This window comes from Rattus norvegicus, chromosome 2 (genome assembly GCF_021556685.1).
Source record: "Rattus norvegicus strain SHRSP/BbbUtx chromosome 2, alternate assembly SHRSP_T2T, whole genome shotgun sequence".
NCBI lineage: Eukaryota > Metazoa > Chordata > Mammalia > Rodentia > Muridae > Rattus > Rattus norvegicus.
The window spans coordinates 144,381,336-144,525,514 of record NC_141535.1 but is presented as its reverse complement, the minus strand read 5'-3'; the positions used below and the strand labels follow the sequence as shown (position 1 = coordinate 144,525,514).

The following is a 144,179-nucleotide window of genomic DNA, read 5'->3' as shown; positions in this document are numbered from 1 at the left end:
CTTCTGAGAGCAACACTTGTCTTCTCTGTGTCTTGGCCACCCCCAGCAGATATTTATAGAAATAAAATAGTGTCTCATCCCTTTGGTAAAGTTCCATGAAGCTGGTTCCAAGTAAAAATGAATAAATAATGTTTATCTGGGCCCTAAAGATAATGCTAAAAAGCAAGAATTGATTAAGCCATCAGCTCTGTCATGTGCTGACTGTAACACCCTTCCATTCTGGAGGCTGGCTTATTTTAAGACTCAGTGGTTGAGAGGATGCAGAGCAAAATGAGAGAAAACCCCACTAATAGATATCGATTTTGTTGTGACTTTAATTCGACAGCTTTGCAACTGCATTGTAGCAGTGGTGAACTGGCTGAATCTCTATGACTCAGTGAAAAGTTTTATATATAAATATATGTATATTTTATCAGTTATATAATATATGTAAAGCTTGTGATTTTATTTCGGGGTCAGAAAACTACTTGCGGTTTGAAAATCCACTGCAATGATGTGGAACATGCATTAGAAATCAATTCTCAACCATGGAGACTCTGGCTGCTTATTCATGATGGTCAAAGAGCGAATGCGAATCTTAACTAAAGTGTGAAAATCACCTCCAAATCCTCCCGCATTCCCAAGAACAGCAGTCCTGCATGTTGAAAGCGTATGCTTCACACAGTGCAGCTTTAATTACGGTCTTTTTTTTTTTTTTTTTTTTAAGTACAAGCTCTTGACAGAATCAACTTTAGATTATTCCTACGATCTCCTTAAAAACCCGCCAACACCTGTGGTATGGAAAGCTGTCAGGGTATACTTCCTTACTTCCTGGACTTTAGGCAGCAATCTTATTTCCGTCTTTCTATCCTGGTTGCACGCATGGTGCTGTGCATTTAGTAGGTCTTCTTTAAATGTGTTTGGAGAGAGATTAAATGGGTGACTGAATAAGGCTTTAGGTAAGAGGAACGTCTGCAAGAAGTCATTTCCCATCCATTAGGATTCAGGCTGAAGCTTTCTAAAGCCACTTCAGTCAGCACCCATTGATTTTCACATTCATATTCTGGTGCAGATGCAGCTCTGGGCTTTAAAATTTCTCCAACAAGAGGAAAATTAGCACCGATCACAGGCTGTTATAGTTTGTGAAGTGTGTTTATCTCTTATACAGTACTAAGTCTATACCTTCTCTAGCTTCACAGTTCAGGCCCAGTGTTGCGTGGGACACATGGCCAGTCTTCAGTAAATATTCCACGAGTGAATTGTGAGAATCCTGGAATGGCGACCTAGTCTTCTATGTCTTGACCTTGGTAAAGTCACTGCAACCCTGGGATTCCTACTTCCCTCATTTCTAAGATGAACATACGAAAAACAGGCCATCCCTGTGGGCGAGGAGATCACCTCCCTTCTCTTTTGCCCTCACCACTGGAGGCAGCCAGGCAAGTTGGCACCGATGGGGTCCTGAGAACAGGAGAGCAAGCCCTGCACCTCACCAAGGCAGCATAGTAGAGCTGACCCTGATGGTGGGGGCTTAGGTGAGCTGCCTCAAGGGGATGAGTGTGGGAGAGCTCCCAGTGCACTTGACTTGGGCAAGGGAAAGACCCCCTCCCCCCTCCCCTTGCCACCAGTGGCAGGCAGGAGAGCTGGCCCCAAGGTCATCAGAGTGGGAAAGATGTCCCTGCCCCTCACTGTAGGACTTGGGAGAGCAGGCCCTGCACCTCACTTGGGCAGCACAATAAAATTGATCTTAGACATAGGAGTTATGGGTGAGCCAGCCCCTGAGGGCATGAGTGTTGGGAGTGCTGGCCTGCCTCTTGTCTGCTGGTTGGAAGAGAAAGAGATGACCTCCTCCCTCCCTAGTCCCTTCCCATTTATGGCAGACAGAAGAGCTGGACCTGGGGTCCTGAGAGCGGTAGAACTGGCTATGCCCTGCATAGCTGCAGCATTATAAAAAGCAGGCCCTGCACCTCACCTACCTGGGTAACAAGGTAGATCTGGCTCTGATAGTGGACCAATTCATCGGCCCCAAGGTCACGAGAGCTAGAGAACTGGTGAGCTCACAAGCTCAAATTCCTCTCAGGCCCAGATCCAGGGCTTTGAATTGGCCCACCCCAACATCTCCCACTGATGAACTGCTGGAGTGCATGAAGGGGTCAGTCTTCCAGCTCCAAAAGTACAGGATCTCCATGACACAGGGCAATAGCAGGATTTCTGAGGGGAGTCCCAGTGAGGATCCAGTACTGATGAATAGCAAAGCCAGAGGCCTCACACCGGACCAATAAGTCATCGCAATGAACATTTACTGGCAAAGACATGTGGATGACAGGGTATAGTGTGGGACACACTGTGACACACTACAGAGATTCCCCCCCCCCCATTTTGAGGAGTTTGCAAGGATGGAGGGTGAGAACAAGGAGAGGAGAAGATGAGTGGGATTGGGGCGCATGGTGTGCATGGTTCACAAAGAACCGATAGAAAGTAAAAACAAACAAACAAAACAAAACAAAACCTGTGAAGAAGGTTATAATATTTTTAAAAAGAGAGAAGAAAATAAAAGAATGAAAGAAAGGAAGGAAGGAAGGAAGGAAGGAAGGAAGGAAGGAAGAAAGAAAGAAAGAAAGAAAGAAAGAAAGAAAGAAAGAAAGAAAGAGAGAAAGAAGGAAAGAAAGAAAAGAAGCTACCATCGCTCCTGGTTAGCAGTCTCTAAAAAATAACTGGCTTGCAGGGAGTAAGACAGCCTGAGTAATCCAAAGGAAATTCTGCCACATGCACAGACTCTGGTAGGAAGGAACTGGGGGAGAAAACTATTATGTTTTATATTATTAAAAAAAGAAGAAAGCAACTTTACAGATACCCCAGAGATATGGAGATGTTATTCTAAATGTGATAGCAATATCTTATTGTGAAATATATAATATTTAGGAATGAAAATTTAGCTTTACAGAGGCCCAGAAATTGTCCAATATCACAGTCAGTGAATGAATGAGACCCAAATCCAATTCTGATGACTTCAAATCCTATATATTATCTTTCTCACACATGATTCTACCCACGTAGGTTCTGATAAGAAGATAAATTTGCACTGAGAGTGGAAATTGCTGTTTTCATCTTGCATTTTGACCCCTTGTTTTGTTTGTTTGTTTTGTCTGTGTGTGGGGGGCTGTTTTTGTTTTTAATTTTATGTAAGGAAGATTTCCGGGAACGTATTTCCTAATGCTGTGTCATCTGCTGAAGGATCCTTGGCTATCAAAACGAGGGAACAAGGCTGTGTGGTGCTATGGATACATGATGGCTCTAGGACCTAGGCAGTAACGTAAGACAGGCTGAAGGGAAGCGAAAGTGACTGGGAAAGCCTCGTGGGGGTCCACAGAAGGAAAGGAGTGTTTCCTGACTCTAGCTGAAGAAGTTAGGTGTAAAAGGAAGATGCCAGAGGTCAGAGGAGAGAGGACCATTTCCGTAGGAGTTTTACAGGAAACTCACTTAAGGATCTCTAAGCAGTGTGGAATGTTCTTGGGAAGCACAGTGTATACCATGACAGGCAGAGGCTACTGTAGAGCTATAATGACCTGATACCACACTCCACACAGTGCTCAAGCCTTTCACTGACTGACTTTGTTGTAATGGATCAACTTCCAACACAACTTATATTTCTTAGACAGGGTTTTACTATGCAGTCTGTGCTGGCCTGAAATAGTTCGAGATTGGTCCAGGCTACCTTCAAATTTAAGATCTTAAGCCTACTGCGTATAGAAATTACAACAGCGCATTACACCGCTTACTTACATAACATCTTAAAGTACTGTGGTGTGAGGAACTCTTGAGCTCTGCTTATTGGTGAGTTCAAACTCCCATAGAATCCAAGGAGCTGTGTGTGGGACGCTCGCCTCTCACTAGAAATCTGGAATGATTGGATGGCAAATAGTCATGGATTTCGACAATGCCCAATTTCCTTTCTTCAAAATTAATCTATGATTTTACTAGGGTTCTAAAACAAGAAATTACATGACAGTGGAATTTCTAAATATCTAAACTTGGAGGGAAGATTAGGAAAACAGAGAACCTGTAATATATGTGTATAAGAGAAGCCTAATAGCAGAGGGTCGAGACCCAATTTTGTGAGGATTTATGGCTCAGACAGGGATGAAAAAATATGCTGAAGAGTTGTTCATCATACTTAAAGGGTGGAACAGGATGCAGAGAGGACTCAGTGGTTAAGAGCATTGGTTGATTTTATAGGGGACTCAGGTTAAGTTCCTGGTACATACATGGTGGCTTACTCCTGTTCTACCGCCATCTTCTGACTTCAACTACCACCAGGAGCATGGTGTCTGTGTGTGTGTGTGTGTGTGTGCGTGTGTGTGTGTGCGTGTGTGTGTGTCTGTGTGAGCGTGTGTGTGTCTGTGTGCGCGTGTGTGCGCGCGCGTGTGTGTGCGCGCGCGCGTGTGCGTGTGCGTGTGTGTGCGTGTGTGCGTGCGCGTGTGTGTGTCTGTGCGTTTGTGTGCGCGTGTGTGTGTGCGTGTGCGCGCGCGCGTGTGTGTGTGCGTGTGCGTGTGTGTGCGCGTGTGTGCGTGTGTGCGTGTGTGTGTGTGTGTGCGCGTGTGTGTGTGTGTGCGCGTGTGTGTGTGCGCGCGTGTGTGTGCGCGCACTGCATAGTTTTAAAATGATATTCTAATAAAAGACACAAAGCCTCCTTAGGGAAATGGATGACTCTATGGCCAGAACAAGGAGTGTAAAAGTTGAACCTGCACATCTAGTTGCAGAAAGCCAGGAAGTGCTCTAACCAACCAACTCACCATTGTTTCAGGTTTGTCAAAATTACACAGGAATAAGCCAAAATAGCCCCAACATGGTCAAAGCCAAAACACTTGTGCAAACAAAAAGAAGTTGAATTAACTTGAAGTGTAGGAAAACTAGCCAGGAGAAAGTACTGACACAAATAATTGAAGGTTAAGTGAAAGAGAATAAACAAATCTCTTATAGAAAAGAAAAAAATAATTCACACAGTAGTCTGTCTTTGGGGGAGGAGCATAATTCTCTTCCCTTTATGAAAGGGAGATGTGGAGGGGGAATGAGAAGAGTATTAAGAGATACTTAAGAAATATAAATGCGGGGTTGGGGATTTAGCTCAGTGGTAGAGCGCTTGCCTAGCAAGCGCAAGGCCCTGGGTTCGGTCCTCAGCTCCGGAAAAAAAAAATATATATATGTATATATATATATATATATATATATATATATATATATATATATATGAATGCATAAGTAAATAAAATGTGATCCAGTGGGCCCTGTTCTTTCTAGAGATGACGTGTCCCTCTAAGCTTGTAGCCAACTTAGTACTTATTTCGCGTGCAAGGGGCCCTGGGTTTATTATCATCATAAACCAAGTATGGTGGCACACACTTGTAATAGCATCATTAGGGGGCCCGAGGATGGGAAATTCAAGGTCATCCTTGGCTACTCAGAAACCCTGGAATACCTGAGACTTTGTCTCAAGAACAAACAAGCAAGCAGATGCATTTCCTGAAGCAGATAGAAAGAACACACATACAGAGAAACCCAAAATAAAGTCTCCGTGTAAAAGTGGCCATGTGCAAGCCAGGGAGAGAAGTCCCAAGAGGAATGAACCCCAATAATACCTAAGCAAAGATACTGTTCATTCACCCAGCCTCTGATATGTTGCTGTGGGATCTCTAGCAGACTGATATACCCCATGAGATACATAATATTGACTTACTCTCACTGGGGTCTCACTGTTAATCTATGTGATGTTAGAGGCTGCATGGATAAACTGTGAAAAGAAAGTAGGAACATTGTCCCCGTCTGAGAGGACAAGGTAAGGTGGAACTGGATTATGAACAGGTACTCTGGCTCTGTTCAGGTCTCCTCCACAGCATGGCTCATTATGCCTGCTGCTTGGGTTGGGTCATCATGGTACTGCCACCACCTATGTAGAGAATAGCCCAGGGGAAGTGGAATGGCAGCTCCAGCAGATCTGTCCTGTGGTGCCACATATGTGGATGTGAGCTGATATCTTTCTCCATAGTTGGAAGCAATACGGTGAAAACAACTCTATTTGTACTTTACAGAAGCATTTTAAACTGATTTAGATGCTGGAAATGGTCTTCTTTGACTCCCTCTCTCTGTTCCTTCCTCTTCCCTTCCTCATTATTTAATGATGTTCATCAGAGGGGCTGGGGTGTAGCTTAGTAGTGGAGCACTAAGAATGCCCAGAATGTGTGAAGCCCTGGGTGTGATTCCAATATAATCCCATCCACCAGTCAATCAAGTTTACCATGAAAATTCCTAGAGTATTAAAGTGTTTCAAATAGTATCAAGAAGAAAGAAAATTTCTTTTAATTTATTCTTTTAGTCTATTCTTAATACTATTTCTACTTTTTTCTTTTTTCTATTGGATATTTTCTTTACTTATATTTCAAATGTTATTCTCCTTTTCCGGTTTCCCCTCTGGAATCCCCCTATCCCTTCCCTCCACCCCCTGCCTCTATGAGAGTGTTACCCCCATCCACCCACTCCCTCCTATCTCCCTGCCCTGGCATTCCCCTACACTGGGGCATTGAGCCTTCACAGGGCCTAGGGCCACTCCTCTCATTGATGCCCAATAAGATAATCCTCTAATACATATGTGGCTGGAGCCATGGGTCCCTCCATGTGTATGCTTTGGTTGGTAGTTTAGTTTCTGGGAGCTCTGGGGGGGGGGGTCTGGTTGTTTGATATTGTTGTTCTTCCTATGAGGTTGAAAACCCCTTAGCTCCTTCAGTCCTTTTTCTAACTTCTCCATTGGGGGCCCTGTTTTCAGTCCAATGGTTGAGAACATCTGACTCTAAGTAGCAGTTTGCTGACTGTTCGGGTGTGAGGGGGAGGGGTGAAAACGTATGGATTTCTGTGTAGTTACTGCTGCCCATACCCCCAATAATGTTAATATTATCTTTGCCAATCTTAGAAAATTTTGGAGATATTTAACCTTTTAGGGGTAAACTGATTGATGTAAGAACAGACAATGGATTCAAACCAATACAGCCATATTCTCTCCAGTAAAGGGACTCTGACATAGCCTACTATTCCAAGTAAATGACAATAGAAAGAGATCTGGGGTAACTGACATGGGTGATTGTAATCTACTTGGCAGGCTGAGGCAGGAGGATTATGAGTTCAAAGCCTAACCAGGGTATACACAGCTACACACACACACACACACACACACACACACACACACACACACAAACACACACATGAACATGCACACAGAGACAGCGACAGGGACAGAGACAGACAGAGACAGAGAAACAGAGAGATGGAGAAAATCTGTATACTGCTGCTACACTTTGATGTTGCCCAGGACCTCTGTTATACACCTTGACCATCTAGCATTCATGATCAGCTCACTAAATATGTCAGTATTGAACCAAATAAATGTTATGTTTGACTTTTTTCTTACACTACTTTTCATTACTTACAACCTGAAAACCTTAATGAGTGTGTATATGCACACACATTCAATATTCCTAAAATGATACCATAGGATTCATTATTTTATGAAATTTCTCTTTTTTTATTGAACTACACATCATGGACATTTCAAACATAATACATGAGGCAAGAAAGATGGCTCAGCAGGTTAAGAGCACTAACTGCTCTTCCATAGGTCCTGAGTTCAATTCCCAGCAACTACATGGTGGATCAAACATAATACATAACAAACTCTTCCCTCGTCTTTTCAGTGGCTATATAGCATTTTATACTTGTACTCTAGATGGAGTGAGCCAGTTGAAGAATCCTTCTATCTACAGTCCCCAACACTGGGAGCTTTGCAAAAAATGAAGGAATCCTCTAAAGAGCTTGGTTTCAGAGAGTTGAGGTCTTCAGGGACAATGACTTTAGTCTACTGTAAATGTGTTTGTCTCCTATGCTCCCAGTGGGCAACTTCTTTTCTTGCTCCCAAGACAAAAAAAAAAAAAACCCGCATAAAATGCTAGGGCAAGAGGCATCTTCTTCTGGTGACTCAGAGGGGCCTGCATCTTGGTGGCTTCCTCACTGCGGGTCCCCTAGACAAAATTTAGCTCCACTTTCTTATTACCAGCAGGGCTGCTGCCTCATAGGCTGCTGCAGCATCCAGACATGAGCTGAGGAAGAGACAAGAGCAACAAACACATCTACACAGCCGTCTAACCCACAGAGACAGGGGATACCACAGGTCCTAAGAACCCAAACCCTGCACAACTGAACTGAGCAGCCGATGAGAATTTGACCAGGGAACAGGCATTACGGAGATGAAGGCACTCACTTTCTGTGATGCTCTCCGAACATTTGAACAATTCAGTAGATGAATCAAAAGAGATTTATAAATGGCACATGGAGTCATACTGAGGTGCTATCTGAAAAGAAAGACAAAAGCTAAGAAGTGAGCCATTAGAGAGGAGGTGAGAGACTTGGAAGGTGCACCAAGAACACGTAACTAGCAAATCATAGCAGTTCTAGGGGAGATGAAATAGATGGAGAAAAAGCAATAATTAAACAAACGAGAAGAACATTTGCCCGAGATGAAGAAAAAGAACCGAGTTTGCAAATTGAAAGGGCTCACCAACTTCAGGAATGATTAAAGAGAAAATATACACATAAAGGCAGGTTGGGCTAAAAATTCTGAATTTCAAGGATAAAGAGGAAGACTTGCATGATTTTTATGTGGAGAAATGAAAGCTACTTACCAGCCATGTAGATAATTAAGACAGCCCCTGAGGCCTGTTCTCTCTAAGTTCTCATTCTTTCAACTGAGTAGGCAAAGGTGTTGATGAGCAGATCTGAATACAGGAATCCAGAGCATAGTAGCATTGTGTGTGTGTGTGTGTGTGTGTGTGTGTGTGTGTGTGTGTGTGTGTGTGTGTGTAGACTATGCTCACTTCCCAAATACTATAGAGTACGAAATCCGAGCTTCCATGTGCATTTGCTCCCCCAAAGATCTTGTTAAAATGCAGAATTTAGTAGTTCAGAATGGAGATCAGAGTCTGTGTTTGGAAGGAAATCTCAAGCATGCTGCGGAGGCATGAGATTCTCAGAACCAGTCGTTCTCGGTCTTTCTAACGCTGTGGCCCTTTAAGACACTTTCTCGTGTGGTGACCTCCAACCATAAAATTCTTTTGTTACTACTTCATAACTGTAGTTTCGCTACTGTTATGGATCACGATGTAAATATCTGATGTGCAGGATATTCTATACGTGGCCCCGAGGGGCTGTGACCCACAGGTTGAGAAACACTGCTCAGGACAGTCTTGGGATCTGAACCTCGGCGCTCCCTCTTTCTGACTCCGACTCTGTGAACTTGCTTTTCTTGCTTTGCTTCGGTTTCTTTCTCCGTAGGATGGAGAAAATGACGGCGCTGCCTCACGGAGTTGTATATGCTAAATGAATTGACACATGTCATCTTCAGCTGTGCCTGGCACATCGTGACTGTTACATTAAACACTCTCGCTTGAGAGACACAGATATGGAATGTTACATAATGTTTGCGTCTCTGAAGAGTTGTATGTGATGAGGGTATCGAGTGAGGACTTTGAGTGCAGAAGCAGCAGCCTGAAAAGACCATTTTATTCCAGTTACTTAAAGTATTAAATGATCACAGCAAGTCCTAGACACTGGAGTGTGCCGGGTGCTGGAGTGTGCCGGGTGCTGGAGTGTGCCGGGTGCTGAGTTACTACTGCTGCCAGGGTCTCATCTGGGAAAGGTAGAGGAAAGAGGGAAGAAATAAATGCATGCAGGACTATTTCAGGGTTTATCTTGTGGAAATAATTGCTAGCTTATTTTCAGACTGTAGGGAAAATGTCTTATGAGCATAGGAGTATGAAATGTATCCGTTGACAGGATATAAAGGAATACTAGAATGTCCAAATAAGCATGAGAAAATAAAATGGACTGAATACAGAAAATTTATCAAACCAGATAGAAAAATCAGAAACTAAAAAAACTGAGTATAAGCTGAAGAATCTTGCGAGAAAACCCAGGAGGTTTTTTTTTTTTTTTTTCCTTTTTTGAGACTGACTAGTCTCAAACTCCCAGGAATCCTTCTGTCCCAGTCTCCCAAGTTTCAAAGATGCTGACATCACAGGTCAGTGCAGCCACACCTAGGTTTCTAAAGGTTTCATGGTGCTCGTTTGTAATTCAGCCGTGTTTTCATAGCATCTCCATGGCGTCATGCTGAAACTAATTTCTCAACCTTCCCAAACACCTAGGTGCTGCTCAGAAGGGAGAGTTTCCTCCTGGGTTGGTCTTGGAAATTCTCTCAAGTATGAGTACTCTCTCTCTCAGTTAATGCTAGCTGCTTGGTGATAGACAAGGTAGTGGGTGGATTAGTTGGTAAAGTGCTTGCCTAGCATGTATAAGGCCCACAGTTTGATTCCCAACACCACATAAACAGTGCGTTGATGCCTGTCTATAATTCCAGAAGTTGGGAAGTAGAGACAGGAAGATCAGAAGTTCAAGGTCATCTTTAGTCACACAGCAAGTGCGAGGCCAGCCTGGACTATATCAGACAATGTCTCAAAATACAAATAAAATTGAGTCTAATATACTCAAGTGAATACCTTAAAGAAACTTTAGAACTTCCTTGAGGTCAGAGATATGCAGAAACAGAATCTTCTCTTGGCCTTGAAGAAATTAAGCACTGTGTGACCTGCAACCACGAGAAAATTTGTGGTGCCATCAACTAAAACAGGTGAGTGCAGAAGAGAGCCCCAAGTTTGGATGAGACTGTAATCCTAATGAAACCTTTGCCAAGGACCATTAAGCCAGATTCCCCAACCCAAAGAATTGTGAGGTAACAAATACAAACCTTTAGAAGTCCCTGAATGTCGTGACTTCTTACACAACAGATAATTAATACAGAGGTAAAAATGACAGAACAGAAAGTTAAGGAGAAAAACAGTCACTGACCTGAAATGTAAGGGTAAAAAGGAAACCCTTTAGTAAAATAAAAACGAGATTGGTTATATTTACAGTCCCTTAAAACTACAGAGATGTGTGTGGAGACATGAGGAACGTCTCTGAAAGGAAAATTATACAGATTTAAGGTTTAAAAATATGAAGTTAAAAGAGTAAGTTTCAAAATTCACAAACTCAGGGCTAAACACTGTGAAAAGCAAGTCCAGGCAGCCCCGCCCTGCCGCTAGGACTAACAGACCATAAAGATAAAGAAAAGGGGGGTTGGGGATTTAGCTCAGTGGTAGAGCACTTGCCTAGCAAGCACAAGGCCCTGGGTTCGGTCCCCAGCTCCGAAAAAAAGAAAAGGGAAAAAAGAAAAAAAAAAAAAAAGATAAAGAAAAGGAATGCAGGAACCAGCCCGAGTTATCAGGACTGACCCAAACCATCTGGCAGAAAGGCACCTCCCCCAGCTTACTCAGAGTCACACCTTAACCAGATGTCCTTCAAACCCTGATACGCCCCTAGCTTCTAAAATCCTGTACGCTCCAGTCAATACGTACTCTCCTGCTGTGCTGTAATCTCACTGCCATGTTTAAATGGGTCAATCACTTATAGCCGCGCCAGAAATTAGCCAATTGTGTGTAACCGCGCCAAACCCCCTAGCCTTCCCTATATAAACCCCTGACTTTTGAGCTTCGGGGTCGACACCTCTGGCTCCTGCGCAGGATACGTGTCGACCCGGAGATCCCCGTAATAGATCTCCGTAATAAACCTCGCCTTTGCTTATTACATCCAAAATGGTCTCTCTGTGTCTGGGGTCCGCGATTTCCCTCGACTTTAGAAAGGATCTCTCTTCGGGGATCTTTCAGTCTCCAAAGCAAGAAAGAAATCCAGTGTACCTGGTACTGAGTTGGAAGCCTGTGGAGGGAGTCACCTGCTGTGCACGAGATTCCCTTGCTGTTTACCTGGCAATTGCAGTGGACATTTTCATTGTAGCCAATGATTTGGGGACATTCATGGTATTTCTTTTGGGAATAAAACGGTGCTGAGATTCAAGGAAACAGCCTCTCTTTCTACAAAGACAAGGTGTTCTACAGCGCCGATCTATGGTTGTTCAAGATCCTCAAGGAGAAGGCCCACTCTCAGAAAAGCTCCCAACGTTCCCTTCTGTAACCCAACCCACCCTCTCATAAGACCTTTTCAGTCCAAAACAGCTAAGTCAAAATACTGACTCTAAGTGGGGGCGGGTGGGGGTTAGGGTGGAGTGTATCAGTAGGATAGATAGATTATCCCTATGGGTAAACTCACTCAGGCAAAGAATATGCACATTAAATTTTGCTTACAGCATCACATCTTTAAACGTGACCAAAAGTTACATATGTATAACATTTTGTGATATGCACAAGGCATTTGTATTATTTCTTCGTAGGCTAAAAGAAATGGCCATCTTCCGTGGGACTGAGAGTTATGAAAACTTTCCCTTTCTAGAAATATTATTGCAAAGTATTGGACTGAGTTGATTGTCTAAGCTATTCCGCCAAACTCAGGAAGCTATGTTGGAGAAACAACTCTGTCAGCCAAACTGAAACATCCCTGACTACTAAGGTATGTCATGTAGCACAAATGAATCAGTAAAATTCTAAGATCAGCTCTCATTCATTTATATATGTAAAAGTAGCAAGTAGGGCCTGGAAAGAGGGCTCCGTGGTTAAGAGCATTGTCTGCTCTTCCGGAGGACCTGGATTCAATTCCTAGTACTCACATGGAAATTTATAACTGTTTATAACTCCAGTTCTAGAGTCTCTGGTGCCCTATTCTGGGACCTGCAGGCACCAGGCACAGAGTTGGTGTATACACAGACATGCAGCAAAATACCCATACACATAAAATGATAAATAAATCCTTTTTATTTTCAGGGTTTGCTACAATAGCTTACATTAATATAATATTTTCTCTCTTCTCATGTTCTAAAACCTTTGTCAAATTGATCTTATTTACCTGCTCCCTCCCCCCTCCCTCCCTCCCTTTCCTTCCCCCTCTCTCTAGCATCTTATAGTCCATTCTGACCTGAAATCTGTTACATAGCTCAGGCTGTCCTTGAACTCCTGGTAGTCCTCTTGTATCAGCCTCTTAAGAGCTGAGATTGCAAACATGAGCCATCACACCTGGCTCTGTGCTAACCTTGGAGGAGCTGGGTCTACATTCTTGGGATTCTACATAACAACATTTGCTTGCCTTTTGCTTAAAAAAAAAAATCACAGAATAAACAAGCAAATGTGTTTCATTTAATTAATCAATTCAAAGACTAAGAAAATTAAGCAAGGATATATACTATGTATCTCATAAGACTGAAGAGACAATGATGGATGTAAAAGATACATGCTGTCCTCAAGGATTTAGAGTTTACTGGGAGAAGTTAGTTAATAGACCACTATTAAACAGTGCAACGACTGAAGAAGTTTGTTAAAACCTAACACATAATTAGATGAATCTGGTTTGAGCCAGCATCAAGAACAGTGTTCCAAATGAAGAGGAGGGAGAGGAGGAGGAGGAGGAGAAGGAGGAGGGGGAGGAGGAGGAGGAGGAGGGGGAGGAGGAGGAGGGGGGGAGGAGGAGGAGGGGGAGGGGGAGGAAGAGGAGGAAGAAGGAGACTCACATTATTTTTTTTACCATAGAACTATCACCAGCCAGGAGTGAATTTTACTCAGACTGCTAAAAATGTTTCCTTCCCCTACAATCATTCATGTGGGCATGTCCCTCAAACCTGGTTATGTTCTGGAGCCAGTAAATACTTCATAGTACAAGATGCCATTGCTACATTCAAGAGGAAGTTGTCTCATTAGGAGGTAGGGAGGAGACAGTTAAATACTGTAAGAGTTGAATTATAGTTCAAACAGGTGATTAACCAATGATGTTCAAATTATTATCACCAAAAAGGATTGTCATTATCATTACACAAGATGTGTCAGGGCAGTCAAACATTTCTGCAATGGGGGACTTACTACAAGCAGGAAATAATATTACACACACACACACACACACACACACACACACACACACACACACACATTAACCCAGTCCCATTCTGCTTCCTGGCTCCTTATAACTGTAATTAAAGCAGATCCCTCACGGACATCGCATTCCACAGGAGGTTCTGAGATAGATTTTCTATTTCTGGTAATGCTCAGAAGTTAAGAACTATCTGGGAGGGAGGGGAAAGGGTAAAACGTGAAGATCCCTGCATAGGTGGGTAGGAATCTAGTAAGGGAAGCTCAGAAGCACACTGATTAATACTGATAAAGGCTACTCTCCAGCTTCAGTGAGCATCAACTGCAAACGAAGGCAATTAGTAGACCTGGTATAGACCCCCTCTCTGTTTAACTAAATGTCATTGTGCACCACACACACAACCTTGTGGAATTCTAATTTCAGAGCATTGCTCCCCACCCCCATTTTTCACTAAACCCACTTGCTAATGACTTGCTAATTCTCTAATAATAAAATATTATTTTGCATATGGGTGACTGAACTGAGCAGATAGTCAAGGATGTTCTGATGGATATGATCATGTAGGTAAGAAGCCCTGGTCCAGTCTGTAGGTGTTTCCTGCTGACAGTTTAAGCTGCTTAGACTTATCCTATAGGCTGGGAATTCTTCATCTTCGTGCAGTGAGTACGCTATACAAACACTGACCATTTTAGTCTTCAGGTACATTAGGCATAACTTCGAGACATTGATGTGTTATGACGTTGTTTGAGTTTAGTCACTAGAAATGTCTTCCAATTTGTCCAACATGCAATATTGACAGTAAGAAGACCAAGAAGTGGTTGTAACAAACTCTGCCCATCATCCCTTGATAGCCCTGAAATGTAGGGTCTGTTGCAACTTAAAGCTTTGGAAGCAACCGTGCGTTCTAAGGCTTGTGGAGTAGAAGGCCAGGATAACAAAGGGAGGTGAGCAGAGGGGAATGACAGCACAGAGGCGAAGTCATGGTGTACACCCTGAGATGTAGCTGCAGGAGAGCTAGTGAATAGTGGCTGTCCATCACTCCTTAGAAATGAAATACAAGTGGTTTTAAGTTTCAGCCGAGGAATTAATGTAAGATAAAAGGATGCAACAGGGTGGCTTTCGTAGTCTGAAGGCACTTGGGTTTACAGTATAAGAGGTTTGCTCATGTCTCCATCATGATCTGCTTTGATTTAGAGCCATTGTGAATCCATCGAGTTCATTCGTGTTTGTATACCAGTACCTAGCACAGTGCCTCACACAAAGCCAGCTCCTAAAGGATGCTGCGATTCTGCGTTGGCCGCTCAAACAATGATGACCAGGAGCAACACACAGATTCTCCGGAAGTTGTGTACACAGCTAGCTTTCTCACCTGGGAGGTCATTTGCAGGCCTCACCCCACCATCGGTGTCCTTCAGTTTTAAACTAAAAAACTCATCGCCTGCCGTGAGAGAGTGGTGAACCTGCGGGATTTTCAAGAATAAAGTTGAACTGGTTATGTTTTCTTGGAGCTTAAATCCGAGAGCTGCCCCTTCGTATAACTACGTTCTGTGGTAGACGACTATCATACGTTATTAATTCATGATTATTCTTGATTACTCGCTTGCAATTTTTTTCACTTCTTTGTACTGTCATTTCTCGCCTTCCCTACTGCACACCCTGCCTGAGTTAGACAAAGAACCAATTAGTGGGCTTTTTCCCCCTATGCTCTTTAAATTTTGTAAGAATTTTGAAGTAGGAAATGAGAAGAACAGAAGACATTAACCCTTGCTACTTGTCTTATTAAGACTGGAAGGGCCATCAGTTTGAAAGAGAGCAGCAGAGGGCAGGGGTGTACAGGAGGTCTTGGAAGGAGAAAGGAAAGATAGAAATGATGTAATTATATTATAATCTCAAAAGATGAAGGGAATACGCTTTTAAAATAATTGAAACGTAGTTGATGAGCAGTTTTTATGGTTTCACTTTTGTTTTGTGGTGGTTTTGGGTTTTTTGGGGGGTGGGTGGGTGGGGGAATTGAGAGAATAATGTGAAGTTGGATGGGTAGGGAAGAGAAGATATGGGAGGAATTGGGGGAGGGAAAAGAATATGACCAAAATATATTTTATGAGGGAAAAAAGCCTCCAATCTGTGTATAGTGCCACAGGTCTTAAAACCTACTCTATCGGTTATGCCTGGAACAGATATATTTTAAGAGTAATTGTGTTTAATGAGAGGATTATTTTGCAAAAGTGGAGCAGTCATATAGCACCCAGCAATGAACCACACTGCAAAGTTCTTTCCATTTACAGAGTTAGAAAGATACAAAACAAAAGATTGGGTAAGAGGTGAGCCCTGGGAAGGTACCCAGGTCTCATATAGAAGAACATAGCAACTGCCACACAGGGTTTGGGGGATGGAGTGGATAAATAACTTATTTCTCCTTCTTTTTCCCCACCCTATGGTTTCTTGATGGTGAATCCCACTACCTAAACCAATTGGAGACAGGAAGAGGGTAAAGGGGTGTGTCAAGGAGTATATATGACTGTGTACCAAGGACGGTACAAATGCTACTTAGAACAATTCAACCAGAGGCCCTTTATAAATATCTACTGATAACAATGTGGACTGGGTATAAGAAAGCCACAGGGATTGTTGGTGACCCGAATGAACAACAGAGAGACTGTTAACATTCTACCTCCAAAGAGGCTTGGAGAAGAGCCTGTGCCTGTACTCTTTGGAGGAAGATGAGGAAAAGAGAGCACTCTGAGTGGAAGAACAGATCTGGTGCAGAAACACGGTCAGCCTGAGGGGAGGGCTGGGAAGAGACCTCCTTAAGCCCTCCAGGCTACCCCCACAGATTAAAAAACTGAGGAGCGAAAGTAAGGAAGTCCTGATGGGATGGGCTTTTAACTGTTTAGAACCAAAGAAATTCAGAACAAAAGGCTAGCCGAGATGTTATTAACATAACAAAGCCAGGCCTCTAGGCTCCCTCAGCACTGCTAGTACCAGTGACAGAGACCAGGCTCGTCTCAGTACTTCTCACCTGCACCCTACCCTAACCCTCTCCAGCTCAGGGACTTCTCTTCCTACCTTCTCATTTCCTATTAAAAAACAAACAAACAAACAAACAAACAAACAAACAAAAAACCCAGCCGTTTTGACCATGTGCTCTTGGTCTTGCTGTTCTCTCCCTGTTTACTCTTGGTTCTTCTCGCTTTCTTGGTTTTCTCCTTGTCCTCTTTCTTGGCTCTTTCCCCTTCCCTGGTCTCCTCTGTGTCTCTCTCCCCACCCCTCTCCTCTCTTGGCCCCAGTTTCTGAACTCTTCCAGATGCCTCTGTGTGTTCTCTCTCTCAAAACTACCATAAACATGTCTCCTCATCCATACCTGGCCAATCCAGTGACCAGTGACATCTTTCTCTTCCCTCAGCAACTACCCCACAATCTTGTTGACCTTCTGGTACTTTTCTATTCTTTTAGAATGAAAAATAAATAAGAAAGGACATACTGCCAGTGGGTGTGGTGGTGGAGGAGGTTTATGGCAGATAAGGGGATTATAGCCAGAGGGGACTTATGGGCTAGTCTTGAGTAGTCATTGCTAGCATTCCTCCTAGGCCCCACCCCACAGTTACCTGGCAACAGCCAGGGACACCAGACTCACTCTAAAAGGTGCTACTTGCCCCCTCCTCACTTTGCCCTCTTGCTTGCTTATCTTCTTACCCTCTTCCTCCTCTGTCCCTTCTCTCTTTGTTCTTCGCCCTCCCTCTTTCTCTTTCTGCCTTTCTCTGTCACTACTACCCCCTCAACTCCCCTCCCCATGCCCTAAATAATCTCTGTATTATACTCATTGTGTGGCTGGTACCTCCGGGGGAAGGGATGCCTTAGCATGGGCCCACAGAGGCACCCCCTTCCCTCACACCACACTGTGCCTCCACCAAACACATCCCTGGCTTCCTTTTCTTTTATAAAACAGAACAGTCGTGACCCTGAGCTTGGCCACATGAGGAGAGTGGAAGGAGTGGGGGAGGAGAGAGCCAGAAAAGTGAAGGGTAGAGAAAAAAGGCTGGGTAACCGAATCGGCAGAGTTCTATAGGGAAAGGCAGCTCAGAGAAGGGCAGCCCAGTCCCTGGGCTGGAGAAGTTTAGGGTAGGGAGTGAGGTATGCCAGCCACACCCTGTAACAGGCTGGGACTGAAGGATGCTGGGAGATCCTGGTAGCCAGATCTGCTGTGATATGCTAAATAGGGACCTCAGATAGACTTCAGGCCTAACAATCTTAAATAGAAAAGCTTTTTAAAACCTGGGACTTCCTAGAGCCCTAATATATCCATATATTCAATATACTTCACACTCATAAGCATCATTTATTAGTACAGAAATGTAAATGTATATGTTTATGACATTTCCTTAGTCTTATGAGACATCGGAGTTAACTCGGGTTTGCAATGGAGTTTGCTATCCTGCACTGACACAGGAGCCACAAGCCTCAGTGTTCCTGAGAGCGCACGTGAGGACCACTGGAGAAGTGATGGAGAAGCAAGCTTTAATGATTCTGGCCAAGACATCTCAGCAATGCCTTCTTGTTATAACCAAAACCTAACGATTAGACTCCATGAGATGAAATTGCAGTTATCTTTTTCCAGTCACCTGGTCAGGAACTATCTCATCCCTGTGAAAATCTGGGCTTTACGCCCCAGTTCTCCAGTTTAGCCCAGGAAATGAAGGCTCTTGTTAAAAACATAGAGATTTAGGAAGCCAGAGCATGATTAATCATGTGGCATTTTGCCAAATGAGCAGTTACCAACTACAGCCAGGAAATCAAGTGCTGATTACTGACCACCAGGCTTACAGAGTGGCTTCAGACCTGATCCTAACATCTACTGCGAGGGACCAGAAAACGCCTAACTAACTTACGCTGCTTTTTAAAACAAAAAAGTATTAGTCTAATCAAAATTTATTAATCAGTGTGTCTACCAGTAAAGGAAAAACCTGGAAAATCAGCTATTTTAAAAGTTAGCTGACAGAAAATCCCCCTAAAATTAAATCTGGAAGGTACTCAGGGGATTTCTAATGGTTAATGTTTAGTGATTTGTTTGTTTTAAATGCCTTTGTTGTCAAGGATACACATTCACCCACTTAATATATTTTCCAGTGTCACAAACCAGGAACTGTCCTAACTATTGGTATGCTGTGGGCTATGCCAGAAAGACTGTTGATCAGAATTGGCATAACCATTTTGAATGCATTTGTACTCAAATACCAGAAAGACCTTGGCTTCTCACAAGCAGTCTGACCACGAGGGTCCACATTTCTGAGGACCCCTGGCCTCTCCTCAGTTCTCAACACTTTGTGCTGACTACAGCCTTGAGGGAAGGAAGAACATGAAGAATGTGGGGAGCGGGGCGGCACGGGGGCGGGGCAGAGGGTGGGAAGGGGCAGGGGCAGGGTAAGGGTTATAATGAATATCAAATTCAGTCTGAATTCTGAGTCAGACAACCGGGTGGTGAGATGGCTTTCACCGAGGGTGACCTGAAAGTAGTCGAGAGGGACAAAACTAGATCTGAGGACACAAGGCAGAGATGAAGAAGGCAATTAATGGGCAGTAAGGGAGGAGGGATCTAAATCAAGAGCCAAGGGGTCAGGTGTGCTGACTGAGAGCATGTTCCCGATATTAAGTATCAGGATAGTGAGTGATCAAGGAAGAAAGCCTCAGTGTGGTGGTCTCACTACAGAGCAGGGAGAAGTCTTCAGGGTGTGGGTGGAGGAGGACAGGCTGAACTAGCCTGGCTTTGATGGCAGTACAGTCACATTTTAGTGGTTCAGGCCTGGTGCTTTCATAGCAGGAGCACAGGGCATAGGTCTGGAAACAAAGCCGGAGGAAATGGGTGATGTATGTCAGTGATAGCTTAGGGTGAGGTGTTGTGCACCCACAGTAACCAGGTCGAACGGGCTGGTTAGAATCCAAGGTGGGCTTAAAGAACATGGAGTGTGTTGGCCCCTTTTCCTCATGAGTCCACTATCTTTTGGGGTCTCTCGCCTTACATGCAGGGGTGCCCAGTGGTAGATGAACCGTGCAAGAAAGAGCAGACAAGGGACAATAGGAGCCATAACCATGGAGTCAGCGTACCTCCAGCTTCTAGAAAAATTCTTTTGTAAAGAACTTCAGTAAACCTAAATTTAGTTAAACTGACATGCTCACTCTGATTTTTACATCTTCTCTCTTATTCTGGTGTTCTCAGGAGCTCAGCTCCCCAAATTCCCGCTCTCCTAGGAGACTATTAATTGAAAAGAAAGGCAGCTGTAGCTAAGTGCTTGCCCTATGCACATGAGGCCCCGGGTTCACCTCTTAGCTACGTTTAAAGCAGAACCAAAGGACAGCTTAACCTCCTTCAAGGAGCCCCCTCTGACTGTGGTTCCACCCGCGTGGGAACTGATAGCGAACCGACTGCTCTCCCACGCAGGTTAGTTACTTGTGCAGTTTTTCAGAATTGTGTCCGCCCGAGGACTCTGAGCTCTCACGTGTCTGCAGCACCAAAGGAATTCGGATAGCAGCGGGACTAGGGGAATTAGGACTAAAGACCAGCACAGGATCTATTTATGGGTAGTGATCAGAGCCTGGGAAGAGCAGGGGGATGTGGTTGAAGAACACAGGAGGCTAAAGGTGAAGCTTCCTAAGTGGAAGAAATACTGCTGAGTGCTGGCAGAATTGATGACCCGGAATGACAGCTTTCTTTCTCTACATTTTCACCCTGAGAAAATAAATTGAATGTCCCCAGAAAAGAGGATGGTTTCCCAGTTCTCGACCCTTCACAATTGGAAGGTCGCCGCCTCCTGGTCACCTTGTTTATGCTGTAACCACCTCCCGAACCGTCTCAGCTGCTGGATTTTCTTCTTAAACACTCCAAGAGACGGATGTTCATTACTTAGTGAATCAGCTCGCTACTTTCTGGACAAGGCTTGTTTTCAGGCAATTGTCCTTGACAGGATATTGTCATTTGCTTCCCTACAGCTTTTGTTCACTGATGTCAGTTTTATCCTCTGCCGTCTAGTGAGAAGATAATCTCACTTTCTCAAATAAGTGACCTTTCCTGTTTCAGCGCTCTTTGTGGGTAGCCACAGATGCTTCCCCTTTTGGGGATCACACACCCTCAGCTCTTCAACCACTACTGGTTGTCATCTCTCACTTGGTCAAGCAAACATGAAACATCCAGACCCAGGACACGGTATTCTGGCCGGAGGCTGAGCAGCTTGTAGAACAACAGGGCACTCCCCTAGCCAGACAGTGGAGTCCAGTTAGAGCTGGACACTGAGGCTGCAACACCGCAGCCCAACTGATTTCTCCTCTTTAGCCCATGAGGTTATAACCCCATCTTCTGGGATGTCAGTGTATTACCACTTAGCTCTGTTTTCTTCTTATAGTTTCCACCACGAGAACCCGAGAACTCTATCCTGAGCTAACTCTCTTTAGTATATTGGGGATACGTTCTGTCTCTGACACTGGGAACACTTTTCATTACCAAGTATTTTGGCTATTACTTTTACTTCTTCTATTGAGGTTTTAGTTTAATCTGGCTATATCCACTGAGTCATTCTCGTTCCAGTAGTTGTATTCTGTGTCAAGGTGTGGGGAGGCCACACAGAAGAATAAGGGCTGATGCTTCTCCTCAGGCAATTTTCCAGCTGGAGAGAGAAGGCACCTTTATAACCACAGCGTGCTACCCCTTAAGCATTACTCTGGAGACACAGAACTTCTTGGCCCAAATTAGAACTTAGAAAAAGGTTTCAGAAAGAAGTGCCATGAACGGTAAGTGAAGGTGAAAAGATACTGGGAAGATTCTGAGAAGACAGAGTGCAGTTACGAAGAGGCAGGAAGGGCTGGCGCGTGAGAAGCCGTTGACTATTTGGCATCATGTACAAGAAAATGGGGGAAAACTGAAAGCTTTGTTTTTGATGAGGACTCAGCTCTGAGAGTATTGGGGAGCCCCGGGAAAGTTTTAAAGTGTGTGTGTGTGTGTGTGTGTGTGTGTGTGTGTGTGTGTGTGTGTGTGTTTAGCAAATTTCTGTTCATCCCTTTGGCCTCTAAATAAATTATACTTTGGCAGCTCTGAGCATAGGTAGTTTTGTTGGGATGCTTATGAACCCAATAAGATGTTCAAGAAAGAGATATTCAGGCCCTTAACTAAAACAGTGGGAGTGGAACAGGACAGATAACATTTATTCACTGTAGAGAGCTAAAAATGACAGCAAACAATTTTAATAACAAAAGGCAAAATTAACTCCGAGAGGAACCAGCCAAGGGATAGGAGGCACATGGCCGAAAGAATGGAGGAAATGTTTGAAGAACTGTGAGTTCAACTTTTGTCATGTGGAGTTTAAATTGCACACTGAACAACCGAGCATAATTTGCAACATGTAATGAATTTATGCAAGTGGATGTCACTGGGGTAACTAAGCTAATAGTGAGGACCGTTACTTTCTCAGAGTGAGACATTCGTGACAATATTGAGCCAGAGTTAGGAGAATTCATAAAGAAATAGCTATGGGGCCAGTGTATGACCATGAGGTACATCAATGCTTAAGGCAAGTTTACAAACACGTTCAGCATGGGTTTGTTTGTTTGTTTGTTTTTTGATTGACACAGCTAAATTTGACTTTGTGCTTGATAACAAAAAAAAAAAAAATCAGACTTTGTGAGCTAAAAATGATCTTTAGATTCTGTTAAATTGGGCGTTCTTACCCCAGAGTGATTACATTCTCACAGAGCAGCATGCCGCTCAGACTGTCAGTTTTCTCCTTTGAATAGGTATGTGTGTTTGAATTCCTTCAAGACATCAAGGTCATGAACGTCAAGGTCTCTTCTGAACATCAAGGTCAATGTTAAATCCTAACAATTACTCTGGGGCTACTTATTATATGGGTTTTTTTCCCTTTATATTGCATGCCTGGCTCTAGTAGATAATTGAGTGTTGAATTTTGAACCCATTGCCTCACATATGCTGGGCAAGCGCTCTGTCACTGAACCACATCGCGAGCCTCACCCTTTAGTCCCTGACATTAAATGCAAAGGAAGCTTCCTCTACAATCTCTGTCTTAGTCAGTGCTCTGTTCCTAAGAAGAGACACTAAGACCAAGGCAACTCTTATGAAAGAAAGCTTTTAATTGTGGGCTTGCTTATAGTTCCAGGGGTTCAGAGGAAAGAACTATAATTCACAGAAACATAAGGAAGAGAAGCATTAAAACAAAATGAAGAACAAAGCCAGATGGAAGGGGGAGGGTGTGGCTCAGTGGTAAACACTTGCTTAGGACACTCAGTGTTCAAGGTTCAATTGCCAGGACTAAAGAAAAAAATAATAAAAGACAAAGGGAGGTCTCAATACAGAACAGTGCCTGGGAACTAGAGCTTTCTCATGTAGTCTCTGCCCTGAGCAAATCCAGGCACAATTATTGTTGTTGTTATGTCTTGTTCCAGTGGGCTTTATTGAGACTCCATTGTCTTTAATACATCTCTCTAAGCTATTTAAGTAATATACGTTCCTTCATGCTATTCTTTTAAATAAATTCTAATGTGAAGGTTTATACTGCTTGTCAACTTGACAGGATACAGAGTTACTTAGAAAATGAACTCCGGATATGAGAGAGATGTGCTAGATTCGGTTAATTGAGGTGGGAAGGCCCACTCTGACTGACGAACTAAATAAAAAGAAGAAAGTGAGCTACACACCATTGTTCTTCCCTGTGGGCTTCCTGACCAGCCGCCTCTGTGACTTCCCTGCCCCGGTGGACAGTAACCTGAAACTTGGTCAGAGTATTTTGTCACAACAAAAAGAGAAGCAATAATACATGTGAGGTCTCCAACTGTGTCTTCAGTCCCCAGAGCATCCCAGGTTTCATGATCACTAGAAGGATTCGCAGGTCTCAGCCCACAGATACTGACGTGCCGCTGTAAAAGGATGCAAAGCAAAGCTAGCAAAGGCAGGGGTCAGCGGGTGAAGTCACCGTGGTATGTCTCAAACCAGGGACAAAAGGCATTTCTCTCTCCCCTCTCCCTTCCCATCCCCTCACATGGCTTAGGGTTATGGCTTAGGCTCTGGACTTTCCTAGATGTCTCTGCTTCTGGCTATATCTCCCTTTTATCTACAGTAAACTTTCTCCACCATATCTAGAATTAATCCTATCCTCCCTTCTCCTCCCCTCCTCCCCTCCTCTCCTCTCCTCCCCTCTCTTCTCCTCTCCTCCCCTCCCTTCTCCTCCCCTGTCCTTCCCTCCCTTCTCCTCCCCTCCCCTCCCCTCTCCTCCCCTCCCTTCTCCTCCCCTCCCCTCTCTTCTCCTCCCCTCTCCTCCCCTCCCTTCTCCTCCCCTCCCCTCCCCTCTCCTTCCCTCTCTTCCCCTCCCCTCCCCTCTCCTCCCCTCCCTTCTCCTCCCCTCCCCTCCCTTCTCCTCCCCTGTCCTCTCCTCCCCTGTCCTCCCCTCCCCTCCCCTCTCCTCTCCTCCCCTGTCCTCCCCTCCCTTCTCCTCCCCTCCCCTCCCTTCTCCTCCCCTGTCCTCCCCTCCCTTCTCCTCCCCTCCCCTCCCCTCTCCTCTCCTCTCCTCTCCTCTCCTCTCCTCCCCTCTCCTCTTCTCTTCTGCCCTTTCCTTTTTAGTTCTTCTTTTCATTCACACAGGACCCAAGATGCCTCCCAACAGAATCTCAGGGTATATTTAAATCTTCCCGCGACACGCAAAATATCTGCCAGGCGTGCTCACTAGAGAGTCAACGTCTAAGCTACTCACCGGGTCTGGTCATAGAGGCATTCTCTGCCTACCACACTCTGAATTCCAGACAGTCAGAATGAACTCGAGTATTCCTCATAAAATATATTTTTTATTTCTTTGGAATTTAATTTTTATTAGTATATACAGATCATATACAAAAATTTTATTGTGATATGGCCATACATGGGCATAATGTCTTACCCGCCCCTTACCATCTCCTGTTGTCCTCCTATTCCTGCTGACTTTATCCCAGTCCCTTTCCTAGTTTGTATCCCTTCTACTTTCGTGTCTTTTTAAAAAAATGACCAAATGAGTTTCACTGTGGTTGCATACGAGAACATGGGAAGGAGGCTGTTTATAATAGTATGGATACCTTGCTAGTGGTGATACCACTAACAAAAATGTCTCTTCCTTCCCAGAAACTACTCAGCACTATCAGGGGTGGCTAGGGTCTCGAGACCCTCGTCTCCATGCCATGACCTTTTATTGGTAGGTCTTACCTTTCGTTCTTCCTGTGCAAGTAATCGTTGCTGTGGTTTCAAGAGTGAATACGCGCCCATGCACAGAAATCAGGGTTGGGGACCGCCTTCCCTTCCTTCTGTCTCTTGCATTTTTCTTTCTCTTTTGCCTGTGATGGTCCCTGAAACTTGAAGTCCGTGACATATGTGCCTTATTCATGCCTTAGCATGTAACCATCCCCATTTGACTTGCTTTGAGTTTCTGCAGTTACCATTGCCTCATACAAAAAAAAAAAAAAAAGCTTCTCTGACCAAAGCTAACAGCAACTCTAATCTATAGGCATAAATGCAGTTGTGGGGAAGGCACCATGACAAACACCTCATGTCCACTCAGCAAAGCAACATCAGGAGATTTCCCACTAAGGCATATGAACTCTTCAGATGCATACGTTTTAAAACGAATTCTTCTCTCATATATTACATCCCAACAGCAGTTCCCCCACTTTACTCTCCTCCTAGTTTCCCTCCCCTACAACCTTTCCCATCCTCTAGACCCATTCCTTCCCCATTTTGCTTCAGAAAAGAGCAGGGCACAAACCCTCCTATCAAGGCTGGATGAACAACCAAATAGGAGGAAAAAGGTCCCAAGCACAGGCAAAAGTCAGAGATACTCCCACCCCTGTAACATACTTTTGACTAGATTTACTGTCCCAGATATAAAATCCTTTTTCTGTAAGGAGCCTTAATCCAATTAGAAAGGATTTGGTTACCTCACATAACATACCTTATCGTAACAGATGTGGTACTGTTACATCTTTGGGCACATGTTGCCTGGCCAATTGATAGTGTTTGCACACAGGATCCACTACTGAGAAAGATTGCCAATAATTATCCTTCCCTAGTACCTGCTAGCACTGCCTGAGTCAGTCAGTAGAGAACAAAGTTCCAGCCTAGATCCAGCTGAATTTCTGAAGTGTCCCCAATGTCATAGGAAATACAATATGCTTAGTAATTTGGTCTTATAATCTAGTTCTGATAGGGAACCAATAGCAATGGCAGTTTCTTGGATTGTTTTGGGGTCTTCAGGAGCCTCTCTCATAATTTATAGAAAGATATCCCAACCCTGGCCCTGAGATGTTCATTTAATAGGCTAAGGCTTCTGGGAGAAGCTTTATTCAACCATGTAGGGTACTTCCATTGTTTTTTGTTTTTTGTTTTTTTTATTTGAATTTAAAAACTAGCTTACACAGCATCAGGTTTCCCTATAGCATTTTGGGGGGTGGGAATGGGGTTGCTTATTCCCTGTCCCACACTGCTCCTTATCCCACTTAAACCTTTTCATTTGAAGAATTTTCTCTTCCACTTTTGGGTACTACTATATCCTTGCCATTAAAACCTCTCCTTTCTCTTCTCATGAGCCCTCTCTAGTTTATTAGAATGTATATTAACTTAGTTAACTCAATAAGAAACTAGAAGAAAGAGGTCATGCACCTGGGAAACCTGCTCTTTTCTAAGGGAAGGCAGAGGGAGCTGGGGGCAGGGAGGGAAAAGAGAGGGGAGAGAGGAAAGTGCCTTAGGGATGTAACATATGAGAGAAGAATTTTTAAAAAACAAGGGCAGGAGAGTGAGCCCCTGTGGCTGAATTGCCTCACTCCCTAGACTTGTTTCCCCAAGAACCATTCTACCACCTGCTCCACACCTCACCAGTTGCCCAATGGCTGGATCCCTGACCTCAATTCCTGAAGATTTCAGCTACCCAGGTGCAGGCCACACCACTCAAAAGAACACACTCCAGGTGCTCAGGTGCAGGCCATACCAATCAGAAGAACAGAGGCTCTCTGCTACACCGAAAGCCATGCTAAGATGCCAAGCCCACCAAGGAAAAAAACATCTATCCAACAAAGACACCTAGACCTATAATCATCCCAAACCCAGATGACTAAACACTAGTATAAGAACACACTCAACAACAAGCAGGACAGAACAATATGGCATCACCAGAGCCAAACTGTCCTATCACCGGAACTGAATATTTCCGTGAAGCTGAAGCACAAGAAAATGACCTTAAACCTAACATGAAGATAATAGAGGTCCCAAAGGAAGAAATTTAAAAATAAAAAATGCTTAAAGAAATAGAGAAAACAACAAACAAGAAATTGGAGAAAATCAACACATTCCTTAAAGAGAGCCAAGAAAAGAAACAAAACAAACAATAGAAACAACAACAAAAACAAAAACAGGTGAGTGAAACTGTTCACTCTCTGAAAATAAAAATAGAAGCAATAAAGAAAACACAAACTGAGGGAGTTCTAGAATTGGAAAATCTAGATAAGCAAACAGAACTACAGATGCAAATATCAGCAACAGAATTCAAGAAATTGAAGAAAATTTCAGGAGTTAATGATACCATATTTAAAAATAGATCATTGGTCAAAGAAAATGTTAAATCTAAAAAATTCCTAACACAAAACATCCAGGAACTCTTGGACACTATGAAAAGACCAAGCCAAAGAACAATAGGAATAGACAAATAAGAGTCTTAGCCAAGAACCCAGAAAATACTTTTAAAAAATTATAAAAGAAAAATTTCAGAACCTAAAGAAGGACACGTCTGTAAAAGTAAAGAAGCTTACAGAACTCCAAATAGATTGGACCAGAAAAGAAAATTCCCATGCCACATAATAATCAAAACACCAAACACAGAGAACAAAGAACGGATATTAAAATCTGAAAGAGGGAAAGGCCAAGTAATATATAAAAGCAGACATATTAGAATTATACAAGACTTCTCAATTTAGACTCTGAGAGTCAGAAGCTCCTGCAGAGATGGCTTACAGATTCTAAAAGACCACAAACGCCAGCCCAGACTACTTACCCAGTAAAGCCTTCAATCACCATCGATGATGAAAACAAGATATTCCATTAAACAAATCAAATTTTAAACAGTATATATCCATAAATCCAGACCTACGAAAAGTATTAGAAGGAAAACTCCAACTCAAGGAAGTTAACTATAAACATGAAATCACAGGCAATAAATAATCTCACACTAACAAAACTCTAAGAAGGGAAACACACACAGACCACCACCACCATCAACAACAACAACAACAATAACAACTACAAAAAACAAGACTAGAAATTAACAATCAATGTCAATGAACTCAATTCCCCCAATTAAAAGGTACAGACTAACAGAATCCATCCTTAAGATTTTCTAAGCAAATGGACCCAAGAATAGACTCCAAACCAAGATTAATCAAAAGAGACAGCCAAGTACATTCTACACTCAACAAAGGAAAAAGATCTACCATGTTATTTCAATTCTTAATATCTATTGCCCCAAATACAAGGGCACACACATTTATAAAATAAACATTACTAAAGCTTAAATCATACATTGAACCTCACACATTAAGAGAGAGAGAAAGAGACAGAGAGAGAGAGGGAGAGAGAGAGAGAGAGAGAGAGAGAGAGAGAGAGAGAGAGTATAATACCCTTCTCTCACCAATAGACAGGACTTCCAAACAAAAACTAAGCATGGAGCTAACAGATATTATGAATTATAATGGATCTAACAATTATCTACAGAATTTTCTACTCAAACACAAAAGAATACACCTTCTTCTCAGCACCCCTGGAATATTCTCAAGGGTTGAGCACATAGTCACAAAGCAAGTCTCAACACATACAAGAACATTGAAAGGTTATCTGATAGGATATCCGATCACCATGAAATAAAGCTGGCTATCAACAACAGAACCAGTAGAAAGCCTATAAACCAAACAACTCCCCATTTAATGACTTCGGGTCAAGGCAAAAATAAGAAAGAAATTGAAGACATCCCAGATTCATTGAAAATGAGGGCACAACATACCCAAGCTTACGGCACACAGTGAAAGTGGTGCAAAGAGTAAAGTTTATAGCAGTAGACACTTCCATAAAGAAATTAGAGACTCATACTAACGACACACATTTGAAAACTCTAGAACAGAAGCAAACACATCCAAGAGTAGACAGTAGGAAATAATCCAAATGGGGCTGAAATCAATAAACTAGAAAGAAGGAGAATAATACAAAGAATCAATGAAACAAAGAGTTGGTTCTTTAAGAAAACCAACAAGATAAACAAACGTTTATCCAAACTAACTAAAAGGCAGACAGAGACTATCTGAATTACAAGATCATAAATGAAAAGGTGGACATAGCAACAAGCACCAAGGAAATCCAAAGAATCGTTAGGTTATATTTCAAAAACATGTACTCCACAAAATTGGAAAATCTAAAAGAAATGGACAATTTTTTTATAGATACCATTTACCAAAGTTAAATCAAGATCAGACAAACAATTTAAATAGACCTATAGCCCCTATAGAAGTATTTATTAAAAGCCACCCAACACAAAAAGCCCAGGGCCAGACTGTTTCAGTGCACAATTTTACCAGACTGTCAAAGAAGAGCTAATGCCCATACTCCTTAAATTATTTCATAAAATAGAAACAGAAGGAACATTGCCAAATTCATTTTATGAAGTCACCCTGATACCCAAACCACACAAAGATTTAACAAAGAGAATTACAGACCAATTTCTCCCATGAACATTGATGCAAAAATACTCAAAATAAATGTAAACTGAATCCAAATTTATATAAAAGAGATAACCTACAATCATCAAGCATGGTTTAAAAATCTGTCAATGTAATCCACCATATAAACAGATGGAAAGAAAAACAAACTGCTTGATCGCCTGATTAGATGCTGTAAAGCCTTTGACAAAATTTAACACCCTGTATGATAAAAGTCTTGGAGAGATCAGGGATACAAGGGACATGCGTCAACATAATAAACGCAATTTACAGAATAGCCAACATCAAATTAAATAGAGAGAAATTCAAAGCAATTCCACTAAAATCAGGAACAAGACAAGGTTGCCTTCTCTGTATCTATTCAATGTAGTACTTGAAGTTCTAGCTAGACAGGACTAAAGGAGATAAAGGGGGAACAGATTAGCAAGGAACAAGTTAAAGTATTGCTATTTGCAGATGATAGGATAATATACCCAATCGACCCAAAACATTGTATCTGCAACTCCTACAGCTGATAAACTCCTCCAGTGAAGTAGCTGGATACAAGATTAACTTGAAAAAGAAATCAGTTCTATGTACAAATGACAGATGGGTTGAGAAAGAAAACAGGGAAATAACACCCTTCACCATAACTACAAATAATATATCTTGGAGTAACTCTAACAAAGCAAGTGAAAGACCTGTATGGTAAAAAAAATAAAAAAAAGCTTCATGTCTTTGAAGAAGGAAATTGAAAATATCAGAAGATGTAAAGATCTCCCATGTTCATGGGTTGGTGGAATTAATAGTAAAAATGGCCATCCCACCAACACAATCTAAGATCATAATCCCTATCAAAATTTCATCACAATTTTTTACAGACCTTGAAAGAATAATACTGAATTACATATGGAAAATCAAAAAAGTCAGGATATCTAAAGCAATCCTATACAGTAAAAACCCTATACAGTAAAAGAACTTCCAGTGGTACCTTCCCTTTTAATTCCAAGCTCTACTACAGAGCTGCAGCAATAAAAAAACACATGGTTTTGGCATAAAAACGGACATGCTGATCAATGAAACCGAGTTAAAGACCCAGACATAAATCCACACACCTATAAACACCTGATTTTTTTTATAAAGAAGTCAGAAATATACAATGGGAAAAAAGAAAGCAAATGGCACTTGTCTAACTGGATGTTGGTCTGTAGAAGAATGTAAATAGACCCATGTCTATTACCCTGCACAAAACTCAAGTCCAAGTGGATCAAAGACCTCAACATAAAACCAGATGCACTGAGTCTGATAGAGGAGAAAGTAGAAAATAATCTTGAACAGGTTGGCACAGGGGACAACTTCCTTAACAGAACACTAATAGTACAGACACTATAGTCAAAAATTAATAAATGGACTTCATGAAACCAAAATGAATCTGTAAGGCAAAAGACTCCCAGTAATGGGGGACTCAGGGCTGGAATCAGTCATCTTCAGCAACAAGGCAAAAATCTCAAGTGGAGGGATTAGGACACCAACCAGGCCATACAGTTTGTCCTGCATGCAGACCACGAAGACTGCATCCAGCAACTGATTGAAGCAAATAGAGAGTGCCACAGCCAAACATCAGGTAGAATTCTTAAAGGCCTTGGGAGGAGGGGGAGGAAGGATTGGAGGAAGCAGAGGAGTCAGGGGCATCCCAGGAGAACATGGCCCACAGAATCAACTGACCAGTACTCATGGGAACTGGCAGAGATCAGGAAGTGTGTAGGGGTCTGACCTAGGTCCTCTTCATGTCTGTATGGCTGAGTAGCTTGGTGTTCTTGTGGAGATCCTAATAGTGGGAGCAAGGTCTGTTCCTGACCTTCTGCCTACTTTCGAACCCCCTTTCCTTGTACTATGTTGCCTTGTCCAGCTTTGTCTGTACCTGCTCTTAGTGTAGCTTGTTATGCTGTGTTTGTTTGATGTCTCTGGGAAGCCTGCTTTTCTCTAAGGGGAAGGAGATGTAGATCTGGGGGAGAGAGGATGCATGCAGATGTGGGGGTCAGGGCCTACCACCCCAGGGAGAGGAGAGGAGGGAGGGAAAACTATAGTCAGGATGTACAGGATGTATAGTCAGGATGAGAACAACAAAAAGAAAGAAAGATTGATAAAATATAGCAATGAAATCAATTCAAACTAAAATGAAAGAGAAGAAAGAACTATTTATAGAAGAGAGTATAGTTTTTAAAAGTCAAAAAAGAAGCTCTGCTCCCAGACCCCGTGGGAGAGAGACCTCACCACCTGGTCAGGTGGGCACTCCTGAGGCTGCAGAGCGGAAGAGACCACCAACACTGCCCACCCCTGCCCACATCCCTGGCCCAAGAGGAAACTGTATGCGGCTTCTGGGTTCCCGTGGGGGAGGGCCCAGGAGCGGCAGGACCCCTGCGCCTAAGACACCACTGGAACCTGAAGGAACAGACCGGATAAACCGTTCTCTGCACCCAAATCCCGTGGGAGGGAGAGCTAAACCTTCAGAGAGGCAGACACGCCTGGGAAACCAGAAGAGACTGCACTCTGCAAACATTACTGATTCCAGAGGAAAACACCAAACGCCATCTGGAACCCTGGTGCACTGAAGCTCCCGGAAACGGCAGCGCAGATCTTCCTGATTGCTGCCGCCGCAGAGAGCTTGTGGGCAGCACCCCGAGAGCAAACTTGAGCCTTGGGACCACACACAGGTAAGACCAACTTTTCTGCTGCAAGTGACCTGCCTGGTGAACTCAAGACACAGGCCCACAGGAACAGCTGAAGAACTGTAGAGAGGAAAAACTACACGCCAGAAAGCAGAACACTCTGTCCCCATAACAGGCTGAAAGAAAACAGGAAAACAGGTCTACAGCACTCCTGACACACAGGCTTATAGGACAGTCTAGCCACTGTTAGAAATAGCAGAACAAAGTAACACTAGAGATAATCTGATGGCGAGAGGCAAGCGCAGGAACCCAAGCAACAGAAACCAAGACTACATGGCACCATCGGAGCCCAATTCTCCCATCAAAACAAACATGGAATATCCAAACACACCAGAAAAGCAAGATCTAGTTTCAAAATCATATTTGATCATGATGCTGGAGGACTTCAAGAAAGACGTGAAGAACTCCCTTGGAGAAACACAGGAAAACATTAATAAACAAGTAGAAGCCTACAGAGAGGAATTGTAAAAATACCTGAAATAATTCCAGGAAAACATAAATAAACAAGTAGAAGCCCATAGAGAGGAGACACAAAAATCCCTGAAAGAATTCCAGGAAAACACAATCAAACAGTTGAAGGAATTAAAAATGGAAATAGAAGCAATCAAGAAAGAACACATGGAAACAACCCTGGATATAGAAAACCAAAAGAAGAGACAAGGAGCTGTAGATACAAGCTTCACCAACAGAATACAAGAGATGGAAGAGAGAATCTCAGGAGCAGAAGATTCCATAGAAATCATTGACTCAACTGTCAAAGATAATGTAAAGCAGAAAAAGCTACTGGTCCAAAACATACAAGAAATCCAGGACTCAATGAGAAGATCAAACCTAAGGATAATAGGTATAGAAGAGAGTGAAGACTCCCAGCTCAAAGGACCAGTAAATATCTTCAACAAAATCATAGAAGAAAACTTCCCTAACCTAAAAAAAGAGATACCCATAGGCATACAAGAAGCCTCCAGAACTCCAAATAGATTGGACCAGAAAAGAAACACCTCCCGTCACATAATAGTCAAAACACCAAACGCACAAAATAAAGAAAGAATATTAAAAGCAGTAAGGGAAAAAGGTCAAGTAACATATAAAGGCAGACCTATCAGAAACACACCAGACTTTTCGCCAGAAACTATGAAGGCCAGAAGATCCTGGGCTGATGTCATACAGACCCTAAGAGACCACAAATGCCAGCCCAGGTTACTGTATCCTGCAAAACTCTCAATTAACATAGACGGAGAAACCAAGATATTCCATGACAAAACCAAATTTACACAATATCTTTCTACAAATCCAGCACTACAAAGGATAATAAATGGTGAAGCCCAACATAAGGAGGCAAGCTATACCCTAGAAGAAGCAAGAAACTAATAGTCTTGGCAACAAAACAAAGAGAAGAAAAGCACACAAACATAACCTCACATCCAAATATGAATATAACAGGAAGCAATAATCACTATTCCTTAATATCTCTCAACATCAATGGCCTCAACTCCCCAATAAAAAGACATAGATTAACAAAGTGGATACGCAACAAGGACCCTGCATTCTGCTGCCTACAGGAAACACACCTCAGAGACAAAGACAGACACTACCTCAGAGTGAAAGGCTGGAAAACAATTTTCCAAGCAAATGGTCGGAAGAAGCAAGCTGGAGTAGCCATTCTAATATCAAATAAAATCAATTTTCAACTAAAAGTCATCAAAAAAGATAAGGAAGGACACTTCATATTCATCAAAGGAAAAATCCACCAAGATGAACTCTCAATCCTAAATATCTATGCGCCAAATACAAGGGCACCTACATACATAAAAGAAACCTTACCAAAGCTCAAAACACACATTGCACCTCACACAATAATAGTAGGAGATTTCAACACCCCACTCTCATCAATGGACAGATCATGGAAACAGAAATTAAACAGAGACGTAGACAGGCTAAGAGAAGTCATGAGCCAAATGGACTTAACAGACATTTATAGAACATTCTATCCTAAAGCAAAAGGATATACCTTCTTCTCAGCTCCTCATGGTACTTTCTCCAAAATTGACCATATAATTGGTCAAAAAACAGGCCTCAACAGGTACAGAAAGATAGAAATAATCCCATGCTTGCTATCGGACCACCACGGCCTAAAACTGGTCTTCAATAACAATAAGGGAAGAATGCCCACATATACGTGGAAATTGAACAATGCTCTACTCAATGATAACCTGGTCAAGGAAGAAATAAAGAAAGAAATTAAAAACTTTTTAAAATTTAATGAAAATGAAGGTACAACATACCCAAACTTATGGGACACAATGAAAGCTGTGCTAAGAGGAAAACTCATAGCGCTGTGTGCCTGCAGAAAGAAACAGGAAAGAGCATATGTCAGCAGCTTGACAGCACACCTAAAAGCTCTAGAACAAAAAAAAGCAAATACACCCAGGAGGAGTAGAAGGCAGGAAATAATCAAACTCAGAGCTGAAATCAACCAAGTAGAAACAAAAAGGACCATACAAAGAATCAACAGAAACAAAAGTTGGTTCTTTGAGAAAATCAACAAGATAGATAAACCCTTAGCCAGACTAACGAGAGGACACAGAGAGTGTGTCCAAATTAACAAAATCAAAAATGAAAAGGGAGACATAACTACAGATTCAGAGGAAATTCAAAAAATCATCAGATCTTACTATAAAAGCCTATATTCAACAAAACTTGAAAATCAGCAGGAAATGGACAATTTCCTAGACAGATACCAGGTACCAAAGTTAAATCAGGAACAGATAAACCAGTTAAACAACCCCATAATTCCTAAGGAAATAGAAGCAGTCATTAAAGGTCTCCCAACCAAAAAGAGCCCAGGTCCAAACGGGTTTAGTGCAGAATTCTATCAAACCTTCATAGAAGACCTCATACCAATATTATCCAAACTATTCCACAAAATTGAAACAGATGGAGCACTACCGAATTCCTTCTACGAAGCCACAATTACTCTTATACCTAAACCACACAAAGACCCAACAAAGAAAGAGAACTTCAGACCAATTTCCCTTATGAATATCGATGCAAAAATACTCAATAAAATTCTGGCAAACCGAATCCAAGAGCACATCAAAACAATCATCCACCATGACCAAGTAGGCTTCATCCCAGGCATGCAGGGATGGTTTAATATACGGAAAACCATCAACGTGATCCATTATATAAACAAACTGAAAGAACAAAACCACATGATCATTTCATTAGACGGTGAGAAAGCATTTGACAAAATTCAACACCCCTTCATGATAAAAGTCCTGGAAAGAATAGGAATTCAAGGCCCATACCTGAACATAGTAAAAGCCATATACAGCAAACCAGTTGCTAACATTAAACTAAATGAAGAGAAACTTGAAGCAATCCCACTAAAATCAGGGACTAGACAAGGCTGCCCACTCTCTCCCTACTTATTCAATATAGTTCTTGAAGTTCTAGCCAGAGCAATCAGACAACAAAAGGAGGTCAAGGGGATACAGATCGGAAAAGAAGAAGTCAAGATATCACTATTTGCAGATGATATGATAGTATATTTAAGTGATCCCAAAAGTTCCACCAGAGAACTACTAAAGCTGATAAACAACTTCAGCAAAGTGGCTGGGTATAAAATTAACTCAAACAAATCATTAGCCTTCCTCTACACAAAAGAGAAACAAGCCGAGAAAGAAATTAGGGAAACGACACCCTTCATAATAGACCCAAATAATATAAAGTACCTCGGTGTGACTTTATCCAAGCAAGTAAAAGATTTGTACAATAAGAACTTCAAGACACTGAAGAAGGAAATTGAAGAAGACCTCAGAAGATGGAAAGATCTCCCATGCTCATGGATTGGCAGGATTAATATAGTAAAAATGGCCATTTTACCAAAAGCAATCTACAGATTCAATGCAATCCCCATCAAAATACCAATCCAATTCTTCAAAGAGTTAGACAGAACAATTTGCAAATTCATCTGGAATAACAAAAAACCCAGGATAGCTAAAGCTATCCTCAACAATAAAAGGACTTCAGGGGGAATCACTATCCCTGAACTCAAGCAGTATTACAGAGCAATAGTGATAAAAACTGCATGGTATTGGTACAGAGACAGACAGATAGACCAATGGAATAGAATTGAAGACCCAGAAATGAACCCACACACCTATGGTCACTTGATTTTTGACAAAGGAGCCAAAACCATCCAATGGAAAAAAGATAGCATTTTCAGCAAATGGTGCTGGTTCAACTGGAGGTCAACATGTAGAAGAATGCAGATCGATCCATGCTTATCACCCTGTACAAAGCTTAAGTCCAAGTGGATCAAGGACCTCCACATCAGACCAGATACAGTCAAACTAATAGAAGAAAAACTAGGGAAGCATCTGGAACACATGGGCACTGGAAAAAATTTCCTGAACAAAACTCCAATGGCTTATGCTCTAAGATCAAGAATCGACAAATGGGATCTCATAAAACTCCAAAGCTTCTGTAAGGCAAAGGACACTGTGGTTAAGACAAAACGGCAACCAACAGATTGGGAAAACATCTTTACCAATCCTACAACAGATAGAGGCCTTATATCCAAAATATACAAAGAACTCAAGAAGTTAGACCGCAGGGAGACAAATAACACTATTAAAAAATGGGGTTCAGAGCTAAACAAAGAATTCACAGCTGAGGAATGCCGAATGTCTGAGAAACACCTAAAGAAATGTTCAACATCTTTAGTCATAAGGGAAATGCAAATCAAAACAACCCTGAGATTTCACCTCACACCAGTGAGAATGGCTAAGATCAAAAACTCAGGTGACAGCAGATGCTGGCGAGGATGCGGAGAAAGAGGAACACTCCTCCATTGTTGGTGGGGTTGCAGACTGGTACAACCATTGTGGAAATCAGTCTGGAGGTTCCTCAGAAAATTGGACATTGAACTGCCTGAGGATCCAGCTATACCTCTCTTGGGCATATACCCAAAAGATGCCCCAACATATAAAAAAGACACATGCTCCAGTATGTTCCTCACAGCCTTATTTATAATAGCCAGAAGCTGGAAAGAACCCAGATGCTCTTCAACAGAGGAATGGATACAGAAAATGTGGTACATCTACACAATGGAATATTACTCAGCTATCAAAAACAATGACTTTATGAAATTCGTAGGCAAATGGTTGGAACTGGAAAATATCATCCTGAGTGAGCTAACCCAATCACAGAAAGACATACATGGTATGCACTCATTGATAAGTGGCTATTAGCCCAAATGCTTGAATTACCCTAGATGCCTAGATCAAATGAAACTCAAGACGGATGATCAAAATGTGAATGTTTCACTCCTTCTTTAAAAGGGGAATAAGAATACCCTTGGCAGGGAAGAGAGAGGCAAAGATTAAAACAGAGACTGAAGGAACGCCCATTTAGAGCCTGCCCCACATGTGGCCCATACATATACAGCCACCCAATTAGACAAGATGGATGAAGCAAAGAAGTGCAGACCGACAGGAGCCGGATGTAGATCGCTCCTGAGAGACACAGCCAGAATACGGCAAATACAGAGTCAAATGCCAGCAGCAAACCACTGAACTGAGAATAGGACCCCCGTTGAAGGAATCAGAGAAAGAACTGGAAGAGCTTGAAGGGGCTCGAGACCCCATATGTACAACAATGCTAAGCAACCAGAGCTTCCAGGGACTAAGCCACTACCTAAAGACTATGCATGGACTGACCCTGGACTCTGACCTCATAGGTAGCAATGAATATCCTAGTAAGAGCACCAGTGGAAGGGGAAGCCATGGGTCCTGCTAAGACTGAACCCCCAGTGAACTAGACTGTTGGGGTGAGAGCGGCAATGGGGGGAGGGTTGGGAGGGGAACACCCATAAGGAAGGGGAGGGGGAGGGGAATGTTTGCCCGGAATCCGGGAAAGGGAATAACACTCGAAATGTATATAAGAAATACTCAAGTTAATAAAAAAAGTCAATAAAAGTCAATAAAAAAAAGTCAAAAAAGAAAGGAAAGAACATGCTGTATTTGTCTTTCCCATTTAAAGTCATGTTTTTCAGTTCAATTTATGGTCCTTCAAATTTTGAAATCTTATCTTTCCCTGCCTCTGAATAAAATCCCAGTGTCATATTTCCATTAGTGATTCATCAGCTGATGACCATCTCAGCTGACTTTATTTCTTTGCTACTGTGCAACGAACATGGGTGTAACAGTATCTCTGTGATGAAACATTTTTGCATAAATAATTTAGATACTGTCAACCATTTTCATCCCTCATGGAAAGGTTTATGTTACTTTAGGGAACTATTTACCATTCAGGTTTCCAGACAGATACTGTAGCTGGAGCCACTATGGTAATTCTTTTCTGTACACTAACACTATTGGTTATAATAAAGTTACCTTGCAACACTTTCTGAAGGCACTCACTGTTAACTGAATCAATGAGTGTGTGTGTGTGTGTGTGTGTGTGTGTGTGTGTGTGTGTGTGTGTGTGTGTATTTGGTTGCTCGCTTGCTCATTTTCTGCCTCTCCTACTAGAGAACTACAAAGAATAAGACTTATTTCTTAGTGGCCCTCGTGTGAGCGAGAGCTTCCCTTAAAGGTACTTACATATACGGGTGAATGGAATAAGAAAACAGATCAACATCTTGAGAGTATTCATAGTTATAAGTCCAACATGGGTGGTCATGACTATCAGAATGATCCAGGGTCTGACCTTTGCTTTTCAAAGGCAATACAGTCACTTTGATTCCTAGTGTGCTTACTTGTAGTCAGTCCCTTAAGATCTCACTTGCAGCTATATGAAGAACAAAATGTGGGAATGTTCTGTATCTGCTCATTCTTTCCCCCCTTTCTTATTAAGAATGAACATTGTCCTGTTGAGTCTTCCTGTGTTCCTCCATATTCTCTGAAGCACTAGATTAAGTAAATCCCAAGGGGGACACAATATTCCTTTTGAAGAACAACTATCCATTCAACTTTGGAGAAACCCTGGAGGACTCATGAATGGGAATGGACCCCTGGATTGAAAATCAGTTCTTATTGCCTTGTATTACTATTGTTCTTATAGTTGAGTGGAGAAATGTGTTTCATCTTATGTAATATGAAGGGACAATTCAAACTTCAGGGAGCAGAGTGAATTTCCCTAGAGCTACATAAGACAGAACTAAGTGGTTACATAAACATATAAAAATTTAAATATTTTAAAGAAAGACTAAACATTCTATGGGACATGTCACCCCGAGGGAAATTAACAGCAGGGTCAACAAGCACTTTACATTAGTATCACATACAGTTTTATGGCTATACTATGGGGAGAAGAAATAACTTATATAGACGTTTGTCATGACTCACCCTGAGAATGCAAAAGCATTATCTTTTGTCTCAGAGTAGCAGGACATATAGGAAGGAACGCAATCATAAATGACCATCGGGCATGTTCTTTGAGATCAAAGTAAACAGCACATCAGTAGACTTTTTCGTTATAGAGGTATAGACAAATGAAGGGAATTAGCAAAAGATGGTGAACCACCCAGAGACCAAAAACAAGATGAAATTCATGCCACTTTAATTCTGACAAGTATAGAAGTAGTCTTAGTGGAACCAGCAAAAAAGCTGCAAAAGGAGGCACCCAATAGGGCTACCGTTATCTGCAGACAGAGCCAGGGTCGTAAGAGAAACAAGAAGTGAGGGGAAGAGGTTTTGACAAGCATCCCCATTTCTCAATCTCTTTTCCTAGCCTCAGAACACCTTTGCAAACAGACACATTTTAGACTCTTTGAAGAGACCCCCAGAATTAGTTTTTTACGGTCATGTATTTCTGGAATGTTGTATACATAGGGCATGTTGCTTTAGTACACTGGGATTGGGGCTAAGAATGTAGCAGAGTGTGTATGTAGAGTGTGTGTTTCACATCCGGAAATATCATCTGGGCAGGTCACAGAATCCTATGATTCTAGAACTTAGGAGGTAGATGCACAAGGCTCAGAAGTTCATGGCTATGTTTGGTAAAAGTGAGGCTGAAGGTAGTCTATGCTACTTGACACTGTCTCCCCTATTATAATCCTCTCATACGGCGTTTGGTATCCAGAAGCAGTCTATGAATATAGCTAATGGGATATCGAGTTGGGGTTCCGTGAGCTACCTGTGGGAGGTTTATAATCAACACAGTGTAGTGTAGGAACCGTCTTCAGGAATGTCACTCTAGTTCATAGCATTGACTGATCATGAGTCCAAATGCCAAGTCAGGCTCCAGGGCAATGTAGAGGTGGGCTGTGGTTGTGGAGGAGAATCGGGCCTTGCAGAAATGAAGCCCAAGGCCAGATTCCAGTGAGTCCTTCCATTCACCACAGGTGCCTGGACCAATGTTAAAGCTATCTCTTATTAACTCACTAAAAATAAGTCTAACTCCAGGCTTACAATTCTAATAGCAGGGCACCTCCCCCCACCATGGGAATTGCATAAGATGAAAGAATAGAGACCTTGTGACACTGGGCCATCAACCAATATCTGCATACGTAATCTATAACAAATATACCTTAAACCAATATCTGCATATGTAATCTATAACAAATATACCATAAACCAATATCTGCATATGTAATCTATAACAAATATACCATAAACCAATATCTGCATATGTAATTTATAACAAATATACCTTGTAATGTATTTTGTAGCCCACAGGTAAAAAAAATTAACACATATAAATATATTCTAAAATATGCAACACTTGCTGATATTTAAGAGCTTGTGCCATACATCTAGCAGGAAGCTAAACATGTTATAAGTCACTCTGTCTCTGTCTCTCTCTGTCTCTCTCTGTCTCTCTCTGTCTCTCTCTCTCATGTATGTGTGTCTTTGTGTGTATCTGAGTTGGGATGCTTGTACGTGTGTGTGTGTGTGTGTGTGTGTGTGTGTGTGTGTGTGTGTGCATGCACGCACATGTGACTGCATGGGTATATGCAGAGACCAAGGGTCTGTGTTGGGTGTTGTTCTTTACGAGCTGTCTACCTTGGTATGTTTTGGAACAGGGTCTCTTGCTTAATAGTCTAGTCAGGTTGGCCAATGAGTGGCAGAGTTCCTCCTGCCTTTGTTTCTCAGCACTAAAATCACAAACACGCCACCAGGCTTGGCTTTTGACATGGCTTCTGATCAGGCTCAGGTCCTCATGCTTACAGAACAAGCTGAGTTACCACCCCAGTACCCATCTCAGCCTCTTCAGCTGTGGGTTGCAATATGGGAAGCATAACTGAATATAAAAATCATGAAAATTTGGTAACAATAAAAGCTTTTTGAATGTGCAATGACTAAATCTTAATTTAAAATCAAATGCATAATGGATCAGAGGTGTCTCTGGCACTGCCTGTCTAATGTTGCCTCACGCGGTTCCACTACCTTCTTGGCTCTGAACCCCAACATATGCACCTTGCATGGCATCTGCCATCACACCAGACGACCTCAGAAAATGCTCCCAGAAACATCTCAGCTTAAATTGAGGCTACTGTGTGCCATGAATTGTAGTGTTTTTACTGTGCCCACAGAGTGTTCTGTAGTTATACAAACATATGCTTTGGTGATGGAAAGTGAAGACTTAATATTTTTTCTACCATCAGTCTTTATAAGCATCAAACTAACATATCTTTGCATTTCATTGAGTCAGAGTGTTGATTTTAAAAACTGCTTCTTGAGTTTCATCTCTTGAACAGGGCTGGAGTAGCACAGTGGTTAAGAACACTGGTTGCTCTTCCACAAGCAGATTCCATACCCAGCACTCGGTGGCTAAAACTTCTACACCATGGGATCTGTCTTCCTTCTCTGGTCTCCTCAAGCACCATGTGCATGTGGTACACAGACAGTCAGACGTGCAGGCAAAACACTCACACACATAAAACACATAATTTAAAAACTCACTTAGGCTGAAAAGCAACCTATAATTTCTAACAATTTTTTAAATAGCCCTAAATATACTTCTGTCATTTTGAACCACAAATTTGTGTGAGGTGGCATTCTTAGCAATGATGATTATAAAATCAAAATATCTGTCAACTCTAAATAATGTTGCAAATGCTGTACCCTACAGCTTCAAATATTCAACAAACATTTAATTTATTATATAAAAAGAAACCTTGCATGTCACTGTCACACAAATTTGCTCCGCCTTTAACAAATAGTAATACATACATGAATTAATTTAAGGTAGATTTCCTTTTTAAGATAGATTTCTTTATGATTTTTAATCATCAAGCGTTGGATTGTTTGATCTGTATGCATATTTTTTACACCTATATGTGCAGGTCATGTAAAAACTTCCTGAGTGAAAGTTTTGTTTTATTTTTTAGTTTCCCTCACTCCCTAGGCATGTTTGCTAAACGAGGTCTCTATTATTGAACGATACTGCTGCTCCTGCCTCCTACTTTTAGAAACAGGGTCTCATAATATAACCCTGGCTGACTAGGAGCTTGAAATCCTCCAGCCTCAGCTTTCCTAGGTGCCAGGATTACAGGCATACGCACCACATCCAGCTAAGTCACATGGCTTAGTTACCACCGTTTAAGGAGCCCCTGTTAGACATACAAACTTGTTCAACCTCTGCAACAACTGTTTAACCTAAGTATTATCTTTAGCCTGGTCTTTATTTTCAGACCCCAAACTCGTTATTAAGACCAAAATCTGAAAGAAGCGAGGAATACTGTTCCAAAAGAAGTTTTGGATAAAACTCAGAATACAAGCCCCTACGAATAGAGCAGAGATCAATCGTGGAGCCCCAGAGCAGTGTCCTGATCTGCCATGGGCTGCCAGCGCCGAGCTGAGGGTTGGGCACAGCTGAAGAAAGACCTGAGAGAAAGCCTTACACAGGGCCAGTGAATATTTCAGCAGAAGGCCATCAAGCTGGATGGGGGGACAGTGGTCCGAAAGTAGAATAGAGTTGATTAGTTTATGTTTCTGTGTCAGAGTCCCCAGTTTAGGGACTAGAGAAATGGCTTGGTGGTTAAGAGCACTGACTGCTTTTCCAGAGGTCCTGAGTTCAATTCCCAGCAACCACATGGAGGCTCACAATCATCTATAAAGGAGTCTGATGCCCTCTTCTGGTGCGTCTGAACAGTGACAGTCTACTCATATAAATAAAATAAATAAATATATAAGGAGAAGGAGGAAGAGAAGAAGACCCAGTTTATATTTGCGTTCTAAGTTTAAGTCTAGGAAAACTGAGTCAGTCAAGAGTTAATTATCTTGGCTTTACCTCCTTCAGATTCTCAGATATCTGGCAGAAAGCATTCATTTTGCAGCCAAAAATGACTGATTAAACACCCTACCACTGCTATTTAGTTTCCTAAGAGACATTAAAAAACTGTAAGAGTCCTCGGAACTTCAGTTCCCTCAGCTCTAACAAGGGCATTAAGGCATTCCATGTAAAACTCTTACCTATTGTTACAAAACAGGCATTAAATAGCAGCTCCATTTAAAAACAAAAATAAAATCCAAACATGTTTTCTGGAGGGAAGTGTTACAGAAGCACAAATTAAGCATTACGGCTCCAATATCACCTAGCTAATATGTTTCATGAAGAAGCCCAGCTGTAATTTTAAAAAATGTTTTGAACTCACCCCAAACCTCCCCGCCCCTCACACTTCTAAAACTGGAAACCAAGGAGGAGGTAAAGTCCCCATCTGTGCACCGCACTCTTTGAATATGAAGTTTAAATAAAAACCTTCTCGCTGTGTTCAGATAGAGCCCCTTGGCTTTTGGGCAGACAGATCTGCTTCATTTAGAACGTAATCCTACTCACTTATTCTTGCAGGGTTTTCACTAAAACCAGTGAGAGAGAAAAACAATAGTCTGTTTAATTAAATTATGCTAAAGCCTGGATTTAACCCAACTGTGTATTAAGAAGTAAGACTATGAATATGGAGTGAAACACTCTGCACAGAAGCTCCAATACCTGTTCTCCAACTCCTTCCCGTTTGGAACAATGCTTCTTCCTCACTCATACCCACTGTGCTTTAAGGCAAATTAAGCTGATCTAGCTGGACACAAAGCATATTCCCTCATCTGCCTTCTTTCAGCTTGCTATCCCTGGCTTCTTGTAGGACCTCACCCTCCTCTCTCAGGTGGCCATTTCCCTCCTGTTGCCCATGGCGATTATCTACTTCCTGGGTAGGATGGCAAGCTACTGATCCTTGCCTTTCCTTCTATCTGTTCGCTCCCTTCTGCCAATTGTCCTTTAAAAAAGAGGCCTGAAGCTTTCTGGGACCTCATGCTGAGCGACACCAAGAACTGCAGGTTTTGGCTGCTCCTGTAATAAAAAATATGAATGCACATCAGAGCTGACAATGCCTGTTAAATGGGAGCATTTGGTGACACATATGGAGTCAGACCTACAATTTAGTTCTTAATAAATCAGTGTAATACTACCCCATGCAACACGGTAATGACCTGCTGCTTATTAGTGAAAAGGGAAGAATGAGAGAAAGGTAAGACCAGACATTGCAGCAATCACTTTCAACAGCAGAACAATAACTCAGGGACATTTGTTGTTGTTGTTGTTGTTTTGATTTTTATTTTTAAGACAGGGTTTTACTGGGTAGCTTGAGCTGGCCTCCTTTGACTCACTATTTAGTCCAGGCTAACCTTGAGCTCAAAGCAATCCTCCCATCTCAGTCTCCCAAGCACGGGGATTGCAGGCATGAAGCCCAATGTCCCAGGCTCAGGAGTTTTTCATTACAGTAAGGCCCAGCTAGACCTGGTGGCACAGACCTGTAGTACAAGCTACTGCGGAGGCTGAAACAGGAAGATGAAAAGCTCAAAGTCTTTCTGTGCTTCAGATTGAGTTTAAACCATCTTGGTCAACTTAATGAGACTCTGTATAAAATTAAAAAGTAAAATTAAAAAAAATAAATGTATGAGCTTGCTGTGTTAGTGCTTACCTGACATACATGAGGACCTTTGTTTTAATTCAAAATACTGCAAAGATGAACATGTAAAAACAAATACATTATATGTAAACAAACAAACAAACAACAACAAAGCCCTAGTTCCACTTAATTTAATTTATCTGCTATTGGGCTTATAATGTATCATATAAGAGGACATTTACTATCTTTGTCACTTTTAAGTATACACCTCAGTACCTTGTCATAGTTGGAGTGAGAATAGCCCCAGTAGACTCATATACTTGAATATTTGGTCACCAGTGGATGGAACAATTTGGGAAGGATAAGGAGGTGTGGCCTTGTTGGAGGAGGTGTGTCACTGAGGACAGGCTATAGGATTCAAAACATCAAGCCATTTCCGGTGTGCCCACTCTTTGCATCCTGCTTCTGAATCAAGATGTGAGCTTGTAGGTGTTCCTGCCACCATGTCTTTGTTCTACCTTCGTGGATTCCAATCCTCGGAAACTGTAAGTGCAATTAAACACTTGGTCAGGATCTTTTGTTACAGCAATAGAAAAGTCACCATGGCAACCATATTTTCATGTTATTATAATCAATCTACACAACATTTTTGTCTTGCAAATCTGAAGTTTTGTTCATATTAAACCGGCATTCCCTGTCCTTAAGCTAGCCACCACTTAGTCTCTATTCATTACTTCTGCCACACATTTTTGTGCATTTGATTGGTTTGGTAGTCACATGACTGTAATCATAATGTTTGTCTTTTTGTGCCTGGATCATTCAATTTAGCATGATATTCCCTAACTTTGTTCATGTTGTAACATGTGACAGGATGTCCTTCCTCTCTCCAGCAGAACCGTGTCCCATCATGTGTACAGTGGATACCATATCTTGCTCATTCATTAGTTAACAGACACTGGATGGTTTCCATCTCTTGGATGTTGTGAATAGTGCTGCTGAGAATGTAGTTTACTCTTATTGAAGATCATTTGTCTAGATAGACAAGGATTTATTTCTGGGCCTCCTATTCCATTGGAATGGTGGGTGTCTGTGATAGAGTCTTTGTGGGCGTATGCCTGTGTATATAAGTTTATGTTCATGTGAGAATGTGTGTGTGTGTGTGTGCATGTGAAGGATAGAGGTTGATATTATATATCCTCTTCAATCCCTTTACCATATCTTTTAAGATAGAATCTCTCACTGAACCTGGAATTTGCCAACTGGGCTAAGACTAGATGACCACAAGCCTCTGGGGTCTCTGTGTCTCTCCAGCACTGAGATTACAGGCAGAACATTCACTGCCAAACGCAGCTTCTTAATGTGAGTTCTGGGGATTGAGTTTGGTTCTTCATTCTTGAATAGTAAAGAACACTTTACTAATGAACCCATCTATCAACCCCTATATGTGGCTGTCTTTATACAAACGTCACTCTATTTTGAAAACTGTTGTTTCAAGTATATATATTTTTTTACATAGGGAAATGTGAACTCTTCAAATTTGTTTTTACCCAAAATTATTTTGACAATTTGGGGTTCCTTAGAGACTCATATGAATTTTACTATAGAATAAAAGTTTCTATTTCTACCAAAACGGGCCACTGGAATTTTGAAAGGGATTGCATTGAATTTGTAGAGTACTCTGGGTAATAGCTTTGTCCTGACTTTTACAATGCCTTTATGTTCATTAGAATCTTCTTTAAACTTATCAACGTTCCATTGATTTTGCTGTACATGTTTTTAATGTCCTTGGAGTGCTACCCCAAAGTTCACAGTATGTAGACATAATAATAATGAAACCATAGACTCAATCCACTTAATTTTAGATGCTATTGAAAGAAATTTTTCTTTTTTCTTTTTTTCTTTTTTTTTTTTTTTTGGTTCTTTTTTTCGGAGCTGGGGACCGAACCCAGGGCCTTGCGCTTCCTAGGCAAGCGCTCTACCAGTGAGCTAAATCCCCAACCCCGAAAGAAATTTTTCTTAATCCTTAAATTCCTTTTCAGGTTGCATACTGGTAGGATATTTGTATTTAATTTTGATTGTTGATTCTTATAACTTTGCTAAACTTATTTATTAGTTCTAACAGATTGTTCGGTGTGTGAAATTTTAGGTTTTTTTAATATATAAGTCATCTGTAAACAGATATTTCCCTTTTTCTTACCAATATGAATGCATCTTAGTTCTTTTTACTTCTGAATTTTTCTGCTCAAGACAGAAGCACTGCATTCAACAGAATTGGTAAGCGACAGCTGTCCTTGCCTTGTTCCTAATCTTAGGGAAGATAGGTATATTTTTTAAGTTTTCTGGTTGATTCTACTTTGTAGTCAGGCTGGAGAACCACTTGATTGGGATGTTACTTCCTCAGTAATGAAAATCTGTCAGGAGAGCTGCCCTAAAAGAAACCTTGGTCCTTGATCAAAACCTATGCTAAGAAGACAGGGTTCAAGGCGGGGCTTTAACTCAATCTGGTCATCTTGCCAAACCATTCATCCTCAAGCCCATGGAGGAAGAAGTCCTGGTGGCAGAAAGTAAGAATCCATCAGTCCACAGAGGACTGTAGTATAAACCTGAGCTTCTTGAGTTCGCTCTGGTAGGTATCTGGGATGCTCTACTATGCAGGAAAGTCGGGAATAGGTTCCCAGAAGAGAAGAAAGTGTTAGAAGAGGTAGTGAGCTTTTCCCCAGTATTCATCCATCCGATTTCCAAAGCCAGTTGTAATTCTTGTCTGGAGAGCTCACCTTCAACTACATTCTGCTCAAATTACTCCAGTAAGACTCCCTTCAGCACCAGCACTGAGTGGAACAAGATTGATGGACAGCTCATCAGAGTCCGCACTCTAGTTGGCCACAGTAGAAGGCCAACAGAGGATTGGGGGAAAAAAAAGCAAAGGGTTCAGGACAGCTTCAAGAGGTAATGAAAAAAAGACATTTCTTCAGATTTCTGGAACAAAGGCAGGCTTTTCTTTTTGCCTGTACTCTGAGGGGACATGTTCTACCATCAAGCCATGCAACTGAGGTGGGTGTCAGTATAGTAACAGGCTGAGCAAGAGCTGGCATGATATTGAATGTGGCTGACTTCCTTTGAGTCCTGAAGCCAGAGCTACATCTCGATTGTCAGTGCTGTGACTCGTTACCCCAACCCCGATTCCTTTCATGCCTAAGCCAGTTTGGGTGGACATTTCTGTCACTTAGACAAGAGTCTAAACTGACTTAGAAAACAAGATGGGTCAAAGAGTGGGTGGGCAGGCCTAAGGAGCTCAGGTCAGCCTTGTACACAAGCTTTCCGCAAACAGAGCAAAGCCTGCTGGCACAGATGGATATGGCCCTCGAGCAGACTCTGTTCCTAGCTGGAGTCAGTGCAATTCAAAAGTTGGCTCACTTTGCTGACCGTGCATGAATTGCTACAGTCCCCAAACCTGGTACCCGTGACAGATCCTCACAGGTTACAATCTTCCACCCCTCAGGCCTTTAGCACCAGTCCTCTTCCTCTGACCAAAGTGTTTTCAGAAAAGTTTTAATCAGTTCATTCACTCTAAAGAGAACATGACTCTTACCTCCTTACTTGTTAAAATATATACACTCCAAAGGGAGCACAAAAGTATACAAGAATAAAACATTTCTAGTGTTGGGATCTTGTGGACATGACACTAGAGTGGTTAGGTGAACTTCTCAAATTGTTTTTGTAAAACAATTTGCAAAAGAATGGATTTTTCTGTGCCCACATAACACCATCAAACTGTACTTTTCTAATCAATACTGAGTACAGCTACCCACATTCAACCTCTTATTCCATTCCTATGTAGAAAGAGTGTGTTCAGAAATATGAAGGGGAAATCATCGTGCCAATATTAACCGAACACGTATAGGTTTCATATCACAGGTGTTGTTCTAAGTTCCTTACGTATACTCTTTAATCAAATCATCATCAGTACTCTACAAAGTAGCTATATTATGAAGCTTTTTGTGTTAAAGCTGAGGAACTTGAAACACAGAGAAGTTAAACAACCTGATCAAGGTAGCACAGTAGGAAACAGTAGATCTCAACGCCATCAGAAGTTCTCTGGGACGTTTGGCCTTTAGGAGTCTTCCTGGGTCCCCAAAAGTAATGACCGGATACCTGATGAAATCATTGTTTTAGTGTCATAGTGTTTGGAAGCCAATTAAAGTGCCCAGTGTGCCATGAAGACAGGATGAAAGGGGACAGCCCAGTTGGTATAGAGCTTGGCATTTAAGCATTAGCAGATTCCCATGTAGGAAGCCAGGCGTGACAGCATACACCTGAAATCCCAGCCCTGGGGAGGTGGAGACAGGAGCTTTACTACCCGGACAGTAGAGCTTTCGTGAGAGAATCTATCTCAGAAATTAAAGAATAATGCAATTTCAAATGACATTTGATGGCAAGCTCAGACTTCCACACGCAAATGCTCACATGTACACACATACACACTTGTACAGTGCACCCACAGGAACATGTACACATGAGCACACAAATGCGATCATAATAGAGCCAGCTATGGGTTCAGAAATAAAAATTAGACCTTAAGTCTTTTTCTTAACAATCTGCAATCTTTCCCCTTCCTCCTCCCCCCCCCTCTCTCTCTCTCTCTCTCTCCTCCTCCTCTCTCTCCCTCTCTCCCTCTCTCCCTCTTTCTCTCTTTTTCTTTACCTTCAATTTTTATTGGTTATTTTATGTATTTACATTTCAAATGATCCCCTCTCTCGTTTTCCCCTCCAGAACCCCCCATCCCATCCCCAATCCTCTTGTTTCTATGAAGATGCTCCCCCTCCCATCCATCTACTTCTATCTCACTGCCCTGGTGTCCCCTACACTGGGCACTCAAACCTTCACAGAACCAAGGGCCTCATCTCTTATTGATGCCAGATAACTCCATCCTCTGGTACATATGTGGCTGGAGTCATATGTACTCTTTGGTTGATTGTTTAGTTCCCTGGAGCTCTGGGTGGGGGGGGTCTGGGTGTTTGATATTGTTGTTCTTCCTATGGGGTTGAAAACCCCTTCAACTCCTTCAGTCCTTTTTCTAACTTCTCCTTTGGGGGGTCCCTGCGCTCAGTCCAATGGTTGGCTGTGAGCATCTGCCTCTGCATTTGTCAGGCTCTGGCAGAGCCTCTCCACAGACAGCTATAACAGGCTCCTGTCAGCAAGCACTTCTTGGCCTCAGTAATGATGACTGGTTTTGGTGTCTGCAGATGGGATGGATCTCCAGGTGGGACAGTCTCTGGGTGGCCTATTCTTCAGTCTCTGCTCCACACCTTGCCCCTGTATTTCCTTTAGACAAGATCCATTCTGGGTTGAAAGTTTGGAGATGAGTGGGTGGCCTCTCCCCAAACTGAGGGCCTTGCCTAACCTCTGGATGTGGTCTCTACAGGTTCTCCCTTCCCTTTGTTGGGCATTTCAGCTAATCTCATTCCTGTTGGGTCCCAGAAGTTTTCTACTTTTTATGGGAAATACTGAGGATGTCAAAAATTTAAAAGTAGAGATGTAAGAACACAAAAGTTCTTTGTTTTTAAAGAAACAGTGGTGTTGGGAGGAAATACTAAAAGCAATGTTCTAATCCAATCAGCCACTTTAGGCCAGTGTAGCAAGAAGACTTCACAGAGAAGAAACTGTCAAAGGCAGTCAGTGTAAGACAAGGATCTTCAGGGAGAGGACATGGCAGGGATGAGCACACATGGTGGGAGAGGGCCAGGGAAGTGACGGAGGTGGCACTGGAAGGGGACCAGAGGAGCACGGACATGAGGGGACAGTGTTTAGAGAGGAGTCTGAGAAGGCAGCATTAGTGAATGAGGAGGAAAAGGCAGATCTGCCTTTCTGCTCTCTGAGCTGGGAGAAGACCAGCTAAGCAGTAATCCTCCTGCTGCGTTTCTGCAACTGGAGACAGGAGTGGAGCTCACACCTCTAATGCCAGTCTGTGGGGCAGTTGAGATTGAACGCTTACTTGTTATAGACCGACTTGGGGTACAAGTGAGAAACTGTCTCAAGCTGAAACAATCAGTAAAGCAAGCGACAAACAACAAAACAAACTGGGAGTGGAGCTGGGTTGGTGGGGAGAGTTCTAGTGTAGCACACGCAATCCCTGGGTTCCATTGCTAGCCCTGCATCTCAAGTGTGATGGTGCTTGCCTGTTACCCCAGCACTCAGGAGATGAAGGGAGGCAATCCGGAGTTCAAGACCAGTTGAGATGCTGGAGACCATGTCTCCAAACCCAACAGCAGCCTCGGCAAACTCAATTGTGATAATAAACAGCTACATCAGATGAAACTGGAAACTAAAGTTCTTCCACCCTACCCAGCACTCACTGCTGAAGCTCTGACACACCTCTCCAGACACCTTTGCTGTACTCAGACTACACTCAGTTACTTATTCAAATCCTGAAGTCTCCTCCTTTGTAAAGACACTGTGAAGTGCTTGCATTTTTAGAGAGGATGCTTGCAGTTCACCACGTGCTTCCTTTTGTTGTTCCCCAAGACCAAAATATTGCTTCACAATGCCCAAGGGTAAGGTACAAGTAATTAAATTGATAAATCTTTTTACTGGCAACCCTCCAAGAATATAGGTACATTCATACCCCAGAGTTAAAAATAAAATACTTTCTCTTTGGTATTCAATGCCCTGGAAATGCCAAACAGCTTCGTGTTTGTATGTATATCAACTTGTAGCTGGGGAATTAGTTACAGAAAATGTACTCTCTTGTGGCCTGGATAATATTACTTCTACAAATTAGAAATAAAGAAAATGTCACAGAGACACGAAGAAACAACTTAAATTGCATGTGAAGTCATGGTTGAATGGGACCCTCCCTAACACGCACCTGTATATGCACACATAAACCCATGCCACATTCTCCCACCCACACATACACCAAAAGTCATTACAATTTCAGAAAAAAAGGGGCCTGCTTTTGTATGGAACTATAATAAATAGTAATGCTCACAATAATTTATGAGTATCCCTACAGAGAATATTCCTACAGAGTTGGGAGCTTGTGCCATTAATTAAAAAGCAATAAAATAGTCCCTTAAAAACTCTAAATATTTCTCAAGTATGATTGCAGAGAAAACATATATCAACAGATACAGAACATCATGACAGAGTGGAACTTTGGAGGAAAAAAGTAAAAAATTTAAGACATATGTTTAATAATTTTAAAATGAAATAAAATATAAATTATTTAATATGTAGCAAGTGCTAATTGTTAGGCCCATGGTTTCCTTAAAACATCTTTAATATTATAATTTTCCAGGGAGACATTTTCATAGTTCAGAAAGCAATTATTCCTTGAATAAAAAGTACTATATAAAGAATAACTAGCTCTCTCCTCCAGCCCAGCAAGATGCCCAACGGAAAGAAGGCCAAGGGGAAGAAGATGGCCCTGGCCCCCGCCGTCGTCAAGAATTGGGAGACCAAAAAAGTGGTCAATCCTTTGAGAAAAGGCCCAAGAACTTCGACATTGGGTGGGACATTCAGCCCAAAAGAGATCTCACACGCTTCGTCAAATGGCCCCGCTACATCACGCTGCAGCGGCAAAGAGCCATCCTCTCTAAGCGGCTCAAAGTACCTCCTGCCATCAACCAGTTCACCCAGGCCCTGGACAGGCAAACAGCTACTCAGTGCAGGCCAGAGACAAAGCAAGAAAAGAAGCAAAGGCTGCTAGACAGTGCTAAGAAGAAAGTTGCTGGGGCTGGGGATTTAGCTCAGTGGTAGAGCGCTTACCTAGGAAGCGCAAGGCCCTGGGTTCGGTCCCCAGCTCCGAAAAAAAGAACCAAAAAAAAAAAAAAAAAAAAAAAAAAAAGAAGAAGAAAGTTGCTGGCAAAGGGGACGTCCCAACAAAGAGACCCTTTGTCCTCCGAGCAGGGGTCAACACAGTCACCACCTTGGTGGAGAACAAGAAGGCTCAGCTGGTGGTGATTGCCCACGATGTAGACCCTGTTGAGTTGGTGGTTTTCCTACCTTCCCTGTGTCGAAGGATGGGGGTGCCCTACTGCATCATCAAAGGAAAGGCCAGGCTGGGGCGCCTGGTCCACAGGAAGACGTGCACCACTGTTGCCTTCACACAGGTTAACTCGGAAGACAAGGGTGCTCTGGCTAAGCTGGTGGAAGCTCTTAGGCTCAATTATAATGACAGATATGACGAGATCCGCCGACACTGGGGAGGCAACGTCCTGAGTCCTAAGTCTGTGGTTGGCATTGCCAAGCTGGAAAAGGCAAAGGCTAAAGAACTCGCCACTAAACTGGGTTAAATGTACACTAAGTTTTCTGTACATAAATATAATTACAAAATTAAAAAGAATGAGTAATATTGTTAAACATTCCTTATACGACCGCAGTATTTCAAATGGTTACATCTTTACAATTCTATGATAGGCCTTCCTGCTCATTATTAATATGGGCTGCCAGTCTGATGGGCTCTGGAGCCAACTAAGACATAAACCCCTTGGCACATTTTGAGGGAATTTTCTTGACTAGGTTAATTGAAGTGGGACAAACTACCTTAATGTGAGTGGCAGCATCTAAGACGGTCTGAGGGCAAAGCTTTTGCTTCATGCCTGTTTTCTTTTCTATCCTGTTCCTTGGCCCTGTAGCTTCTGCTCCCACTGAAAATGTTGCTGTCACCCTTCGCTGCCATCAGAACCCAGCTTCTGGGACCTTCCAGCTCCATGGAAGACCAGCGTTTCTTTGGGAGTCATTGCCAGGGTGGGAGAGCTACAGCACCTGGTCTTGTGGATTGAGAAGCTACGTATTCTCAGCCTCTTCCCTGTAAAGATAACCGTTACTGAACTACTGAAGCCATAAGCTATAAGCCAATTCAATAAACTCCCTTTCACAGGTATTAACACTGTCAATTCTGACCCTCTAGAGAACCCTGACTCTTCATCGCGTCTTCCCATTTTAAACATATGACCATTCCAATGTGTTGAGGAATATATATATATATATATATATATATATATATATATATATATTCCCTTAAAAACTCTAAATATTTCTCAAGTATGATTGCAGAGAAAACATATATGGAAAGATACAGAACATCATGACAGAGTAGGACCTTGGAGGAAAAATGTAAAAATATATATATATTTTCCCCCAAGGGCTGCTTAACCAGACTGTTCCTTGGTTGTGGTGAAGACATAGATTAAGAACAAAAAAGAATATTTAAATGACTAAAATCAGAAATGGCACTAGATATTTTGTTTGAAACCAGGAAGTTTCATTATGTTGTCCAGGATGGTCTAGAACTTTTGGACTCAAGAAATCCGTCGCTTTAGCCTCCTTAGTAGCTACAAACATGTGCCACTATACCTCTGTTGGAAAAGGGTATGGTGATGTCAATTCTACAGAAATAAAACTTATAACAAAGGAAAAGGTTCACTTGGAGGCCACCAAACCGGATTACTTAGATTAAATAGACAGGTCCTTGGGAACACAAAACTTGTGAAGACTGAAGATATTGATAACGTGATCAGATCTGTATATAGAAATGGAGTTGACTAAGTAACAAAGATAACAATCTGGAAAAGAAAACCAGTGCAGCAAATCTGACAAAATATTTAAAGAAGAAATTAGACAAGCCCTTCTTAAATCTTTCCAAAATAACCAAAGAGTTATGTCCTAACTTATTCCATGAAACCATTACACCATACCATACTCAGCAAAACACACCACAAAAAAAGAAAACTAACAGGGCATGCTGTTACATGCCTATAATCCCAGTGGTTGGGAGACACATGCAGGAGCATCAAAGTTTGTGGTCAGACTGAGTCATATGGTAAGACACTGTTTCAAAGAACTGAGAGTGAGAATAGATCTTAGTAGAGAGGTGTTTACTTAGCAAGGTCCCGGATTCAATTCCTAACCTCAAGAAGGAAGGGGAAAAGGAGGGGAGAAGACAGAAAGCAGAAGGAAGGCAAATGGGCAGGCTATAGACTGATCGACACACCTTATAAATAGTAACATAAGAACTGTTTTGTTTTTCCAAAACAAAGTCTCACTATGTATCCCTGGGTGCCCCGGAACTTACTACATAGACCAGGCTGGCATCAGGCTCACAGATACTCCTGTCTCTGCCTCCCAAGTGCTAGAATTAAAGTCATGTGCCCCCTATGCCCAGCTGGCATAAGAATTGTTAACACAATTTTAGCAAAACAAATTCAGCAGCATGTTAAAAACACTCTGCATAATGGCCAACTGGTATTTATTGCTGGAATGCAAAATAATTCAATCCATGCAAATTTGTTACTAGAATATACTGCATTGATTTAAAAAAAAAAGCAAAATCTTACATACTCATCTGAGTTGAGGCAAAAATTTATAAAGTTTAGCATTGTTTTGTGACTCTGAAATTCAGTTCAGCTGTTCAAGACTTAAAGACCGAGAAGAAATGAAAGCTACCCCATGGTGCTAGGGGCCACATATTAAAAAACTCAGCAAACATTATACTTCATGCTATGTTTGCCCTGTTAAGATGGGAGCAGGCAACGATGGCTGCTTTTGCTACTTGTATTCAGCATGGTACAGAGCCTTACGTATCAGGTACATCCTCTACCTCTGAATAAAAACCCCAGCCCTCAAGGTGCTGTTCGTACCCTCCCTACTCTGTAAAATTCCCTCAAAGACTGGCTGTTGGTTCTAGTTGAGTTTGCCAATGGGGACACCAATAACAGGTCAGAGAACAAACAAGGGTCAGGTTGATGGACGGTGCCTTCCTTAGCCCCTTCTGTTTTCATAGGGACTGTGCCATGCCTCAAAGCTTGCCCAAAGCCCACCCACACCTTGGTAAAATTCTTCTCCACAGATCCCTACATTTATATAACTCAGTTTCCTGCTGGGATCCTAGAAGGAGAAATAATGAGGGAGGGAGGTTTGTCCAGCTCAAGAATCTAGCCCTAAGTATTAGATGCAGTAAATTGGTTTTTCTAGAGTTCCAAGCATAGTTCTCTTTCAACCACGTGACAACAGATTAAAAGGCAAGCCATAATACCAGCCTAGAATTTCCAAAGTTCCCAACCACTCCCTTGACTTAGACAGCCCTTTTAACTTGCACACACACTACCTGCCGCACACCCGGCAAGACCAGTAGCTGGGTGCAGACATCTGGTGGGAACGGTGAGGTTTGGGCTGTTGGTCTGTTAGAAAGCAGGCTTCAGAAAGGCTCAAGGAGCAAGCCAGTAGGCAGCCCTCCTCCGTGGCTTATGCTTCTCTTCCTGCTTCTCTTTGCAGACAGACTGTGATTCAGAAGTGTAAACAAAAGAGCTCCGTCCTTCCCGGGTTCCTTTTGATCATGATGCTTTAGCACAGCAGCAATGGAAACCACCACTAAGACAACATCCGTTTAAATCTGATCTCTCATGAGGAGCCCAGGCTAGCTTTCTTTACTTCCATTCCCAACAGAATCCATGGTTCAGTACCAGGCATTTTACACGATGTGAAGGCACACCCATGTCTGATTGCCTTGCTGATCGTTATAGTTTAAGAGAGAAATGTCCCTGACAGGCTCATGTCCCTAACTGGTAGTACTATTTGGGGACATTTTGGAATGTTTTAGAGATAGAAACTTTGAACCTTGCAGCCTGGTCCCATCTTGTTCCTGTTTCTCTGTTTCTAGCATGTGAGGAGCCCGGGGCACACACCTGGCTGCCACACCTTCACTATGCACATCCTAACCCCGTGATGTCTAGACCCCGCCCTCTAAACCGAGACAAAAGAAACCCACCTTCCATTAAGTTATTGTTGTCATCTATTTCGTTACAACAACAAGCAAAGTAACTAATACACCAGTGATCTGTGGATGTGACAACTTTCAGAGATGTGGCCCCAGCTAATTCTATGTGGACAGTCTGGACTTCCCATTGTTCTCCATTTCTTTTGCCACTGCTACTTACCTGCAAGTGACTTCAGAAGGAGACATCGATGACCCTTGGGCAACTCGGCTTCAATCTCTCCTTAAGTTTTTCCAAATGACAGTGTCCACACAAAGATTATACACAAAGACGTTTCTTTTCTTAAGTGCTGAGGAACACACCAAGGGTATTAATTAAGCTAAACAGGTACATCAGCCATACCCCAACCTCGAGGAAAAGTTTCTTCATAATTTAAATTTGAATTTCCTGGCAATGGGCATTCCACATAGGAACATCATCTGGCTGTACTAGTTAATTATCTTAGCCATAGGGCTTAAATGTTTAGTTTTGACATTCTACTGTCCTACTGAGTAGCCTATCATAATCTAAGATGATAGTAATGTTTTTATAAGGCACGAAAAGTCATACTTTACCCACTCATCATGGGTGGGCAAAATATGGTTCCTGCTTCTTAAACTAAGGAAAAAGAGAGAACAAGAGTGTAAATATGGTGGAAGGAAGAAATTTGAAAGATTAACTCATGCATGATCTCTCAACTTTGCATATGATTTTTTTGTTTGTTTGTTGCAATTTACCTTGGGAGCCGGAGGCAAAAAGAGGCAGCTCTATCTGACAGGAAAGGCAACGCCCTTGCAGGTTTGCTAAAGACACCAGAAAAGGAGGACAAAAGAGCCCAGAGGTAAGGAGAGGAATTGAAGCTATAGCCCAGAGAGGTACTCAAGTCCCAACTCATTGTATCTAAATAGAGAATGACCAGGTCCTTGTCATAACTTGCTAGCAGGGCCAATATGTAGCCCGCTTTTGAGTCTTAGGGTATAGTAAATCCTCCCTAAGCTTTGTAGCTGTTCATGAAATCAATCCTGAGAACTTCAGCAGGTAAGGATTCTTGTTCTTCAGGGTTGGATTAATGGGTAGGATTGTGAACACCTATGGGATGGTGACTACAGGAAAGCCCAGCACAGATTCCTGAGGAGGAACTGAACAAGTATGGTCAGCATGTTTGGAATCTCCCACTACACGAGGAGCAACGGTGGGCACAGAGGCCACTGATAAGGAGTGCTGACTCCAGCACACAGGGCACCAAGCAGTTGTCGCACAGTCTTCCCTGGATGAGCTTTACAGCTAGGTCCACCTGGGACCCTGGGCCAAGATCCAGACATGGTCCCTAGAAAGGAATCAAAGGTGGCTGTTATGTTTTCTGATTTTGTGGTTTTGGCGGGGACTTGTGTGTATGAATTCCTTGGGTTTTGTTTGTTTGTTTGTTCGGGTGGGCGGTTGGTTGGTTGGTTGGTTTTCTGCTTGTTTCTAAAAGGTTCGGGTGGAGTTGGGTGGATGGGAAGGACCTGGGAAAAATTGAGGGGAAAGAGTGTAATCAGAATATATAGATGAATAAGAAATACTCAAGTTAATAAAAAAAAAAGAATATATAGATGAAAGCATTTTCTCAATTAAAAAAAAAATAAAAGGAAAGCAAGCAAACCACCGAAACTTCTACAAGACCATACACACTTTTGAAAACTTTGGGACCAAGGAGGAGAATGGTGGCAGCTTTTAGGAAAAATAAGCTATTGACTGGGGCCTATCTAGGATGGTGCAAAGCTTTATCTTGGGAAAGACTGTGTCTTTCCGCAGACTGCTTTCCAGTGCTTTGACTCTTGTCTCTGAGTAACACTTACAGTTTTTCAAGATATATATGATGTTTGGTCCAGACAGCTATTCCTAATCAAAGTAGGCTAAGGAATGCAGATCACATAATTCCTATGTGGCTGCCACAGAGTTCCTGTTAGTGGGCATTGAAGGCATTCTTCAAAGAGCCAAGGGCCATGTGGACACCTCAAAAGTGGGTATTACTCCGTAGTAGCACTTGCAATAGTCATTTTGGACTGTTGGATCCTGACAACCTTGTTGTTAACTGTTTTTTTGCACAACAGCCAGACAGCCCAGATTTCTGTAACTAGCATATTTTGGAACATTTCAGAGAAGGAGAGCGAAATCCAGTAATTGCTCTGGTGAACCTGAGAAGAAATGAGCTGACAGAGTTTATGCACTTAGAATAGAGCTGACCCATAGCAGGGTCCACAAAATTAAAGCTTTGCTAGTGTTGCCAGTTTGGTATCGAGTCTTTTAGAAAATTATCAGTATCTAATAGTCAACAATGACAGAATCAAACTCTGGGAGAGTTTGGCACATCTACCCCAGGTTTTATCATAGAGGAAGTACTGTGGTTGAATAAGGATGGTTCCTATAGTCTCATGTATATGACTGCTTAGTCATGAGGGAGTGGCACTATTTGAGAAGAATTAGAAGGTGTGGCCTTGTTGTAGGAAGGATGTCACTGGGGCTTTCAAGTTTCAAAAGCCCAAGCCAGGCCCAGGGGCTTTCCCTGCAGACCCAAATATAGAAAGAACTCTCAGCTACTTTTCCAATACCATATCTACCTTCATGCCACCATGATAATAATGGGCTAAACCTCTGAACCTGAAAGCCAGCCCCAAGTAAGTGCATTCTCTTATAAGAGTTGCTTTGGTCATGGTGTCCTTTCACAGTAATAGTAACCCTAACTAAGGCAGAAGATCATCCCCTATTTCCTGTACAAGAAAGCAGGTTAATTATTATTGACAGAAGCATCTCAAACCACAGTGGTTCTTCAGATTAAGTAACTGTTTCTACCTTGATGTAATTGCTCACTCAAGACATTTTCCCAGACCTGCTGGGCCAAGGGCTTTATTTGTTATCACTGTTCCTTTGTTTGCAGAGCCGTAGATCTAACTCCGGGCCTCGATCTCTCTAAGCAAGTGCACACATGCTGAAAGCTACATCTCCAATCTTGGATTCTGGTTTAAATGCCAACATAGCCTTGGTATGACACACCAAGAAACCAAGACAAGTACAACGGTGCCAGGAAACCTTCTGTGGCGGATCACTGGGCAGCCCCTTCCCTCCCTGCCCCTGCTGCTCTTGCCGTGACTGGCATGTTAGGTACGTTGGTAGGCATGTTTTGTCTGTTCTTCTTTCTCTAAATGTCCCACACCAGCAGCCCTGAAAAGCCCCACTCTGAGTTTTCTCACCCAGCCTGAGGCCACTGTGGCTTCATCAGTATTCAGGAGACCTTTGCTTTCTTTTCCTTCCCTTCCCTCAATCCTTTTAATCCTCTAGTTCAGGCAATTAGCTCTACAAATATTAGCTGCAATCAAGGTCTAGCACATGTGGTAATTTTCCCTCTAATAAATCAATCAATTCTTTCTATGAAGTGTTTTTCCCCTCTTACAGTCATTAGAGAATTACAATGCGACTTGAAGATCACCAGCAACTTGAATTAGTCAAGGAGTGTCAATCAAACTTGCCAGAGTTTGCTTCAGAGATAAGAAAAATAAGATAGTTTTACAAAGGTCTCTTGTCTGAGAATGGCAAGCCTCTCAGACCCTTGTTCAATTTCTCTTAGGGAGGTCCCAGACCACTATGAGCCATGTGGTAGAAAATAGAAACCAGTACTAACCAGCGAAAACTCAGATAACATACACAGCTTTGCATTAGTCAACAAATGGATAATTGGAACAACTATCATACAGAGTATCTAGGTAGTGTGCTGTGCTTCCATAGATAACCAGTTAGGACAGAAAAGAAACAATGATAATAAGCAAGGACACATTTCAGCTCCAGAGAGAACTAAACATCCATAGAGGGCTTCTCAGAGCTGGAATAGAGGGCTCCAGAACGAGGCTGGGAAAGAGAGTCCCTGCCATGCGTGCAGTCTAGCAGCCCACTCTTCTTTGCGGTTTCATGCAAGTGTTCAGATGGGAACAGAGATTTCTGCTTAGAGATTATGTGAGCATCGCCAGTGTGGGCCAGGCAACCATGTTCACAAATCTACAAAGTGAATGGCAGAGAAAAGTATCGATTTAGTGAGGAACCCAAAGTCTGTCCTGCTACAACCCAGGCTACCCCGTGTTTTATACTCTGCATGGGATTGAGGGATAGGGAGCAGACATGGAGAGACTTCAGTCCTCATTTTCTTCCTTCCTCCTTTCTCTCCTCTCTCCTCTCTAGGCAGCTGAATTAGCAGGAGGCTGGACACTTGTACTAGAAGGCAAAATAGCCTACTATTGTGTTCTCTCCTCTCTAGTTCTCCAGTCGCTGAAAAATTATATCGTTATCCAGCACCTGAAAGGGGTCATGGGGGAGAGGGTGAGGCCTGGTTCCATTTTCTTAATGTCACCAAATGTTCAAATGAAAAGAAGTGAAGGTTTCAGTAGGATCCTTAGTGAAAACTTGCTGACATTAATGACTCAAATTCTCAGAGAGACTGCAAGGAAAACGGTGTCATCACTGTCATTCAAGCCATTTAAGATGAGATTTCAAAAGAAGGCTGTCAGCCTAATGACTGCCAGATTCCATTATATCATCCTCAGAGGGCGGATCACACACTACTATGCAGCCTGTGGGTGGTTGACATTAACAAATGAAAGGGAACGGCTCAGGGAAGAGGTGAGGTGGGCGTGAGTCCCAAGGGGAGCTGCCTTCCATGACCAGGATCCATTGCTACTGATCTGCAGATAGATAGTACCTGGGGGCAGACGCATCTCATCCTACTCATGGGGACAGTCAGAGGAGCCCATGTACAGGGTGCTGAAGGAGTGTGGGAAGGCTGGAGCTATAGATCTCTGTGCCTGTTTATTAATTTATCAGGAGAATATTCCTCCCTAGCAACCAGGATAAGGGCAGTCTTTTGGCTGTGTGCGTTCCAGCACTGAGAAGCCTCGCTGTTAACCAGAGGGGAATTAAGTTGCGAGTGAACGAGCGGCATTCAACCTTGGCTGCACATTGCAGTCATCGGGTAATTCCGTGCAAAGGCCACCCTAAAATCAAACATGTCTGAGCCTTGGCTGAGGTGCAGATACCTCTGCAAAATGATTTCAATGAGCAGAGAAACTGAGCATCCCTTGAGTAGAACAAAGGGTGTGGCTTTGGGTAAGTAATCTAAATTTGTTCAGTAAAGACCAAAAAAATTTCACTAACACTGTTTTATTAAAAAGAGGAAAATGTTTAACACGTAGTAGGAAGGATATCATTTTGGGATGAGGAACTAACTCATTGTGCTGTATTTATTTTCTGTGTCTCTGCACACAGGAATCTCTTCACTATAGAAGGAGGCAACCCTAAGGGGTTAAACATTCAAATTGCTTTCTCGCTCTTTGGTCAGAGTCTAACATGGTGGCGAGTGACTAGTTCCCTAGTCACTGAAAAATTATGTCATGATCCAGCACCTGAAAAGGGTCGCAGGGGAGAGGGCCAGGCCTGGTTCCATTCTCTTAGACACCTTTGACAGGTTTTTTGGCTAATTAAACCACTTTCCTATGCTAACTATTCCTCTCCTGCAACATTCTTTCTGAGGAGGGGTTAATATAATTGATTATGATGCAGTTTTTTTCCCCAGGCTTTAAAGATGTTCTGGTTTTTGATTTATTTGTTTTTGTTTTTCCCAGTTACCAAATGTGTTGATTGAATAAGCTGGATTCTATCTAGATACCTGCAAACTAATGTTTTGAGGATAAACGGAACACATCCCCAGCTAAGTGAGTGCTAAGCAGGCTCACTGGGTTCCCCTCACTTTGCTATGATGGCTGACACCCTGAATGCAGTAGAAAATTCATTGGTGGGCCCAATTATTCGGGAGAAGCTCTTTGTTAAGGGTTAAATTGAATATAATAAAAGGCCTTACTTATATTTTAAAACCTTATTGTCCGTGCCTGTGTGGATTTTATATGCCAGTTTTCTGTAGCTGTGCTAGATGTTGTCCCCTCTTGTCCGAAGTGTTGGTATACCTTAACCAGTCTGCCTTTAGTTGTCTATCCTCAACAGTCAGGGACTAACAAGTTTTGAAAGAGCGTATCTATGCCAGAAACAGTTCACTTCTACCTCAAGACTGGGAGCCCAAAGTTCCCTTCAAACTATGCATAGTGAAGAGACTCACAGTAAAATTAATCAGCTATGAGTTTCCTTAAAGCTGTAATCTTACAGGTGGGTCAAGAGAATAGAAATTAGCCCAAGCACGGGGTCTGGGTCATGCCGGCAGTTCTGTTTGCCGATATCTATTCTCCAGAGACCTGAGCTATACAATAGTAACGGACAACTCGGCCCTGGTACTTCCGACCCAACCCAGCTGAAGTACTTCCCTCTTTCAAGGTCAGCACTTCACTTACAATGACATCCAAACTGCAGAACTCTGTTAATGAGTTCAAGGTGTTGCTTGATCTCTCCAGCCTTGATGTCTCTATCCCTACGGTGGAATATGAGCATCGTCATCATCATCGTCGTCATCGTTGTCATCATCACCAGCAGCAGCAGCAGCAGCAGCAGCAGCAGCAGCAGAGCAGCAGCAAACTTGCTATATAACAGATGAAATGCTTAACAAAGAATGAGAGTCAAGCTTGTACTGGAACTCAGAGCCCAAGATAGCATGAGATGCACAAACACTCAAGAAATAGTCTCTTGTATACACAAACACGCACACACACACACACACACACACACAGAGACAGAGAGAACATACAGAGAGAGAGAGAGAGAACACAGAGAGAGAGCACACACACATACACATACACACACACACACAGAGAGAGAGAGAGAGAGAGAGAGAGAGAGAGAGAGAGAACATACACAGAGAGACAGAAAACACAAAGACCACAGAGAGACAGACAGGTGGAACACAGAGAGGGAGAGAGACAGACCATACAGAAACAGAGAAAAAGGGACAGAGACAGAGAAACAGAGCATACAGGCAGACAGAAGAGACAGAGAAAGAGACAGAAAGGGCCCTTTTAGATTTGTTTTTCTCACGAGGATCCTCCCTGGACACCCAGAGTTAAGAGACAGTCACTGAATTCCATGCTTGATCTTTGAGGACTCAATTCCTAAACCAAATACACCTTGCTACATAATATTGTTCCGGCCTTTGTCTCTTGTCTCTCAAATGGTCATTTCCCCTGGAGACCTGCTCTTAGTGGATCTGTCGATCACAGTGCTCCTTTCTACATCAGTGCACTTCTTACCTTTATAGACTTGGCTGCTCCTTGGACCCACAACCTTGCTCCCTTGCTGTCATACTGAGACAGCCAAATGCTCTCAAATGAAAGCATTTATAAACGTGCATATTTGCAACCGTAACTCTGTGTTTCTGTGCCTCGAAAAGAGTTTGAATCAAATTCTAAGTAGATCCCATAGAAAATGTGGGCGTGAGAGAATTGGGGGGTGGGGAGGGAGAAGAGATCAGGCCTTGTAGCTCTGGGATCGTCATGTCTACACCAGCATAATGGTTCACCTAACAAAAATGAAACATTTTAAAAACCAATCAATTATTATTACCTGTGCCAAGCCTCCCATTCTCCCACTGCTGAGAGCAAGCAAAACCCAGAAATAAAATCTCATCAATACGTGAATGTCTCACATTGCTCCAAACTCACCGTAGGAGCCAAGCGTGTCTCTGAAGGCTTCAGCTCACCCAATCAGACAACAGGCTAGGGAGGGGTGGCTTCTCTCAAGTTACACAGAGGGCTCCATCTGTCACCCTAGACCTTTCTTAGTAAGTGATGTAAAAGGGGATGGCGAAGGCGGTTTGGAAGAGTTTTCTTTTACAAACTCTTAATCCAAAGATTTCTGGTTAAGGGAAGCAGCAGAAGAGAAGTAAAATCCACTGTGGGTGAGGAAGGATGCTATCCGGACCAGCATTCTGCCTGGCGGAGCCACTGTAATGAAGGGCAGTGCTTTTCAGCTGCGGTAATAAATGCAGCCGACGGGGCAGCCTCTTCTTGATGCTCACAAAGGTCTTTGTTTTAAACTTTGCCTTCACCGAAGCCTTTTCTCATCATGCCAAGCCAGCAGAAGAAGATCATCTTTTGCATGGCTGGCGTATTGAGCTTTCTCTGTGCTCTTGGAGTGGTGACCGCAGTGGGGACCCCACTGTGGGTGAAAGCCACTATCCTCTGCAAAACAGGGGCTCTGCTTGTCAATGCGTCAGGGAAGGAGCTGGACAAGTTCATGGGCGAGATGCAGTATGGTCTTTTCCACGGAGAAGGCGTAAGGCAATGCGGGTTAGGAGCAAGGCCTTTCCGGTTCTCATGTAAGTAACACTTACGTCTGAATTACTTAACGCTTTCAGAACATTCTTCTAGCTGTTGCAAAGACATGAAGAGGGTCTGACTATATTGGCAGGATTATTCAAACCGCAGTGAGCCACCTGAAACACACAGGACTCTAAGCAACTTCTCCCTTGTTTCTGTTTTTCTTCTTATTAATTTTTAATTCTTGCTTTTTTCTATGACCATATATAATTAATTGCTATGATATTAAGTTTTTTGAAAGCATAACCCCTTAAGGGGACTGACAAGATGACTACCATTAAGGTACATGATGCCAAGGTGATCACCCGAGTTTAATCCTTGGCACCTGCCTGATAGGAACAGAAAACCAAGTTCTCCAAGTTGGCCTCTCACCTCCATATACACTATGGCACTCACATACACGCTTGAGTGCATGTGCGTGCACATCTACTCTCTCTCTCTCTCTCTCTCTCTCTCTCTCTGTGTGTGTGTGTGTGTGTATGAATGTTTGAAAATGAAAGTATAACCCTCAAGATTCTTGAGTATTACTGATATAAAACATTGTGGCATCTTCATTAAAGAAAACCAGTAGTTGAGAAAACAGGAACTCTGTGAGGGACGATCTTTGTGCCTTTTGTCCTTTTGTCCTTTAAAAAGGGACCAGTTTACTTGCCTTTCCTTTAACCCAGGACTGTGTGCCCATTTACCTGCCCCACAACGCTAGAACCCTGGCTGTGGACTTAATGACTTCTGTTTTCGTATTTAACCAATTCGGAATTACTGTTTTCCTTTGCCTACAGAAACTTTAAAGTGATCTGCTGAGATAACGGAGAAATGCACTGCAACAGTGCACAAAACCTGACTGACCTTCAAATAGGGCACGGAGTAGGAGACATTTCCTGTCATGATTTTGCAAAATGGCAGCGTTATCCGGAGTATTTATAACATGCTTATCTTGAGATGAGAAGTTTAAAAAAAAAAAACTACCACAAGAATGGGCAACTCATTAAATGAAAATTAATAAACAGCCATTTGTTATATCTCTCACTACACACACCCAGAACTTATTATTATTTCAAAGGGCTGGTTTGGAGCAATCTTATGAAGACACAGTCAGTAAATTACTGCATAAATCACTCTTCAGGAAAAGGGGACTCCCAATTGAGGCATTAAAATGAATTATTATTTTGCCCGAGCTTCTTTTCTCCTCTAGTATAGGTAGAAGGTGAAATTAATTGAATTTATTATTAACATATGCAGCGTCTAATTAAATTTCAGCTCTGGCCCATTTATATTTCTGCAACATTCCTTCTACCTTCTAAGCAGTCATTTGGCACTAACCTCCAACTCATATAGGTTACAAAGTGATAGGAATTGTCACAGGGCTTTAGAAAATCCCCAAGAATTAGCCTCAGCTTTTCAAGAAATTATCATCAGCTAAATTTGCTGAAGCGGACACACCTCCGTTCTCTGCCTGGCTCTAGTTCGTTACGGTACCTGGGCCGTGAGAGTCGCTCAGCTCTATCGGAGGTGGGGGTAGGAGGGAGAACAGAGTGGAATACTGTGTGGCTTGCAACTGCATTAAAAAATAAAACAGGAAAACAGATGAGATGATCTCACTGTGAGTCACCAGCAGCTAAAGCCTGGGTAAAGCTTCTCACAAAGGAATTCAGACAAAGGCAGGAGTGACAGAGTATTCCAGAGGCCTTGTGTTTATCTCAGCGAACAGGAGGCAAATGTGACTTCTGCCACAGGATGTGTTTCAAAACAGTAACAAGATGTTTTCTTAGCACTTACTACACAGTCACCAGCTACTTCGTGTGCCTTCTCTTGCTTGCCTTCACAACCCACAGCCCCATGTGTTCCTGTGGTTCAGTGCATGGTTTCTGTGGCTGCGTCTCTCACGCTGGCCTTACATGGGAAGCTTTTCTAATCGAGTGCTCATTTGCCTGTGTTCTATGAGGATTAGCAGAGCTGAGCAAGGTTTTTGGCAATACTATGGCCTGCCTCACAAATTATGTTGGTCTTCTTGTTATTCTGTACAGCTCTCCCCAGCCTTCGTGATGGAAAACCTACGTGTGTGTGTGTGTGTGTGTGTGTGTGTGTTCTGTGATGATAGACCTTTCTATATTGAAGGACATACATATTAAGTACACGTAAAATAATACACGGAAATACACATATCAAAATTTCATTTTGTCGAATCTCAGAGAAATATACTAATAATGTAATTTTTTTCTGCCTAAGCAAACAACAACGACTCTTTCCATATAACATGAAGGGATGTTAGGAAGACTGGACAATATATAAACCCAATGAAATTCTCAAAGAGCGCACTGCTCGTCTAAATACAGTGTTGAAACTCCCTATCAACCTACTTTTGAAACACTCTGTGCTTCTGATGTTCACACTCCCATCACCATGTGCTTATGGGCCTCATGGGCTCAATCAAGATGCCATCCATCCCCAGCCAACGGTGTTACATCAACTTGCTTAAAAGAAGAGAGCCTTTGGATAAGCTTTCTTAATGGTGAAGTGGATGTCCCGTTAATATGAGACACTTAAGTGGTTTAAGCCTGTTTTCTCAACTGAAGCTTCCTTTGAGCAATGGCAGTGGCCTCCAGAGACTGCAGGGAGGTGTTTCTTCCCTGCCATTTCTGCAGCCCAAATAAAAATTTGAAAGCAATCATTTTCATAACAGCCTCCTTTCTCTTCATTGTTTCCCTTGAAAGTTACTAAAGCAAATATTGGGATTCAAAGAAACGCTCCGTATAGGAGCAATGGAAAAGCTAACTTAAGTATCGATCCGTTTTTGATTAATTGCCTTCTTACCATCAGCTGCTATAGACGTAGATCTCAATTCTATTGGATTTTCACCTGTATTTTGTTTGTCTAGGGTTTTTTGGGGGAAGGTGTTACTGGGCTTTAAATGCAAGGGACCTTGCACATGATGGACAAGTGCTGTACCACTGAGCCGTGGCCCAGGTTTGAATCAACATTGGCCCATAGAGTTGCAATGTAAGCCCTAGCAGCCATATTAAACATTAAAAAAAAAGTGAAAATCACTTAATAATTTTCTCTATGACATCCAGAATACTATTATGTAAACATATAATCCACATTAAAAACAACATTGAAATGTCTTACAGCCTTCTTGGTGCAGACTTTGAATTCTAGTGTATGTTTATGTTGTACTCTAATTAAGACTCGCCACATTCATGGCTCATTTTATTTTATTTTATTTTATTTTTTTTTTATTAACTTGAGTATTTCTTATATACATTTCGAGTGTTATTCCCTTTCCCGGTTTCTGGGCAAACATCCCCCTCCCCCCTCCCCTTCCTTATGGGTGTTCCCCTCCCAACCCTCCCACCATTGCCGCCCTCCCCCCATAGACTAGTTCACTGGGGGTTCAGTCTTAGCAGAACCCAGGGCTTCCCCTTCCACTGGTGCTCTTACTAGTATATTCATTGCTACCTATGGGGTCAGAGTCCAGGGTCAGTCCATGTATAGTCTTTAGGTAGTGGCTTAGTCCCTGGAGGCTCTGGTTGCTTGGCATTGTTGTACTTTTGGGGTCTCGAGCCCCTTCAAGCTCTTCCAGTTCTTTCTCTGATTCCTTCAATAGGGGACCTATTCTCAGTTCAGTGGTTTGCTGCTGGCATTCGCCTCTGTATTTGCTGTATTCTGGCTGTGTCTCTCAGGAGCGATCTACATCCGGCTCCTGTCGGTCTGCACTTCTTTGCTTCATCCATCTAGTCCAATTGGGTGGCTGTATATGTATGGGCCAAATGTGGGACAGGCTCTGAATGGGTGTTCCTTCAGTCTCTGTTTTAATCTTTGCCTCTCCCTTCCCTGCCAAGGGTATTCTTTTTCCTCATTTAAAGAAGGAGTGAAGCATTCACATTTTGATCATCCGTCTTGAGTTTCGTTTGTTCTAGCGATCTAGGGTAATTCAAGCATTTGGGCTAATAGCCACTTATCAATGAGTGCATACCATGTATGTCTTTCTGTGATTGGGTTAGTTCACTCAGGATGATATTTTCCAGTTCCAACCATTTGCCTACGAATTTCATAAAGCCGTTGTTTTTGATAGCTGAGTAATATTCCATTGTGTAGATGTACCACATTTTCTGTATCCATTCCTCTGTTGAAGGGCATCTGGGTTCTTTCCATTTTCTGGCTATTATAAATAAGGCTGCAATGAACATAGTGGAGCACGTGTCTCTTTTATATGCTGAGGCATCTTTTGGGTATATGCCCAAGAGAGGTATAGCTGGATCCTCAGGCAGTTCAATGTCCAATTTTCTGAGGAACCTCCAGACTGATTTCCAGAATGGTTTTACCAGTCTGCAATCCCACCAACAATGGAGGAGTGTTCCTCTTTCTCCACATCCTCGCCAGCATCTGCTGTCACCTGAGTTTTTGATCTTAGCTAATCGCACTGGTGTGAGGTGAAATCTCAGGGTTGTTTTGATTTGCATTTCCCTTATGACTAAAGATGTTGAACATTTCTTTAGGTGTTTCTCAGCCATTCGGCATTCCTCAGCTGTGAATTCTTTGTTTAGCTCTGAACCCCATTTTTTAATAGGGTTATTTGTTTCCCTGCGGTCTAACTTCTTGAGTTCTTTGTATATTTTGGATATAAGTCCTCTATCTGTTGTAGGGTTGGTAAAGATCTTTTCCCAATCTGTTGGTTGCCGTTTTGTCCTAACCACAGTGTCCTTTGCCTTACAGAAGCTTTGCAGTTTTATGAGATCCCATTTGTCAATTCTTGATCTTAGAGCATAAGCCATTGGTGTTTTGTTCAGGAAATTTTTTCCAGTGCCCATGTGTTCCAGATGCTTCCCTAGTTTTTCTTCTATTAGTTTGAGTGTGTCTGGTTTGATGTGGAGGTCCTTGATCCACTTGGACTTAAGCTTTGTACAGGGTGATAAGCATGGATCGATCTGCATTCTTCTACATGTTGACCTCCAGTTGAACCAGCACCATTTGCTGAAAATGCTATCTTTTTTCCAATGGATGGTTTTGGCTCCTTTGTCAAAAATCAAGTGACCATAGGTGTGTGGGTTCATTTCTGGGTCTTCAATTCTATTCCATTGGTCTATCTGTCTGTCTCTGTACCAATACCATGCAGTTTTTATCACTATTGCTCTGTAATACTGCTTGAGTTCAGGGATAGTGATTCCCCCTGAAGTCCTTTTATTGTTGAGGATAGTTTTAGCTATCCTGGGTTTTTTGTTATTCCAGATGAATTTGCAAATTGTTCTGTCTAACTCTTTGAAGAATTGGATTGGTATTTTGATGGGGATTGCATTGAATCTGTAGATTGCTTTTGGTAAAATGGCCATTTTTACCATATTAATCCTGCCAATCCATGAGCATGGGAGATCTTTCCATCTTCTGAGGTCTTCTTCAATTTCTTTCCTCAGTGTCTTGAAGTTCTTATTGTACAGATCTTTTACTTGCTTGGTTAAAGTCACACCGAGGTACTTTATATTATTTGGGTCTATTATGAAGGGTGTCGTTTCCCTAATTTCTTTCTCGGCTTGTTTCTCTTTTGTATAGAGGAAGGCAACTGATTTATTTGAGTTAATTTTATACCCAGCCACTTTGCTGAAGTTGTTTATCAGCTTTAGTAGTTCTCTGGTGGAACTTTTGGGATCACTTAAATATACTATCATGTCATCTGCAAATAGTGATATTTTGACCTCTTCTTTTCTGATCTGTATCCCTTTGATCTCCTTTTGTTGTCTGATTGCTCTGGCTAGAACTTCAAGAACTATATTGAATAAGTAGGGAGAGAGTGGGCAGCCTTGTCTAGTCCCTGATTTTAGTGGGATTGCTTCAAGTTTCTCTCCATTTAGTTTAATGTTAGCAACTGGTTTGCTGTATATGGCTTTTACTATGTTTAGGTATGGGCCTTGAATTCCTATTCTTTCCAGGACTTTTATCATGAAGGGGTGCTGAATTTTGTCAAATGCTTTCTCAGCATCTAATGAAATGATCATGTGGTTCTGTTCTTTCAGTTTGTTTATATAATGGATCACGTTGATGGTTTTCCGTATATTAAACCATCCCTGCATGCCTGGGATGAAGCCTACTTGATCATGGTGGATGATTGTTTTGATGTGCTCTTGAATTCTGTTTGCCAGAATTTTATTGAGTATTTTTGCGTCGATATTCATAAGGGAAATTGGTCTGAAGTTCTCTTTCTTTGTTGTGTCTTTGTGTGGTTTAGGTATAAGAGTAATTGTAGCTTCGTAGAAGGAATTTGGTAGGGCTCCATCTGTTTCAATTTTGTGGAATAGTTTGGATAATATTGGTATGAGGTCTTCTATGAAGGTTTGATAGAATTCTGCACTAAACCCATCTGGACCTGGGCTCTTTTTGGTTGGGAGACCTTTAATGACTGCTTCTATTTCCTTAGGAGTTATGGGGTTGTTTAACTGGTTTATCTGTTCCTGATTTAACTTTGATACCTGGTATCTGTCTAGGAAATTGTCCATTTCCTGAAGATTTTCAAATTTTGTTGAATATAGGTTTTTATAGTAAGATCTGATGATTTTTTGAATTTCCTCTGAATCTGTAGTTATGTCTCCCTTTTCATTTCTGATTTTTTTAATTTGGACGCACTCTCTGTGTCCTCTCGTTAGTCTGGCTAAGGGTTTATCTATCTTGTTGATTTTCTCAAAGAACCAACTTTTGGTCCTGTTGATTCTTTCTATGGCCCTTTTTGTTTCTACTTGGTTGATTTCAGCTCTGAGTTTGATTATTTCCTGCCTTCTACTCCTCCTGGGTGTATTTGTTTCTTTTTGTTCTAGAGCTTTTAGGTGTGCTGTCAAGCTGCTGACATATGCTCTTTCCTGTTTCTTTCTGCAGGCACTCAGCGCTATGAGTTTTCCTCTTAGCACAGCTTTCATTGTGTCCCATAAGTTTGAGTATGTTGTATCCTCATTTTCATTAAATTCTAAAAAGTTTTTAATTTCTTTCTTTATTTCTTCCTTGACCAGGTTATCATTGAGTAGAGCATTGTTCAATTTCCACGTATATGTGGGCATTCTTCCCTTATTGTTATTGAAGACCAGTTTTAGGCCGTGGTGGTCTGATAGCACGCATGGGATTATTTCTATCTTTTTGTACCTGTTGAGGCCCGTTTTTTGACCAATTATATGGTCAATTTTGGAGAAAGTACCATGAGGAGCTGAGAAGAAGGTATATCCTTTTGCTTTAGGATAGAATGTTCTATAAATATCCGTTAAGTCCATTTGGCTCATGACTTCTCTTAGTCTGTCGACATCACTCTTTAATTTCTGTTTCCATGATCTGTCCATTGATGAGAGTGGGGTGTTAAAATCTCCCACTATTATTGTGTGAGGTGCAATGTGTGTTTTGAGCTTTAGTAAGGTTTCTTTTACGTATGTAGGTGCCCTTGTATTTGGGGCATAGATATTTAGGATTGAGAGTTCATCTTGGTGGATTTTTCCTTTGATGAATATGAAGTGTCCTTCCTTATCTTTTTTGATGACTTTTAGTTGGAAATTGATTTTATTTGATATTAGAATGGCTACTCCAGCTTGCTTCTTCTGACCATTTGCTTGGAAAGTTGTTTTCCAGCCTTTCACTCTGAGGTAGTGTCTGTCTTTGTCTCTGAGGTGTGTTTCCTGTAGGCAGCAGAATGCAGGGTCCTCGTTGCGTATCCAGTTTGTTAATCTATGTCTTTTTATTGGGGAGTTGAGTCCATTGATGTTGAGAGATATTAAGGAATAGTGATTATTGCTTCCCGTTATATTCATATTTGGATGTGAGGTTATGTTTGTGTGCTTTCATTCTCTTTGTTTTGTTGCCAAGACGATTAGTTTCTTGCTTCTTCTAGGGTATAGCTTGCCTCCTTGTGTTGGGCTTTACCATTTATTATCCTTTGTAGTGCTGGATTTGTAGAAAGATATTGTGTAAATTTGGTTTTGTCATGGAATATCTTGGTTTCTCCATCAATGTTAATTGAGAGTTTTGCTGGATACAGTAACCTGGGCTGGCATTTGTGTTCTCTTAGGGTCTGTATGACATCAGTCCAGGATCTTCTGGCCTTCATAGTTTCTGGCGAGAAGTCTGGTGTGATTCTGATAGGTCTCCCTTTATATGTTACTTGACCTTTTTCCCTTACTGCTTTTAATATTCTTTCTTTATTTTGTGCGTTTGGTGTTTTGACAATTATGTGACGGGAGGTGTTTCTTTTCTGGTCCAATCTATTTGGAGTTCTGTAGGCTTCTTGTATGCCTATGGGTATCTCTTTTTTTAGGTTAGGGAAGTTTTCTTCTATGATTTTGTTGAAGATATTTACTGGTCCTTTGAGCTGGGAGTCTTCACTCTCTTCTATACCTATTATCCTTAGGTTTGATCTTCTCATTGAGTCCTGGATTTCCTGTATGTTTTGGACCAGTAGCTTTTTCCGCTTTACATTATCTTTGACAGTTGAGTCAATGATTTCTATGGAATCTTCTGCTCCTGAGATTCTCTCTTCCATCTCTTGTATTCTGTTGGTGAAGCTTGTATCTACAGCTCCTTGTCTCTTCTTTTGGTTTTCTATATCCAGGGTTGTTTCCATGTGTTCTTTCTTGATTGCTTCTATTTCCATTTTTAATTCCTTCATCTGTTTGATTGTGTTTTCCTGGAATTCTTTCAGGGATTTTTGCCATTCCTCTTTGTAGGCTTCTACTTGTTTATTAATGATTTCCTGTGTTTCCCTAAGTGTGTTCATGTCTTTCTTGAAGTCCTCCAGCATCATGATCAAATATGATTTTGAAACTAGATCTTGCTTTTCTGGTGTGTTTGGATATTCCATGTTTGTTTTGGTGGGAGAATTGGGCTCCGATGATGGCATGCAGTCTTGGTTTCTGTTGCTTGGGTTCCTGCGCTTGCCTCTCGCCATCAGATTATCTCTAGTGTTACTTTGTTCTGCTATTTCTGACAGTGGGTAGACTGACCTATAAGCCTGTGTGTCAGGAGTGCTGTAGACCTGTTTTCCTCTCTTTCAGTCAGTTATGGGGACAGTGTGTTCTGCTTTCGGGCGTGTAGTTTTTCCTCTCTACAGGTCTTCAGCTGTTCCTGTGGGCCTGTGTCTTGAGTTCACCAGGCAGCTTTCTTGCAGCAGAAAATTTGGTCTTACCTGTGGTCCCGAGGCTCAGGTTCGCTCGTGGGGTGCTGCCCAGGGGCTCTCTGCAGTGGCAGCAACCAGGAAGACCTGTGCCGCCCCTTCCGGGAGCTTCAGTGCACCAGGGTTCCAGATGGTCTTTGGCTTTTTCCTCTGGCGTCCGAGATGTGTGTGCAGGGAGCAGTCTCTTCTGGTTTCCCAGGCTTGTCCGCCTCTCTGAAGGTTTAGCTCTCCCTCCCACGGGATTTGGGTGCAGAGAACTGTTTATCCGGTCTGTTTCTTTCAGGATCCGGCGGTGTCTCAGGCGCAGAAGTCCTGCCGCTCCTGGGCCCTCCCCCACGGGAGCCCAGAGGCCTTATACAGTTTCCTCTTGGGCCAGCGATGTGGGCAGGGGTGAGCAGTGTTGGTGGTCTCTTCTGCTCTGCAGCCTCAGGAGTGCCCACCTGACCAGGCGGTTGGGTCTCTCTCTCACCGGGTCTGGGAGCAGAGAGCTGCTGCGGGCCGGGATCCGCGGGTGTGGGACTCCATGGCTCATTTTAATGCTACTTGATTGAACAGTATGGATCTAGATGGAGATGTCCTCTGAATAAATTGGCTATCGATAATGTCCGTATTTTAAATGACTTTTTGCTTGGCTCTGCTGGATGAGTCTATGTGTGTGATTTTTATGTGCCATGTTAAAGTCACTTCTGAAGCTCTATGTATTGGATAACATGAGCTAAAGAATGAACAAGAAGAAGAGTTTGGCAATTATGTTTGTGCCTATTAAACGTTCCCTACTGACCATTCTATCTTTTTTAATTATATCACGTCCCTGCTCTGTTGGCATGCAAAGTTATGCTGGGAAAACTTCTGCCTCATTTATTTTGGCTGATTCTCATCTATCTATGGGTCAGTGGTTCATTTACTAGAGGCCACTAGCGTTTCTGCCAAGACCATTGTTTCATTCATTATAATGAGCAGATGTTTGTCTTTGAAGGCCACACAACTGGTTGACATAGTTCTTCATCATATATCACCTGGAAAATTTTAACGACAGTGTTTAAACACCAAATGCAGCCATCAAGACAGAAACTGCCACTTGCGAGCTCTCCTTATGCCCCTGCTCGCTGTGTGTATGTGTATGTGTGTGTGTTTCTGTTTTGTTGGTTTGAAACACTGCAGAACATTATGAAAACATGATATTCAAGAATCATATAGTATCAACCATTCCTAGATATTCTGCTATGTTCATTGCCAACACAATTCAACGAGCTGGTAAAAACAAACAAACAAACAAAAAAAAACATATGGAGGTTTTTTTTTTAATCCAATCATGTAGTCCAGCTTCCAACTTTAGTCATACTTTGAAAACATTTTAATTTGGGCCCCATGATTGAAAATTTGTAAAAGCCTTGACAGAACCAGTGTACTTCATATTTTGGGAAAGTAGAGATTCTTTGCCAAATCAGGGATATAACCCAGATTGCATAGTGGATGTTGACATTATTTCTGTGAATAACAAGATGACTTCTTGAACATATTGTGGTACAGAATAGTGGAGACGTGGGGGTCATTGTGAGCATGACTGAGCCTTGACACTCTCTCCTACAAGTATGTCTCTCGTCCTGGCCCATCTGGGCTCCCTATGACTTTCTTACAAGAGCTGACAGTTTAATGTCCTTCTATGAAACCTTGCCCTGTCTCCTCCCTTCCTCTGCACACAGCCTGTGTAGATGCTGGCATGAGGAGTTGGGTCTGGAAGAGAAGCATGTATGGCTTATCTCTGTTTTCTTTATGGGAGGAGTCAACCCATCACCCCATTTACCCAGAAAGCACAAACCTCCTGTCTTTTACTTGGGAGGTGCTTTGCCTAGACCCATTCACCTATGAAACAGCTCAGTAAATGCTGGAGATGTTCTTCCCCATGGACTCAATAGTAATTAATGGAACAAGGGTGAGAAGGTTTTCAGTTCTCTCAGCTGCACAGCCTTCTACCCTTCCTAAGCCTTGATGATTGCTCCTCTGCTTTTCCCAACATCTGTATTACATGGACTTGAGCACACACATGTCTGCTCTGCACAGAGAGCCTAATCCCCAAAAGACAGGGCTACATACTACTGATGAATGTACTAACTCCAAACCAGGACGTGAAACAGAGTGTAGGACAACGAAAGATTCACAACTGTCTAGTATCGGGCTCTATTGTAATGGAGCATCCGCGAATGAAGGTGAATTTCCACCACTGGCTGAGGCTCAGGCACTTGGTACTCCGATCACTGTGCCAATTTTCTTCTTCTTCTTCTATGATAAGATGGGGGTAGAACTATGTAGTTACTGAACATTTCTTTTAATTCAAATGTTCTATGGCATATAAAATGACCTGATGATTTAGATGAGGTCCTTGAGGACTGGAAATTGTCACTTGATGTCTTCCCTGACTGGCAGATTTTCAGCCACCATTTTTAGAAGTAGTGAGTTGTGTCATGTTTTGTGAAGTGTTCTCCAACGTGCACCATGTGTCGGGTCCCAGACTCATTTCTCTATTGCAGAGATCTTTCTTTCCTTCCCTGTCACACTTTTAATTTTTTATGTGGAAAGTGGGAGGCTGGAAAAGGATCTCCTGAGGAACAAGCTGCTTTGGAACTTAGCAGCATGGGCTAGTGGGTTCCAAGAGCAGTCCCTCTCATCAGCACCCAAATGCCTGAGCTAGAATAGAGAAGGCACCACCATGACAGCTGAGAAGAGACGGGGGCTCTCCTCTTCAATTCTTTGCTTTTCCCTGTGAATTCCTAGTCTGTCCTCCATGAAAAATGCCCATTAGTGTAATATCTCATCCTGAAAATGGCATGAAATCATCTGTCTGCTTAACATTTAAAAGGTGTTCTTTATCCAAAAAGAGGTTCTGGATGTTACTCTGTACACATTGGAAAATGTCAGGGAAATACTTGTCAAAAGGCAAACATCTGTTTTCCCCTGACCTTCATGGCTCCCTTCCCTTATTTCCGTATCAAAAAGTCAACAGAATCAGCATTGCTTCACAATCAGAATCTCAGCCATGTGAGTTAGGGTATTCAAGTGCAATGTACCAGCCTTCTCTTCCTCTAACCCATCCTGCTCACTGACAGCAGGCCACATATGGTCCCAGAATATCGAGAAGGACAACCTCAAGCTACTGCTGTTTTGGAGTGTGTGTGCTCGAGCATGTGGGCACAGAATTGGCTGGGACAGTGTCTCACTATGTAGCCCTGGAATTCACTGTATAGGCCAGGCTGGCCTAAAACTCACAAAAATCTGCTTGCCTCTGTCTCCTGAGTGCTGGGATTAAGGTGTGAGCCACTATCTCTGGTTTAAAATTTATTTATTAACTATGTCATACCAATGGTACGCATTTTAAAGCTCCAAATGATATTTCAGTATGTCTAACTTGTTTAGAATTTCTGTTTTTATGTCTATGATTGCTTTGCCTACATGTATGTATGTGTGCACCATGTGCATGTCTGGTGTCTGTGGAGGTCAGTAGAGGGGGGTTGGATCTCCTTGTGAGATGCCATGTGATTATGAGAAACTGAACCTGGGCCTTCTGCCAGAGCAACTGGTGTGCTTAAACGCTGACTGTCTCTCCAGACCCTTGATATTTCTAATGTTTAAATTGAGATTGCCATATTTATCCCCCAAAACATTTACCATTTCTCTGTGGGGAAAACTTACCAAATCCGCTTTGCAGCTTTGCAGAATGCCCACTGTATCCGTTTTATCTAGAGGAACTTCAATGCACAGTGGATCTTCCTGACCCCACCTAAATGTCTTAGACAATTTGATGAAACTCATTGCCTTCTGCTGCCCCCCATCTTCTCACTGTCTTCTCTAATGTGATGTCAAAACGCACAAAAACTCATCTCTAAATCCACTCCTTGCTTTTTTAAGTCCACATTTCAGTCCCTAAATACCCCAACCCTGGTTTTTGACCTCTGGAAGATAATTTTGTCAATCCTGCTTGATGATATAGATCAGGTCACACGAGTCAGTCTAGCCTCTGAGCTATAAATTACACTGCTTTTGTACCCACACTTTAGGTTTAGGACAAAGGTATCTGATAACACTCTTCGATTAACTATGGTCTTCATGGTATGATCATTAATGAGTTTGATCAAATTGTATACGACAGTTGGATGGGATCAGGAAGATCCACTGTGCTGTGTGGCCCGGAAGCAACTATAGTTGAAACAGCACAGTGGACATTCTGGAAGTTTCCAGAGGAGATTTGGTTTGAGGAAAGCCATGACTGCACCATAGTCGTTAACAGAATGAGAGACTTCTATACGATGATAGTTTCACAACTGTGCACTTGATTCATTCGAAAAATTAGACACAACAAGACAGGATTAGAGCATTAATTAAAGTCTCGGTTTTTTGTGTTTTCTCTGAGACAGGGCCTCACTGTGTAGCCCTGGCTATCCTGGAACTTACTGTAATCTCCCAGCCTTTCCTTCACAAATGCTGGGATTAAAGGCATGCACCATTATACCGGGCTTCAAGTCTCATATTTTTAAAAATGAAATAAACAAAAGCTCATTTTACCTTAAGAATCCTGTATTCTACAAAGCTAGAATCGTATTTTAAAACAAAACTCACATGTATTCATATGTATACTAGGGCATCTTAAAAGTTTTTCTATATACAATTCATTTTTGCTGGAGAAACCTTTATGTGTGTATTATTTACGTAGGTGAATAATATAGTTACACAACTCCAACATTTTTCCAGATGGCAAATCATAAAGAAGTTTAGTATAAAACAATTCTTTGATACATATATAAATTTGTCATTTATTAACAAGAAAGTAAATTTGATAATAATAACACAGATGCATCATTTCTTTTTACTAAAAGAAGTAAGCCGTGGATGAATATTTAGTACATCAGAACACAAAGCATTGCCAACATTTTTCAGAGTTGATCAATATTTTGCTTTTTTAACTGTCAGTGCTGAGGTTGCTACATTGCATGCACATGTAATACAAGGTAGAAGAAGGGTGTTAATGGCCACTTCAGGGAATGGTTGGAAACTCAGTCTCCATCAAGGCCAAAACTTAGTTAACAAATACTTTGAAACTCAAGCAAGCAACTCAAATAGAAAGTTTTAAGATTAAGCATTCCAACACAATTCAATGACAAATGAATTTGATACTTACATGCTAAAGACGATGTAGGAAGCTACCAAAAGGTCTTTGTTTTCTAATGATTAAACCACTGTGTATTTATTAGAGGAGGAACCTTTATGTGGACAGTGAGAATACGGCCATTTGTAGTGGAAGACAGTCTGGACTGAGCCCTGTTGTTCTAAGCAGTGTGCATCGCCATTGTGTGGTGTGAGTAGATATGCGGTGTGAATCATCGTTGTGTGGTGTGAGTAGATACTCGGTGTGAATTATTGTGTGGTGTGAGCAGATATGCGGTGTGAATCATCACTGTGTGAGCAGGTGTGCTGCATACTTTGCTACGGTGAGGTGTGAGTGGATTGTGGTGTGCAGTGTGCATCGCCACTGCGTGGTGTGGAGGGATGTACAGTACATAGTGTGCTCCGCAGCTTCAGAACTAAACCTGTAATGAAATCGTGTCATGTAACATGGACTTCCACCTGAAACACCTCAGATTCACTACACGTTTGCTTCTGAATTAATTTTTACTCATTCAGAAACATTTTATGGTGGCCAGACCTTTTAGGCCGTCAACATTCAGTCATGTGTGTGTGACTCCATAAGAAGAAGCTCGGCACCAAACAATAAACAACTTTGATTCCCATAGATCCGCAGTTAAGTGCTCAGGCAAGACGTGGTACGTGGGATTCTCTCAATACAGGTACGCTAGGACTGACTAAGCAATCTTGGTATCCAGTAGACTAATTTATTCGGGCCTGGTGCCGGGCTCCATCTCGGCATGTTATAACTGTGGCCAAGCCATTCTCAGAAGTTATTAGCCCAATGCAATCATACCCCTGTGGATTCTGAGCAGTTAACTGGGTTCTATTATCAGAGACCCATATGTACCAAGGCAGCTGTGCTCTGTAAGCCACCATGGGTGATTAAGACTCACTGGTGGGCTGCCTACAAGTAGGCTGGAGTCAGGGGGTGCACTCCAGCTGAGAAAGATTCGGGTGAGGTGCTGGGAAAATTGTTTTTAAATGGTTCTGTCATATCATCAGGTCCCCTCCTTTTAAAGGCTGGGTCATGAATCTCATTTTGCCTGACCCCATAGCTATCAGGAGCTTGGCTCAACACCTTGGCGCATGTGGGTAATATTAAGAAAGATGACTCGATAGAGCTTATGTCAGAGAAATCTCTTTTTACCAGATTTTCATAATGACCGGCTGCAGACGTGCTGAGGGGAAAGTCAGATCAAGAGCGTTTCTGTAAAAAGAAAGAGATCTTGCCCCCTCTCATATTCTCTTTCAAGAAAATGAATAGCTGAGCACCATGAAGCAAAATAGGTCTTTAAAAATAAAAAATGTCTTTTATGTAGAGAAAGACAAGTCGAGAAGAAAGGCAGAGCCTCTGATACGGCCTCTGAGGCTTTAATCTGAACAGAAGTTGCTATGCCGTGGCTGACATCACCATCAAAGGCTGCGTCTATTCCCAGAGTCTTGCAGATGTCGTTATCTACATTGCACATCTGGCAGATGAAGTCAAGAGGGCTGACAAGACCAGAATTGTTAGATCAGTGGTCTATGAACCTGGCTAAGCTTAGGATCACCTGAGGAGTCTTTAAAACTACTGATGCCAAGAATCCATCCCAGAACTACTGGATCTGGCTCTGTGGGGCAGATGCTGGAGCTTGGGTTTGTCTAACAGCTTTCCAGGTGGTTGGAAGATACTGTCATGGTTGAGGATTGCTGGACTGATGATGGCCAGGACCAGTGGCAGCAAGTGAGGCTAAGAGGTCAAAACTCTCTCAGGAATGAGGGAAGACATCATCAAGAGGATGAGAAACAATAGGATTCTACATCTCGGAGATTTTTCTGATTGAGTTCAAGCAGGAATCCAATGGCTTTCTGTCATTGAACTGTACATATTCTGGAGCAACCTAGTGGATAAACCTCCAGTGTGATACAGAATACGCTTCCCTGTCTGCCATAGAGGTGTTCTTTCTTTGAGCATCTGCCCATTTGCTACAGGTCCAGCTGGTTGGGCCAAAGAGTCAACTCTGCCCCTGGTAGAATGGCTTCCAGCTTCTCGACCCCACCGCCTGTGTCAGTGAAGCCACCTGATTTGCAGAACTTGGCAAAAGATCTGAGACATGTACACAGAAACAACGCTACCATTTTGAGCCACTTCTGCCTGTCTTCTGTTCAAAGCCTCTGGTTCTTCCATCAACACACACAGAGTCCCCTTTAGCAGTATGGTATCGGTCCCAAGATCATTTTAGACAGGGCATCACAGAGCTATGCCCCCAAAATGAGCACACAGGAACTAGAAACAAGAATGGAAGCAGTCTGTCAGATGATGGGGGAAAGTGTGTTACAGGCATCAAATAATCGAGGAACAAGAAAGCCAAAAATGTCAGCATTTAAAAAATAGTAATAGCCGCCCACCTGTGATGAAGGGAAAAAAAATCTGAGCTATAAAATAGGAAGTCTGTCTTGATTCATTGCACATAATCCAGGGACTACAGTGGGAGGGGGAGGCTTTTTGGTCCCAGTGTAAGACATGTAGTCTGATCTCCTGGAGACCAAATGGGCCTTGCCCAGTCCCAGTCAGTGGTTGGTCCTCAGCCTGGAAAATGCAGATGCTCTACACTGCATGAGTGCATCCCTCTCTACTCAGCTGGGCAACCCTCCTGCTGCTCTCATCAGGTTAAAGAAATATTTAAGCAATTACTCCGCATTTCCAAAGAGCATCTACATAAACGATCTCATTTGTGTTCCTCATAAGCTCCGTGACATTTCTTTCTTTCTTCTTCTTTCTGTGACACATAATAGTACACGGGCACAATGCGATGCCTCAGTACGTGTGTGTGTGTGTGTGTGTGTGTGTGTGTGTGTGTGTGTATGTGTATATGTGTGTGTGTGTGTGTGTGTGTGTGAGAGAGAGAGAGAGAGAGAGAGAGAGATAATGATTAAATCAGAGGAAGTGGCACATCTTTCATTTGTGGCGATACAATCGAGATCTTCTCTTTGACATTCTGAAATATGCAACATACTTTGTTACCTGGGGTCATCCTACTGTGCAACAGAGCGTAGTCCTCCAGTCTAATTGGAATGCTATACCTGATGACCAATCCCCCACCCCCACCCAGCAGCCCAGCCTCTGGTAACTGTCTCTGTGAGATCACTGTTTCACTATCCCCTGTAAAGGCAGGGGAGCTGAGATGTTTAGAGATCTCACACATAGTAAAGGCAAAACTACAGTAGTCCCAAACCTTCATAACCCTAAAACCTCTGCCCCACTCATCTGACATTCTCTCTCAGTTAGCGCCTGGTTATTCATAGCTCTTCCAGCAACAACACTGTCAGCTTTTGCTTTTGTGATTCATAATATTCAGTCCTTTGTCACTCCTGAGCAATGCTGCTTTACACAAAGGTTCAGATTAAATTTACCAAGCCCTGTTTTTAAGACTACTAAATAAGAGGCATGGCAGACTAAAGTCACCAACAGATAAAGGAAAAATAAAGCACTGGGCAAAATATAATGAAAAATCTAGCAACTAAAGTAAGTTTCGAAGCAATTGAAAAAGTCATATATTTGGGGTTATCAAATAAAACACGGATTAATGATAATCAGTAAAGGAAACTTAATACTTAGTAAGCACAAACGCTGTTCATCTTTTTTTTTAATGTATTGAAAACAGCATGACTTTATATGTAGGATAAATAGTTTCAAGCTAGAGAGGTGTGCACGACCAGCTTCTCTCTCTGAAAGGCTTCTTGGTGCCTTTCCATGCCTCAGCACTTTGCTGGAGTAGGAAGACGTGAGAACTATTAAAACGGAGAGAATCTAGCAAAAGTCTTTATAACCAATCACTTTGTCGGTCAGGATGGGCTAAGTCATGTTTTAGTAACAAGTAAAACCAAATATTTTAGGTTAAAAAGGTGTATTTCTTTTTTAAATTTAATTATTTGTATTTTATGTACATTGGCGTTTGTGGGTGTCAGATTCCTTGGAACTGGAGTTGCAGACAGTTATAAGCAGATAGTTGTGAGCTGCCATGTGGTTGCTGGGAATTGAATTCAGAACTTCTGAAAGAGCTCTTAACCACTGAGCCATCTCTCCAGCTCCCCAACCCCCTCAAAAAGATGTATTTCTTGAACAACATAGCTCTTCACCTGTAGCTTCACTCCAGGTCACAGTTGCCATATGAAATGTTGTCAGTTGTGAAGGAGAAGACCATCACACTGGTAATTAAATTCTATGGCCTGGAACTCAAATGTGCCACTTCCACTTTAATGATTTTGGCCGAGGCCTGTCAGCCAGCCACACCAAGCTTTGGGAGGGCCAACAGGGGCAATCCAGCTAGGAGTCTAAACTGATGATAAACCCCAGCCATCAATGTCTGAATATCTGCAGTTACTACCACAGGTATTGTGTTTGGTTAGAAAGGTCGGTGAAGAAGAGGTACTCTGTCTGTCTGAGGTCAAGGAGGGAAAGCAGGTAAGTTTTCAGGGGTCAGTTATATTTCATTAACTATAAGCAAAGACTTTCCAAGCAAAGGAACAGCAGGACAAACAGCTTCTTGAGGCCAGTGGACAGAAGATGCATGAGTAGAAGGAGGAAAATAAGACAGGGGGTGGAGGGAGGGGTTGGCCAGGCCAGGCCAGGCCAGACCTTACTTGCTAGGCAATATGAAGCTACTGCAAAAATTAAAGCATGTGACAGGACAGACGGTGGATGAGAAGAAGAATAAAAGAAAGGCAGGAGGCCAGGAGGAAACTTGCAATACCACAAAGCAGCAAGAGGAGAGCGGAAAGAAAGGGATATAGTACTAAAATTCTCTTACAAAATGCTGCAACTGGACGTGTGACAGGATAATCTTGAAATTTCTACAAAGTTCTGGAAAGCTGTTACAAGTGGACATAAGGAGGACAAAAGGAACAATTGTAGAGGGAAGATGAAGCAGACTTGGTCCTGTTTGACGGTTTACCTGTAGAACTCAAACAAAAGACATGCATCTGTTAAATAACCTTAGAGGCTGTAAGCAGTTCAGGGTAGAAGCAGAGGAGTGGGAACCTGTAGATGGGAAGCAGCAGGAACTCACAGATGGGAGTCAGCAGCTGGAAGCACAGCTGCAGATGGGAGGCAGCAGCTGGAAGCACAGCTGCAGATGGGAGGCAGCAGCTGGAAGCACACCTGCAGATGGGAGTCAGCAGCTGGAAGCACAGCTGCAGATGGGAGGCAGCAGCTGGAAGCACAGCTGCAGATGGGAGGCAGCAGCTGGAAGCACAGCTGCAGATGGGAGTCAGCAGCTGGAAGCACAGCTGCAGATGGGAGGCAGCAGCTGGAAGCACAGCTGCAGATGGGAGGCAGCAGCTGGAAGCACACCTGCAGATGGGAGTCAGCAGCTGGAAGCACAGCTGCAGATGGGAGGCAGCAGCTGGAAGCACAGCTGCAGATGGGAGGCAGCAGCTGGAAGCACAGCTGCAGATAGAATTTCTCAGGGAGGAATGAAGGAGATACTAAGAGACATGTCCTGAAAGAGATTGCTATATGTGAAGGAGAGGGAGAAAAGATGAGAGACTGACAGTGGTGTGGCCGAGGTGCAAGGGACTGGCTGAGGGAAGCCTAGGGAGGACAGACCATCATAGGAAATGGTTTACAAACCTAAAGACCACAGGGATGTCAAGTAGGATGGGAATATAGTATCACAACCAGAAGAACAGAAGTGCCTTTTTCAAAGCAGCCATGGTAGAATGGGGAAGGTGGCTCTTTGCAGGAGTTAAAGTGGCAGCTGGACAAAAGGGCTATGGCGTAAGGACTAGGTATAAAGGGAAAGCTTGAGATTAGGAAATAACAGATTTCCTTAGGGCAGACCAGGATGTGTGTCTATGTGTCTGTATGTGTGTGTGAGTGGACAGGTCTTCATGAAGACTGGGCTTTGATCTCAAAACGCATGCTAACAAGTAATGACTAAATAAACTAGGTGTGGTAGGCTTAGTTTATGATCCTAGAGCTAGAGAAGGGGAGACAATCAGACCCTGGGGCTAGCTGGCAAGCCCAACCGATCTGTAACAATTTTCCTCCCAGACTGAAACGGTCCATCCTGCAGGGGAACAAACAACTCAAACTAGCTTCAGTCCCTTCTGGTAGGCCCCTCCCTGGCAGAGTAAGCACTAAAAGCTGCAAAGACCCTGAGACAAGGCTGGCTGCCCTGGAGAAGCAGAAACCAGCCCAGGTGCCTGGAAAATATTTCGATCAGAGTCATTTGGAAAGGACACTCTCCAACCTGTTGACCTGCCTGCAAGCCGAGCAGTGTGCTCCAGGTTTTCCAGATTTTGTGGCCCGTCACCCATGCTGGGGTGGGCTTTAATGATGCAGCTGTCTTTGAGTTGTTTCTGCTCTAGTAAGGAACTGGACTCTTGTAAGTAATCCCAACAAAACTCATGAGTGCATTGAGCTGGACTTTGGTGGTCTCCATATTTTAGTGTGTCTTCTCTCAGGGGTGAGGAGACAGTGTTTTGCATTTTCCCATAATTGGAGAGTGTTCAGCTAGTATTATAGAGACCTGCTGCAAAATACAGTGCCTGAAAAACAATACCCAAGGATGTCCTGGTCTTACACCCACATGCGCGCGCGCACACACACACACACACACACACACACTACAAATTTCAAGCAAGAAACATCAGAAAATATTTGTGACCTTGCAAAGACATCTTATCTTTCACATCTAAAACCTGATACATACAAAGAAAGAATTGATAAACTAGACTTCATAAAAATAAGAACTGCCCTTCAAAAAGACACAGAGACATGTCCCAGATATGGAGAAAATATTTGATTTTCTTATCTGATAATGAGCCTGCATACAGTTGTCTCAGAACTCAATTACAAACAACCTATAAAAAACACACAATCGGTATAGACAGACATACCACCCAACCTAATGAACACATCAAAGACAAGCTCACCAAGCACGGGCCAACTCGTCAGTCATTTGAGAGATGTTAATTAAAACCACTAGACACCCTACAGCTATTAAGTGACTACTGTTTTAAAAACCTGGCTGAAGAAGCCGTGGGACACCTGGGCCCTTGCTGGGGAGAAAGGATGGCAGCTGCATCTCGGGGGGCACTTTGAATTTTCTTCTGGCATTATACCTGCAGAAGCTGAGGCTTTGGGATAAAAGAATGAGGGAAGGATGTGGAATGGTAGGACATCCTATATCTTGATTGTGGCAACAGTTAGACAAACTGAATGCATTTGTTAAATCTCGTGGAGGTTTGGCAAGATGGCTCAGTGGGCAAAGGAGCTTGCAACAAAACCTTCGAGGTCTGAGCTTGATGCCCAGGGACCCACATAGAGGTTGAAGGAGAGATCTAACTCAGCATACGCTCAAAAATAATAATAATTATGCTAATAATGATGATGATGATGATTGATGATGATAAGAGATCCAACTTAGCATATAATAATAATAATTAATAAAACTTTAAAAAACCTTACAGAATCAAAATGAGAGATAATTTTCTCATGTTAATTTTATTGTTATCCTAAAATAAAGGTATGGGAAGTGACCACAAAGGCAGCTTTATCATTGTGATTTTAGGAAAATTAATTCTCTGTCTCTTAGTAATTTTACTCTATACACTTAAGGCAAAATAATATTTCCTTCCTATTTTTTTTTTGTAAAAATTGAATATGCCGGGCCAGACTCTGAAGATATAAGAACTTGCTACCAAGGCCAAGGACTTGACTTCAATGTCTGTGCCCCACATCATGGGAGAGGAAAACCAACTCTGCTGAGACTGTGGAAGAAGAGAGCCAACTCTGCTGAGAAAGCCACTTTCTGACCAGCACTAATATGACTTGTCCATGGCCAAAGCTGGGGACAGATCATGAAATATTAGGAGGTGTCACTTCAATGACATTGGGTAGTACGTGTCTAGGAAGTAGTCTCATGTAGTGGGGTTAGTGTGATTCTCCAGGATTCAAATAGTTATAGCTGTGGAGAAGCTGCCCTTAACCCAACAAGACACCCTGGGCTCCAGGAATCGCACAGTTAGCTGTTAACAAGTGAATGGAAATCATTTGTTAAAGCAGGCAGCTGGAGCCAACTCTCAAAAACTTTCTCCACACATGTACCACACACACACACACACACACACACACACACACACAGACACACACACACAACACACACACACAGACACACACACAGACACAGACACACACAGACACACACACACAGACACACAACACACACACACACACAACACACACACACACACAGACACACACAACGCCGAATTATTATTTCTAACTAGCCCATATAAAAGACACATAATCCTGGTATTTTATTTACAAGTTTGGGCAGGTTTTGAGCTATTGTAACTTCCATCCCAGCCATATGTCCCTTGTTACTCGCTATTTCATTCTTGCCCAGGGCTATCCTCAGGGTCCACTTCTCCTGGCCACGAGCTCATGATCCATCCGGCCTCATTCCACCTTCTCCCATCTCTCCTCAGATCCCTCGATGGATCTGCCAGTCCCACCTTTCTCTCCCTATTGTCCAATCATAGTCTCTAGCCTTTGATTAACCAGGGAGCAGGATTTACACAATATCACTTGGTGTACTTGAGGATCTCCTCCTCAGGGTCAATCAGATCTTGGGGGACTGATGTGTGTGTGTGTGTGTGTGTGTGTGTGTGTGTGTGTGTGTGTGTGTGTGTGTATGCGTGCGAATGCACAGTATTTAGCATTTGAATATAAAGCAGTACCAGACCAACTCCTAACACACACACACACACACACACACGACAGAATAAATAAATAATACACAGAAAATTCAGAAGGCTATCGATGTTAGCGTATTCCATATCTGAGTGAAGAACCGAGAGCTCAGGAAATGCCATGTGATTGCTGGCCTTTGTTCTTCCCACTCATCTATTACTCTATGGAAATGTTTTCTTGTCTTGATGAGGATGCTTGGAGGATGGGACATATTAACTACTTCATCATTATTATTATTACTAGAGCACAGGAAACCTGATAAAATGCGAGTCTTATGTACTCTTCTCAGTGGTTTTTGTCAGGTCTAAATGAAAACTACGGATAAATGACTAACTGTGGAGCCCATAAGCATAGCAAAGTGTCTGCTTGGCTTCCCGGCTCACCCATTTCCTGTGGCTCCTCTCAGCTCTTACCTCATCCCCTGCCCATGGAGAGGTTTACCTTTCCAGCGAAGGACTTTGCTTCCCTTCCTCTAGCTACTGATCAGTATAAAACCCTGCCATCCCAGGGGCCTGTGCAAACCCTTGGTTCTCTTGGATCTTTTTGCCCTCTCCTCTCCTGCCGCCCCCACCTCCTGACCATCTCCCTTCCCTTCCTCTCGATTTCCCCTGCATCCTCCTTTCAAGGGCCAGCTCAGTCTACTGACCATGTTTGTCCGCTACTTTGTCTCCCTGCTCTGGACTCTTCCAGATCCTTTGTTATACTCCTCCTCCTATCTACAATAAAAGCCTTCTCCTCCCCCCATACCTTGGAGTGGTCATATCCTCACTTTCTTCCATTTTCACATAGGATGGGGACCTAAAAGACTCCCTAAGAATCAGAAAGCACTTCCTGGCAGCTTACGTTGCTTCTGGCTTTTTTCCCCACAAGGCTAATCAGCACAACTTCTTTCTGGGTTTGTTTCAATTTAGTTGGCACTTTGCATTTTTGAAGAGGATAAACCTACCTACCCTATCCACACATGAGGTCATCGCCTTATTTCATGGGTAGAGCGGTGAATGGGAGCTGGCTTTACAGTAAAAACCAAGCCAACAGCTGGCCAACTGTGAGAAGCAAGTGTGAGAATAGCAGCTGGGCTGCTTGAATGGTCTCCTCAATTAGAATCTCTATTGTAGCAGAAAGGTGGCTTTTCCCCTAGAAGTTTGAGACTTCCATAAACCTGGCATCAGGAATTCTCCAGCTTGAACTGCAACATGCATTGCCATTACCCTATCCCTCCAGACAAATGAAGACCTTTCCAATTTTATCTTCATCCTTCCATCCATCCATGCATGCATGCATCCATCCTTCCATCCATCCGTCCATCCTTCCACCCATCCTTCCATCAATCCTTCCATCCATCCATGCATCCTTGCATCCATGCATCATCCATCCATCCATGCATCTATGCATCCATGCATCATCCATCCATCTATCCATCCATCCATCCACCTATCCATCTATCCATTCGTCCTTCCATCCATCCATCCATCCATCCATCCATGCATGCATGCATCCACCCATCTATCCATCTATCCATCCATCCTTCTATGTATCCATCCATCTATCCATTCGTCCTTCCATCCATCCATGCATGCATGCATGCATCCATCTATCCATCTATCCATCCATTCAACCATCCATCCATGCATCCATTCATCCATCCATCTATCCATCTATCCATCCATCCATCCATCCATCCATCTATCCTTCCATGCATCCATCCATCCATCTATCCATTCATCCTTCCATCCATCCTTCCATCTATCCATTCATCCATCTACCTATCTATCCATCCATCCATCCATCCATCCATCCATCCATCCTTCCTTCCATGCATCCATCCACCCATCTCATTTCTAACAGATAAGGCCTTTAAAACTTCCACAATAGCACACATAAAATAAACAAAATTGATAATAGCTATGAAATATCATCTAACACCAAGCTCACACTCAGTTTTCTCTGGCTATCCCAAAGTCATTTCCTAGATAGGGGTTGTTTAAATGGCAAACCTTAGCCATAAATTGTGCATGTGTTGTGTTTGATCTACCTCCTGTCTGTCTTTCCATTTGCAGCAGTCACAGGAATTGTTATATGTTCATTAAATGTATTAAGTGTATTCATACTTTAATTGAATAGATAATGCTTGCAGCAAAGTAAATGTTTCTTCTGAACAGTATAAAAAGAGTACAAAGTGAAGCTCCTTCAGCCTGTTTCTTCTGAAGCAATGCTATTAATTTTCATATACTTCTGGAAATAATCTTCTTAGCTGTGACACAAGGCCATATGCTATAGCATAGTGGATCAGAGTGAGGACTTGATTTCAAACCCCCATTCTGTCACATACTAGGTATAAATCTTGGGCATAGCACATAGACTCAGGTGTCTCTGTGTGTATGTGTGTGTGTGTGTGTGTGTGTGTGTGTGTGTGTGTGTGATGCATATGTGTATACAAGTGCAAGTGCCTGCATGCTGAGACCAGAAGAGGATGTTGAATGTCTTCTTTCACTTTCTACCACATTCCATTTAAGGTAGGGTCTCCCGTGGGCATGGTAGGGCAGCCTTTTAATCCTAGCACTTGAGAGGCAAAGGCAGATGGATCTCTGTGAGTGTGTGGCCATCCTGGTCATCAGAGTAAGTTCAGGCCCAGTTCTAGACTATCCAGGAATAAAGAGGTAAGACCTTGTTGGAAAAAAATAAAGAAAATACAGGCACACCCCCTCTTTGCCACCCCATGAAGCTCACCATTTTTACTAGGTTGGCTGGCTGTCCAGTGAGGGGATCCTGGGATTTACCTGACTCTGCCTTTCAATGCTTGGTGTGCATATCCATGCACTACTTTTCACATGGATGCTGGGAACATGAAATCAAATGTTCAAGCTTACAGAGGAGATGCTCTTTCTTACCTACTGAGCTGTCTCCCAAGCCTCCCATGCTTCAGTTTTAACAACATACCTATCTCACCTGTGTAGAGAATTCAGTCAGGAAAGCAGAGTATTTAAATAATCGTTATAAACACACCCCTTTGCCTCCCCCCACCAAATGGTTTATTTCTTTCCATCTCACAACACATTCGGATGATAATTCCACATCTGTTCCTATAGAATTGCTCCAGTATCTGTAAAATTGATTGTATGGACTGCATGCACTGTTGTTAGGCACTCAAGCTCTTTCTTTCTTTCTTTTTTTTTTTAAAAAGGCCTATTTTTTTTAAAGATTTATTTATTTATTATATGTAAGTACACTGTAGCTGTCTTCAGACACACCAGAAGAGGGCATCGGATCTCTTTACAGATGGTTGTGAGCCACCATGTGGTTGCTGGGAATTGAACTCATGACCTCTGGAAGAGCAGTCGGGGGCTCTTAACCACTGAGCCATCTCTCCAGCCCCCACTCAAGCTCTTTCTAAGCCTTTTACTGACCGTATTTATAATATCTCACCAGACTCATGTGCCTAAATATGCCCAAGAGAGGCATAAACAAGAAATAAATAAGAGAAGGTGCCGAGAAAAGGGCATGGACATCGAGAAGGTTTTCCCAGCTTTAACTCCCAGGAAAACGGCACAAAGGTTCCCTTTCCCTACACGTTGACTAAATGTTTTGGACTTAGAAGACCCAGTTTATAGAACGTAGATTTTTTTTTAAAAAAGGGTTTTCATGTGGCATCGTCTTTACCATAGAATGATAAAGGACAACTAAGCTACTTCATATAGGCAATGAGGAAAGGCAATGAAGAAATCACTCTAACTCTTAAAGGGGAAGTAACACCCGTGCAAAGGGAGACCTTGGTGAACACCTTTGAAAATAAGCAATCGAATAAGTGTTTGCTCACTTACCGTTTGCCCGGGTGCTCTCATCAGTTCACAGGCTCTGTGGGAGATATCTAGATCTTTCTCTGTCTTGTCTTATGGCTCCAGCCACCTCTGGTTTTCCAAGCAATGGCTGACACAGAGTAGATGCTCAATGGAAAACTTAAGCACTGGCTAGAGTTTGGGAAACTAAACTTATGGAACTGCACTTTCCTTCCTGTGTGGTCCAGATCTGTTGGAGGCGAGGAGACAGATAAACTCGCTGTGTTTCAAGGCTTCCATCTCATAAGCAGACAAGGATAACTTGGCCTGAATACAAAATCTAGAAATAGATTTGGCCTGCTTACTGAATGGAAAAATATTTCTTGTAGTAGCAGAAATCATTTTCCCCATAGCTTTGTGCTTTATCAAAATATTGAAGTTGATTGAAAATCCCCAATTCTTGACTATTGTTGTGGCCTAGAAACCATTTTATTTACATTATAATAATCAAGGTTGATATTTAAAAACATCCTCCAAGGTATGTTCAAAATTGAAATATTATTATTGTTTAGATAGATTTTAAAAGTGATTGAGGAGGAAGTCCCACACCCGCGGATCCCGGCCCGCAGCAGCTCTCTGCTCCCAGACCCCGTGGGAAAGAGACCTCACCGCCTGGTCAGGTGGGCACTCCTGAGGCTGCAGAGCGGAAGAGACCACCAACACTGCCCACCCCTGCCCACATCCCTGTCCCAAGAGGAAACTGTATAAGGCCTCTGGGCTCCTGTGGGGGAGGGCCCAGGAGCGGCAGGACCCCTGCCTGAGACACCGTCGGAACCTGAAGGAAACAGACCGGATAAACAGTTCTCTGCACCCAAATCCCGTGGGAGGGAGAGCTAAACCTTCAGAGAGGCAGACAAGCCTGGGAAACCAGAAGAGACTGCTCTCTGCACACACATCTCGGACGCCAGAGGAAAACACCAAAGGCCATCTGGAACCCTGGTGCACTGAAGCTCCCGGAAGGGGCGGCACAGGTCTTCCTGGTTGCTGCCGCTGCAGAGAGCCCGTGGGCAGCACCCCACGAGCGAACTTGAGCCTCGGGACCACAGGTAAGACCAACTTTTCTGCTGCAAGAAAGCTGCCTGGTGAACTCAAGACACAGGAACAGCTGAAGACCTGTAGAGAGGAAAAACTACACGCCCGAAAGCAGAACACTCTGTCCCCATAACTGACTGAAAGAGAGGAAAACAGGTCTACAGCACTCCTGACACACAGGCTTATAGGACAGTCTAGCCACTGTCAGAAATAGCAGAACAAAGTAACACTAGAGATAATCTGATGGCGAGAGGCAAGCACAGGAACCCAAGCAACAGAAACCAAGACTACATGGCATCATCGGAGCACAATTCTCCCACCAAAACAAACATGGAATATCCAATCACACCAGAAAAGCAAAATCTAGTTTCAAAATCATATTTGATCATGATGCTGGAGGACTTCAAGAAAGACGTGAAGAACTCCCTTAGGGAAACACAGGAAAACATTAATAAACAAGTAGAAGCCTACAGAGAGGAATCGCAAAAATCCCTGAAAGAATCGCAAAAGTCCCTGAAAGAATTCCAGGAAAACACAAACAGTTGAAGGAATTAAAAATGGAAATAGAAGCAATCAAGAAAGAACACATGGAAACAACCCTGGATATAGAAAACCAAAAGAAGAGACAAGGAGCTGTAGATACAAGCTTCACCAACAGAATACAAGAGATGGAAGAGAGAATCTCAGGAGCAGAAGATTCCATAGAAATCATTGACTCAACTGTCAAAGATAATGTAAAGCGGAAAAAGCTACTGGTCCAAAACATACAGGAAATCCAGGACTCAATGAGAAGATCAAACCTAAGGATAATAGATATAGAAGAGAGTGAAGACTCCCAGCTCAAAGGACCAGTAAATATCTTCAACAAAATCATAGAAGAAAACTTCCCTAACCTAAAAAAAGAGATACCCATAGACATACAAGAAGCCTACAGAACTCCAAATAGATTGGACCAGAAAAGAAACACCTCCCGTCACATAATTGTCAAAACACCAAATGCACAAAATAAAGAAAGAATATTAAAAGCAGTAAGGGAAAAAGGTCAAGTAACATATAAAGGCAGACCTATCAGAATCACACCAGACTTCTCGCCAGAAACTATGAAGGCCAGAAGATCCTGGACTGATGTCATACAGACCCTAAGAGAACACAAATGCCAGCCCAGGTTACTGTATCCTGCAAAACTCTCAATTAACATAGATGGAGAAACCAAGATATTCCATGACAAAACCAAATTTACACAATATCTTTCTACAAATCCAGCACTACAAAGGATAATAAATGGTAAAGCCCAACATAAGGAGGCAAGCTATACCCTAGAAGAAGCAAGAAACTAATCGTCTTGGCAACAAAACAAAGAGAATGAAAGCACACAAACATAACCTCACATCCAAATATGAATATAACGGGAAGCAATAATCACTATTCCTTAATATCTCTCAACATCAATGGCCTCAACTCCCCAATAAAAAGACATAGATTAACAAACTGGATATGCAGTGAGGACCCTGCATTCTGCTGCCTACAGGAAACACGCCTCAGAGACAAAGACAGACATTACCTCAGAGTGAAAAGCTGGAAAACAATTTTCCAAGCAAATGGTCAGAAGAAGCAAGCTGGAGTAGCCATTCTAATATCAAATAAAATCAATTTTCAACTAAAAGTCATCAAAAAGATAAGGAAGGACACTTCATATTCATCAAAGGAAAAATCCACCAAGATGAACTCTCAATCCTAAATATCTATGCCCCAAATGTAAGGGTACCTACATACATAAAAGAAACCTTACTAAAGCTCAAAACACACATTGCACCTCACACAATAATAGTGGGTGATTTCAACACCCCACTCTCATCAATGGACAGATCATGGAAACAGAAATTAAACAGAGATGTAGACAGACTAAGAGAAGTCATGAGCCAAATGGACTTAACGGATATTTATAGAACATTCTATCCTAAAGCAAAAGGATATACCTTCTTCTCAGCTCCTCATGGTACTTTCTCCAAAATTGACCATATAATTGGTCAAAAAACGGGCCTCAACAGGTACAGAAAGATAGAAATAATCCCATGCGTGCTATCGGACCACCACGGCCTAAAACTGGTCTTCAATAACAATCAAGGAAGAATGCCCACATATACGTGGAAATTGAACAATGCTCTACTCAATGATAACCTGGTCAAGGAAGAAATAAAGAAAGAAATTAAAAACTTTTTAGAATTTAATGAAAATGAAGGTACAACATACCCAAACTTATGGGACACATTGAAAGCTGTGCTAAGAGGAAAACTCATAGCCCTGAGTGCCTGCAGAAAGAAACAGGAAAGAGCATATGTCAGCAGCTTGACAGCACACCTAAAAGCTCTAGAACAAAAAGAAGCAAATACACCCAGGAGGAGTAGAAGGCAGGAAATAATCAAACTCAGAGCTGAAATCAACCAAGTAGAAACAAAAAGGACCATAGAAAGAATCAACAGAACCAAAAGTTGGTTCTTTGAGAAAATCAACAAGATAGATAAACCCATAGCCAGACTAACGAGAGGACACAGAGAGTGCGTCCAAATTAACAAAATCAGAAATGAAAAGGGAGACATAACTACAGATTCAGAGGAAATTCAAAAAATCATCAGATCTTAGTATAAAAACCTATATTCAACAAAACTTGAAAATCTTCAGGAAATGGACAATTTCCTAGACAGATACCAGGTACCGAATTTAAATCAGGAATAGATAAACCAGTTAAACAACCCCATAACTCCTAAGGAAATAGAAGCAGTCATTAAAGGTCTCCCAACCAAAAAGAGCCCAGGTCCAGACGGGTTTAGTGCAGAATTCTATCAAACCTTCATAGAAGACCTCATACCAATATTATCCAAACTATTCCACAAAATTGAAACAGATGGATCACTACCGAATACCTTCTACGAAGCCACAATTACTCTTATACCTAAACCACACAAAGACACAACAAAGAAAGAGAACTTCAGACCAATTTCCCTTATGAATAGCGACGCAAAAATACTCAACAAAATTCTGGCAAACCGAATCCAAGAGCACATCAAAACAATCATCCACCATGACCAAGTAGGCTTCATCCCAGGCATGCAGGGATGGTTTAATATACGGAAAACCATCAACGTGATCCATTATATAAACAAACTGAAAGAACAAAACCACATGATCATTTCATTAGACGGTGAGAAAGCATTTGACAAAATTCAACACCCCTTCATGATAAAAGTCCTGGAAAGAATAGGAATTCAAGGCCCATACCTGAACATAGTAAAAGCCATATACAGCAAACCAGTTGCTAACATTAAACTAAATGGAGAGAAACTTGAAGCAATCCCACTAAAATCAGGGACTAGACAAGGCTGCCCACTCTCTCCCTACTTATTCAATATAGTTCTTGAAGTTCTAGCCAGAGCAATCAGACAACAACCTCCGGAGGTCAAGGGGATATAGATCGGAAAAGAAGAAGTCAAGATATCACTATTTGCAGATGATATGATAGTATATTTAAGTGATCCCAAAAGTTCCACCAGAGAACTACTAAAGCTGATAAACAACTTCAGCAAAGTGGCTGGGTATAAAATTAACTCAAATAAATCAGTTGCCTTCCTCTATACAAAAGAGAAACAAGCCGAGAAAGAAATTAGGGAAACGACACCCTTCATAATAGACCCAGATAATATAAAGTACCTCGGTGTGACTTTAACAAAGCAAGTAAAAGATCTGTACAATAAGAACTTCAAGACACTGAAGAAGGAAATTGAAGAAGACCTCAGAAGATGGAAAGATCTCCCATGCTCATGGATTGGCAGGATTAATATAGTAAAAATGGCCATTTTACCAAAAGCAATCTACAGATTCAATGCAATCCCCATCAAAATACCAATCCAATTCTTCAAAGAGTTAGACAGAACAATTTGCAAATTCATCTGGAATAACAAAAAACCCAGGATAGCTAAAGCTATCCTCAACAATAAAAGGACTTCAGGGGGAATCACTATCCCTGAACTCAAGCAGTATTACAGAGCAAAAGTGATAAAAACTGCATGGTATTGGTACAGAGACAGACAGATAGACCAATGGAATAGAATTGAAGACCCAGAAATGAACCCACACACCTATGGTCACTTGATTTTTGACAAAGGAGCCAAAACCATCAAATAGAAAAAAAGATAGCATTTTCAGCAAATGGTGCTGGTTCAACTGGAGGTCAACATGTAGAAGAATGCAGATCGATCCATGCTTATCACCCTGTACAAAGCTTAAGTCCAAGTGGATCAAGGACCTCCACATCAAACCAGACACACTCAAACTAATAGAAGAAAAACTAGGGAAGCATCTGGAACACATGGGCACTGGAAAAAATTTCCTAAACAAAACACCAATGGCTTACGCTCTAAGATCAAGAATCGACAAATGGGATCTCATAAAACTGCAAAGCTTCTGTAAGGCAAAGGACACTGTGGATAGGACAAAACAGCAACCAACAGATTGGGAAAAGATCTTTACCAATCCTACAACAGATAGAGGCCTTATCTCCAAAATATACAAAGAACTCAAGAAGTTAGACCACAGGGAAACAAATAACCCTATTAAAAAATGGGGTTCAGAGCTAAACAAAGAATTCACAGCTGAGGAATGCCGAATGGCTGAGTAACACCTAAAGAAATGTTCAACATCTTTAGTCATAAGGGAAATGCAAATCAAAACAACCCTGAGATTTCACCTCACACCAGTGAGAATGGCTAAGATCAAAAACTCAGGGGACAACAGATGCTGGCGAGGATGTGGAGAAAGAGGAACACTCCTCCATTGTTGGTGGGATTGCAAACTGGTACAACCATTCTGGAAATCAGTCTGGAGGATCCTCAGAAAATTGGACATTGAACTGCCTGAGGATCCAGCTATACCTCTCTTGGGCATATACCCAAAAGATGCCCCAACATATAAAAAAGACACCTGCTCCACTATGTTCATTGCAGCCTTATTTATAATAGCCAGAACCTGGAAAGAACCCAGATGCCCTTCAACAGAGGAATGGATACAGAAAATGTGGTACATCTACACAATGGAATATTACTCAGCTATCAAAAACAACGAGTTTATGAAATTCGTAGGCCAATGGTTGGAACTGGAAAACATCATCCTGAGTGAGCTAACCCAATCACAGAAAGACATACATGGTATGCACTCATTGATAAGTGGCTATTAGCCCAAATGCTTGAATTACCCTAGATGCCTAGAACAAATGAAACTCAAGACGGATGATCAAAATGTGAATGCTTCACTCCTTCTTTAAAAGGGGAACAAGAATACCCTTGGCAGGGAAGAGAGAGGCAAAGATTAAAACAGAGACTGAAGGAACACCCATTCAGAGCCTGCCCCACATGTGGCCCCTACATATACAGCCACCCAATTAGACAAGATGGATGAAGCAAAGAAGTGCAGACCGACAGGAGCCGGATGTAGATCGCTCCTGAGAGACACAGCCAGAATACAGCAAATATAGTGGCGAATGCCAGCAGCAAACCACTGAACTGAGAATAGGACCCCCGTTGAAGGAATCAGAGAAAGAACTGGAAGAGCTTGAAGGGGCTCGAGACCTCATATGTACAACAATGCCAAGCAACCAGAGCTTCCAGGGACTAAGCCACTACCTAAAGACTATACATGGACTGACCCTGGACTCTGACCTCATAGGTAGCAATGAATATCCTAGTAAGAGCACCAGTGGAAGGGGAAGCCCTGGGTCCTGCTAAGACTGAACCCCCAGTGAACTAGTCTATGGGGGGAGGGTGGCAATGGGGGGAGGGTTGGGAGGGGAACACCCATAAGGAAGGGGAGGGGGGAGGGGGATGTTTGCCCGGATACCGGGAAAGGGAATAACACTCAAAATGTATATAAGAAATACTCAAGTTAATAAAAAAAAATATATCAAAAAAAGTGATTGAGGAGAACTATCATTAAAACACTGGTCATCCAAATGTCCACTTTTGAGTTACAAATCCACCGTCGTATAATCAAGGGCAGAAGAATCCTGGCACTCTCCAGTGCCGTATTATACTGGTGAGGTCTATGAAATGATTCCACTTTTAAATCTTTAGGCAAACCCCTTGTAAAGGGAGAGAAAAATGTCTTCATCAAAATGCTTTTTAGTGATTGTTTGAAAGCATGTAAGAGAAGAAGTCTTACATTTTTAAGTTGAAATTGCAGAGTACTGACCATAAAATTCCTCTAAATCTTGGTTTATCCTCAGTCTTCCCAGATTTGGTCCAAGCCATCCCTGTAAGCATCCACGTCAATATTATTCTCTTCTCCATGATTCTTGTCGTCTTAACCATGGTGGGGACAGCCTTCTTCATGTACAATGCTTTTGGCAAGCCCTTTGAAACTCTGCATGGACCACTGGGGCTCTATCTGGTCAGCTTCATTTCAGGCAAGTATAAAATTCTACCTCCAACGACAAAGTGCTTTTCAGTGTGTGAAAAGATGCCCTGACTAAATATAGTTATGCCATCCATGCAGTAACATTCCTGTAGTAATATTATGCATGACAGCAAATAGTGCCGAAATACTATAATTATCTAACAATATGGAATTCATTGTGTACATTATGGTAGTCTATGTGAAGAACTACAATCTTCACATTGTAATTTTCAAGATGTAATCAAAAGGATTAATACTTATATCAAATGTTGAATGAAAACAGCAGTAAGATTTTACAAATATTATGAACCTGTTGAATTATAAAGAAAATATACATAGACAATATTGTTGGAATTGCTTGTATAGTCAAAGACTCTTTCACACACAATATAGAGGCTATATTTATATATGAAAGATGGGTGGGGATACTTTGTTAGTTGTGGTTATCTCTGAGTATTGAAACTATGAATGGTTTTAATTTTGCTCATGGTTATCAATCTTTCTGAATGAAAAAGAATATAAAAATCTAGTCAGTGTTAGAAGGTGCTTATAACACCTTTTTGAAGGAAGAAAAACTAAGAAAATGAAATATATTTACGTAGTCCATGACTATCTTTCCCTAGGATGTCTCTGATTTTACACCATTCCAAACTTGTAGTCAGTTTATTTATTTGGTCATGGTTTATTGATGATTTCTAGGAGGTTATAGCTCACACCAGCCAAAAATTTAATGACAGTCCCTCTTGGACAATCTCTTTCTCCTTTGAAGTTGCCCTTGGTAGCTAGTTCTGAGGCAGCCAGCACAGACTCTTGTTGACACTAATCCTTTGTCCCATACAACCCAATTTCAGCACCAATTTGTACAGGTGCCTGCCTAGAAAACAGCCCTGCAACCAACAGGGGATAATGGGCTCAAGAAGGCAATGTACTTGCTACTCACTCACACACACACACACACACACACACACACACACACACACACACACACACACACCACTAGGGTGTTCCCTGCCCACACCTTGCTAACTGGATTATTCACCCTAGCAAAATAGATCTCTCTCCAGTAGGGATTGTACTTCCTCCACGTCTTTTATACATCTATAATAAAACTTTATGTATTACAGTAGTGAGTATTCTATGAGGGTAGTCTGAGGAATTCTATGTCTAGCAGAAACAGAGAGTATGGAACTTTCCATATATAGTAAACACTTTCACACGCATTTGTTGATTTGAAAAAGCAAGCCTGGAAAAGTGGTGTTAACTTGATTACCTAGATGCCATAAGTGAGAGAAATCAGAACCCTCCTGGGATAAAGTTAGCACTGCAGCCCATGCCAGAGAGCAACAGGCAGGAGTATGGCAAGGACTGGCTTCGGACTGAGGGGAAAAGGTACAGGCTCAAGGTGGGACACACAAGCCAAGATAACAACTCGGTCTTACAGGAAGGTCGAGGATGGAGCATTTGTGGATTATGTCACTCACTGGAAAGAGCAGGCCTTTTCTAGTCACTGAGCCGGGAAAGGTTAACTAAACAGATCTTGACCCAGCATCACAAAGAGGAAAGAAAAGCTGGTTTGCAGGGGAGGCACTCCGACTTATTAACAGACTCGGTTACCTCGCTCTCCATCTCTGGGTGCAATTCAGAGGAGAAGCCCATTCGGAGATGAACAGAGAGTTCTGATGGGCAGGCTAACCAGCAGTATCTGAAGGGCAGGATGATTTAATCCAAGTCCCAGTTCTTACCTTGGCCTCCAGCTAGGCCTGATGCAAGGAGAGCCTGGACTCCCAAATGGTCACAAGAAGAGCCGTCCTGAGCTTACGCTGTATCTTAATTCATATTGAACTTGGAAACGTGGGTATATGATAGATGACTCAAGGAAGAAAAGGGGTGGGCCGGGACAGAGGGAGAAGGGGAGGAGGCATGTCAAGAGCAGCGCCTTGCAAGGAGCCTGTATTTGCAGAGCAGTTAATGCCTCTGAAACCCTTATTTTATTTTATTTTATTTTATTTTATTTTTCTCGGAGCTGGGGACCGAACCCAGGGCCTTGCGCTTGCTAGGCAAGCACTCTACCACTGAGCTAAATCCCGAACCCCTGAAACCCTTATTTTAAACACCAAATTTTTTTAGTAATTAAAAATGAAGCTGTACACGCCAATAAAATGAGGATCAGAGGGGCTGACAGGCTGTAGCCTCTGGGGGTCACAGGTCATTCTTTTTTTTTTTTTTTTTTTCTTTTTTTTTTTTCGGAGCTGGGGACCGAACCCAGGGTCTTGCGCTTCCTAGGCAAGCGCTCTACCACTGAGCTAAATCCCCAGCCCCAACAGGTCATTCTTGAAGCATAAACCATCTTGCTCCCTCTAAATCTACACCAGGAACCCAGGGCTGCAAAGAGGTTGGGAAATGTTTACCTAAATTTATAATATTCATACAGACCCTAGTTCTGAATCCTGATCTAAATCTTTAGAGTTTTTTTTACCACAAACCCTTTAAAGGGGGGTCAATATGTATAGTCATAAAGCAGTGTAGGTATTAGGGGTCATTAATTTTAGGCGGGTCACATCTATTAGGAGACACCCAGGAGTTTCTCCCTTCATGGAGTCCTTCCCATTTATCTCTTTATTTTGCAGAGCTCAGGAATCTATGCTTATAGATGCTGCCCATACCTCCTGGAACTCCAGCTTGCCTTTGGCCTCCCCAGTTCTCCACACTAAAATCATCATGAGGCCATATTTTAGATGGCTCCTCCCTGGCTAGGTAGGGACCCACACTGTGTGCTGGGGGCCATGAGGAAAGGAGAGAGTGACACAAAAGAAAATGAACCCTTCCAGTTCTCTATGGGGAGTTTGTCAATTTTTTAGAACAAAGGATGAAGAAAAGGAAACGCTGTACTTATTGGATCAGGAAGGCATGGCCGCAGTCACTACCGTAGCTTGCCGAAGTTTACAGCCCAAGATTCTGAGTACCTCTTTTCACTCCTTAGAGATTACAGTATAATTTATATAACTCAGCCCTCTCTGTGTAAGTGTTACTATAAACCATCTCATTCCCTCTAAATCCACACCAAGAACACTCCTGGCCACTGTTATTGTGGCAAATCAATTAATTTGCTTTCTCCTCTAGTCATTTACAGATTAATTTTAAGAAGCCTTTTCCCCCAATGTAAGATTTAGGTAATACCTTACTAGACCCCATTGTCCATTTGGGGAGTAACTGCCCCACCCAAGATGTAAGAAGCCCCCGATGGGCTTTCTAAAATTACTGAAACCAGATCTCCATATCATGCTAAGTAAGCTGGAGGCTCTGAGGGTGGGGCTCAGGTACTGATTTTGGATTTTGGATTAGTTTGTTCAAGTGAAGTGATTTGCAGAGTGGGTTGAGGACCAGTGCCACAGGTGCATTCCCTTAGATCATTTGGCAGACAGAGTATTGGTTACATGCCAGCCCTTGTAAAGGGAACTGATGGTTCCAGAGTGAAGCCAGCCCAAGGTTGTGCCTTTGTGGAGCCTGCAACTCACTGCGAGAGTCAAGCAAAAGTGTGCATAAATAATTGAATAACTGCACAGTGCCATACTTCTGAGGGTGATAATGAGATTACTCTGATGAGAACAGGGATCAGGCTTTGAGTTTTGAACAGAGTATACTCCCAGAAGCTGAGTTGCTGAGAGTCTTAGGAGAGAGTTTCCCAAGCAGCAGAGAAAGCACACGGAAGACCCTGGGGAAGGATGGCTTTGTGGAAGAACAGAAAGGAAGCTCACACAGCTTGAGGGACAGACAGAGAGAAGAAATGCACATTCGTTAGTTTAAATGTTTAAGCGGAGCTAGAGGGATCACATGAGATGGTTAATATTGGAGCTTAACAGCTATGTTAAATGTTTTAGAGTGGATTTTAATTGCAGTGAGCTTTTGAAGAATTTAAAGTGTATGGTAGAATTACCTCTTTAAGACATTTCTAGCTGAACCCATGCTACTGACTGGAGATGGAGGAAGTCGAATAAATGGTGATGGTATTCCTTGAGGTAGACAGGACTCAGGGTTACCTTTCAGAGACAGGCGCTTATTTCTAGAAATCAAATGGTCCATTTGGGGTGCAGAAGTTCTGAGATGCTCTGAGAGATCCAAGTATAGGTGTTACAGAGACAGGTGGACATATGAACCTAGTGTTCAGAGAACAGATCTAGATGAGAGACTTAAATTTACTTATCGCCAGGGTTCAAGAATTAGAAAGAATGAAAATGGGTGGGATCACCTGCTAGGAGAATGTCCTGAGGAAAAAAACTGGTCAAGGCCAACCCTGAAGAATCCCATGAGTGGCTTTGGGGATCAAGGAGGAAGGGTGTAGCAGAGGAATATTGAGAGAAGGAAACCCAGGAAAGTGTGGTGTTTAAAGGTTTTGAGAGTCATGTTTCAAGACAGAAGTTACCAGTGAGCTTTGAATAAAGATGTCCTGCTGTGAGAGAGGCTGCAGGTAATACAGTGCTGACACAGTGGGGTAAACAGATGTTTCCAAGTTCAGGAGGTGGAGGAAAAGAGGGAAACATGAGAGAGGGTGCTGGGCATGGGGGTGCCTAACCCCACACATTCACACAGACACACTGAGATTCCAGTATATTGAGTTCTTACGTATTTGACTCTCAGTGGAGAGCCTTAGCCAGGCCTCCCTTCATGCAAGACTTGCCAGGGACCATTGCTACAAAATCCCAGTACTCTAGGCATATTCTCCACAGCTGACCCCATACTTATTAGGCTTCTGTGGGGTGATGAAAACTGCCTAAATCTGGACTTTCTGCAGTTGTATAGATGACAGCGTGTCTTGAGTTACACCAAGCAAGGAAAACAGATGTAATTTATGCCTTCCTTCAGAAGGCATGCTTCTAATATGGGCCCAATTAGTTATGGTTACAGTTATGGCACAGAACAAAAATAAGCACATGAAGACATGAAAAATAAAGAACAGCATAAAAATAGGAGGATTCTTCCATTGCACACAGATTCAGTATTAATACTACCCTAGCCTCTCCAATATATGTAAGCTTGTAGGACATACTGTTCTGCAATTGTCAGTGTACACAGTGTGTACCTTTTTAATATTTTGCTTTTCACAATGGAGATGTTTTTTAGGAGTGTGAGAAAGAATTGGGGATGTCTACTTGTAGAAAAGCCAATTCTGAAAATATCCTGCTAGTCTCTGCACAGACCTCAAAATAGAGCCAAAGCAGGAAACAGAAGGTAACGGTAGAGTCACAGAAGTTCGTTTTCAGATGCAGGACAGCAGTGAAGGGCCAGTGTGATGTGATTTTGCTTGCTGATCGTCGATGCCCAGGACCATGGGCATGGACGTGTTCACCTTCCTTCCTGTCACAATTTCTGGGACTCTTGTACTACTCAGAAAGTATGCCTTCCTTTCTCTTTTGTTGAGCATCAAAGACCAGGTCTTGACCATAGCCTCCAAAGCTTCTCCTGCTGTGTACACTAGAGAAATACACAGCTGAGGCTCAGAACACAAACTATGGCTGACTGGTCTCCTGCCACTCTCTGCCTCCCTCTCTGTTTAACATACCTTTTGGGATAATGTTTATATGCACTGTGTAGAAATGTGTCTCTTGTCCTTCCTTGACTGCCTCAGGTACCTCTTGATTGGTTAAAATAAAAACCCAACGAAAATAAGCCGAGGCAGGATCAGAGGGTGGGACATCTGGCAGGAAGAGAGGAACTCTGGGAGATAGTCAGGTGAGGGAATTTCTCCAACCCAGCTCAGGGAACTTGGATGTATGAAACTGAGGGGAAGTAACCAGCCACGTGGCAGACATGCAGATAGGCGGAGTTGGTTCCACATCGAGTAGTATAAATAGGTACTGGGTCATAAACTAGTCAGGAAACCAGTCTAACTTAGGGCTGTGGCATTTATTAATAAATAATAAACCTCTGAGTTGTTACTTGGGAGCTGGGGCACTCGGACAAGCCAGTGCTTAACATCCCTGGCTCCCTTTCCACGGCTGAAGCACCCCTTCCTTCCACATATTTACCTTCTCCCTCACTTCCTTCAGGATATTCTGGACACTTCTCTTCCCAAGGACTCCTCACTCTTCCACCTTTATATCCCCACTACCTTTTCTTCTATTCTCCTTAGTGCATCTACTCCGCTCAACTGTGGAATGTACTTACCTACTTTGTTATCACATCTCTCTCATTCCTCTCTGTCAAACACTGAGGGCCCCCTAAAGGAAAGTTGTTCTAAATCTTGTTTGGTTTAGTCATGTACCCTTAGAACAGGATGACTGGCAGCAATGACATTCTTTTTTTTTTTCTTTCTCTCTCTTTTTTCCCCTCCATCTTAACTTGGGTATTTCTTATTTACATTTCAATTGTTATCACTTTTCCCTTTGTTATTACAAGCCAACATTCCCCTAACCCCTCCCCCTCCCCTTCTATAGGAGTGTTCCCCTCCCCATCCTCCCCCCATTGCCACCCTCCCCCCAACAATCACATTCACTGGGGGTTCAGTCTTAGCAGGACCAAGAGCTTCCCCTTCCACTGGTGCCCTTACTAGGATATTCATTGCTACCTATGAGGTTGGAGCCCAGGGTCAGTCCATGTATAGTCTTTGGGTAGTGGCTTAGTCCCTGGAAGCTCTGGTTGGTTGACATTGTTGTTCATATGGGGTCTCGAGCCCCTTCAAGCTCTTCCAGTCCTTTCTCTGAATCCTTCAACGGGGGTCCTGTTCTCAGTTCAGTGATTTGCTGCTGGCATTCACCTATGTATTTGCCGTATTCTGACTGTGTCTCTCAGGAGAGATCTACATCCGGTTCCTGTCAGCCTGCACTTCTTTGCTTCATCCATCTTATCTAGTTTGGTGGCTGTATATGTATGGGCCACATGTGGGGCAGGCTCTGAATGGGTGTTCCTTCAGTCTCTGCTCTAAACTTTGCCTCCCTATTCCCTGCCAAGGGTATTCTTGTTCCCCTTTTAAAGAAGGAGTGAAGCATTCGCATTTTGGTCATCCTTCTTGAGTTTCAAGTGTTCTGTGCATCTAGGGTAATTCGAGCATTTGGGCTAATATCCACTTATCAATAAGTGCATACCATGTGTGTTTTTCTGTAATTGGGTTACCTCACTCAGGATGATATTTTGCAGTTCCATCCATTTGCCTATGAATTTCAGAAAGTCATTGTTTTTGATAGCTGAGTAATATTCCATTGTGTAGATGTACCACATTTTCTGAATCCTCTCCTCTGTTGAAGAGCATCTGAGTTCTTTCCAGCTTCTGGCTATTATAAATAAGGCTGCTATGAATATAGTGTAGCATGTGTCTTTGTTATATGTTGGGGCTTCTTTTGGGTATATGCCCAAGAGAGGTATAGTTGGGTCCTCAGGTAGTGAAATGTCCACTTTTCTGAGGAACCTCCAGACTGATTTCCAGAATGGTTGTACCAGTCTGCAATCTCACCAACAATGGAGGAGTGTTCCTCTTTCTCCACATCCTCACCAGCATCTGCTGTCACTTGAGTTTTTGATCTTAGTCATTCTGACTGGTGTGAGGTGAAATCTCAGGGTTGTTTTGATTTGCATTTCCCTTATGACTAAAGATGTTGAACATCTCCTTAGGTGTTTCTCAGCCATTCAGCATTCCTCAGCTGTGAATTCTTTGTTTAGCTCTGTTTAGATATAAGCCCTCTATCAGTTGTAGGATTGGTAAAGATCTTTTCCCAATCTGTTGGTTGCTGTTTTGTCCTAACAACAGTGTCCTTTGCCTTACAGAAGCTTTGCAGTTTTATGAGATCACATTTGTCGATTCTTGATCTTAGAGCGTAAGCCATTGGTGTTTTGTTCAGGAAACTTTCTCCAGTGCCCATGTGTTCAAGATGCTTCCCCACTTTTTCTTCTATTAGTTTGAGTGTACCTAGTTTGATGTGGAGGTCCTTGATCCACTTGGACTTTAGTTTGTACAGGGTGATAAGAATGGATCGATCTGCATTCTTCTACATGCTGACCTCCAGTTGAACCAGCACCATTTGCTGAAAATGCTATCTTTTTTCCATTTGATGGTTTTGGCTCCTTTGTAAAAAATCAAGTGACCATAGGTGTGTGGGTTCATTTCTGGGTCTTCAATTCTATTCCACTAGTCTATCTGTCTGTCTCTGTACCAATACCATACAGTTTTTATCACTATTGCTCTGTAATACTGCTTGAGTTCAGGGATAGTTATTCCCCCGGAAGTCTTTTTATTGTTGAGGATAGTTTTAGGTATCCTGGGTTTATTGTTATTGTTATTCCAAATGAACTTGCAAATTGTTCTGTCTAACTCTATGAAGAATTGGGTTGGAATTTTGATGGGGATTGCATTGAATCTGTAGATCTTTTTTGGTAAAATGGCCATTTTTACTATATTAATCCTGCCAATCCATGAGCATGGGAGATCTTTCCATCTTCTGAGATCTTCAATTTCTTTCTTCAGAGGCTGGACATTCTTATCATACAGATATTTCACTTGCTTGTTTAAAGTCACACAGAGGTATTCTATACTATTTGGGACTATTATAAAGGGTGTCATTTCCCTAATTTCTTTCTCAGCTTGTTTCTCTTTTGTGTAAAGGAAGGCTACTGATTTATTTGAGTTAATTTTATACCCAGCCACTTTGCTGAAGATGTTTATCAGCTTTAGTACTTCTCTGGTAGAATATTTGGGATCACTTAAATATACATCATATCGTCTGCAAATAGTGATATTTTGACTTCTTCCTTTCCAATCTGTATCCCTTTGATCTCCTTTTGTTGTCTGATTGCTCTGGCTAGGACTTCAAGAACTATATTTAATAAGTAGGGAGAGAGTGGGCAGCCTGGTCTAGTTCTTGATTCTAGTGGGATTATTCAAATTTCTCTCTATTTAGTTTAATGTTAACTACTAGTTTGCTGTATACGACTTTTACTATGTTTAGGTATGGGCCTTGAATTCATGATCTTGCCAGGACTTTTATCATGAATGGGTGTTGAATTTTGTCAAATGCTTTCTCAGCATCTAATGAAATGATTATGTGGTTTTTATCTTTCAGTTTGTTTATATAGTGGATTATGTTGATGGTTTTCCATATATTAAACCATCCCTGCATCCCTGGAATGAAGCCTACTGGATCATGGTGGATGATTGTTTTGATGTGCTCTTGGATTCAGTTTGTAAGAATTTTATTGAGTATCTTTGCGTCGATATTTATAAGGGAAATTGGTCTGAAGTTCTCTTTCTTTGTTGGGTTTTTGTGTGGTTTAGATATGAGTAATTGTAGCTTCATAGAAGGAATTCGGTAGTGCTCCATCTGTTTCAATTTTGTGGAATAGTTTGGATAATATTGGTATGAGGTCTTCTATGAAGGTCTGATAGAATTCTGCACTGAACCCATCTGGACCTGGGCTCTTTTTGGTTGGGAGACTTTTAATGACTGCTTCTATTTCTTTAGGAGTTATGGAATTGTTTAAACAGTTTATTTGTTCCTGATTTAACTTTGGTACCTGGTATCTGTCTAGGAAATTGTCCATTTCCTGCAGATTTTCAAGTTTTGTTGAATATCGACTTTTGTAGTAGGATCTGATGACTTTTTGAATTTCCTCTGGCTCCATTGTTATGTCTCCCTTTTCATTTCTGATTTTGTTAACTTGGACACACTCTCTGTGTCCTCTGGTTAATCTGGCTAAGGGTTTATCTATCTTGTTGATTTTCTCAAAGAACCAGCTTTTGGTTCTGTTGATTCTTTGTATAGTCCTTTTTGTTTCTACTTGGCTGATTTCAGCTCTGAGTTTGATTATTTCCTGACTTCTATCCCTCCTGGGTGTGTTTGCTTCTTTTGGTTCTAGAGCTTTTAGGTGTGCTGAAGCTGCTGACATATGCTCTCTCTTGCCTCTTTCTGCAGGCACTCAGAGCTATGAGTTTTCCTCTTAGCACAGCTTTCATTGTGTCCCATAAGTTTGGGTATGTTGTACCTTCATTTTCATTAAATTCTAAGAAGTCTTTAATTTCTTTCTTTATTTCTTCCTTGACCAGGTTATCATTGAGTAGAGCATTATTCAACTTCCATGTATATGTGCGCATTCTTTCCTTACTGTTATTGAAGACCAGCTTTAGCCCCTGGTGGTCTGATAGGACCCATAGGATTATTTCTATCTTTCTGTATCCGTTGAGGCCTCTTTTATGACCGATTATATGTTTTGGAAAAAGTACCATGAGGTGGTGAGAAGAAGGTATAGCCTTTTGTCTTAGGATAGAATGTTCTATAAGTATCTGTTAAGTTCATTTGGTTCATGACTTCTCTTAGTTTGTCTATGTTTCTGTTTAATTTCTGTTTCCATGATCTGTCCAGTGATGAGAGTGGGGTGTTGAAATATCCTACTATTATTGTGTGAGGTGCAATGTGTGCTTTGAGCTTTAGTACGGTTTCTTTTATGTATGTAGGTGCCCGTTTATTTGGAGCATAGATTTTTAGGATTGAGAGTTCATCTTGGTGGATTTTTCCTTTGATGAATATGATGTGTCCTTCCTTATCTTTTTTGATTACTTTTGGTTGAAAATCAATTTTATTCGATAATAGAATGGCTACTCCAGCTTGCTTCTTCAGATCATTTGCTTGGGAAGTTGTTTTCCATCCTTTTACTCTGAGGTAGTCTCTGTCTTTGTCTCTGAGGTGTGTTTCCTGTAGGCAGCAAAATGTTGGGTCCTCATTGCATATCCAGTTTGCTTGTTTGTTTTTTAAGATTTATTTATTTACTATATGTAAGTACACTGTAGGTGTCTTCAGACACACCAGAAGAGAACATCAGTTCTCATTACAGATGGTTGTGAGCCACCATGTGGTTGCTAGGATTTGAACTCAGGAACTCTGGAAGAGCAGTCAGTGTTCTTAACCACTGAGCCATCTCTCCAGCCCCGCCTATCCAGTTTGTTAATCTGTGTCTTTTTATTGGAGAATTGAGTCCATTGATGTTGAGAGATATTAAGGAATAGTGATTGTTGCTTCTTGTTATATTCGTGTTTGGATCTGAGATTATGTTTGTGCTTGTCTTCTCTTTGTTTTGTTGCAAAACGATTAGTTTCTTGCTTTTTCTAGGGTGTAGCTTGCCTTCTTGTGTTGGGCTTTACCCTTTACTATCCTTTGTAGGGCTGGATTTGTAGAAAGGTATTGTGTAAATTTGGTTTTGTCATGGAATATCTTGGTTTCTCCATCTATGTTAATTGAGAGTTTTGCTAGATACAGTTACCTGGGCTGGCATTTGTGTTCTTTTAGGGTCTGTATGACATCTGTCCAGGATCTTCTGGCTTTCATAGTCTCTGTTGAGAAGTCTGGTGTAATTCTGATAGGTCTGCCTTTATATGTTATTGACCTTTTTCCCTTTCTGCTTTTAATATTCTTTGTTTTGTGCATTCGTTGTTTTGACTATTATGTGACAGGAAGAGTGTCTTTTCTGGTCCAATCTATTTGGAGTTCTGTAGGCTTCTTGTATGTTTATGGGCATCTCTTTCTTTAGGTTAGGGAAGTTTTCTTCTATGATTTTGTTGAAGATATTTACTGGTCCTTTGAGTTGGGAGTCTTCATCTCTTCTATACCTATTATCCTTAGGCTTGATATTCTCATTGTATCCTGGATTTCCTGTATGTTTTGAGCCAGTAGCTTTTTCCATTTTGCATTGTCTTTGACAGTTGTGTGGATGATTTTTATGGAAACTTCTGCTCCTGAGAGTCTTCTATCTCTTGCGTTCTGTTGGTGATGCTTGTATCTACGGCTCCTTGTCTCTTCCTTTGGTTTTCTATATCCAGGGTTGTCTCCCTTTGTGCCTTCTTCATTGCTTCTATTTTCATTTTTAATTCTTTCACCTGTTTGATTGTGTTTTCCTGAAATTCTTTCAGGGATTTTTGCATTTCCTCCCTATAGGCTTCTGCTTGTTTATTTGTGTTTTCCTGCATTTCTCTAAGGGAGTTCTTTATGTCTTTCTTGAAGTCCTCCATCATCATGATCAAATGTGATTTTGAAACTAGATCTTGCTTTTCTGGCGTGTTTGGATATTCCGTGTTTGTTTTGGTGGAAGAATTGGGCTCCGATGATGCCATGTAGTCTTGTTTTTTTTTTTGTTTTTTGTTTTTTTGTTTTTTTTCTTTTTGCTTGGGTTCCTGCTCTTGCTTCTTGCCATCATGTTGTCTCTGGAGTTACCTTGTTCTGCTATTTCTGACAGTGGTTAGACCTTCCTTTAGGCCTGTGTGTCAGGAGTGCTGTAGACCTGTTTTCCTGTTTTCTTTCAGCCAGTTATGGGAACAGAGTGTTCTGCTTTCAGGCATGTAGTCATTCCTGTCTACTGGTCTTCAGGTGTTCCTGTGGGCGTGTGTCCTGAGTCCACCAGGCAGGTCACTTGGAGTAGAAAAGTTGGTCTTACCCCTAGTCTCAGGCCTGGAGTCGCTCCTCAGAGCCAGGTGTCAGTTCCCTGTAAGGGCAGCAACCAGAAGCGCCTGCCCCGCCTTCACTCTGGACCCTGTGCACAGGGGGCCCAGATGGTGCTAGGCGTTTTCCTCTAGAGTCAGAATTGTGGGCAGAGAGTAGTCTCCTCTGGCTTCCCAGGTGTGTCTGCCCCTCTCAAGGTCTAGCTCTCCCTCCCACAGGATTTGGGTGCAGGGAACTGTTTGACCGGGTTCCTTCAGATCTGGGCAGTGTCTGGACTGCAGCGTTGAGTGCCCCGTCTGCCTGTTCCCAGAGGCCCTATACAGTTTCCTCTTGGGCCAGGGATGTGGGCAAGGGTGGGCAGTACTGGTGGTCTCTCCTGCCCTGCAGTCTCAGGAGTGCCCACTTGTCTGGGCGATGAGCTCTCTGTCCCATGGGGTTTGGGAGCAGGGAGCTGTGGGCCAGGATCAGTGAGGTTTGGGCCCAGCTAAAAACCGGAAGTGCCCGGTCCCCAACATTCTTTTTTCAAACACCATCGACATTAAGCATCATGGTTTTAGACACCACTCAGTAAGCTAACACTGAGAAATCTCAGGCAAACATGGGGTGTTTGACCACCTATTATAGAAGACAAGGGAAGCTTAGCTTAACTAATGTTGCTCCTTTTTCTGCATCTCTTCTGTGTAACTATGTAGCAAAATTGTTTGCTATCAAAACATTAAAATCCACTTCTTGGCGTCAGCTCCATTTCCTTGTCTGTTGTCTCCCTCTCTATGTGGTGTGTCTTGTGGCAGTGTGGAATCAAAAAACTTCTACCTAGGAATGGTCTAGAAATACCTAGGAATGAAGTCATTATTGAAGGTAAGAGACCTCGCCTTCAGTGAATGAGACTGGATAAAGTCACACACAGGAGATCAACACCACACCTAGTAAGATGTGAATCCCATCCTTATTTTGCATCTTTTAAGGTGCTAAAGAAGTAAATGATCATTGTATGTTAGACAGAGAATGCCTCCACTATTTGTCACCTAGGAGACACTCAAGAAATAATGTGTTTCCATCCTACAGATGTTGGCCATTATTTCAAAGGAACTGGCATTCTAATTTATTATTTTCCAAAATCAGAATTTAGTGTTAATAGGATAATTTCAGAATCCCTTCCCCTGTGAGGATATCAGCTCACAGCACAGTGGATGCCCATGGACCCTGAGAAGTGTTCTCACTCAAAAGCATAGTTATGTTCAGGGCTAAGCAGGATGGGAAAAGCGCTCTCTTCCTTACTGTGATGTATGTTCCCTATGTTGTCTAGCCCGAGGAGACAGACACCTAACTCAGCACTCCCAGGCAGCTGCCAGATGAGAGAGTGTGCAGTGTCTAGAACATCACAAATGTCTGATCATTCACGGTGTGACAGCCCTATCGCTCAGCTATCTTATCTAATTAGAAATCAACTCAATAATCAAAGCCATTAAAGAGGGGAGCATAACGGTAGCACTATCCAGATGTTGGGGAATCAGACAGATGAAAAGAAAGAGGATGGAGTCATTGAGTGTGACACTGGGCTGCCAATGTGGGCCTTGTGCCCAGTTGTTTTCCAAATTCCAGTATGAGTGAGGTTCAGCGAGTTTCCAATGTCCGGTTCATTCTAACTTTCCTGTGAGTAGAGCAGAGATGATCAGATGGACAGACACGGTAGAGAGCTGTCGCAGTGGCTCCAGCTGAGTGAGGGGGTTTGATGTAGCAGTCACTGGGATAAAAGAGAGAGAGAGACACAGGCCTAATTTTAACATTGGTAAGGCCTTCAGAGCATACAAACGAAAATCCATATGCATGTACTGAACCAACAAAGTTTAAAGGGGATTAAACCATTAAATACAGCATATTGCATTTCCTGTCTCAAGGAATGTCTGTCCAGAAGGACCTAAAAGGAATTTAAACTTGGAATTCTTGACTCTGACACACAAGTAAGTGACAAAGCTCCACCAGTTCCTGTTCAGGCTGCTTCTCGTCTCAGTTTGGCTTCATCTCAACCAGAAAAGGTTTTGAGTATATCTTGAGGGGATTGCTACTGAGCAGTCTGTCAAACTTCTGTTCTTCAGAAACTCAGAGTGCTCAGGGATATGTACCAGCAGCCACCAAAATGCACTCGGGTAGACTAATCCTGGCAAGATAACCATGCAGCGCTGGATGTGGGTTCAGATCTGTAAGGGCAAGAACTCTAGGGTCCCAGCAGTATGGGCTGTAATTCAGGTATGCTATCCGGGTGGACATGTTCCATTGACTTCAAGCACCCCACTCTTTGTGGAAGGGAGACCTTACAAAGTAAAGTTTCAAAAGGGAACAAAGCACACCCCTCTACATAGGGGACATGATGTACAGGCCCTTCTTGCTGGGATAGAGAATCATTTTGGAACGTGACAAGTCCTGTTCCCACCACCTCTTATATCTCTCGGTTCACCACCCCTCTCCACATCCCAAGCAGCCAGGCCACGCAGTGAGAGCCTTCATGTATATCTTTTGGTCAAGTAAGTCATAAATAGTTACCCTTGATCCCACATCTCTTTTGTAGATATGGACAAAGAGAGGCGAAAAATATCTCCAATTCACACTGAGTTGTTTCCCTGTGGCAGTCACAAGCAGGCTGCCTGAGGCTTGGTTTCTGTCCTCTGACTTCAAGATGACAAAGTTGGTTGTGGTCAAACCCAGAGTCCAGAGAGAAGGCACAGACCACTCTATTGGCCCACATATTCTGTCCTGGCTTCTCTCGATCTTGACAGATGAGGTAGTGTTTGCATCTCAAGAGGTGCAGGTGACTTTACTAAGAAGTCTGCAATGTGGGCTCCCCAAGACTCTGTCCCCTTAACAAAATATCCCTTTAAAATATTTAATGACTTGAAAAGGAAACTGAGCTTGAATTTTCCTTTCAGGCACTGAGGAAATACTATTCCTCTCCTGTCTGAAACTCACCATCTCCCCAGACAAAGGAAGCTCTTATGGTAACAGTAATGGCATTTTCTCTACAATTTTCAAATAAAAGATAAAGAGAAAACAGCGTCTCATCCTTTTTTGTTAGGGTCTAACAATAAAGGAATCATATGGTTTGCAAGGGGAGAGCTCTGGCTTGAAGCTCAGAATACAAAAATAGTTAGGCTGACAAATCTCACAAAGGAATCTTTCCAGGGTCATGCCAGGGCTGGGAGCACATGAAGTATTGAAAAAGCAATACCATTTGACCATTTGTGTTGTATGATGATGATAAACTTGATGAGGCCTGCCCCAGGTGCAATTCATTCATTCATTCATTTGTTTGTTCATTCGTTCATTCTCTCTTTCTCATCTGTCTGCCAGCCTACCAGCCTTTACTTTTATTTTTTATGCAATCCTCCTGCCTCAACATCACAAATGCTAGGATGACAGGTGTGTTTTTGTGAAGTCCCAAAGCAGAAACATGACTTCACCTTTCCTCTTCATGTCTACTCACCTCCCCCTGCAATTAGTTATCAGTTTCTATCTGTGCAGCATTCCAAACCTGCATTCTTGGAGATAGCATGGGGACCTGTGCTCACACTCACTGGATTCTCCTACACACCCCAGCCTTCCTTTTTGAGCCAACTTTACCTCTCTCTCTCTCTCTCTCTCTCTCTCTCTATATATATATATATATATATATGTATATATGTATATATATGTATATATATATGCACGTGTGTGTGTATGCATGTAGGTGTATGAACATGTGTATATACATATACAATCTCCCTATCTCCCTATCTCTATCTCTCTATATTTGTATCTATATCTCTATATCATCTATATTTATGTATCTATCTATTTATCTATCTGTCTATCTATATCTATATCTGCATCTCTATCTATATCATCTATATCTATCTATCTATCTATCTGAGGGTGCTGCCTGCCTGCCTCGGTAATGGTGACCCACATTCCCTATTGTGACAGTTACTGCAATGGTTTATAATTGTTTCTAGGCACCCTCTAATCGTATTCTCTTTGGGAGCAAAGACCATGTGTGCTTTCTTTCCAGGTTGGACCTCCATTACTATCCCTGTGCCTGGCATATGATATGTCTAACTGAAAACAAATTAATGAGAGAATTAATGAATGGGAACCAAGACCATTGCTGCTCCCGCAATATTTGAAGTAACTGAAATCAAAGAATCAAGAGTCACGTGCCAAGTTGGCAATACTCTTACTTGAGGGAACAACTGTATTATAGTTCGATGCAGTAAGACTTACCTGGTGTGAGGTAGGACAGTGCAAAAGATTCTGATTAAGAACGAAGGGGGCTGGAGAGATGGCTTAGCAATTGAAAGCACCTACTGTTCTTGCAGAGGACCCAACATAGTGGCTTACACTGTTTGGAGCCCCAGTCCCTGGGGGTCTGGCACCCTCATCTGACCCCTCCAGACACCAGGCATATACACAGAGGTGTGAGCAAAACACTCATAAATGTAAGATATAATAATCTTTAGAAAAGATGGCAAGACACAAAAGAAGTGTTACATAGACATCATACGACAAGCTATTAATTGCTCATTGTGTGTATCAATGCCAATGCCAAAAAGCTAATCATGAAATGTCTGCCTATTACAGATGACGTAACTGAAGGTGCAATTTGGGGATTCCATAACCTAATTTTATATATTAAGGGAAGGAATTTGGGGTTGAACCCAACTGGTTTGACCAAAGTCTGAAAGCCATCTCAGCTAGTCAACTACAAATGAGAACCACGTACTGGCAGCCTGATGAAGCATAAAAGCTTTCAGGAGTCCTGGTCATCCATCCTGCTCTAGGCCAGGCCCCACTTGCCACTTGCTTCTGTCCCTGAGGCCATCCTTTTGAAGGTGGAAAGGGGAAGGCAGTGGGCAGGATTGTTTTCCAACTCTGCATCCTTAGGACAGAAGATGACCACCCATCAGTTTCAGCATCTTGATAGTATGGAACGGCCTTCTCCTGCAGAGGTCTCACACAGCCTATAACCACCCCCTTTACAATTAGCAATAAGTGGTAGGGAGTCAAAGCAGCGAGGGAAACAAAGTCAACAGAAAAATTTCTTCACGTATTGAAATTTGGGGGTTGAAACGCAGGGAAGGCCTGGGCTTCAAGTGTCTGGGATCCAGGTTTTCCCTTTCTTATTTTGCTATAGTTCATAGCTTTTATTTGTTTTTGAATGAGTATGTGTGCCGAGACTCAAGGCTAATGAAGAGAAGCAACTTTGATTTCTCTTTGATCTTATCCTCTGAGGCCTCTTTGTTAAATCCAAGGCTTCTGATATGGCTAGTCTTGTTGGCAAGCTTGCTCTGTGGATGCCGTCTTTACCTTCTAAGTCTGAATTACAGGGAGACCACCATACCTACCCAGCATTTATGTGGGCTCTGCGGATCTGAACTCTGGTCCTCACACTTGCACAATATGTACTTTAACCAGAGAGCTCTCTCCCCTGCCCCATGGCTTCCATTTATAATGTTACCTGGGCCAAAGTGTCCCCAGAAGGCATTGTATCCATATTTGAGTTATGAGAATGGAGGCAGAAAGTTCCTGCTTCTCCACCTCAGCTACCCTCACCTTACCTGGACTTACTAAAGGCAGCCACGTGCCCAGCTGAAATCTGAATTCAGCTACAGAGAGAACAGATATTCTCTTGGTCAACAACATTGTATCCGAAGCTATGTTTGCCCTGGGGCCATGTTGGCAAGTGGAGAGTTGGAGGGGTCATGGTACCCTTTTATGAGGAAATCAGGGCCTTTCAGAGGGGTTTGAATGACTGACATTTGTCTTTCATCACCTGTGAGGTACAGAGGAATGTGTTCTCTTGAAGCCACAGTGGCTGCTTAGCGGTTGGGTTTGTCATTGTGCTTTGAAGGTGCCCAGCAATTGAGGTTGCAGTGTGATCAGCTTGGTTCTAACTGCTCTATTCAAGCCATCAATGTCCCCTCCCCATACAAATCTTTCTTACTCACAACCATTTCCAAAGTGCTACCAATCATGGACTGGAGAATCAAGCTCATGATTACAGTTTTACAATAGTACCATTTTTGAGAAGAGCGTGACTGAGGATGGTGGTGACATGCTGTCTATGGTTTGCTCATTGATGTCCTCTTTGACTCTTACAATCAGGTAATATTTATCCTAAGCTGTCGTCTGTTCTTTGTGTTGCAGGATCCTGTGGCTGTCTTGTCATGATACTGTTTGCCTCTGAAGTGAAAATCCACCGCCTTTCAGAGAAAATTGCAAATTTTAAAGAAGGGACCTATGCCTACAAAACGCAAAACGAAAACTATACCACCTCATTCTGGGTTGTTTTCATTTGCTTTTTTGTTCATTTTTTGAATGGGCTCCTGATACGACTTGCTGGATTTCAGTTCCCTTTCACAAAATCTAAAGAAACAGAGACCACTAACGTAGCTTCAGATTTAATGTACTGAAAAGCAAATATCGCCGTAATTTCTCAATAAGGATATGGACTTGCTTTGGCCACATTTAGTCTGTGCCTTTAGACTTCTTAAGCACCAAGCCCTCCTTCTGTTACATTTACAGGGCGTGTAGTAAGGATTCAGGCTGAAAAATAACAGGAGCAGAAGGATGGTTTCAGAAGGGTGCTCTGCCTAGTGGGTAACTGCCACCATAGGCAGTTGGCTAGATGGACCGATGGATGGATGGTCACTCCATGTCCTTACTGAACGATAAAGTACATGTTCTACTAAGGAGAACTCAACAAGCACGTGGCGTATAGTTTAATAAAATAGATGTTATTTCTAATTGTCCACGTATTTGTTGTCACAGATCCCAGAGGTGAGAGTGGCGTCCTAAACCAACAGTGCACTGAATCTTTGAAAGGCTCCAGGTTCTTTGTAAGTTTGCTTAGAGCACAATGTTATTAAGTCTGGTGGTCAAAATCAGAAAACTTTATAAGCAAACAAGCAAGCCAGCAAGCCAATAAGAAAGAAAGAAAGAAAGAAAGAAAGAAAGAAAGAAAGAAAGAAAGAAAGAAAGAAAGGAGGGAGGGAAGGAGAGAGGGAGGGAGGGAAGGAAGGAGGGAGGGAGGGAGCAGATTGATGGCTTCTTTCCTTACACATCTAAGTACTGACTGCACAATGACAATACTTGCAGTGGACAGCATCCCTACTAGACAACTTGGTGAGAGTGATTGACCCACTAGAGACTGTTTCCAGCTTGGTGTCTTCAGCACTAATGAGTTCCAAATTATGAAAATGCAGAGTTGAGGTAGGATTGCAGAGTGTCACAGGAGTCATGAAGCATGGTCCAAGTCAAATCTTTCTCCTTGAATTATTTACCAAATGAATTTGCTGCTGACTAGAGGCCATAAGTGAGCCTGGAACTGACACTACTTCACTCTCAATGTGTTACCCTCAGGAGAGAACAAAGGACAAAGATGTCTCAGTGCCCTGGCTGCAAACACCAGAGCTCGTAAAAGGTTTGGAAATGCTTGGGAAAACCAACCTGGAACTGGGAAGCTGGCTTAGTTGATAAAGTACTGCCTCAAAAGCATGAGAGCCTGAGGTCAGACCCCCACCACCCATGCGAAAAGCCCAGGGTACAAGTCTGTGATCCCAGCAATGGGAAGGCAGAGATAGGCGTGTCTCGGAGCTCACTGGCTAGCTAATTAACCCTAGGTTGTTCCATGGTCAATGAGAGACCCTGACTCAAAAAAATAAGTTGAAGGTGATTGAGAAAGGCACCCAAGTCAACCTTCATCCCCCAGGGTCCCCCTCCCGTCATGAACACACACGTTCTCATTTTGGAACCATGTACAAGGTAAAGAGAGACTGCACACCTGAAATAGAACCAGCTCTGGTGGCAGCGTCGTGCTGTTTACTCTCAGACAGCAGAACGCACTCTGTGTTCTCAGCAGGATGCAGTTCTTTCACCTTAATTCACGACACCTGGAAGTTTCTAGAACCCAGCAGCACTAGCTTTGGTGATGGGTTAGTCGTATCCAGGCCTGGAAGTCACACCCTGAAATACCCAAGCACAAAAGGCTGTGCTAGGAAGAAAAAGAAGAGTGCTGAGGACTGGAGAAGGGAGTGAATTCCCCTCCTCTCCAGGCCTCTCCATCTACCTTTTTCCTTTCCACTCAGAGTTCTAAAAACTCTGTAATACTAAGCCCCCCCTCCACCTTTTATTTCTATAGAAAACAAGTGTTTGGTTACTCTCTGTTCTATTAAAAGGCTTGGGAGAGGCACTGAAAAGCTAATGAGAACCTTACAGACGAACAATAATCCCTCCTCGCGGGCAGGAGCTAGAAACAGGCTCCTTAAAGGCAACAGAATGTCCATGAAAATCCTCTCTTTCTCTCTCTCTCTCTCTCTCTCTCTCTCTCTCTCTCTCTCTCTCTCTCTCTCACACACACACACACACACACACACACACACACACACACACACACACAAAATCAGTTATTCAGTGAATGCTCACAGTTCACACTCTGTCTGCCCATCTTCCAGCAGACGAAATGCCTGGGGTTGCCCTGAGCGGAGGGCCCTGATAGAGCACTCTTCTGTCTGCTTCTTCATAGGGGTCATAGACCCTAAACCAGACATTCATTTTGCCCTGCTAGGCCTTTCTTGCACATGGTGACCAGCATTCTCATGAGGACTCAGGGCCCCCTACTGGCCCTGGGGTGGCAAGCACCCTGCCACTTCTTTGTTACCAGACACCCAAATAGGAAGGCTGTGACACTGCCTGGAAGGAGTTGCAGGTAGCATCGAGGAAAGAGTCCTGGGGTGTTCCCTAGAGTAGAAGAGAGGTCCAAATCTGAGTAGATTATTATCAGAACTAGTTCTTCCAAATAACTGCACTTACCGATGCAGGTTTTCATAATGGGTGAGTGCCACTGTAGTTTAAGGAACTGAAGATGTAGAGCCAGGGTTTAGGATTCCAAGGGTGCATCTCGTATACAAAGGACTAATTTTATTCCTGACTCCACTCAGAGTCCTTGGCTTTTTTGTTACTTACTGTTGTATCGTCATGGCCTCAGTTTCTTGAGTTAGGATCGCAGGGTGAGCCGCCATAATGATGCTTTTTTCCATCCTTTTGTTTCAGTTGCACACTTAACATATTTTTATGAACCACGTCTTTGTAAGTTGCTTTAGTTTATCCTTGTTGTGTTGAGGAAAAGGTGTGATGTGCCTTTAATAAATTCTAACCCTCCCACTATACAACACCTACACAAAACTAAGGCAACATATACATAAAACGTAACCCAGTCCTCAAATGTAGTGTATCAACTCGAAGCCAGTTCAGAATCCCAGGGAGGCACTTGGTAACAATTTCTTGAATGACTCTCGACCAGACTCAGTCTTTTCTATTCCAGAGAACTAGCTGCCTCTAACAATGGCTACCGTCTTTAAACTGGGTTCCTTTCCTACCACCTGACCCTTCCATTTTCCTTGATTTCCATCTCACTCCACCTCTAACAAGGCCTAGGAAATTTGAACGACAGGGATTATCTTGAGATTGCATTTCATTGGGAATAGAACTTCACAGTGCTGTAGCTGCATTTTACACTCAGGGGAACACGTTGACACTGGTTCTGATGAATGAATCAAACAGCTCCTAAGATATTGGTGAAACATCAGGATATGATCTGCAGGACAGGGGAGTGAAGGCCTCTCTTCTGCTCTTAAATCCATTCCAAAGGTCACAGAGATTACATTGTCTCTAAAATGTGGATTTTTTTTTCTCGGAAACAAAATTAAAAATGAGCAAGGTAGATAAAGAGAGAAGGAACTGGCTGTCATCTGACGTCTCCTCAACTTCCTTTGCTTATCTGAAACTAGTCCACAGGAAACCTGGTGTATTAGTCAAGGTTCTCTAGAGTAACAGAACTTACTGAATAAATATCTCTCTTATTCATATGTATGTAGATTTATTAGAATGGCTTGCAGGGTGTGGTCCAGCTAATCCATCTGTGGCTGCCTATGTATGGTAGGTCCAAGAATCCAAAACTTCTTCAGTTCACCAGGCTGGATGTCTCAGCTGGTCTTCAGTAGGTTCTGGAATCCTGAAGAAGTAGACTCTAATAACAGTGAAGGACTTGCTAGAGAGACAAGAGCAAGCAGGCAAAGAGCAAAAGCTTCTGTCTTCCATGTCATTATATAGGCTTCCAGGAGAAGGCGTGGCCCAGATTGAAGATGGGTTATCCCACCTCAAAGATCCAAATAGGAAGTGAATCTTCCCAGTTCAAATTAATCAAGAACCCATCATTGGTATGCACCTCCATCTGCCGGGGCGGGGGGCTTTAGGTAATTCCAGTTGTGGTCAAGTTGACAATCAAGAATATCCATCATAAATCCACTGGTTGTCAACTGGACACACAATCATATCTCCTTATGTGATGACTAATTTCCAAATGAAAACAATAAACAGGTCATAATTATGCCTACCCACACTATAACTATCCCATGTACAATTACAAATAAATTATATGTTTAACTAGATTATAATTGTGCATAATATGATATAACTATCACTCATACAACTGCAAATGCCTTATAAATTTAGAATAGGTGGTACTTCTTTTTGTATCTCAGACTTAAATATGATAACAATTGATGTTCTCTTTACTGTTATATTAAATGATGAAGAAATTGAGGAAAGAAAACAAAAATATCTGTACAAATGCATTCTTAACAAAATATGGTAAAGACACTTATGTCAATTATAATCCTCATTTCTGCAAATGATCATGTGGCCTTAGCTGGTATTTATAACTACCTTCCTCCACTACCTATTTTGTATTTCTTCTGCCTTCTGTAGGCACCTCAGCAGGTCGTGGCTCTTTTCCTTGAGGAGTGACCCATATGTTCATTCCTAATGAGACTGTGCCCTTTGTTATTCTGTCTGGATTAGGTTGTTGTAGTTTCCCATTGACTTTAATCACAGGACATGATACGCCTTAAAGGATTTCTTACACTTGGACATAATCCTTCTTACTTCCATTGTGGAGAAGCAATTCAATATCCCCAAAGTAATCTGGATCTATCACCCTTCCTAAAACTGTTATTCCTTTCTTAGTCTGTTGGCTTAAGGGTATCAGAAACTTAAAATGGCCAGGAAGAAGGCTGAGCTTCCAGTTCAATGAAATGTTTGTTGTGGCTCCTGGCAGAAGTGCTCTTCTCTCTGGAACCAAAACTTCTAGCCCAGTAGAACATAATATTGTGGAAATAGGAAGCAAAACTTGTCCTAATGTGTCACGTGGTGTAATAGTGAGTGGAACAATTCTTTCTTCTACCCCTTGATTCCCGGCTGTGGGAGAAATCATACTATATACTGGACCCTGATTTAAAATATAAGCCCTCCAGGCTGCCATCACCTACTTGGTGCTGTAATAGCATCTATAAAGGGTCATTCTATCTTTCTATTAGGCCAATTGATTCAGGATTGTGGGGAACATTTTGTTGGGTATTTACATGGGACATAAGAGCTTCACATCCTTCATTCATTGGAGGGAATACTTTTTCCACAGATGTGGTGGTTCGAATGGAAATGCCCCCCATAGGCCCATAATAAGTGGCACTATTAGGTGATATGGCCTTGTTGGAGTATGTTGTAGCCTTGTTGGAGAAAATGTGTCACTGATATTGGACTTTGGGGTTTCAAGTACTCAAGCCAGGCCCAGTGGTACTCTCTCTTCCTGCTGCCTGCCAATGAGGATATAGAACTCTCAGCTGCCTCTCTAGAACCTTACTTGTCTCTGTGTCTCCATGATTCCTGCCATTACACCAATGGCCTAAACCTCTGAACTGTAAGTTAACACCAGTGAAATGTTCTCCTTTCTAAGAGGTGCTGTGTTCTTCACAGCAGTAGAAACCTAATTAGACAGAACTTGGTACCAGGGACTGGGGTATTACTGTGCTATGCTTTCATTTGGAGGAACATGGAACACTTCGAGGCTTTGAACTAGAAAAACAGTTGGACACTTTAAATGGTGCTTCATGGATTGTACTAATAGAAGCATGGGAGGCAGTGGTGCTGAAGGTGATGTGAACTCTGGAGATCCAGCTCAAAAGGTATTTAAAAAGAGTAATATTAGTATGTGGCCTGGAGTCCAATTTTGTGGTATTTTGGTAAAGAATATGGCTGCTTTCTCCCTTTGTCAAAAAAAAAAAAATCTGCCCAAGGCTAAGTTAAAGAATTAAGGATTAGTGACTTTGGGAGAAGAGATTTCCAGACAGCCTGGTAGTGACTGTATTGATTGATTGATTTTTAGTGGCCATGCTTCTGCAGATCATAGTGAAAAGAAGCAAATTGAGCAAGGAAAAAAAAGTACAGTGTGAGGAGAAAGGGTGCAAAGGAGTGGGGATGGAGATTAAGCTCAGGGGTAGAGCGCTTGCCTAGCATGCGCAAGGCCCTGAGTTCGGTCCCCAGCTCCGGAAAAAAAAAAGGGTGCAAAGGAGCAGGGAGTCTTGTGTTCAAGGAGATAAACAGATTAATGCTAAGGGAGGGATGAACTCCGGGCAAGACCTCACCCAGCAAAGCTTTCAACTTGTGGATAGGAATTAAAGAAAATCTTGGGGCCAGATGTGGTGGCACACACTTTTAATCCCAGCACTGGGGTGGCAGAAGCAGGAAGATTTTAGAGTTCAAGCCCACCCTGGTCTAGAGGACAGCTAAGATTAGGTAGTGGAGGAAACTATCAAAAACAGAAAGCTGGTGAAATTGTATTTTAACAAGGGGGCCATGTTTCAGCCCCAGGAAGCAGCAGAACTTGACAGCTTTGGCCACATGGTTCTGGTTTTAGAGTTAAAGACAAAAGAAGGAGGCACAGAATCTTGTTCAGCAGCTAAGGGAAGCTGTCAAGGCCAAGTGTGTGGCAGGGGTGTCCTTATATTAAGAGCCAGCGAGGCTATTGTGTCAAGTGTTGAAGGTGAAGCCTGGAATGCCTTGCATTTCCCAAAATGTCAGAGATGCCAGAGCCATGAGATACCTATCAAACAAAACTGCTCACAGGAGTGGAACCAGCCCAAGCAAAAGAAGTTCACTAGAGTCAACAAAGCTGAAAGGGGTTGGAAATCTGGACAGCACTTTGACATCAGACATGGAGGTGCAGAGTTTGAAGTTTGCCCTGCTGGTTTTTCATCCAGTAGTTCTTACTTTGTTCTCTTTCCTCCCTTTTGGATGGTAATATATATTCTGTGCCATTGTATGTTGGAAGTATGTGATCTGCTTTTTCATTTTCATTTTTTTCAGGGGACTATAGTAAGAGATTACATGAGTCTCAGAAGAGACTTTGAACTTTGGACTTTCAAACAGTGTTGATACTGTAATGAACTAGGAGGACTTTTGTAGTTGGACTAAATGCATTTTATATTATGATATGATTACAACCCTATGAGGGCCAGAGAGTGGAATGTGGTGGTTTGAATGAAAATGGCTCCTATAAGTTCCTAGGCAGTGGCACCTATTAGGAAGTGTGGCCTTGTTGGAGTAGATGTGGTGCTGTTGGAGGAAGTATGCCACTGCAGGTAGAATTGGGGTTTCAGAAGCCCAAGCTAGGCCCAGTGACTCTCTCTCTTCCTACTGCCTCCAGATCTGGATGTAGAACTCTCAACTACCTTCCCCCCAACCCACACAATGTCTGCCTGCATGCTACTATGCTTCCCTCTATGACTATAAAAGACTAAACCTCCAAACTGTAAGATAGCTCTAATTACATGTTTTTCTTTATAAGAGTTGCTGTGGTCATGGTGCCTCTTAAGAGCAACAGAAACTCTAAAACACCAGATATAGTCATCAATTTTCCAATCATGTTCTTTCCAAATCAATGGGCATCCAACTAATCCACTGGCCAGAGACCATGAATCATTGAACAATCACGCATCTGTCCATCTCTCCTTCCAAATAAAGTGTATGACCATGTAGAATGCCTAGAGTTCTGCCCACTGTGAAAGTTTACCTTCATTAGTATCTTTCAGAGCTGTCCCAGAAAGTGTTTGTATTACTACATTTGTCCACTTCTGAGTGATGCCTGCATAACATGCAGAACCATCAGTAAACCAGGCCCTAGTCTTCTCTTCCTTAGTCAAAAGATCATAGGTCATACCTCAAGAGACTATAGGTGCATGCTTGGCAGGAGATATTGTAATGGGAGAAGAAAACCTAGGCATTTGGACAACTTCTTTGTGCCTTCAGGACTTCATTGCTGCTGTGGACCATGATTTGGTGGCTCAAATAACACCCATCTCATGATGGACAGCTCAGCTCACTTGGTAACTTGGTGGCCCATTTTCAAATATTCCATTTCCACTAAGGCCCATAGTAGGCCAAGAGCTGTCTCTCAAAGGGAAAACAGTTGTCTGAAGATGATAGAAGAGCCTTGTTCTAAAATCCCAAAGGTCTCTTCTGTGATCCAACCATAGGAGCCTGCCAAAGGCTCCAAACTGCATCTCTATCTGCCACTGGCACGTCAAGTACCATTGGGTCTGCTGGATCTTCTAGTTCAAGCAGCAGAGCGTTCTGAACAGTAGCCTGGACATGTTGAAGAGCCTTCTCCTATTCCAGGCCCCACACAAAGCAAGCCGCTTTCCAAGTCACTTAGTATGTGGACTGAAGTAATACACCCAAACCAGGGATGTGCTAGCTCTAGAATCCAACCAAATAGACCCACTTGACACTGTGCTTCCTTTTTGGTGGTGGGAGGGGCCAGGGCAAAAAGTTATCCTCCACTTTAGAAAGACTATTTCTGCATGCCCCACACCACTGGACTCCTACGGAATTTCACTGAGGTAGAAAGCACCTGAATTTTAGTTGGATTTATTTTCCATCCTCTAATGTACATAGAATGTAACGTGTTGCCAATGAATCCAAAGTGAGCGCTCCACTCATTTGGTTCAGTCAGTGTAATGTCATCCATTTTGGGACAATGAGATACTCTGAGGAGACAGACAATCAAGATTCCTTGTAAGTTATGACAAGGTCTGGAGAGCTAATATATAGTTGAAGTAAAACTATGAAGGGTATTTCTGGCCTTGGGCAACTGAAAGCAAATGATTTCTGACAGTCTTTATGGACAGATACCAAGTAAAAGGCATCTGCTAGATCAATAGCTGCATACCATGTACGAGAAGATGTGTTAGTCTGCTCAGGAAAGGACACCACATCTGCTACAGCAGCTGCAATCCGAGTCACTACCTGACAGAGTTTTCAATAGTCATCTGTCATTCTCATGATGCATCCGTCTCCTGTACAGGCATGATAGGAGAATTAAAGGGAGATGTGGTGGGAACCACCCACCCTGCATCTTTTAACTCCTTGAGGGTGGCACTAATTTCTACAGTTCCTCTAGGGAAATGATACTGGTTTTGATTCACTATTTTCCCTGGCAGAAGCAACTCTAAAGGCTTCCACTTAGCCTTTTCAACCAAAGTAGTCCTCACACCATAGGTCAGGGAATTCTAAGTATATCTATCCCACTTAAACGTTCTGGGACTGATGAAATAACCACAGGATGAGATCCAGGATCCACTGGATCTACTGTGATTCCCAACTTCAGATGAATTCCATTAATCCCCTAATCCGTATAAAACGAAATGTTTCTTGGGATTTTCCACAACCAACATTCAAAACTAGGATCCAGTAGACCCTGAAAAGTCTGACTGTTTCCTTTCCCACAGTGTACAACCACACCTGTAAAACGCTGTAGGTCCCTGTGAGAAAAGTATAGAGAAAGACTAACAGTAAAACTCTTAGGTATTTTTTCAAGGTCCTTCCTCAGGGGAACCTGGAGACCCCTTCATTCAAGGGGTTCTGGGTCTGTGAACTGTCTCAGGTCTGGAAATTGGTTTATGATCTAAAATTCCTCACACCCCCCCCCACACAATTTAATAGAGCCTTTCTTTCATTATTTTGAGAAAATCTTAGCAAGCATCTTACCTACTTTGTGAATGGAAACACCATCTTTGATTAGCCAGTACCAAAGGTCCATACAAGTCATATCACGATAAAATTCACTTTGCCTGTGGGTCAGATCACTGTGGACTTTGCTTTGTCTATGCTGCCCAGTATGATAAGTACAATCACTTCGTCTTTGGTGATTCAGTGCTGCCACCTGGCTCCTGCTACTTCGGGGACAAATTAAACCCACTGCTTTTAATTTACCCAACCAAGCAGCAGCTTCTTGAACCATAAGCACAATGTAAAGGGTGATGACAACAAAACCCTTCAAACATGCTAGTGCTCCTTTCACAAGTGTGTGTCTTATAGGATTAGTAAAGAACATGTCTTCTGGGCCTTCTCATTGTGCAGGATTACATTTTGCACAGTGTACCCACTCTAGCACTGCAATTTCCCTGAGCCTTAAAATCCTTTCATCCACACTAAGCCAAAGGATATTAGCTATCTATGACTTCTTTTCAGTAGGCCATCTTTTGACAACTGCTTCTGTCAACTATTCAAACAAACTTTTGACACTTTTTTGTTGTTAACTGTTTGAACTTCTACACAAACGTAATATCTTCATTCAAAGGGCTTATATCAATAAATTCAGCCTGATCTAGTTTTATATCCCTTCCACCATTATCCCACACCTTACAATCCATTCCCACGCATATTCTCTAGACTTCTACTTGAATGAATTAGCAAACTCATTAAACTCTTTAGTAGTATAGCACATCTCTTCATGGACTACTTTTTACCTCCCCTTTAGGAGCCTACTATGCCTTAAGTCTGGTTATAAGTCTAAAGGTAACTATTTGATGGGTCCTAAGGAACATCAGTATTATCTTACCTGGCATTTCCTTAAGAGAAAGTCACTGCTCATTTAGCAGACAATGAAGAATTAATTTCCTCGCTGAAAGGTAGAAAAGGCAATTATTTCAGGGCTTGGGGAACATCTTCCACTGGGAATGGAATGACTACTTTCTCAAGTGAGATCAACCCTTGAGAATCGGAGGCTTTGAAATTCTCCTCTTCAATAGGGTCCTTTCACGTATCTCTAGTCCCAAGTGACAGAATTCCATTCTTTACCAATTAATGTTGTTACTTTAACCACTAACCCCCTCCAAGACTGGGACTTCAATTTTGCCCATTATCCAGCCAACCTTATAATGAAGTCTGATTTTCCCTGCCTTGAATTCTGTGGCTGGTAGAGAGACGATTCTTTCCCAGGGCACACTTGGAAGCATCTGGACCCTGTCAATTTCATCGCTAAGTTATTTGTTCTTCTTTACCATATTCTGAGATAGTAAAGTTGGCTCATTTTATCGTGGAGATAATTATTTTCCTTTGTCAGTGTATCCAGAGATGCTAGGATCAACCAATCCCAAATCCGATAGAGAGCTAATATCCAAAGAACTCAATAATTTAGACTCCAGAGAACCAAATAATCATATTAAAAATGACGTACAGAGCTAAACAAAGAATTCTCAACTGAGGAATACCAAATGGCTGAGAAGCACATAAAGAAATGTTCAACATCTTTAGTCATCAGGGAAATGCAAATAAAAACAACCCTGAGATTCTACCTCACACCAGTCAGAATGGCTAAAATAAAAAAAACTCAGGTGACAGCAGATACTGGCGAGGATGTGGAGAAAGAGAAACACTCCTCCATTGTTGGTGGGATTGCAAACTGGTAAAACCACTCTGGGAATCAGAATGGAGGTTCCTCAGAAAATTGGACATTCCACTACCTGTGGACCCAGCTATACTTTTCCTGGGCATATCCCCAAGAGATGCTCCAACACACAACAAAGACACATGTTCCACTATGTTCATAGCAGCCTTATTTATAATAGCCAAAGCTGGAAAGAACCCAGATGCCCTTCAACAGAGGAGAGGATTCAGAAAATGTGGTACGTCTACACAATGGAGTACTACTTAGCTATCAAAAACAATGACTTCATGCAATTCATAGGCAAATGGAATGAACTAGAAAATATCATCCTGAGTAAGGTAACTCAATCACAGAAAAACACACATGGTATGCACTCACTGATAAGTGGATATTAGCCCAAAAGCTCAAATTACTCAGGATGCAATCTACAGACCACATTTTTTTTTTCCGGGGCTGGGGACCGAACCCAGGACCTTGCGCTTCCTAGGCAAGCGCTCTACCACTGAGCCAAATCCCCAACCCTTACAGACCACATGAAGCTCAAGAAGAAGGATGACCAAAATGTGAATGCTTCACTCCTTCTTAAAAGGGGGAACAAAACTATCCATAGGAGAGGCTATGGAGGCAACATTTAGAGCAGAGACTGAAGAAACAGCCTGCCCCACATGTGGCCCATACATATACAGTCACCCAAACTAGATAAGATGGATGAAGCTAAGAAGTACATTCTGACACGAACCGAATATAGATCTCTCCTGAGAGACATAGCCAGGGCATGTCAAATATAGAGGTGAATGCTAGCAGCAAACCACTGAACGAGAACGGGGTCCCCGTTGGAGGAATTAGAGAAAGGATTAAAAGAGCTGAAGGGTCCTTTGACCCCATAAGAACAACAATGCCAAAACAACCGGAGCTTCCAGGGACTAAACACTACCCAAAGACTATACATGGACAGACCCAGGGCTCCAACTGCATATTGGAGACTAGCCTTGTTGGGGCACCAGTGGAAGGGGAAGCCCTTTGTCCTGCCAAGGTTGGATCCCCAGTGCAGGGGAATGTTGGGGAGGAGATGGTAAGGGGGGTGTATGAGGGGAGAAACACCCTTATGGGGGAAGGGGAGGGGGAGGAAATATGGGGCTTATGTACAGGAAACCGGGAAATGGAATAACATTTGAAATGTAAATAAAGAAATATATCCAATTAAAAAAATAGAAAAAAGTTTTCCTAGATTTCGGACTGTGACCTGGAGCACAGAAATAGATTAGCATGATGATATGGAAGAGACCATATTGTGCGTGTCATAAACAAGGAAAGTAATAAATTTAGGGACAACATATGACTTACACTATGTAGTAAAAAGGAGGATAGCTGCAGATAGAATCTATGTGATAGGATTTAGGCTGTACATGCAGATGTTTGATAGTCTTTAAAATATGTGGTTTGAAAAGGCTTTTTGTTTTGGATAATCTAGCTTTAACATACTCAGTGAACTCAAATCTAGCTCAAAGAAAATTAAATGGGCTAAGCCATCTGACCCTTTAAAATGAAATGCACCTCATGGGAGAAGCCCTTGGTCCTGCCAAACCTGGACCCCCCCACCCCCAGTGTAGAGGAAAGTCTACACTGGCAGGAAGGGGGAAGGGGTAGGCGGATGGGTCTGGGAACACTGTCATAGAAGAAAGGGGAGTGGGATGGGCTAGGGGGCTTATGGACAGGAAACCAGGAAAGGTTTCATTTCACATTTGAAATGTAAATAAAAAAAATTCAAGAAAAGAAAAAAGAAAAAAAAGGAATGCACCTCATGGCTGGACTACAGTAAATATATATATATATATATATATATATATATATATATATGTGTGTGTGTGTGTGTGTGTGTGTGTGTGTGTGTGTGAGTATGTGTGTTATGTATATATGTATGTGGTATATATTATTTATGTACTATGTATGTAATATATGCATATGTATATATTATTTATATACTATGTATGTAGTTTATATGTATCATGTATACTACATGTATGTATGTATATATGTGTGTATGTATAATTTTCACAAAATCTACAAATCCCAAACCCAAGAAGCTAAGATTCTGCTTTTAGCTTTCTATGGTGTAGACAACTTATTTTGTCAGTCAGGATTTAGTGTCTTCATTTATTATAAATCAGGTCAAACAGAAAAAAAGATTCATCTTCATATTTTTGTTGTTCTAGAACCACTTCTGGTACCAAACTCTTTCTTAGTCACTGGTCTCTGGAGAGTCTGAACGTACAGACTAGATAGATAGATGGTAGAAAGGGGCTTATTAGATGATGCTCAGGTTGTGGACCAGGTAACCCAACAACAGCTGCTTACGTACAGAAGGTCCAAGGATCCAGTAATCTGGTTCATGAGACTGAATGTCTCGGGTGGCCTTCAGAATGCACTGAAATCCTGGAGAAGTGGCTCTAATACCAGTGAAGAAATGGACTTGCTCACAAGGCCAGAACAAGCAGGCAAAGAACAAAAACTCCTTTACTCCAGGTCCTTATGTAGGCTTCCAGCAGAAGGCATGGCCCAGATTAGACAAAGGTTTATCTTTTCACCTCAGAACACTTAGATGTAAAGGTGTGCCTTCGCACCTCAGAGACGCAGATTAAAATGGATCTTCACATTTCAAATTAAACAAAAGTCCCTCCCAAGTATGCCGCTCCATTTCAGAGTTTTAATTGGCTCCAGACACAGTCAGGTTGACAACCAAGAATAGCCATCATGCCTGGCTTGTACAGGATGTCCACACAGATATCAATAACAGTAGCCTTAGTAGCTCTTAATAGCCCCTCCTAACAGAGAATGAACACATTGCTCCTCACCCAGGCCCTCTCCCTCAAGTCCCTCCAATTTTATTCTCAGAGGTTTTCATTACCCCTGGGTCCTCAGAAATAAGTCTGTTATTTCAGTCTCTACATCAGCACAGCTCACAGCCCACAGCTCACAGCCAACCTTAAATCTCTATGTAGCCAAACTACATAACCACAAGGAGGAACTGTTCCCAAGGAATGCTGTGACCCCTCCTGGTTCTGAAAGAGCTGAGACCTGTGGTGGGGTGGAGTCAGGGAGGAGAAGAGCCCTCCTGGCACTGAGATACCTTCTGACCCGTGTCCTAAACAAGCTTTTTGTGTCTGAGGTGCCACATGTCTTCGTACAGCCTCTCACGACAAGTTCCTGTTTCCTCTTCCCCATACACAGGTGTCAACATTTGGAACAAGAAGTAGAAGCCTCAGTCTTATCAGTTTTCACTTCTATCTGCTTAGTGCATCTAGAAAGCTCTACAGCCCATATTCTGCTTAGTTAAGAATCAGTCTGTGACTGAATTATCCACAACATACAAGGTGATCCCCCATCACAGTTGGCAAAGCTAATGATGCCTCGATAAATTCTACCAGATGGTGTGTGCTTCCTCGGGAGCATTTGTTTCTACCAAACAGTGAAGAGCGGGGGTGTCAAGCCTGCCCTACCTGGGCAATCTCAGGTCAGCAATATTTGGGCTGTGCACATAGTCCCCCAAGATGAACAAAGCAACATGAAGACATACCTCAAGCCTCTATTCCCTACCCTTTTTAATCTTCCATCCCACGCTTTCCTTTCTGCTTTAAGGCTGCTGTTTCATTTTTCATTAATAATAGTAAGGCTTATCTGCTATTTTTAAAATGGCTACTTTGAACTTGGAAGTTTCTGTGTGAGACGTTTTGGGACTTTCTAAATCTGTCCACTGCCCAGATAGTTCAAAGTTCTTGTTCTGTGAATTGCAGGCACTTCGGATTGTAGGTTCAGTCATGACTCCCTTCAGTTGAGAAATGACCCGCAAACCATTAAATGTGGAGAAGGCAGTGTTCATGCAGTGAGCTGGTGGAGCCAAGGCAACATGGACGTGAGTGGATCCACCTTGAGAAGTGCTCAGCGTCCTAGTGGAAGCCAACTCTGGGAGCATCCAAGCACAGACACTGGGCAAAGGTCTTGTGTGCTTGGAGTTCATCCAGCAGATCACTGGGCAGACATGATTTCATCAGCATGCTGGGGCCTGACAAGGATTGAAAACTAGCCAAGCCATAAGAACACTTTGTAGAAACTTACAAGGCTAACTGACCCATTCATTGTCCTGCTATTTTCAACAAGGATCTGGTGGGAAATTTTCTATCGTTCTGTAGAGAAACAACCTATGTGTCACAATACAGGGAAGATGAAGAGCTAGAACAGAAGCCTTAGAGGCAGGGTCTAAAGAAGGGCCGTCAGAGGCTCCATTCTCCAGCTAAATGTGTGACGTATCCTGGACATCAAGGAGAAGTAGACATGTGAACACAAGAGAAGGTGTTCCTCTGCCTGCAAATCTAGCACAGAAAAGCTCACCTGTCACTGTACCCAGCATGGAGTGGGAAGTGATGTTTCCACCCACAAGTACACAATCACAAAAGGGCTATGATGGAGATAAAGATGCTTCAAAGGACGTAGAGAGGAGAGGCAAAAGGTGGAAAGCCCACCTCCTCCCCTCGATCATAATACACAGAATTCCTTTATCAAGACAAAATACATGATTAGAACTGATTATGTAATAATTACTCCATAGCCACTTTGGTGAAAATATACAACTATAAAGTTTCCCCCTCAGTGTCAGTGATTGCCAGGAGGGCCTTTGTTTTTCCTGTTTTATTTTCATTTGTAGGCAACGCTAGCATCTGGAGCTGGAGTTGCAGGTGGCCATATGCTCCTGGTAATTGAACTCTGGTCCTCTGAAGTGACAGCAAGTGCTCTAAACCTCTGAGCCAACTCTCCAGTTCCCCGGTGGAGCCTTTTCTTAATGGCTAACTCTGACTGCTGCCTGAATATGGAAAGTACAAGATCACAGTTGATCCTTTACCCTGAGCATGCGGAAAGGGCATGGATTCGTAAGTCCAAGCCGATACTGCAGCTCCTTTTCTCTCTCTCCCTCCTCTTCTTCCTCCTCATTCCGTTAATAACATAATTACTTAGTTAATGTTCTTTTTATATAACTTATCTTTATTTTATGCTCATTAGTATTTTGCCTGCGTGTATGCCTGTCTGAAGGTGTCAGAAGCCACAGACAGGTGTGAGCTGCCATTGGCTGCTGGCGATTGAACCCTGATCCTGCGGAAGAGCAGCCAGTGCTGCTGAGCCATTTCTCCAGCCCTCTTAGCTAAGGTTCTTGTAAGAGAGATTGTGTCCTCAAGATGGAAGGCCTAAGGCAAGAAGACCTCGAGATCAGACCGGGCTGCACAGTGAGTTTCATGACATGGATATCCTGCATGTGCCTGGCAGGTTTGACACACTACTCTTTGCACTGAGGGATTCTCCAGCAGCTGCTGCAAGCTTCAGACCCTAATTCAGACCTACCTGATTCAGATGTGGCTATCCTGTCTCAAGGAGGGAGATAATGAGGAGAAGACAAAAGAAAGTAGAAAGGATAGAGGAGAGAGAGGGAGAGGGGGGAATGAAATTTCTAGACCCCAGGTTTGAGGTAATCCCTGCAGGCCTTACACAGTGGTGGTACCATCACCTCCACCACCACCACCACCACCACCACCACCACCACCACCACCACCACCACCACCACCACCATCTGACCCTGGAGTCCAAATACTTCATTCCTTAGCATGTTCAGTGTAGGTGTCCATATCTGAATCAGGTGTGCAATTTTTTTTCAGATATACTCAGTACATTGTAAGTAGTTGCCATGTATCTTTCACATGGAATGACTTGGGATTTTCTGGGAAAGATCCTTGAACCTCTAGTGTGCTTTAGTTGCATATCTGGGGATCTCTCCGCCACACAAGGGTACCCTAATTCTACAACCGATGCAGCCCCTGGCTCTCAGGGAAAGCTTAGGTGTCTGAGGCCTGGTGTGACACTGAGCGGGGCAGCCTGAATTGAGCACCCAGACTTTTCTCTGGCCAACACATGTCCTGATCCTTTTCAGGACCTGCCAAAAATAATCAACACTGCATCACTGTTCCAGGCCCGGGTCACCAAGAGCCTAGTATCTTTTCCAAGGTAGACAATAAGTTGTGATGAGAATTAGGCAGTTTGTAAAGTGGAGCTGCAAGAATCCAGTTCTGTCACTGTCTTCAGACACACCAGAAGAGAGCATCGGATCCCATTACTGATGGTTGTGAGCCACTATGTGGTTGCTGGGAATTGAACTCAGGGTCTCTGGAAGAGCAGTCAGTGCTCTTAACCACTGAGCCATCTCACGTGAGAGGAGACAGGGGAGAAGTACAGAGAGTCAGAAAATTGAGCAGAGGTATGTAGCAGTGGGGGATGGGGAACTGGGGTAGTCACTAGAAAGTCCCAGATGCCAAGAAAACAAGAGATTCCTGGACCTAGTGGGGAAGACATTAGCTGAAATACCCAACAGTAGGGAGAGAGAACCTGCAGAGACCATATCCAGAGGTTAGGCATGGCTCCCAGTTGAGGGATGGGGCCACCCATCCATCTCAAAAATATTAGCACATATTTTTTCCTGTCCAAAGAGTAGAGCAGAGACTGAAGGAAAGGCCATCTGGAGACTGCCCCATCTAGAGATCCATCCCATCTGCAGACACCAAACCCAGACACTATTGCTGATGCCAAGAAGTGCTTACTGACAGGAGCCTGGTATGGCTGTCCCCTGAGAGGCTCTGCCAGATCCAATACAGATGTGGATGCTCACAACCAACCATTGGACTGAGCATGGGGACCCCAACGGATGAATTAGGAGAAAGACTGAAGGAGCTGAAGGGGTTCACAACCCCATAGGAAGAACAATAATATCAACCAACCAGACCCTCCAGAGCTCCCAGGGACTAAACCACCAACCAAAGAGTACACATGGAGGGACCCATGGTTCCAGCTGCATATTTAGCAGAGAATTGCCTTATCTGGATGAGTGGGAAAGAAGGCCCTTGGTCCTGTGGAGGTTCGATGCCCCAGCATAGGGGAATGCTAGGGTGGTGAGGTGGGAGTGGGGTGGAGGAACTCCCTCCTAGAAGCAGGGGGACGAGGGAGGGATGGAATAGGAGGTTTGCAGAGGGGCAACAGGGAAGGGGGGATAACATTTGAAATGTAAATAAATAAAATAACCAATAAAAATATATTTAAAAATACAGTTTTATTCAGTTCTGGAGTCAGCAAAGTTTCTAGATGGGGTCAATAGAAAATATGTTAGGCTTGGCAGGCCCTATGATTTTGGTCACCACTCTTCAATCCTGCTATTGTATGCAAAAATGCTCACAGTACAGAAACCCAGAGTGGGGCTGTTTTCCAATAAAACTTTATTTACAGATACAAACTTTCCATTATAAAGTAGTATTTTTTATATAGTATGTAATTATATTATCATACCTTCTATAATTGTACACTCTGTGGTACTATGAAATAGTATAATATTCCATGTAATAGATGTTCTTCTCTCAGTTATTTAATCACACAAACACATAAAAATCGGCAGACATGGTGGCCTGTACCCAATACCTTGGCACTTAGGAGTCTGAGGCAGGTAACCAGCCTGGGCTACACAGAGAAGCATTGTCTCAAGAAATCAAAATAGTAATAATAAAAAGAAATTAAGATAGAAAAATAACTCTTAAATTACAAGATATATCAAAACAGAAGAGTAAAATTTGACTGTGGGCTAGTCATTAATGTACCCCAACCATTTCATCTAATTAGCATTAAACTGGGGCCCCGAAAGGTGAATCAATTCATCCAGAGTTTCAGAGCAGTTCAGATTGGAGCCCATCTCTTCATTCCTTAAAAGGATTTTTTGCTAGGCAAAAAAAAAAAAAAAAAAAAAAAAAAAAAAAAAAAAAAAAAAAGAAAGAAAGAAAGGAAGGAAGGAAGGAAGGAAGAAAGAAAGAAAAATGAAGAAAAATGTGTAATTAAGAATTATACAGGACCAACTCACACTGCAACATGGATGTTCAGTGACAACAGAGAACCTGACTGCAGTGCCTGTCTCCTAGTAACCGTAGCCTCTGATGAAAGAGCACTCTGATTTGTTATTTATAACTTATTTCCCAGTAGAGAGGGTGAGGGACCTGAGTACATTAAGAGCCAAGAGCCTGATCTACAAACTGCAGACACAGCTGCCAGGATGTGGGGGTCAGCTTCATGTGGCGTTGTCCCCAGTACTGTCAAGAGTCACAGAAGCAGTTCCCGCTGGCTAGACATGGCAGGTGGCATAAGAGGGGGGAGGAGAGGAGGACTCCCACTACCTGTAGAAGATTCCAAGAGGCTTGCTGCACCCCATTTCTTATTGGGCTCATCGGCTAGGCTGCCTCCCTTTCTGATTTTATCAATGTGTAAGGCTTCTGGATCCTAGAATTACTTGCCTGTTGCCTCTGAAGGAGCTTTCTGGATTTCAAAGAAAATAGAACGTTTTTTATGTCCATAAAAGGAGCACAGAGTGCTACAAAACCCAACCACAAACACGTCGGGGCCCACACGAGGCCCTGTGCTCCAGGTCAAGACTCTTCAGGAGAGCTAGGCCGACCTGAGAAATTCGGTAGAATCCACGCTCGTATTAAATAGGAATGTCTCATATTGTCCAACCGGGTAGGTGTTTTGTTTGTTTGCTTTTGTTTTTGTTTTGTTTTGTTTCACTTGCTTAGGCCCAGAGGGATGTTTCTTATGTGAGACTGTCAGAACCTGGACTGGCCAATGGGGAGTGAGGGTGGGGAAGAAGCAGAGACCGAGCTCACAGAGATTTCAGACTGTGGAGACCAGCATGGAAGTCTAACTTTTATTGTTCACTACAAAAATTTATATACAACTTTTCAACCAATAAGAGTGAAGTTCCGTAATCAAGGACCAAACTCTGCATCACACACTGTCCTGCCGAATCTAATTTGCTTTCTCTTGATTCGGTAGAGGAAGGGATCAATCACCCAGGGGGATTTCCATGAAGACAGAGGAAGCAGTCATCGCTCTGGGCTTGGTCCTTTGCCAGGAGCAGCCCACAGCAGGATCTGGGTTCCTTGAGCAGGTGACCAGAGCTCTTCATCTCATTTCTAGGTTCTCTCCCACATCCCCCACATCCCCCACATCCCCCACATCCCCCACATCCCCCACATCCCCCACACCCCCCACACCCCCCACACCCCCCACACCCTCCACACCCCCCACATCCCCCACATCCCCCACATCCCCCACATGAGACTGCCCAGCAGATTCAATAATCTATAAGCTGCTTCCTCATTGCCTCTGAGATGCTGGAGTGGTCCCTAAAACCTGACAAAGAATAATAGCTCAGAGCCCCCCCCCCAAAAAAAAAACCCAACACGGTCAACACGGTCAACACGATGAATCAGGCAGAGCCTTTGTGTCTCAGGTCCACCAGTGTAAACATCACTTGTCTGTCACTGCAAGGTCAAGAAAACAGAACAGACACAAGTTAACACACTAAGAAACAAAAAGAACTGGTGTACTATGGTGCTGGTGATACCAAGTGATAAACGTCACGGCCCACTGCTGCATGTGGTCCGTAGGTTAATGGCTTTGTAGTCAGAGCCAGAGAGATGTGAACAATCGCTTAGGAAAGATGTGTGCAGTTGTCTTCCTCTCCTGTCACTCACTCAGTGAGTGGTGGATTGTCCCTGCTGGGTTTGTTTGTTTGTTTGTTTGTTTGTTTGTTTGACTAATCCTTGTTTTGTTGTTGTTTTGTTTTGTTTTTTTTTTTAAACAGAGTGTTACTATGCAACTGAGGCCAGCCTAGAACTTCGCCACAGCCTCCCAAGTAGTGAGATCAAAATTTAGTGCCTGTGAACCCTTGATCCATGTATATGTTTCTCCCCAGGCCTTCTCTCTTACAGCCCCTCTGTATTCTTGGTAGTCAGAATCAAACCAGATTTTGTCCCGGGCTCTATCTTACCCTTCCCGCCTGGCATGTGGACACCTGGAGGGGAAGCATGAACAAAGGACATTCCTAACTCCCAGCAGCATGCCAGCTGTGCATGGGTACATGGGAGATTGGGAAACACAGCAATTGTTCCAGACGCCATTGTTTCCCACCCGAAAAACAGACTGGGGACCTCCTTATTGACTGCGTTCTGCTTCCCTGAGCGGCTGCACTCAGGGCACCCAAGCATCTAGGCAGACACGCAACCTGGCACATCTTGAAACAGCACCTGTCTGTTATCTAAGTGTCTGTGGGTCAGGAATTTTGGGCACGGCTTAGCGGGATCCCTGTTCAGAGTCTCACAAGCCAGCGGGCCAGGCTGAGTCTCCACCCTTATTTACAAGTTGAGGACTAATTCTGAACTTGATGCAGCTCTTTACAGCAAAGCCCCACTCCCGTCCCCGGGATCCTTGAAGAAGAGACAGTCCTTGCTTGTCCAAACTGCTTTGTCTGATGGCGAATGTGAATGCCTACACCTTACTTAGGGTGGGCCAAGGATTAAAGTCCTTTTGTGGAAGGAATGACCGGGAAAGGAAGCTCACTGGCTAACTGCTTGAGGCCTATCTAGATACCTCATTAGCATGGAGAACTCTAGGTCTTTATGCTAAGTGACTGATTGCCATGATCCTCAGTGGGGTGTGGTGGTGACATGGTCCAAGCAAGAAGAGTTAGGCAGGGAGTTGGTCCCACTCCTACCATTCTCAACTCTGAGATTCACAGGGCTTGTGCTCCCTCCACCTTACCAACTCCTCTATCTGGTGGCACGGTCCACTGTCCCACAGGATATCATGTCAATAAGAATTTGTACTTCACTAACACAAATAGAAATAAAAGTTCCCACTAAGATAGTTGGGCTTTAGGACTTCTAACTGTGGGTGTTGGATCATGTACGATAACACTCGGGTACCAAAGGAAAGCTTGTGGCTATATGGCCATCCTGGTGTTCAGTAAACTGCAGGGGATACTCAACACTGGCATAAGATAGGCTTTGGATCTGGGGATTTGACTTCACTGTCAGTTGATGTGGGAGCTCCAAGCATGTCTGCAACAGGTGAGACTGAACCCTGATGGCAGGTTAAGAGCATGGAATACATTTTTCTGTTTACTACAGTGCTTGGATTGAATCTAGGGTTGAGAATGAACTGTCCAGGTCAGGTGTGTGTATTTGAACACTCGGTCCCCAGCTCATGATTCAGTGTTGTGAATTATGAGACTTTTTGATACTTAGCCTAGCATACAGACAGTAAACAAACCACTGTGAGTGTTTATAGCCTGTCTCTGCTCCCAATCTTCAAATCTGCATTCCCCCTACCAAGATGTCAACAAGCCGTCCCACAAACTTCTGCTACAGAAGATCCAACCAGGTTAGTCCCTATGCCTTCCTACCAAGAAACTATGGTCTGTGTTTGCCAACATGCCTTCTCCAAAAGCTGTCATCCAAAATAAATATTCCCTTCAAGTTGCTTCTGATTGGTATTTGGTTACAGTGAAAAGAAAAGGGCCTGGCACACGGGTAAACTCCTCACTGTTTGAGCTACAACTCCCTCTCCATGTTGACTTTCAACAGTTTCAACCATCTGTAACAGATACCCAAAATTTGACCTACCAGCTCGAAAACAATGGTGTCCAAGAAACCTTGGTAATTTGATGGAATAGGTCACAGAACTCAAAAAGCCTCTTAACTATATTTATTATAAAATATGCAAATAAGCATCGAGATGAAGACATTCATAAGGGGGAGGTCTGGACAGGTCCCAAGGGCAGAAGCCTCTGTCCCCACAGAGGAAGCAATGCCTCCCTTCTAGTGCTTGGACACAATTATCAGCTCCCTAAATCTTATTACTTAGGAATAATTTTACACTGACATTACTGACAGATTGAGCCATTAGCTTTGGTGATGAACTAAATATTCAACCTCTTTTCACTCCACAGAAGTCAGAGGTTTCAGCTGAAAGTTCCAAACTTCCAATCAAAGCTTAGTCTTCCTAGGACTCAGTCTCTACTGTGAATCTGCCAGTTTGTAGGGAAGGATCACATATTTCCTTTGTTTTTCAGGAGTTCCCAAGATTTTAGGAATCAGGTGCAAAAAACCCAACATATATTTTCCATGCATCATACTCGTTTTTCAGGCCTTTCAGATAATCATTGAGACCCACAGCCATTACTAATTTGTGAACGGCCAATTGCTGAGAGACTGAGTCCGTTTCCTCTCTCAGGACTTTGGAGTTCCTGGCCTGTTGCAGACTCTTGCTGCAACTCTGAAAATAATACATGAATAGTAAATAAATAATAAAACCATAAATATAAAAAGTTAAGGGGGAATCTTAACATGTAATGGAGGAGAAAACACTGATTAAAAGTTAGTTTTTTGGCAAGTAACAGTCATTAGGATTCTATTACCTGAGTCAAAGGGAGCATGGGAAACAACGTGGGAGGCTAAACAACTTCTCTACAGTTACATTGTTACAAGAGTAGAGATCTGACCCTGGGCCTGACCCCATAGTCCTCCATAACCAGAGAACAGAAGGAGAATACACCTAGAGAGATGGGATTAGCAGAATTGTGTTAGGAAAGAATATAGCCAGTTCCGTGTCAGAAAGTAAACCTAGAGAAAGTGAATAATGAAGTGTACAGGATTTAACCTGATCCTAAAGAAGTCTTTCCAGAGGCAAGGTTATTTAGACACTAACAAGACTTTCAAAATAAAACCAAGAGCTTCTAAAATTCAGCTTCTCTATTGATGAAATGTCACATGAAAACAAAGGAAAAAAGAAAAAGTTTGGGGTTATTTTGTAAGCTAATGAAAACGCTTGTGCAAGTTCAAGGCTTACAGACTGTGACTTTAAGAACGAACCAAGTAAATGATTGTCGCGACAGTCATGGCTTTCCGAAGGAGCAGAGCAAATCTTGATCCCAGTATGTCCTCACACATTCCACTTCCACACTTGGAATCTACACTCGCTTTTCTCATGATTGGAATTCTATACGTTATATTCAAATTACCCATACTTCTTCATTGCATCAAAAGCAGTGCTGGGGCAGGAACCCTGGGTGACTGTGTGCTCTGGGCTAGGGGAAAAGGTACAAAACATAGAAGAAGGAAACATAGTTCTGTGCCTTCCACTGCCCCAGCCCAGGACCTTGTACTCTTTCCCCTTCACTTTTTTATCCAACCCTTCCATTCTGTGTCTTTTTACCAAATGCACAAAAGACTTGTGGCTCTGCTGGATGTGGCTAAGTCTCCATTAACTCTTGGTATCCAGAATCAGCCCTTTCCACTTGTGAGATCCTTGCCAGCACCTAACTGAAAGGGAAAAGAAAAGTTGGGAAAGTAGTGGAAGTCTGAACAAGGGACGATTGTGAATGATGAGTGTGCTTAAACGGCCATCATCATTGGATTTAACCAAGTCTTGGATTAAGTCTACGGAACTCTTGAGAGATACATGGAGTCTAAACGAGAGGATATACCATGTTCATAGATCAGACATCTTAATAAAGATAATAGCAAACAATTCCTATTTCTTAGATTTTAAAAAAACCACTTATGTACAAAAAGATTGCATAACTTGTCCAAGGCAGTGTGTAGTAGGTGAAGTACGACCCAGAGATAAGCAGCCTAGGCCCAGGGGCTGTGTATTTCTCTTGCTCATGCTCTGTGATAGCCTCATAGTCTTTCCTCTCTGTGCTTCCTGCACTACAGAGGGCAAGGACATCTTGTTCTCCACAGCATCTGCTAGTGACCCTCAGGTGTCTTGGTAACTCTTGTTAACCACTGGGATGTATGTGTCCATCTTCAAAGCATTCTATGCAAGCTAGAGGAAAAATGCCCCAAAACACACAGATTTAATAATGATTTTTAAGAAAAATGACCTTCTTAGCTATTTTTTTCAATTTAAATAATTAAAATGGCAGATCTAGAATTTATTTTTATGCAATTTTCTAAATAGTAATTTTGAGAACATTTCTCATTATATTAGTTAGAACAATAATTATGAAATTTGTTTTCTTTTTTCTTTTTTTGTAGAAGGGGTACCTAATATTAAACACCAACGCCACAAATACAACCGTAAAATTATAAAGAGGAAAACAAAAGACTTTTTTTGAATAAAATTTACAATTAAAAAGGGGCAATAAGAATGGATTTATCCATACCTCTTAGGTTAATAACAGATACTAAATCTGGTAGACAGGACATGTGAGTATGAAATGGTTAACATCACCCAAAATTAGTGAAAGAAACAGTGGTAGGATATTCCAAGGTTGCACTGTGGAAGTCTAAAGCTGCCTGTGTTTTTAGTGCCTTGTTACACTCCAAGGCCATGCATGTACCAATCATCTCTGCCCTGACTACTTTGGTTACAATGAAACTAAGTGATCTCTTTACATGCTAGGATTTTATGGGGCTGATGTCCAGAAATGTCTCCAAAGAAAATAATCTCCTAATGAGGTTGGACTTTAACACTCAGTAGTCAGAAGAAGGCATAAAACGCTTGCTGGTAAGCAGTCGTTTGTCTTTGCAGCAATGGCCAAAGTGGCATGAAAATCTGCATGATCACAATCACTGATAGCGTTTAGTATGCCAATTACTGTAGGTACAGTGCGTTCAGCTACCAGGGAGA

At 42.5% G+C, this 144,179-nt stretch overlaps 1 protein-coding gene and 1 pseudogene across 1 annotated transcript; both read left to right on the top strand.

The window, feature by feature from the left end:
* The first annotated feature begins 52,630 nt into the window (after window positions 1-52,630).
* Rpl7a-ps21 (ribosomal protein L7a, pseudogene 21) lies at window positions 52,631-53,537 on the top strand (annotated as a pseudogene).
* Window positions 53,538-64,977: 11,440 nt separating this feature from the next.
* Clrn1 (clarin 1) lies at window positions 64,978-118,813 on the top strand. The gene is given in 3 exon segments (NM_153299.2): window positions 64,978-65,274; window positions 99,460-99,639; window positions 118,217-118,813. Coding segments are annotated over 3 exon segments (699 nt in total). The 5' UTR covers window positions 64,978-65,021; the 3' UTR covers window positions 118,483-118,813.
* The last annotated feature ends 25,366 nt before the right edge of the window (window positions 118,814-144,179 follow it).